A 144179-nucleotide genomic window follows, 5' to 3' on the forward strand; every position below is an offset into this window, starting at 1 on the left:
AGAACTCTCTACCTGGGTAAAACTGCTCTCAGATAAGTACTCGTGGAAAACCTTTTGAAACATTTAGCATTAAAAGTTCTTTCTAGAAGTACACACATGGGAAATGTTAAATGGAAATTTTAGTCTCAAAATGATTCATTGGAAGTGCAAAGTTATGCAGGTGAAACTTGGAGCACAAGCGAATGCCTGGGAACCATCCTCAGTACTGTTTCAGTCAGTAAAAGCGGTAAGTGTTCAAATACAAGTGTTATCTGTAATTGCTAACAACACGCCCGTTCACGATACTCTAAGGCACGGCGTCCCCCAGAATTCCACGAGGCGGAGAAGTCTTGATGAGCCTGTTGTCCTAACAGAACGCTTGCCAGTATCCTGACAGAATTAGGAAGTCCTCCTTGAGTTGCCCTCTAGACATGAGTACACACAAAGGAAGGCTTCATCTGAAATCCTAAGCAAATAAAAGTCAAGTGAGGAAAGTGGAACATTAAATTTTAGAGTTGGCAAGGAGCAACATTTTGCAACCTTGAGGATATTTAACTAAGAGTTGGAATTCCACAAAACTGCCAAGTTGACATCAAAATGCTCCCAAAAGGTGAAGGCTTCACCTGAAAACAGATATAAAATGTAGTTATTTAACCCAGGTTAATAGGTCCTAAAGACATATATGACAAAGTCCTGGGAAGAAAAGTAATCTGCAGAAAAGAGGGGAAAGAGAGAATATACCTTGCTGGGGGGACACTTTAAAACTCTTTAGGTACTTAGCGTTTCCATGGAGAGATCTTCCTTCCCTAAACAATTTCAGGCTTCTGTGAAGTTGTAAACATGATGCAGTGACATTTTACCGGCTCTCTTTATATTTCTCTTTTCTCAGATCTGGAATTTTCAGTTGTTTCTAAACCAAGAACTTCAGAAGGATTCCAAAGTCACTCATGCCTGGTCCATTCAATTCATCCAAGTTTATTCAACGGGAGACTGTAGGGTGTCTATCTCATATACATTATCACATTAGATGCTTTGGGGAAGAGAAAGATGAGTCTGACATGGATTTTGCCCCCCAAAAATGTCTTATATATGGTCTGGTTAAAGAAATAAGTTGCCCGCATTTATTATGATGGAATAGAGGTGATGGTTAATGATTGCCACAAGAGAGGCAAATATAAGGCACTATGAGAGTTGAGTGGTGAGGGTGGAGATCAGAAAAAGCTTTAAGGAAACTGAGCTATTTAAACTGAGCTTTGATAGATTGCAGAATTTGAACATGTAGACATAATGGAAGGCAGTTTTATTAAATTTGTCTATATGACAGTATGTATATGCAAAGCAAACACAGTTTAATACCCCAGAATCAATCCTTCTGTAAGTGTAATCACCTCATTCACATAGCAATCCTCCCAAATAAATGTCTTTTTGGAGTTCCAATAACATCCTTGTCTAGAAATATTTTTAGAGGACTTTTTTTTCTCTTCCCTGGATATTCAATTTCCTAGTGTGAAACCCAATGCTCCAGAGCACACACTCATGTTTGTGTCTTGTCTGGAGTAAATTCTTGAGAAGAGCCATGCTGAGATTTATATTATTTGTATGCAAATGATGTGCTTGAGATGGGAAAGACCTCACAAATCTGGCTGCATCTAGACTCTCTTTGGAGAATAACAGACAAATCATCTCAGAGTATATTTCATAACCTCAGGTCTGTCCCAGCAATGCATTTTCAGTTGAATGGTTTCAACTTCTCTGTCACAGAGAAAAAACACTTGAATTAAAAAGAAGACAGGGACAGATTTAAAGAAGAAGAAGGAGGAAAAGAAAAAGGAGGAGGAGAAGAGAGGGGAGGGGAAGAAAAGGAGGCGGAAGAACAAAGGGGAGAAAAAAAGCCCAAGTGCAACAAAATGAAGAAGGAGGAATTAATTTGGAATGAGGAAAGCATAAAAGGGGGCAAGGGGAGAGATGGAGAAGGGGAGACAGGGTTGGGTGACAAGAAGCCTTTTTAAAACAAAAGCAAACCCTTTGCCTGTCCCTACTGTGGAAAGTGCCATGGACTCTTCTGGGGAGGTTGCTTCCCATGGGCACACCCATTATCAGGATTCCAAACCATCTGTCTGGCCCAGCCTTTGACATTCCTCTCCTTGTGGGATAGAGGAAAGACAGACAGAATGCATGGGCTGGAGGAGGCGATGCATGCCAGAGAGGCCTGTGAGGATGGGAGGAAACAGACCACGCTGGCCCCAAGAGCCAGACACCTGTGTAAACTGCAGGAAGCTGAGAGGAGCCCAGCTGAGCTGATGGAGACACCACATGCATGCGGCTGTAGGAGGCAAAGTCATATGGAGACAAAGGCACACACACACACACACACACACACACACACACACACAGAGTCAGGGAAATGAACAGAGGCAGACTGATCCGGAAAGAGTCAGGGAAACATAGAGAGGGAAAAAGCAATATGAAGACATGGAAAATTACCCACCAAAAAAGGTGTCTAAAGGAATATGAGTATGTAAAGTGTCCTTGTATTGCATTTTCATGGAAATTTATTAGCTATTTACGTCAAAAAAAGTCTACACACCTTTCCTAAGGTTGAATACCCAATTAATTTAACTTAATAACTTGTCCAATATCTAGACAGAGGGGAGCTCATATAAAAAATTCCTATAGGTGTTTTGTAAAATACATATGTCCAGACCCCTCCCCAGACCTACTGAGTCAGAATTTTTAGGCATGGGGGCTAAATTACAGGGGCTACTGATGTCCCCTCCTGCTGGAGAGCTCCTGAGCAGTTGGGGGTGGCTTCATTCCATTCGGAGGAGAATAGAGCCTGTCTCTGGGATATGAAACTGTTTACCTGCTCAGTGTTTACCTGCTCATGCACACCTGAATACATAGAGGGAAACAGTGGTAAAGCTCATGCAATTTGAATGCTTAGAAAAAGAATATGCAATATAAAAAGTTAACACCAAGGATGTTCACAAACGCTCTAATATAATATCATTAAGTTGCAGTAATTCTCACTTACTTAAACATATTTAGTCTTATATTGTTGGTACCCAGGAGCACAGTGTAAGAGTGTTTTCCAAAGTATGTTCTGTTTTCCAAAGTATGTTCCAGAGCACGATAACGCCCAGAATTGGGAGAGAAAAGTTAACAGAGATTGAGAACTGCTACATACTTTCCCCAGCATCCCCACACATACACCAACAACTACAAGCCAAAGAATATTAGTATTTAAGACATTTTTAAATTTTATTTCATTGGGGAATATTGGGGAACAGTGTATTTCTCCAGGGTCCATCTCCAAGTCATTGTCCTTCAACCTAGTTGTGGAGGGCACAGCTCAGCTCCAAGTCCAGTCGCCGTTTTCAATCTTAGTTGCAGGGGGCACAGCCCACCATCCCATGCAGGAATTGAACCGGCAACCTTGTTGTTGAGAGCTTGCGCTCTAACCAACTGAGCCATCCGGCCGGTCCCTAGTATTTAAGACATTTTTAAAACCTACTTATTTTAAAACATGTTTTCCAAAGTTATATGACCACAGAACCAATTTTCAATATAATGCCTATGAGTATCATGAGTATTACAAGGAATTCACTTTTTAAAAGAATTAACATCCTGTATATATGTATATATATAAAAAAGGTAACTGGTTACCAATCACAGCTTAATTTTTTTTATAAAAGAGGCAAAGCCAGGGATTTGCAAAATTATAAAGCACAGCAACAATACAAACCTAAATTAAAAGCACATAAACTGGCATTCAGTATTTTCCATACTCTAAGTTCCCAAATTACCTTGGGTGAAAATCTAAATTATTTTAATAACGAAATTATTTTTCTGATACATTTAAAAAAAGGTTTTTAGAGGTGTTTGAAGTAAAAAGCTTCTGGGCATGGGCATATCGGACAGGAAACTACTTCTGGCTAACCTACAGAAGTAAATTTTAAGCTAAGGATACTCTGAAAAGAAAGCCGTTAGTAGGAGAACGTTAAGTTGGATGAGCCTCTTCTCAGGTGGTCAGGATGCCGTGGTCCATTTGGTTGCGGTATAGGTTGGGATCTGGTCCCGTATGTTCCTGGTCCCTTTTCTTTGTAGCTTGTCTTGGTCTTTTCTTGTCTCAGTCCCTTATACAGAGCCAGCACACACAGAGGATGACTGAAGGTAGATCAAATTAGCTATGGGTGAAAACACTGGGTTGATTCATAACTGCATAATTCACCATCTCACACACATCTGTTACATAAGCTAAGCTAGCTTGATAGAAAGGCCTTCTGAGAGCCCCTGAAGGAGGGGCAAATCTGGTCTAGAAAGGAATACAGGATGTGAGACAAAAGTCTCATGAGGGGAACTGGGAAGATGGAAAGTTAACCAGAAAGGTAAGAACATACAAACTTTTATTTCTAGACTTAAAGAGTCGGGAGAAAGAAAACGCCACAAGTCATTCCTGTGTGGCATACATAATTGGTACTGTAAAAATGAGCAAATAAAATAATTTTTTTAAAGTTGAGCTTTTTATCATGGAGGGTGGCTTTTACACATGGTTTTGGAGCAAATGGTTGCTAGGAAATATGACAGAATGAGGAAACAGACTGTAAGTGATATTTGGGGTGTGTGCAAGATAGGGTGGGGTGGGCAAGATGATCTAATGTAACTAAATGTAACTAAATACATTTCATGTCCATGGTTGATTTGGCATCACTTTTAAGCCTTTATTTTGAAGTTTCCAAAGCACACCTCTCTATCTTGGTTTTGGAGTATGAAACCTGATACTCATTCTTTTAAAAGCCAGTGTCCACACAGTAGATGATGGTGGTGAGAGAGAACAATTCAGAAAGAAACTAATACAAAATTCCATGGGGTGGTTTATCAGGTCAAGATTTTGTTCATTAAATCTCAGTTTTCTTCTTAATAGAAACAGGTGTGGTTTTTATTCTGAAGTGAAAATATCAAATAGTCTTCTAACAGTGACAAGGCTATGTGCTGCAGCTTGTCGATTCCCACTGCCCTCTTCCTTTCCCCAAACCTCTCCTTGTCCCAGCCCTGAATATTTCAGTGTAGTACTAAGCCAGCAGCTGGGGGAATCAGAGCAAAGCAGCTGGCTTCTCTGGGTGCTAAGAAAAATCAGCACCACCACCAGCACCCTTACCACGACCTAGTAAAGAAAATGAGATGCTGTCTTTCCAGGCATCTTCTGTGTGAAATGTGCCTCAGACACACACCTGCATTTACTTCTCCTGTGTGGTTTCATCAAGTGTCAGAAGAGTCCTTGCTAGAGAGAAAAAAAAGTTTTTATTACTTTTGAATTGATTTGGTTTCTCAAACTGATGTTTTAGAAGTGTGAGAGTATATATTGATCTGTGGAGGAAAGATGTATTGATTTGTATATTTGTTTGGGAAATATTATTGACTGTAAAAAGTAGATCATAAAGAGATATATATAAGATGATCCCATTTTGTTAAAATAAGTATTCTTTTTTCCATGAAAAATGTATTGTAAGCGACAGACTGCTAAAATGATAGTATGATGCATCTATTTTAATTGAGGTATCAATAGGATAGATTCAGAATGAGTATGAGACAGGCCTCCATAATTTCTGACTTTAGAAATGAAATGGTGAAGTACCAGTTTTACAATTCTAGGTCACTTGCCAAAGGATCCCTCACTCACATTGAGAATATGAAGTGGTCGAGACAGTGAGAAAGTGGGTCTCGCATACATTTCTGGTGGGAAACAGTTTGGAAGTTTCTTTAAAAACTAAACATTTACTTACCATATCAGCAGGAAATTGCACTCCTGAGCACTCATCCCAGAAAAATGCACATTTGTATCCCAGAAAAATGAAAACATTTATGTCTGCACAAAAATCTATATATGACTGTTCATAGTATATTTGTTTATAATAGTCAAAATATCCTTCAATAGATGGATGGTGAAACAAACCATGATACATCCATACTATGGAATACTATTCAGCAATAAAAAGGAACAAACCTGATATTTGGATGAATCTCAAGGTCATTACACTGAGTGAAAAAACAGACAGTTTCAAAAGATTACATATTGTATGATTCTATTTATATAGCACTCTCAAAATGATAGAATTATAGAGATGATAAAACAATTAGTGGTGGCCAGGGTTAGGGATGATGGAGGGAGAGGAGGAAAGTGGATGTGATGAGACATCTTCATTGCAGTGTAATAGTTCTGTATCTTGACTATGGTGATGGTTATACAAATCTACACATGTGTTAAAATGCCCAGAACTACACCCACATGTGTTAATACCAAATTCCTGGTTTTGATATTGTGCTATATTTAGGCACGGCCACTGGGGGAAATGTAAAAGGTTACACTGGACCTCTCTTGTGACTCTATAATTATTTCAAAATGAAAAGGTGTTTTTTTTTTAAAGTCATGAGGACAATAAACTCTAAAATAACAACCCTACAAACTATAAATCAACTTTAATCCCAGATCAAAGAAGAACACAGAAAATACGAAGTAAAGAAAGAAATGTTAGTGAAAAATAAGTTACCCAAATCATACATTTTTTCCCGCTGATAACATTTTAAAAAGAATGTTTTGAGAAGATGATTTCTTATTTTTTGACTTCATGGATGCAACGTTTTTAAGTAAAAGTATTTTTGAAATAATCTAACCATTTTCTTTCAGAATTTTTTTCAAGCCCTAACCAGTTTTATTGCAAGAGGACCCTATACATGCATATCAAGTCTAGTACCTTAATACCTACCCATCAAGTCATTAACATATAGAACTATGCATCATGAGAAGCAGAAATATCAGCCATCTCTTCTGCTTATTAGCAAGGTGTCACTCTTGAACAAGTGTTCATATCATTGAGGTCTGTGAACAGTCACTTTTCGCATTCATCCAGGGTGAATAAGTGAACAATAGAATGATTCAAACACAAATGTCACCATATTATAAACAAAATATTACAAAATAACTCACAAATTAAACCAAAGTACTTGGCAGAATTTACTACAAAACACCATAAAAACTCCCTTAACTTTCTCTATATATATATCTGGTGAGCCACCTGGGTTCTTTGGGCATCACGGTGAGTCTCTTAGCATGGATGGCACATAGATTAGTTAGTATCTTCAAATAAGCCTACCAGGTATGTTTCACTGGCCCCCTGAAGTACACCAATGGTGGCACTCTGGAGCCTCAAGCCAATTTTGAAATCCTGGGCGGTCTGCCTCCCCAACCTCTGGAAAGGCAGCATCTGAATCAGAAATTCCTCCAACAAAGACCGAACTCTGCACTCTGCACTCTATTCACCATTTTAAATAGTCGAATGTAACAGAATATTGAGATTTGCCCGAGTTATGTATCCTAAGACATGAAGTTATTTCTAGAAAACTAATTATTGGGGGGAGGAAAGGTTTGTATACTCTACTTCTACCATGCACAAAATGGTTGATAATATTATTGAATTTGACACATCTGTATATTTTTGTATATCAGCTTTAGGACATGCAGACAGTACCAGAAGTCTTTTTTAAGTCTGACAGACTCAGAGATTAATGATGAATTCAACTCTGCTTCTGCTTTACTTGGCTGCCAAGAGATTTCTGGTTGTCACACAGCAAACTTAATGAATCTGATTGAAGAAATATTTATAGGATGAAACAATCAGTTGAGAAAAAGCTCATGTAATTACCACTGACAATGAATCAAACATGGTGAAAGCTATGAATGATTTAGGAAGGGACCTAAGCATATGATGTTGTGTTCTCACACTTTGTGTCCATTTTTTGGTTGCTTCAGGGAGGACAGTAAATCTAGCCCCTGATATTCCATCTTGGCTGGAAGCAGATGCCCCCAGATAGTTGCTTTTAAACATACTAATTCATGTCATAGAAACTTTAGTAGAATTTCAGCAATTGTGATATGAAATTCAGAAATATGATAGGTCCTTAAGGTAGAAGAGCTTTTCTGTTAGTGCTTAAAAATCCTTCTTTATGAATAACTTTTATATCTTTGTTCTCCCCTTTTAAGCCTAAGAACATCCTAAACATTTGAAGTTTTTATTTATAATGAATTCCATGGGGCAGCATAGACAGAAGCGGTCCTTTGTGAGTGTGCAAACTCTAAATTAGTAACAGTCTTTAATCTATTACATAAAGTTCATGTTCTCTATGTCAGTGTGTTCAAGTGAGGCACATTTATTCAATCAGAATGGCCTAATTGACAGAAGATTGGCAAGAGATGTTCCTTGTCTAGAGCCCACTCCACGGTCTACATCCAGGCCAGCCATGTGACCGTGACAGTCATATACCTCCTTTAAACTTCAGGGTTTTTTTCACCTGTCAAATGATGTGGCTAGATAACATTAATGATTCTCACAAAATTGCCAAGGGTTATTTATTTAAAAAATGAAATTACCAAGGGTTATTTAGTCACGTGCCTGAAAGAGCAATGTGGCATTGGGGATGGGAATACAAATTTTGAAAAAAGTGATTAGCCCTTATAAAGAAAGGGAGAGTGAGCTGACAAAGGGTCCACAAAAGGATAGACCTGGGTTGCTTAGGGGCCAGCTGACAGTGGGATTCTTTGGTCTCCACCTTCACGAAGGTGTGGATTTTCTGCAGTAGCTCTCAGCAAATATTTTTCTTATATGTCATGTCTACTATGTTCTGGTGACTAGAGAGACAATATTAGATAAATGAATGAAGAAGACATTAAATGGGAGTTGAGAGCTTGGACCCATTACCGCTAAAGTAACTTTCAACCCAGAAATTCTATATTCCTATGAAGCACAAGAATGGACGTGGAAAAGGTTAAGGGAACAGAGATAGAGAAGAAATTAATTTTACATCAGAAGAATCAAGGCTTGATGAAGACAGGAGTTGAGTCCTGATGTGTGCATGCTATTTCATGGACTAGTCTGATTGTGTGTGTCACAATCAGCAAGAAAAATAACTTCAGTAGCATAATCACCAATTCTTGAACAATAGAATGTGTCTTTACTGTAGGTTTTCTTAGATGGAGATGCTGGAGGTTTCATTTCACATAGCTCTTCACAGGTAACTTTCTGAAACTCCTGCTTAGACATATAATTTTCTCTTCTAAATATTCCACTCACAACAGCTACACTTTTCTTCATATCTCATCAGCACAATACTCTCTCCATGCCATCATTCTCCAGCTTTGCCGTCCAGGCAGCAAGGACCAGCATGACTTCCACTCTTAGCCTGAAGCTGTGCAGGTCCCTCTAGGAGCATCTGAGGATCCAAACCCCCTGCCTAGTGCTTCCTTTCCCCCACAGGGGAAGGGCACAGAGCTCTTGTGACATGTGATTTGTTCTCACTGACCACTTTTCTCCTGGAATATTGAGAAGGATCCCTGGTGGAAAAAAAGAAACTTCACTGCAGTATAATTTTTGAAATCTTTAAATAGTCAAATAAATGCAGCTGCTTAAAATTAAAATTAAATATACATTGTATATAAAAAAAATACATAACCTATTGGTAATTTGGTAGAGGGGATGGTTATATAGAGACTCCTGTACTTTTTCCCTTCATCGCTGTTTCCACTAACTTAGTTTAGCATATGGATTGTCTTTCTGTTCTGACTATGTTATACATGTTCCTCCCCACAGATTCTAGACATGAAAATACTACCCTTTGTCTTTCTCCCTAAACGTTTATCTGTATAGCAGACTTCTCTGAACATTTAAGAATAACAAGAAAGCAGCTACATAACAGATAATTCAACATTGAATATTCAACTTCACTGTTCTCAAAAGTCCCCTGGCTACTTCCTACAACTCAATACAGATCCCCTTAGAAGGCAGAAGGAGTACTCCAAAGTGAAAAGAGACCAAAAGAAAAAAGACTTAAAAGGATCAAGAATATAGAGTCATTTACGGGGCGGCCGGATGACTCAGTTGGTTAGAGCGCAAGCTCTCAACAACAAGGTTGCCAGTTCAATTCCCGCATGGAATGGTGGGCCGTGCCCCCTGCAACTAAGGATTAAAAACAGTGACTGGACTTGGAGCTGAGCTGAGCCCTCCACAATTAGACTGAAGGACAACAACTTGACTTAGAGCTGATGGGCCCTGGAGAGACACACTATTCCCCAATAAAATTAAATAAATAAAAAAAGAAAGAAAGAAATATAGAGTCATTTACCATAAAAGACCCTAATAGCAAGAAGCAAGATGAGGAATACCATTTGTATTAAAGACCTCAACCAAGTCAACTGCTTCTCCATTCCTATCTTATATCATTCAAATTCATTCGAACTATTCAGAGAGAAATATAATGGGGACTTATATATACATTTCTTTGAACTATATCAGGTATATATGTTTTTGGTAGTAGTATTACAGTGTGAAACTTAAGGTCATTGGCTTTCACACTACTTTAGAAAATACGCGAAAAATAGAGAAATAGAAACTATCTCAAAAATGCATATAAAATCTAAAAGTACCTTTACTTTAGATTTTAATACATCTATCTACTTTTCGCTAGTTTTCTTTGACTCTTTCAATTTCTCATATATATATATATATATATATATATATATATATATATATATATATATATATATGGTATTGTTATGTTGTATAATAAATATGTTGTACACTGAGTTCTATTTCAAATGAGCCTCACTATACCCATGGAATTTAGGAAGAAATAAGAGTGGTGGTTCCTATTTTGAGATTAGGGAAACAAGCACAGAGGGGTTAAATGCCTTTCTTACCACAAGGTCACAGAGAGAATCTGTGCTGGGGAGAGAGAGAAGGGGTCTTTCCTTCATTGCATACAGTTTTATATGTTAACCATCATGCACATGCTAAGTCAATGGAGGCTGGCACTTTACATAAATATATGATGATGCAGTGCTATATGTAATAAAAATCTGAAGCATGAAATGTGGAAGCAATTCAAGAAAACAGATCTCACATTTTTGCCTTTGTCAGAGTCAGAATCTGACATGCTCTGATTAAAATTCAACATCTGCAGGCATTTAAAATTAAAATATACAGGTATTCGTGTTTTCCTCCTTCCACAATGTTTTATTGCTGCTTTTTTCATCTTAAATATTAAAAACATTACATTATTTTATTTCATATGTCGAACTTCATGTCTCAGTATATTACACATTGCCCTTTCACCCCGAGCTCTGGTTCAAATCCAGCTCTTAGCTGAGGAAATAAAAAACATCTGAAAATATTTAGTAGACTCATCTCAAGGCCTAATGGACTACAGTTTACATTAACTTGACAAACACAACAAACAAACATATTTGCCACAAATGAAAATGTTTACATGAAAACATTCAGGAATGAACAGTATAAAAAGGCCTCTCAGACAGACCTGAAAGCTACGCTTTGATTTCACAGAGAATTTGAAACAAAGATGGAGAAAAATCTGGGCTGCACCTGTCCCACCCAAAACAGGTGACTGAAGGATCCAGATTGTAGAAATCTGCCTCTGCCATTTTGTGGTGGGGAAAACTGCAGTTTGGAAAGACTCAGGGGATGGGAAAAATAAGAGAAAACAGCTCGAAAATAAATCGTCGGCTGTATCATATTACTCTTATGTTCATGCAAAAATTATTTATTGAGGCGTGTGCTGCACTTAAACACTTTGTTAAGCATTCTTTCATTGGTGCCTTCCAGCAAGTTGGAAAAATAAAGGTAACTTTGGCTTAGAGACAAATCAAGGGGAAAAGCCTGTTTATTGTCTTGAGGACCAACTTTTACGAACAAGTTTATAGTTCATGATTTAAAAACAAGGAGACAACAGGCATTTCACATGAAATCTGCCACCCTCCTCAGGAGTTGATGATCACGTACCTTCAGTGGCAGGGGATGAGCAGACAGTGATGGGCTGTGGGAGACTGAAGAGGACATGCCCTATATAAAGGCATTGGATTCTGTTAACTGTGAAATGTCATGTCGTCCAAATAAAATATACATGCAGGTCACCAATGTGTAATCTCTGCTCTACCGTTACTCTCTACGCGCCACACTTGATGACTACAGAATCACCACTCTGATGTGTCTAGTCTCTGTTCTTCCCTCCACCTGCTCCCCCTCCCATTGCCTCATCTTCAAGAAACACTGAACAATTGCACCTATAAGGGGAACAAGTAATTCAAGTCCCTAAATCAGAAGTTCAGAGTGTATAAAAATCCCTTGGGGGAACCTGTTAAACTGCATATTCCCAGGCCCACTCCCAGAGATTCTGATTCTGAAGTTTTGACATAGGGCCTGAGAATAAGTGGGGTTTTGTTTTTGGTTTTTCTAAAAAATTTTTAAGAAACAGTGTGTTTCTCCAGAGCCCATCAGCTCATTGTTGTTGTCCTTTAATCTAGTAGTGGAGGGCGCAGCTCAGCTCCAAGTCCAGTCACCCTTTTCAATCTTTAGTTGCAGGGGGCGCAGCCCACCATCCCATGCGGGAATTTAACCTGCAACCTTGTTGTTGAGAGCTCGCGTTCTAACCAACTGAGCCATCAGGCCACCCAGAAATAAGTGTTTTAAAAGGGTTGTCAGGTGATGCTAATGCATGTGGTTCAAGGGCCACACTTTGGGGAAAACTGTCAGTGCTATAGCATCGATTTGGCTGCTGTTATCAATGGATTGATCAAGGTGAAGGGAAAAACAAAACAAAACAAAACAATACATTGGCAACACCCAGGCTCATCACTGCTTTCTTTTCTCTGCCTTTAGAGCTGGCAGGCTAGGAAGGTTTCACCAAAGACCAGAATTATCTTTGACAGAGAATCTGATATGACTGAGAAGAAAATGGAGCATTTCAGATGATGGTGACGAAGTAACCAGGTATATTGTACCCTAAGTCTCCCTGACCTAGCAACTCATACCCTCTCCCAACTCCATTCTTAGCAGCACATCCCACAGTGTCATATACTTCACTGGCAGAAAGTCCTTCCTCCCAACTCACTTAAAAGTTGGAGCCACTTTTCCTTTTAATTCTTCACTCAACAGCAATAGGAAACATCAGGCCCTATCCTCAGATAGAAGAGAACCATTATATGGTGTGAAGTGACACTCCAACCATGGTAAGGGAAATGCTAAATTCAAGTGTGCTCTGAATCAAGCTTTTATATTAATTCTTCAATAGTCTGAATTCCAATTTATGATAACAGTTTGAAATGTCTTCCGTAGTTGCTTTCATCTTCTCAGTAGTGCAACCCAGAAAGAGTTTATCCCCTCCAACCTTGTGTATAAAGTTTCTGCCAAGCCTCAGATGGCCTTTTTCTTTCTTTTCCTGACAAATACTTAAAGACAGAGCCGCACTCATGCATTCAAATTTGGTAGCATTACCTCTAGTAACAGTACTGACATTCCACTTACAGAAGGGGGAAAAAATCATAAAAACCTTCTGTTTCACTTAATTTAATGTTTGACAAGTCCCTTAAAGAATAACTAGGATACTTTCACCACGTGTTTTCAGTCCTGTCTTTACCACATCTGTCCCTGGAGTTTGTTCGTGAACATCTCATGGCATAATAAATCCTTCTTCCCTGACACCTGGGTCCCAAACAAGGATTGTGTTGGACAGATGCTATTAATCATCGGTGCTGATCTGATTCGTAGGCAAATATCTCAATGATGGGAGAACAGTATGGTTCATTCCGCTTTGTCTTTTGCACTGTCTTTGCCAGGAGATGCCTTTTAGTCAAGGCTCGTCAGATGAGAAAAAAAAAATCTTCCCCTTCATTTAGGAATTTAATGAGATCAACCCAAATTCCATTCATGGACTCAACTCGGTCCCATGTGATTGTGACTGGACAATCAAGTGGCAGAGGACAGGTTTCCTTAGTAGAGACAGAAATGGGGAAATTGTGGTGTTTCCCCTGTTGTCTACTGTTTATTCTGGCAGGCACTCCAAAATCAGAAAATTGGTATTTTTCTTATGTGGGACATTGCTATTTGGGCTAGTCACAATATACAGACACACTTCGTGTGAAGGGTTTTGTTATTGGAAATACCCCAAAGTGGGTTCAAAGGTATGCTCTCTCCACAAGTAGTTTTCAAGGATAAGATAATAGGAATTTTCATTGGTAAAAGTTAGCTCACATTTACTTACTTAACTAACAAACCAACCAACCATTATTTATTGAGACTATTATTTCCACAGTGCTGTGATCTATATTAATAACAGTATAACACTATAGTAAGACCTGTCCTTACTTTTGAAAGTTTGAAACCTGGGCAAACAGGAAAGACTTATTACAAGGAAACAATTCTAATTCCAAGGCCCAACACTGTGTATGCTGGATCCACGATAGGTATTTAATCAGTTCTTACATACACAATAAATGAATGTTAAAATTTGAGAGACATTGTAAATTCTGTAGATCCAGTGAGAGCTAGAATGTGGCATTTCTCGAGCTCCTCTGAGCATGGAACCCAGCTTTCAAGAAGCTCCTCAGGGAATCATGTTCCACAGAACTCAGTTTGGGAACTCTAACTCAGACACACTTCATGGGAGGTGGAATTCCTAGTGGGTGTTGCAAGGAGCAAAGAATTAAATGGATGGTAATGAGGGGGAAATCCAGGCGGAGAGAATAACAGAAAATACGGTAGAGGTCAAAATTAACCTAGAGCATAGGAGGTCAAGGAAATTGACCCAAATAGTTATAACTTAAATCACTAGAGAGTTAACTGTTTTTTTACAATATTCTGTCTTGCCAAATAGCACCTGTTTTAGCTGAAATAGACAATGAAAGCCTAAGGTAAACTTGTGACAGTACAATAAGCACTTAGATTTATATTCTCTTAGAAAACTAGCAATCAGTTAAACCATATTTGGGGTCCAGAACACAGACCACCAAGCATAATAGTTTCACAGTTCTCTTATTAGAAGCATCTGGAGAAATTGTCGGGGGGGGGGGGCGGGCGGCGGGGGGCAAGAATAGGAGAGGAATATGGGGGAAAGGGGAGAAAATCTTATTTTGTTCGAAAGTCTTATTTTTATACTTTTTCTTTTTTTCAAAATAAGAGATGCCAGGACAACATTTGAGGTCTAGATGTTTTTTGTTTCTTCACTGATTTTTCTATATTTCTTAATGGTCTTTTAAGGGCATGACCATTTCTTACATCTCCTTTACTTTTTTTTTTTTCCTGGCTGACTTTTCTTCTAAGTGAATTTTCAGAAAAATTTAGGTTTGCAACAGGGTTTTGATAGTGAGCCTTTTTTGTCCTGTCTTGGATGGGCAAGAAATTAGTTATGTATGCTAAGTGAATCACCTGAGTTCTTTATTTCAGTTTCCTCCTGCAGTAAAGGGATTGAACTAGAAGATGGTCTTTAAAATTCTCCTTTTTCTTCCCACTAAGAGCTATTTTTGATATTGAGACAAGTCTTGTCAGGCGACGGAAACTCATATCCAGCCTAAGCTCTCTCCTGTGGAACCCTGTAACCTGGGGACAGCCCTTTTTCTGTGCTTGTGCCCTTTCTAGTAGCACCATCATCACACCAATCACTCTAGATGCTTATGACATTTTTACAGGTCTGTCTTTTGTACCAGAATGTGAGATGCTTGATTTAGGGGCCACATGTTTTTCATCTTTGCTTACCTAATCCTATTTCAAGATGTAGCACCCACAGGCAGTACTGCCTAGTGGTATAGGCTCTGGCCCTGAGTGGGTGAAATCTTGGCTCAGCCAACTTACAGGGTGTATGGCCTTTGGAAAATTGTTTGTGTTCTCTATGCCTGTTTCTTCACCAATGAAAAGAGGATAAAAGTAATAGGTATTACTTTGTGGTGGGCTTAAATAAGCATAGAGTACTTGGAACAAGGATAAAAAAATATTAGTATATTTTCAGGTACAGAAACATACTCAATGTTCAGCAAATGTTTGACTGAAAGACTAAGTCTACCAAAATAGAAGGGCACATGGGAATAGATTTATTATAAAAAAGTATACATATGAAATGTGTGTGTGAGTGGGGGGAGGGGAGTTGAATAAGACACTGTCCATGCCAGTATGAAAATTATAGTCTAGAAGGGAAATTAAGACACGCACATGAGTGGTTACAACACTACATAGAATCTGATAAATTCTCCGTAAGAAGAAACAAAGTCTAGCAGGAGTTTGGAGGAGAAGAGACATGATTTCCAACAGAGGGGATCACTACAGGCTGTGTGGCTGAATTTGATATATCTTTCAACAGAATACAACTGTGTTTACACAGCATCTGTTCCATCATCTCCCCCAGCCCTCTCCCCCCTAGAGATTAGTAGAGTTTTAAAAATTCCTTCCTTACAATACTTAGCAATTGAGATTTAGAAAGTCAAATTTGCATCTTGTTTTGGGCTAATAACTTAAAGCTATAATGTTTTCCAAGTTATGTTTTTGAACAACAAGGACAGGGAATGGGTATTCCCAAAGGGTTGTCTGCTGTTTTGTGCAACCAGAAAACGGTTGCTGCCAAGCACCAGAGGCATATGCATGAGCGTAACACCAGGAGAGCAGCCAAGGCCCCACTTGGGCTGCTTTTATTGTTTGTCTAAGTGGATGTTTTTCCAAGCAAACTGCATTGTGTTCCAAAAGGAGATCCATCATACTTGTCTTTGTGGTTACGGAGCAGGAATCAAAATGATGGGGTGATGGGTGCCTGGGCCAAAGGAAAAGATGCTCCAGATCAGAGGGTCCTCCTTTGCCAGGTCCTTTTCAAGAACAAGAAAATCTTTGGAATGAAAATGTAGTGACTGACCTTGAAGGAACTTATCCCCAGGTTTTGACTCTCAGGGAATTTTGGACACTTGGGAGACCCAACCCAGCCACTGGGAACTTTCACTCAGACTACACAGAGTGCAGAACCAGTTTACATTTGTTCATTAATGTAGAAACATCTCAAATTCTGGAGTGTTAACACACATTTTGGGAGTTTTGACTATTCTGGAATATATAGCCCAGATTTCCAACCCCAGCAAATAAATGCACTCCTAAGTACATCAAGGTTATTATTCAGTATTTTTTGAAAGTTAAAACTGTAAATTCCTTGAAATTTGAGCCAAAATACATACCTATCCTTAAAAGTCATTTTTGTGTGTGACTTTTCAAATAGCTCTATATTTGAAATCATGATCCTTGTTGTGCAATGTCTCAACACTTTTGACTGGTTTCAAATGAGCAAATCTGAGTCAAGTGCAGAATTTTAAGATACTAGCCTAGTACTGTTCCCAAAAGAACATATCCAGGGTCTTCAGACTGCACGAAAACCATTCCTTCTTCGCCGAATCCTCCTCCTATTTCACTCCAAGCTCCCTCAGAGAGATTAATCTCAGGCACCGTCTCCCCAAACTACTCCTACTAGCATTTCCACAGATTCCTTATCCCACCTCTCTTCTCTTTTTCTTTGTAGTTCTAGAAGAGAACGATACCTATATCTCCAGAAATACTGGCCTCCATTACTATTCTAGTTGTGAGTCTTTTCCCTTCCCTCTAAAGGGAGGCCTACCTCTTAGTCCTATATCCTCTCCCAGACAGCAACTTTTCCATGTCTTCCTCTTTGGACCTAGAACATATATACTTAGGTCTATTTTTTAAAAGGCTATAACTTTATCATCATTTTCAGCATCTATCATTTATTGATGACTATGTGCCAGGCACTATGCTAAAAACGTTGTGTTATTTTATTTAATTCTCACAATAATATTATAATTAAATATTTCTGACCTTGCAAACTAACCTTCAAAGCTCATCGGTTGGGATGGATTGTCTAAGTCTACCAATCTTTTTTGTTTACTGTGACCTGGTTTCTGTTTTCGTATCACTCTTCTAAAACCATTCCCACAAATGTCTCCAGATAAAGTAGATCCCCCTCCCCAAGTACGTGCCCTTGCAGATCCTTGGACGACTTCACATTCCAATAATCCATTTCTTGTTGATTATTGCCTTAGAAATCCATGCAGGATTTATAGACCCTTCCCTTATACACTGGCTCTGTTGGGGTGTTTATATGCTTCAATGGTTTGATTCTCATCAGAGATATTTGAACTGTCATTCAGGCCCAAAGCACTGTCTTAAATTCTTTTCTCCAACCTGATAAGACACTTTTCCAAAGGTTATACACAAATATCTTTAATATTCCTATGTTTATACACATGAATTTTAGAAAAACATGTAAATTGCCCATCAAATTCAAGATTCCATGGATATTGCTGCTTAGGAACTATTTAGGATTTAAAAAATGATTGATTAAAGAAATATGAAGTAAATAAAAGTACAGGTGATACACAGATATGGAACAAAAATTGTGACGTAATATTCAAATTATGAAAACTGTTGTAGAACATCTTGTTCTGTTGTCCAAAAGGAAATGGTCCCCCAACTTTCTAACTATCAGTCCTTCTTTCTTTGTTTCTAAACTCTTTTACCTTACCAATTACATTCAATGATCTCTAACTTCTCAGTCATCTCTTTCTTCTCCTTATTCTTTCTATCCAGTCTATCTCCAAGTTTTGCCAGACTTTCTGCAATCATATTTTTAACCTCATAGCCAAAACCCCAGTCAATAAGTTATTCAAACAACCTCCTAACCTGTCATCTAGCAAAAGTTCTTCAAGAATTTTTCAAGAGCCATTTAAAATCACATGTCCAGTAAAAGCAAAAATTTGTAGCTGCATGTGCAACTGTTGTTCCCTCCACTATATTCTATGCTGTGGAAATTGTGAAAAGGCCATTTACAGAAAGCCTTAATAGCTAAGGAGGTAAGTGCAGGACAAGGCAGTCTCAGACTTCTGACAGTAAAATCAGAACAAGTCATGCTGTTGCTCTTTCCCAAATGTGTGCCCTCAGCTATCTGCCCACGCCTGCCTCCATCCCACCTGTTATCTGTATCTATCTCCTGAGTGACCTTTCACTACCACGTCCTCCTTCACCATTGCCAGTTCCTCCATACCCAACCCTCTACAGACTTGGTCATCACATCCTATGGAGCTCCTACTCCATTGCTGTGCTCTTTTCTAAAGTTCTTTCCTCTACCTCATGGTGATTTCTGTAGCTGACATCATTTCTCCCACAGTTCTCAGAAGAGGCTGCTTCTACCTATAGTCTATTTCAACTCTCTCCACCTCCCTATTCAGATCTTCAGACCATGATTTCGTTCACAATCACTCAGCAAACCTTATTGAAGTATACTCTATCTACTTACACCATCCTCTTCACAAGTTTCAGATTTCTACCATTTTTTAAAAATAAGTACAGAAATTGTTTTCTTGTTTTCTTTTTTTCTTTTTTTGATTGGGGAATATTAGGAAACAGTATGTTTTTCCAGGATGTCAAGTCATTGTTTTTCAATCTATGTGGGACTTTAACCGGCGACCTTGGTGTTATGAGCACCTCACTCTAACCACTGAGCCAACTCGCTGCCCACCAGTGACCCAGCTCCAAGCTCAAGCTGTTGCTTCTCACTTTACCAGAAGCGCAAGCCCTTGTCTCTCAGTGGCCCATGTAGGAATCAAACCAGGGACCTTGGTGTTATAAGCACCACACTCTAACCCCTGAGCCAACTGGTCGCCCTCTACCAATTTCTTAATACCTTCTCATCCTTCTAAATGCTGCTAGCACCTGGCTAAGGTTTCCTCTTCATCTTATTTAAGGCTATTGCCCTCTATGACTTTAATATCAAGCACCCTGGATGTTTCTCATTCTTCTTAACTTTTCTGTCATATGACATAGGTGCTTCAAACCTTCTTAAACCCAGTCCTCCTTTGCTTTCATGGCACTCATTATTCTGATTCTTTCTTTTTTATTCCAACCACTGCTTCTCTGTCTCCTTCTCTAGCTCTTCATTTATCTTTGCTCCCTAAATAATGTGCCCTCCAAGATTCTGTTCTTGTTTCCGTTTTTATCTTCACATTCTAGAAATCTCATCTACTCCAATAAACCTATCCCATTAAAACTCTACCCTGATAAATCCGTACTTCTGACAACTTTCCAAGCTTAGTGGTCATTTTCATCTGCTTGATGAGCAGTTCCATCTATATGTATTTTTGGCATCTCAGTATATCATCAATTCCTCATTTCCCTCCTGATTTCTCTGTTTCTGTTGGTGGCATAAATGTTTTCAAAGTCATACAAGTTCAAAACTTGAGAAACATTACTGCTGCTCCTTTTTTCTTCTGTGGACAAATCTATCAATCCTGTCAATTTCTTGTTTTACCTTTCAACTGGTCTGTTTTATTGTAAGGTGAATATTGTTATTCCTATAAAGTTAATATCATTAACTCCATTTTACAAATACAAGTTTGGAGGTTACAAATTTTTTTCCCCCAGTGTTACAAATCTGGTAAATGATAGGAAGACAGTATTAAAATTCAGGTCATCAACCTGGGCTTTTCCCTCTCATCAAACTGCTTCTATAAAAATAGACAACACTGTTACACAAAATAAGAATAATATAAAATACATGCCGTTAGAAGTGTGTTTCTCATTTTTATAATTCTTTCATCTGTAAAAGCTCATATTAATTAATTAAGAGCTTATTTCACAAAGTCAACTCTATACATATATGTAAATTACAGAAGCAACTTAGAGTGAGGTTGGAGAATATCAACTTTGGAATGAACTGGTTTCCACATCGTAGTTCCACAGACCGGTGGTGTAAACTCTGGCAAGTTGCTCCACTTCTCTGTGCCTTGTTTTCCTCATCTTTGATAGCAGTGGTCACCTTCCGTAGTTGTTGTGAGGCATACACGAAATCTAATGTGGGCAAAGTGTTTGGCATATACCAAGTGCTCAAAATAGGTGATGTGACACAAATCATATATTTAACTAGCTTTGGGTGAGTGGGATAGGAAGGCAGGCTGCATCCCCCAGGACTTTCATAGGTGGAAGATACCTCCTGGGCAGAGAAAGTCCCTGGAAGATACACAGATAGGGAAAACTCAAGTGTAGGAAAAAAGAAGTCACCTAAATATATTAATTAGCAATACGAATATTAGACTCACGTATATGATATTAGGGTCCGTTTATTCACTGTATAAAGCCAAGCATACAAGTAGTGTTAACAAACATTTATTGAGTATAGCCTAAGTGCTTTATGACTAATAAAATGATTAACAGCCAATGTCTGACTATGTCCTATGACTTGAGCATCTAATCTCCAAGCTATTTACAAATAAATAGATCTAATTCAAATGAACCTAGGCACATGAGTATGTGAAAAGTATAATCTAATTTCATAATATAAATGCCACTCATATCCCCTGCCTTCTACTCTTTCTCCCAAGCCAAAATGTTGGGGGAAACCTCAGTCTGGATCCTGATGTCTTATCTCATCATCTCTATCCAAGTTGGATGACTGTGCTTTTCTCTCTAATGGCTTTCAAGTCTCCCTTGGCACTCAGCTTCAGTCACCATCACATTCTATTACAATAGCCATCCTTCTTACCTATCATTATAAATGCACTTTCCCTCCATTTCCCTCTCTTTTTAGATTCAAGTGCCTACCAACTACCATGTTTCCCGAAATAAGACCAGGTCTTATATTAATTTTTGCTCCAAAAGGCGCATTAGGACTTATGTTCACGGGAATGTCATCCTGAAAAATCATGTTGGGCTTATTTTCCGGTTAGGTCTTATTTTGGAGGAAACATGGTACCAACTCTGATTTATCAGCTCCCTTTTCTCTTATATCCACAGCCTCTGCTCGGTTTTAATCAATCTTTTAATTAGTGGAATTTTTATTCTTGAACTTTTCCTTAACCATTCACAAATACTGCCTCCTATGTGGCCCTTTCTACAACAGTTTACCCAATCTGACTTCTCAAGTCAAAGATCTAGAAATTCCTCTTCCTCCACAAAATCCTCCAGGGTTAAAGCAAAAATGAGGTAAAGCTTTTCCCTCACTACTACTCAGACATTTGTCCACCCAAAACCCGAAATACTTCACTCAGCAATCTACCTAAATATTGATGTTTAAAATTAATAAGCTTTCAACTTTATTGTTGCATCATTGCTTATTTGTTGCACTCTACATCTGTCCTGTTATGAAATTATCTGGACATATTATAATCTACCTTAGGCAGTGAGCATCTGTCTAAAGTATTGTTTCTTCACTAGTATGTCCTAGCTCTGTGAGGCATAAAGTCATCCTCAGAGGGTAATATTCCCATCTGTCAATTTCTGAGTGGGGACTTGAGCTGCAGACATAACAGACATGGTAGGAAGAACAGATGGCACATGTAAGGTAATATCTGAATATACTGAACATGCTTGATTATTAGGCAAACTTTCCCCTAAATACATTATCTCTGCAAAAAGAGGCACCTCAGATTGACTATTTGCCAAGTATCTTATATCATGGGGATGCTCTCTCAATGACTTTATTCTGAACAATAAACACCACGGGATGGAGATTCATTAGGCTGAAACAGCCTCAATCAGTGCTAGTTTTGGAAGCTTGTAGAAGTCATCTGATATGAGCAGCCTTTTAAAAAGGAAAAAACCACCACCGATTTAGTCATTATTCTTAGATAGTTGACAATTTCACATGTTCGATATCATGTTAATGAGACTCTCAAGGTTCATTTCAGTGGTTCTATTGTGGGGACCACAGGGTGATTTTTTTTAAATTCTAATACTGTGCAAATGGGTACATGTGGCTGGAATAAAATTTGCAGAATAAAATATTACACACACTCAGATCCAAAAAATGAACTAGAAAAGATGGCAATGAGCTCCAAAAACTTGTATTAGGTGATCTGAAAAACAGCTCCAGTGGTGATAAAGTTTCTGCTGCTTCTTGGCTGTCTCCAAGATGCATTCAAAGAGTTCAAACAAAAATTATGTCAATGTGAACTCAAAATATCGGTTCTAAAAAAAATATCATTACATGTAAGATGTGATAGCAGGTACATATGTGAGTTAAATTAATAAATTAAAGAGTCCTGGTAAACATTTAACTCATCAATATCCATTATGTCTACCATACTTAAGGTAGCCAAAAGGCTTCTTTGGGGATTATATAATGAGAGAAATGGTGTCTCACCATATGTTGAGGTTGGCTTTAATTCGGGCATTTGTAGGGTACATCAGTGCATGTAATGTGGGTGCAGTTATAAGGTTTGGATGGACAGACAACTGCTGAGAAACTGTCTCAGGAAAACAAGACTGGTAATATATTTTTTTATTGTATTACAGCAACATCACAAGCGTGTCCTGTACTAAGAAAGATTGGGACACTCTGGTCTGGAGGACAAGAATGAATTCACTTTAGTTCATTTTGTTCTATTCCCAAGTGCTAACTGAATATTATTCATTGATAGTTAGGATGTGCCATGAGGCTGTTTACTGCAGCATCTTTCTAATTTGTTACATAACACAAAAGAATGGAATCTGAAAAACACAAAAGGTGGAGAAATGTTCAGCACAGTAAAATTATGTGTGATACATAGTTAACCCAGTCTGCAGGTTCTTTTAGCATCTGTTGAAACCCACTATTGGGCTTTGTCCTAGTTAAAAGGCCTTCTTTTGCTGAACAATTTCAATGTATAGTCACATTTGGAACTGTTGCCAGCTAAAATTCTTGCATTAGGCTCCATGGCTGTCTGTTCCACCAAGACAAATAAGAACCGGCCCAACCCCTCATTTGAGTGCATTGTTCATGGTGCTGAGCAGTGATTTTCCATATCTGCCTGTCTTTGCGTTCACCCCAGGAGGAAGGGTGAGCCTGGTTTATTGAGTTCTCATTTCTCACAAAGCAGCAACATCTGGAGGGCTGAGCAGCTTGTTGGCAGGTCCAGCCCAAAGGAATTCGGCCATGGTTCCGATTGGCTCTTATCAGTAGGTGTCACTAAAGACAGCTTCAGAGACAGAAAAATAAATAGACCAATTAAGCAATGCCAAGAACAGACTATTTTACAGCCATCTCTGCTCTTTTTATTGTTATTCCAACTGCAGAAGTTTCAAGATTCAAATTATTCTCTGGCTTTTTTTTTTCCCTGCTGCAAATGAACTTTTTTTTTCCCAAGTGCCTTCCTTTAGAGTCAGAGAGTGGGATTTAATTAATAAATGTATTTTGTGGTGCCTGATATAGTGGGGGGGGGGGGGGTAACAAAATGAAAACAGATGAAAGAGATTAACTCTAACACTTCATTGCAATGAAGCTACAGCCGCCTCTTCCTATGTACACGGGCTAATGAAGCTTCAGCAGCTTCTTTCTCTCTGCAATACAAGACACTTGGCACATGATGTAGAAACTCATCTCACCCCAGCCATGCCTGTGTGTTCCCGGAGGATGCAAGTATGGGAACTCCAGTGTGAGGAGGTCAGCAGAAAAATTCCCAGACTTCTTCCTAAAGCGGGGCCGTACTTACTCACAATGGCCACGAGGCTCACAGGCATCATTTTTAGGTGACTGAGGCTTTCCCACCTGCAAAGATATAAGCCCACTGGGGAACTATAAATTTGATTTTTTAAATCCAAGCAACATCATAGATGATGATAGAGATAGAGATAGAGATAGAGATAGAGAGAGATATATGGAAACATATATATATATATATATATATAGAGAGAGAGAGAGAGAGAGAGAGAGAGAGAGAGAGAGAGAGCGAGAGCAGTTTACTGCTATTCCGAGAGAGAGAGAGAGAGAGAGAGAGAGAGCAGTTTACTGCTATTCCAAGTTAGCAGGTACCTCATATATATTCATCCATAGTTATCTGAAAAAAAAAAAAATTGGGAACCACTCAAATGGATACATTTTGTTTACAAAATGGACTGTGAACCAGGGCCTGGATCCTAATACCAGCATAACGTCTAGCACATCGTACGTACCCAGGCAATGTTGGTCACATGAATGAGGTATCTAACTCAGAATATTATTAATAGCAAAATGTTCTGTGAGGATCATATCATGGCTTCTATCACCTACTATGTATACTAAATTTGCATGCATTTTCGTGAGTGCTTTCATTCTTTCTGGTTTCAGTAATGTCCCAACTACATCAGGTCGGTAAATCTTTAGAGTTGAAGACCAAACGAATGACTTTTAATTCCAAGTTACTTACAATTGCAAATGTAAAGATAAGTAATAACTAATAATACTAATAATCACAGCTGTCATTTATTTAGTACTTATTCTGTGTCAGACTGAGTTCTGTACATTATTTCATGTAATCCCACTACAACCCTATGAGATAGATGTGATTATTATCTCCATTTACATATGAGAAAACTAGGACCTAACCTCATTAAATTATTTGTTTAAGGGGACACAGTTAGAAAACTGCAGAGCCAGGTTTCAAACAGGTCTGTCTGACTCTTAACTATTCTCTGAACTGAATACTTTATAATCTCTCTTCTAACATGGAACTATTACCAGTAAATCTTAATAAAGGGGATGGAGGGTTTATTTGGGAGATGAAAAAAATGAAAAGTAAAAGAAAATGATGAAGGTTAAATCTACACTGTGGAATTTATTACTGGGATTTGGATGTTTAATATATGCTGGGGTGGGGGGTGGGGGGAGTATTGCTTGTTTCCATGGCTGGGAATTATTTATATGCACAGCACTGTCAGCTAATCTCCAAGCTAAACAATGAATGACTAGTGGCCCTAATTTTCACCATGAACATTCTTCTCTGGCATCTTTCTGCAATTTTAGACTCTCAAGTCCAAGTTACATGATGTCATTTTCATTTATTGGGTATAATTACTAAATTCGACAGGCCATAAATCCATATTCTTGTATAGTCCCAAAAAATGGTTCTATGAATTGAAAATTTCACATCAGAACTCAGGACCCATGGGCCCAGGATGCCCCCACACCCGCAGTTCTTCCACACGGAACCTACATAGAGCTCTAGAATAACAATGTTAAAAGCCAACCGTGTACTCCTAATTCAAATTAAAAGTTTCCAAATCTAAAGGAACATATATCCAGCTTTAAAAAAACTGACAAAGCTATTAACTTACATATTTTAACAAATTTCATTATTCACAAATTACCAGAATACTAGTATTTTTAATGGGATTTTTTTTCCCCAAAAATACTTTATCATCTACCAAGGCCTAATATGTCCATAACAGACATACAGACTCCATCACATTTCAAAGAATGTCACTTATCTATTATACCAGCTGAAGAACATCCTTGTGGAATTTTATTTGTAACAGGCTTATGCTCAGAAAGCTATCTTTAGAAGTTAATCCTTCCCACATTTAAGAGTCATCCTGATGGCAAATGAGAGAAGAGCAAGTAGGTGGTTATCACCCTTTTGTCAAGATCAGTAATGTGTTTTATCCAGATGAGTCAAAATATAGGAAAAAATTCAGTGAGAGTATTCTTCTCAGTCATTACACAACAATTTACAATAAGCTTTGCCAGGACCCCTGATCCTTGAAGATTCATTCACAAAACCCAAGTCTAGAAAACTTGGAGACCTATTATGAATACAATACTATCTTGTACTGCAAAGAAATGAAAATAATAACATTGTTTTTGCTTCTATGATGTGTACACAATTAAAATAAAAGGCAAGATGAGTGACGTGAAAGATTTGACTTTGAAGGAATGAAAGATGACTTCTGTGAGGGGAATCAAGAAAGGATTTTTGAAAGAGGATGCATTTGAAATGGGCCTTAAAGGATACATAGAATTCATTGCTGAAAAATCAATAAAATGGAACAGCACTGAGGAGGGAGGGGTCAATCAGAAACTGCAGATCATATGGGGGAATGCAAAGAGTTTAGTAAGAATGTAGCTGGAGATTTGGCTAAAAAAATTAACCAGGCATCATTTATGGTAAGCCCTGAAGGCAGAGTGAGGACTTTGTACATAAGTCAACAAGCAGATGGGAGCTACTGAAGTCTGTAGGGGAGAAGTATAATAAGATCAATCCCAAACTTTAGGCTAAATCTGGCAGCGATGTCTAGGATGACATGCGTAGAAGAGAGAAGGGAGTGATGGCGGTGGACCGTGAGGATGCTCGAGCAACAATACAGATATTAAGGTTTGAAAACATAATAAACTTTAGTGAGTACTGAAAAAGGAAACACAACAGTAGGAAGGGAGGAAACAAAGGATTTTAGTTGAAAGAAAGGACAGTGATTCTGTTATTAGAAATAAAATCAGGAGGAGAAATTCCTTTTCTTAAGAGTGGAAGTCGCAGTTAGATTTGGGACATAGTGAGTTCCGTTGTCATTGGTAAATGCACAGGCATTTTGAATGGGCTTAGAATTGGGCCTTTGGGTTGTAAATTTGGGATCCCTCACTCTAGCAGTAGCAATAGTAGCCATGGAAGATAGTCAATCACCAGGAAACAGGGTATAGAGAAGATAAGCTTGTACAGGCCGGTGGACGAAATGCTGGAAGATGGTTACAGAGTATGCAAGAAAAACACGTATGTGCTTTTGGATCACATAGACCCACATTCAAACCCAGAGCCCATCTCTTAATAACTGTATGACTTTCAAAAGTCTTTTTTAAGAATTACGTGATATATGTTTGTAAAGCAACTAGCACAATGCCTGATACAAACTAAATATTATAAATGTGAATTAATTTTAAAAAGCATTTCTGGTACTACTACCTATTCTTTTTTATTATCTTTTATTATAATTAAAAGTTCATATTTCTAGAAATTCAATTTCCAAAATGATAGGTATATATACTTTAAAATCTATAGGAAAGAAGTACCTGGTGTTAAAAGAAACTGATAATGATTGTTCAGGAAGGTCTTTAATTAGCAATCAACTCTAATTATCTGAAAAGGCATAGCCTCAAATAATTCATGAGGAATGGTGGGGCTCACAGTTCCACTCTCCAGTAGATGACCTTCTGTCATAATTCTCAATATGTAGGAAGCAAAATAAAATGCATTCTTGAGCAGTCACGCATAAAGTATAAATCTACATGAAGCTGCAAAGTTGTACCAGTCTTCTGTCTCCCCAGTTATAAAACCTGAACAACACAGATTATTATTATTGCTCATGCACCACAAGTTTAACTGGTCCTAAGCAAGTAGGCAAGGAGATTCTTTAGTCACTGAAACTTGAAACTCACCTATAAGTTTTGTCCCCATTAATAAACCCTAGTGATTTGTAAGAGGAATCATGATTGTGCTAGAAATCAAGACATTCTCAGATGAAAGAAAACTAAGAGAATCTGCCACCAGCACAGCTAACCTAAGCCAATAACTAAAGAAAGTTTTCTAAACAGAAAGCAAATGATAAAAATAGGAACCTTGGAACATTAAGAAGAAAAAAGAACACAGGAAGCAAAAATATGGATAAATATAATAGACTTACCTTTTCCTTTTGAGTTTTCTAAATTATGTTTGATGATGAAAACAAAAATTTTCACACTGATTGATCTGTTTCTAAATTTATAAAGAGGAAATATTTAAGACAATTACATTATAAATGGGGTAGGGTAAAGGATGTAAAGAGAAGTGATATTTCTACACTTTATCTAAACTTGTAAAATGTCAACAGCCATAGACTGTGATGATAAATTATGTAAGATATACATATGATAAAATATACATATCAAGTTATGTGTATCACTTATAAACTATATAAACTATAACTTTATGGGCTTTAAAACTTTTAGAAAAAATCAGAAAAAAAATCTTCAGAACATAGAGTTAGGCAAAGAGTTCTTACACTTGACACTAAGCATAATCTGTAAATGGAAAAAATAAATTAGCCCTTATCAAAAATAAAAATCTTTTGCTCTGTTTGAGACCCTGTTAAGAGAATAGACAAGCTACAAACTGGGAGGAAATATTTGCAAATCACATATCCAACAACAGATTAGTAGCTAAAAAATGTAAAGAACTCTCAAAACTCAATAGTAAAAAAAAAAATCCAATTGTAGAATGGACAAAAGACATTAACAGACATTTCATCACAGAGAATACAGATGGCAAATAAGCCCAGGAAAAGATATTCAACTTCATTAGCCATTAGGGAAATGCAAATTAAACCACAATAAGATATCACTACACATCTATCAGAAAGGCTAAAACGAGAAATACTGACAACACCAAATGCGGACAAACTGTATAGCTTATATGTTATTGCAGACAGGAATGGGCAATGGCATAGCCACTCTGGAAAACAGCTAAACATGCAGCTATCACCTGACTTGGCAGTTGTACTCCTGGGCATTTATTGCAAAGAAATAAAAACTTATGTTCACACAGAAACCTATGCATGAATGTTCGTAGCAGCTTTAGTCATAATAACCAAAAACTGGAAACAGCCCAGATGCCCTTCACCAAGTGAAAGGTTAAACAGACTTCGGTACATCCATACCATGGAATATAACTCAGCAATAAAAAGGAACAGACTGCTAACACATGAAATAACTTGGATCAATGTTCAGAGAATTATGCTAAGTGAGAAAAAGCGAATCCTTCCCCCCCAAAATTACATATTGTATGATTTCATTTATAGAACATTCTCGAAAGGACAAAATTATAGAAATGAATTAGTTGTTGCCAATGGTTAAGGAGGGAATTGAAGTGGGAGGATGGTGGATTATAGCTATAAAAGGGCAAAATGAGGGATTCTTGTGGCGATGGAAATGTTCTGTATCTTGACTGAATTAACGCCAAAATCCTGGTTGTGATACTGTACTTTAGTTTTGCAAGATGTTTCCATTGGAGAAACCGGGTAAAGTGTACAGGGGATCTCTGTATTATTTCTTACAACTACAGGCTAATCTACAGTGATTTCAAGATAAAAAATTAAATTAAAAAATTTCTAGGCTTCAGTTATTCTCCCATATTTAGATGAGATTCAGTAGGGAATCACTACATATTACTATAGGCTATTTGGAAGAGGGAGGGAGAAAGGAAGAAAGGAATGAATGAAGGAAGGAAGGAGGGAAAGAAGGAAGGAACGGAGGGAGGGAGGGAGGGAGGGAGGGAGGGAGGGAGAAAGGGAAGAAGGGAAGGAGGGAGAGAGAAATGGAGGGAGAAAGGGAAGGAGGGAGGGAGGAAGGAAGGAAGGGAGAGAGGAAGGGAAGGTTGGGACAAGAGGGGTAGGAGGAAGAAGAGAGAAAAATTAGAAATAGACCTTGCAAAAGATAATCTGGCCATTCTTTGGAATAGTCTGGGAGAAATGGAGGCAGGAAGAACAGCTAAGAGGTTCCAATAGGGTTCCAGAAGGTGAAATATGATATCTTTGAAAACAAAGCAAACTGCTTGGTTCTCAATGAAGAGCATGAAATTAATGTAAGAATTCCTCTTGGCATGAAGTCTCTCAAGAATTTCTCTTGGCATGAAGTCCCTGGAGTGTCCAAGAAAAATTGATGGCCCACAGGGTACGATTTTGCAAATTTAAAAGTTAAAATGAAATCTCCTATCTGTTCCAGCATATGTGTGTTCTTGTAAAATGATATTTATGATGTGAATTGGGCTGATTAAATCCATTTTGGGGTTCAGGGATTTGCACAAACTAAATATCCTGGTTCTCAGGGAATGAAGAGCTTCATATTTCCTTTGCATATTTAGTCTCACTGACATCAATAGGAAGCTGTTAGTGATAAGGAGAACTTGGCACTGAGGGCGCGGGGAGTGGAGGATTTAGCTGTGCACAGTCGAGTGTCAACCTGAATACAGGGCTTCTCAGACATGAGTTCATGAAAACCTCTTTATGAGCCTCCACCTGGGACTTCCATACACAGATGGTATCTACGAGAAAGTTTGATATGAGAGGCTTCTCAAAGTTAGTAAACACAGAAATGATGGATGCTAGAGATAGGGTAAACCTCCTCGCAGAATCTGGAGGAAGGCAGCATTCCTGCTAGAGCCTAAAAAAGAAATGGTAAATGAAGCAGTGAATTAGACTTGATGCTGAAACCTAAGATCATTACATATGCCAAGCCTGAACTCATAGCCAAACCTTATAAAGTAAAGCACAATAGAAAAAAATACTATCCTCCTGCAAAATGGGCTGTGGTAGACCTTTTATACCTGATGGCAAGAACCTAGTACCTAAAAAACAAACAAATCCATTTTAAAAAGAGACAAGGAAAGGTCCGTGTAGTATATTATCTCCACTCTGGGCAACTCCCATTGAACTAGCTTTTGAATATTACACAGACCTAGCAAATCTTCGGGTGAGGACTCTCCAACGAAGCTGGACTTGTCAGACTGTTTACTCTTTATTAATATCACACTGGAATTACAGTATCAGGCCAAATAATGATGTAAAACCCCAAAGAAGGAATGCTGCTAATTGCCAAATTTGTTATGGAATTATCACATTTTCTGTTTCAGTGCTAAGCTCTGAGAGACTCAACGAAAGAAAGCTCCAAAGAAACAGTAGATCAATGTCAGACACAAAGGTTGAAGTAGAAAAATTTCAGAAAGCAAGCCTGTAAACTTGGGCACTAGAGCCTTCAAAATAGACTCCTTGAGGGGAACAATCAATACAAACATATTTGCTGTTGAGTATAATAAAAAACCAATTTCTGCATATAAAGTCAAAGGCATAATGGATGTAGAGACGGCAAAAATCTGGTTCTTCTCTAAAGATGTGGGCAAGTCTTTTATTAAGATTCATTTCCATCTTGACCTTCAACCTGTCACTGCTTCCTTTCTGCCTTTCATGTTCTCTCACCTTGATGCAAGTGAAAATACTGTCTTGCTATACTGCTGACATTTTATTTTAGGTAACTGTAGAGTTTCACTTTGCTCACCACCATTCTTAACATATGGAAACAATTAATTCATTTTCTTTGCCATCATTAGGATCGGAATCCTAGATATTCTAAATGTAACTTCATCATAGATTTCCCCTAACTAATGATATAATATCTACCCCATTTTCTTAAAAGTAAAACTTGCTAGTTAAGAAATAAAGAATGGCATTGCTTATAATAAACTCTGCATGCTACACTGTAATTTAAACTGTACTGTTATGTATGGTGAAGGACTGAAAGTTTAGAGTTACTCCCCTTGGCAAACATTTTTTTTAAGGATTGCTTAAATAAGCAGTACAGAAACCAGATGTCATTTGGTAAGAGTATCTGAATGACCAAAAATTTGCTGTCTGGGTATTTTTTTCCTTTATAAAAACAAGAAAAATTCTTTGGATTTATATCATATTTAGCAGCTGTGAAACAGTGCAAACATCTGTTTGTACCTATGGGGAGCTGACCCCGCGGGGTCCTCATCTCTTAATCACCGAGCATCAAGCCAGTCTCACACGCACAGTTTATTGTTTTCTTTGCCGTTGCCTCCCGCACTTCAAAGTTTTCATGTGCTCATGTTCTATTGGCAGAATAGAGGAACTAATCCATTCATTATAAGACCAGATGATTAGAATTTTTTGAGACATGATCACAGCATTCTCTCCACCCGGCCTGTGCCCAGAAACACATTCACATTTGCCTCTAAATTCATTTTGGAGTGTCTACGCTTACTCCAAATAATGCAAGATTTATGAGCTTCAGGCATGATCATAGTAGCACATATACTGGACTGCACAAGGCCTGCAGTCACCCTTTAGGGCCACAATCTTTAAAAAATCGTTTTAAAATAATTTATTCCTTCTTTATATGCATACAGACATTTCATGAGCTTTTATTTGGAGTTCCTCTATAAGAAATCTGCTACATTTTTTTAAAAGAGCAATAATAACAAAAACAACAACAACAAAAAAAAAACACCTTACCACACTTGCACACCCAGGGAATATCATTTTCTAAAAGCCAACATTTTGCTGCACTTTATAAATAGGGAAAGTACGCTGAATTGGAATCAAAGCTTGCCAGGTCAAATCAGCTGCTTTATTTATACATTCTTTTTTTATATATAAAGTCTGCCAAATAAAGCATTCCTATTGCAAAAAAGTAGGAATCAGCCTCATTTTTGTATATTAAAAAAATACTAATTAAAATAAAGTCTCATTACAATGATTTCCATTACAAAAAAGATACATTCTATATATCAATGTTATTTATGGGGATGACCCACCATAAAATGCTCTATTAATGGGATGCTAATAAATTTTCTGTAACAATTGACTCTTAATCAATGAATGCCTTTGGTGTCCCCTAGTCCTGTAACAGACATTCTCTACACTGTGTGCTATTTGCATCGCACTTTAGAAACAAAGAGGAGGCCGTGTTATAGCTGTATTCTCACCATGTGGAAATTCTACTTTATTGATTTCTCTATTTCAAACATTCCAACTGCCCCCACAGGGTGGAGTGGGAGGAGGATGTATCCAACAAATTAAAGCCACAGGAATATCCAGGGACTTGAAGAAAGACGCTAAGGTAAAAACCACATGCACAACACCTCCCTTTACATCCTGCTGGGTTCAAAGCACTTCTTGTAACTCGATGACACACTAAAGACTAGACCTTGGATTTGTCTCATCTTTATAAGCAGTATGGTCTAATGTACATATTCTGAATCTGGGATCCATAAAACAGACTAATTCCCAAGGTACCAATAGGTGTTCCTGGGAAAAGAAGGCTCCATGGTCAATTAAATTTGGGAAATATTTATAGAATGCCACCTTTTTTGGATGAAGACAAAGCCTATTAGCAAATTAAAGGTTCTGAATAAAGGCATCTTACTGTTATTGTAAAAACATTACGAAAAATGTAGACATAAAAAGGTGTAAAAACTAAAAAAATAAACACATGTACCCACCTAGCAGCTTAAAAATGAAATATTACAAACACAATGAAAACCTCTATGTATTTTTCCCTCATTACACCCCTTCCATCTATCATAAGTAACAAAATTCTGAATGTAGATTGTTTCTATGCATTAACTAATATATTTATTGTATTTCCATATATTTCTAAACAATGAGTAGTTTTGTTTTTATGTTTTTAGGTTTTCTAAAATGGTATAATATTCTAGGTATTATTGGGGTGGTGGGCTCAACATTATATTTATGAGAGTTTAACATATGTAGCTCAAGTTCATTTTTTTTCACTGTATGAATAGTCACCATTTATCCACCTAATCTCTTATTGAACATTTAGTCTGTTTTGTTTTGTTTTTTTTCCAACTACAAACAGTAGTGGTATTGGTATGTAAATAGACCGAGTAACAAAATAGGACAGAGTAGAGAGGTCAGAAACAGATTCACACACGTATGGAAATTTCACACATGATGGAGGTGACCCTTGAAGACTGGTTATCAAATGATGCAAGGATAACAAATTATCCATGTGAAAAAAATAGATCCTTACCTCACACCATATCCCCAAAATCAATTCCAGATATATTATTAGTTCTAGGTATAGACATAAATGTAAAAAACAAAACATTAAATTTTTAGTAGAAAATACATGAGAATATAAGAGAGTAAGGAGGAATCCTTAAATACAAACCTCAAAAGTTTAAATAATGAAAAAATTAACAAATTAGTCTACAGTTTATTTAAAACTTCTATTCGTCAAAAGGTGCTGTAAAGCATAGAGAATATAGTCAATAATAATGTAATAACTTTGTATGGTGTCAAATGGTTACTAGACTCATCATGTTGATCACTTTGTAAGGCATACAAATGTTGAATCACTATGTTGTATGCCTGAAATAATATAATATTGTATATCAACTATACTTTAATAAAAAACAAATTAAAAAAAACTAGATGCTGTAAAATAGTAAAAAGACAAGGCCCAGAATGAGGACAGAGATTTATAAATCATATAACTAATAAAGGATGAGGATCCAAAATATATTGTAAAATACTCTAAATTTTATTTAAACCAACATTGGGCACAATTTGGGAAATTTTCATACTATGTCAAAAGCATTAAACTTGGAAAAGATCTTAGCTTAGGTCTCTACCCAGCTCTTTATTCTTCAGCATTGTGACACTAAAACAAGTTACTGCTCTGGGCTTTGGTGTTTAACCTATAATGTGGAAATTAGCTCCAGCCTTATGTACAAAACCAAATAGCATGGAAATATGGAAACTGGACAAACAATTACAGTTTGAGTGGCCTATAAATCCTTTAATTTCACCAACATTGGCAAGAGATATCTTCAAGGGTTGGCTAAAGAAAATCAATTCTGCCAAATTCTGTCTGATTTTATATTCTTATACAAATGTCTTCTCATGGTACATATTCTATTTCTCACTACCAAATACTATCATTATAGATAGCAAAATATAAAGGACAAACTATGCCCAGGGCTGGAACTTAAAAAGACTATGCTTTAAAATTTGGCTGTTTAACTATTTCCTGAAATCTACATGTAGGCCAGATACACAATAGATACAACAAAAAGCTCATGGGAAATAAACTATATGAGAGTTTGAAACATACATAAAAGAAGTTAGAATAATTTTACCCATATTTGCAATGCCAAAGTACTCCCACTCAACTGAGAAAAACCATTTCAACTAAGAGACTAACTGAATACAGTTTTATTCCTGAAGATAAATTCCATCTTCTATGGAGATACCATTCTTAACTGGGATTTGCATAGAGTTTCTCTTCTGTTCTGTCTTAAAGAAAGAAATTATAAATGCTTATGTGGAAAACCATTTTTGTGTATAACACAAGAGCAAAATCTTCCTTTGCATGTTAAATTATTTTTTTTTAATGGAAAGCTATATCTTGTAATACCAAAGTAAAAAAAAAAAAAAAAAATCCCAAAACTTATATGGAACTATAAAAGACCCTGAATAGCCACAGCAATCTTGAGAAAGAAGAACAAATCTAGAGGTATCATGCTACCTGATATCAAACTATACTACAAGACCATAGTAATCAAAACAGTATGGTATTGGCATAAAAACAGGCACATCGATCAGTGGAACAGAATGTAGGCATGGTCATTTAATCTATGACAAGGGAAGCAAGAATTTACATTGGGGTAAAGACAAGTCTATTCAATAAATAAATGTTGCTGGGAAAACTGTACAGATACAAGCAAAAAGATGAAACTGGACCATTTTCTTACTCCACATGCAAGAATAAATTCAAAATGGATTAAAGACTTAAATGTACTTAAACCATAAAACTCTTAGAAGAAAACATAGGCAGTAATCTCTCAGACATTATTCTTAGTAATATATTTACTGATACATCTCCTCAGTCAAGGGAAACAAAAGAAAAAAATAAACAAATGGGACTACATTAAACTAACAAGTTGTTTCACAGCAAAGGAAAACATAAAACGGTAAGACATCTTACTGAATGGGAGAAGATATTCACCAATGATACATCTGATAAAAGGTTAATATTAAAAATCTATGTTTAAAAAAATCATACAACTCAACACCAAAAAAAATAAAATAAAATAAAATAAAATAAAAAATCCAATAACAAATGGGCAGAGGACCTGAATAGGCATTTCTCCAAAGAGTACAAACAGATGGCCAGTAAACATATGAAAAGATGCTCAACGTTACTAATCATCAGAGAAATGCAAATAAAAACCAGAATGAGATATCACGTAATACCTGTCAGAATGGCCATATCAATATATCAACAAACAAGTATGGGTGAGGATGTGGAGAAAAGGGAACACTTGTGTATTGTTGGTGGAATTGTAAATAGGTGCAGCCACTATGGAAAACAGTATTCAGATTCTTCAACAAATTAAAAATAGAACCCAGCAATTCCACTACTGGTTATTTATCCAAAGAAATCCAAAACAGTAATTCAAAAAGATTTATGCACCCATATGTTCATTGAAGCACTACCATAGCCAAGATATGGAAACAACCGAAACGCCCATCAAGATATGATTGAATAAAGAAATTGTTATATATATATATAACAAATATCTGAAAATATATATATATATACAATATGTATACAATATGTATATTTTGCCATAAGAAAGAATGAAATCTTACCAATTGATGGACCCAGAGGGTATTACGCTAAGTGAAATAAGTCAGACTGAGAAAAATACCATATGATCTCACTTATATGTGGAATCTAAAGAACAAAATAAATGAACAAACAAAACAGAAAGAGACTCATAGATGCAGACAACAAACTGATGGTTACTAGATGGGAGGAGTGTTGGGGTGCTGGGTGAGAAAGGTAAAGGGATTAAGAAATACAAATTGGTAGTTACAAAACAGTCATGTGGATGTAAACAGTATGGGGAATATAGTCAATAATATTATAAAAACTATGTATAGTGTTAGATGGGTACTAGAGTTATCAGGGGGATCACTTCGTAAATTATATAAATGTCTAAGCACTACACTGTACACCTGAAACTAATATAAAATAATATTAAATGTCAACTATAATTAAAAAATAGTCCTGGGAATATATAGTACAGCATCGGGAATACAGTCAATAATATTCTAATAACTATGTACAGTGTCAGATGGGTAATAAACTTATTGGGGTTATTACTTGTGAGGTATATAAATATCTAATCACTATGTTGTTTTGTACACCTGAAACTAATAAAAAGAAAAAAGAAAACAGAAATGAACTGCCTGTAGTTCAGATATTGGGGACCAATTAAAGAATTATAGTAAGAAACAAGTTAGGGTAAGTGATTGTCTTATTTTAAGTTCTATAAATTAATGTTGCAACTTCAATTTCCAGCAATATCAAGACTGGAAATCTGAAAAAATAATGCATTTTTATATTTAAAAATGCTGAATAAAATATACTAAGTATTTTATTAGAAAAATAAGCTACATAGGTAACAATGAAATAGGAATTCTCTAAAGTTAAGGAGCACTAATGACTTTTATTCTAAAGATATCTGCTGAAACTTGGCCTTCCATTTTGATGACTTTTAGAAGATAATTCTGCATAGGTTTGTCTTGTTTCTACATGTTTTGTGAGAAAGGAACTAGCTACCCTTTGTTCTAAACTATCTTTTCCAGAATCTTTGTTTACTGAGCTGCCTTGGAAGATAGAGGTAGTGTCTCACTCTGAAGCAAAGGCAGGCGTGCTTAAGTGCCCATTATAAAAGATTTGGGTTCCCTAAGCTCAGAGTTTCTGTCTAACAATACAATTCACTGCATGTATAGATGTCATCTGAAACACTTTCATGTCACCTGGTAGGGATTGAGGTTTGGGGAACCAGTGTAAAATGCTGACACTCTGGCTACTCCTATAGCTATAAAAATAAACTGTCCTTCATCCATGACTCAGGCGTCTCAAGTCTTATACCAGAATCCATGAAAATTGATTGCTTGGAAGGAGGGTAAAAGCAGGATAATAATCTCAGGTCCTTCACAGTTCTTGAAAATGGCTACATGGGAATGGAACACACAGAAAAAGCCCAGAGGGCATTTAAGATAAAAAGGCTGAGACTGCAAAGGACAATAGCCTTATAGAAGTAAACCCACTGTATGGAAAGCATAGCAAGGAAACTTGGTAGTGGCTGAAGGAGGCAAATCACCCCTAAGAATTATAGCAATAAGCTCTCCCTCACATGGGTGTTCAGACCAATTGTACCAACTTATGTGGTTCCATAAAAACCATAAATGGATAATTTAATTTGAATTTAATTCGAAGCAACAACCTCTATGTGGCTAGTGGATGTGTCAAAAATCAATATTAATCCAGGACTTTCAGAATTCCCAATGTTTCCAAAAAAAAAAAAAAAAAAAACACAAGCAAACAAAATACCATGCCAAAAAAAAAAAAAAAAATCAAGTAGATACAATAGACAGCAAAATCAGACCCACAAAGATACAGTAATCATCACAAAATAGTAAATAAGTTTGTTTAATATGTTTAAATAAATAAAACAGAGGCTTTAAAATGTAAATAGAATGAAGAAATAATTTAAACATTTTCAAGAGCATTTGTAAAAGAACCAATGGAACAAATAGAAACAAAAACTAGAAGTAAAAACTCAATTTAAAGGTGAAATGGTATATTAAACTACACTGGAGATAACTACTAGATTGAAAGATAAATATAATACAAGGAAATACAGAAATGAGAAGCCAAGGGAGGAAAATGTAAAAAAAAAAATTAAGGGAAAATGGAGAATAATATGAGAAAATATATATGTTTAATTTCCAGAAAGAGAAAGTATGGCGAATAAACAACTTTCAAAGAAATCATAGTTAATAATTTTCCAAAACTGTTGAAAGTTATCAGTTCTTGGATTCAGAAAGCCCAACAAATCATAAGTAAGAAAAATAAAAAGAAATAAATTCTTAGATACATGATAGTGATACTTAATACAAAAGACAAAAAATTTTCTTCAAATGAGCCAGAGAAAAAAAGACATATTATCTAAAAATGAATAATAATTAGTTTGATAGTTCTTTCTTCTGGATAGCCACAATGTCACTGAACAACAGAATGATTTATCCAATGTGCTAAAAGGACATAACCCTGAATCTAAAATTTTATACTCAACAAATTATCTTTTTAGAACAAAGAAAAAAATAGACTTTCCTCAGGTTTACCAAAAACAGATTTGTTACCTTGCATCCTACAGATTTCACTAAAGAAAATTCTACATTATTTGTTTTAGGCAGGAAGAAAAAGATGGAAGGTGCGAGATATGACAGAATGTTGAGGAAAGATACTGTTAAATAAGCAGTTAGATCTAAACCTGTGGTTCTTCACCTAGAGCAATTTTCTCCCTCAGGGGACATTTGAAAACATTTTTGTCTGTGACAACTTGGGGAGGGGTGATGCTATTCTCATCCAGTGTACAGAGACCATGCATGTTGCTAAACATCCTACAATATACAGAACAGCTTCTCGCAACAGATTTATCTAGCCCAAAACATCAATAGTGCTGTGGTGGAAAAATGCTGAGGAGAAATGTTCTAAATTGTCACTGTGTACAGCAGAAATAAAAATGTGTGTTGTGAGATTAGAACTAAAATATACTACAAAAATAGAGTAGAAGTAGGGAGGATGGTGATTAAAGTGTTCTAAGATCTTTGACTACTTTGGGAGAAGAAAAAAGACTGATTAACTAGCTGTAAGCTTTGATAAGTTAAGTGACCATATTAAAATATTAAAGGTGATTACTAAATATATGTACTTTAGAAGTTATGTTCTCTATCCTAGTAGAAGGAGGATATGAAATGAGAACAAAGATAAAAACAATAAAGAGGAAGCATGAAATGAGAAAAAAAAACCTAAAAATGTGGAAAAACAAGTAATATAGCAAAAATAAATGCAAATACATCAGTAATTAAAATAACTATAAATAGACTAAAACTCTTCAGTTCAAAGAAAAAGCTTGTCAGTCTAGATAAAATAAAAATTCCAGATAAATACTGTTTATCAGAGATACTTACAAACATTATGACACAGAACTGTTTAAAGGATGGAAAACATATACAAGGCAAACACTATCTTCACATAAAAGGTTTCTGTAGCTATATTGGTATTAGACGAAATAGACTTAAGAGAAAAAGCATTCCTGAAGATTAAAAGTAAAGTTCACTGCATAAAAATAAAAAGTTCAACATAATATGAAGTTAATTCCAAATGTGGTTGTACCTACTAAAACAAGTATAGTCTTAAAACGTATTTTTTAAAAATAAGCAAAACTACAAAACAATTTAACAAATCCATCATTATAGTAGACAACTGTTAATGTACCCTTCTTGGTAATTGATACAGAAAGCAGAAGTTAAATCAGTAAAGATTTGAAACAAGTTTTATAGAATTACTCACCCAAATTTTTGAGAATAAGTTTATTTTTATGCACATTTTTTTAATGACCATATGCTACTGCAACCATAACAGATTATTAAAGGATTGGCATCATGAGACTACTTACACTTCCCACAATAACAATAACATAAGGAACAATTACAAAAAGATAGCTAATAAAATCTGATACACTTGGAAATTATAAAACATTTCTAAATTCATTGATCAAAATACAAAACACAATGGGGATTAGAAAACAAAAAGCTAAAAATTATTGGACAAAGATAAAGTGGTACCTAGAGGAAAATTTAGTGCCTTAAATGATAAAGAGAGAGACTAAAAATTAAGTAAAAAAAAGGAAAATCAAAATGAATCCAAAGAAAGTAAAGTAGAATATAAAGGCAAGAAAAGAAATTAATGACATAGAAAACAAATACATAATGGAGAGAATTAATAAAGCTGAAAGTTGGTACTTAAAAAAAAATACTCATGAAACTGACAAAATTTTGACAAGATTGATCAAGAAAAAAGAAATAACATCTAAATGAACAATATTAGGAATGAAAATGGGGACATAATTGTAAATACTTCAGGACAATAATAGCAAAAGAAATGAACAAAGTTATGCCAAAAAAATTAAAACTTGGATAAAGTGGATAAGTTACTACAGAAATACAAACCACCATAGCCAACTCATGAGGAAATAGAAAAATGGATAATACCATAAAAATTGAAGAAATTGAATTAGTAGATAAATATCTTCCCAAAATGAAAGCATCAGGCTTAGGTAATTTCTCAGGAAAGCTTTTTCCAATATCCAAAGAACAGATCATTATACACATACACAAATTCTTTTAAGAATGGCAAAACAAGAAACTCCCCAACTCATTGTATGAGGCTAATATACCTATGACATCAAAACAGGTAAGGAAAGTATAAGGAAAGAATATCACAGGCTAATCTCAGCAATACACAAAAATATTAAAATTCTAAACAAAATATTACCATCCAAATGTGGCAATGTATAAAAAGTATATCTCATAACCAAGTAGGGTTTATTCCAGACATGAAAAGTTGGTTCAACATTAGAAAATTGATTAATATAATTTACCACATTAATAGCTTAGAAGAGGAAAAACATGATCAATTCAATAGATGCAAAAAAATTTATTTGATAACATTTAGACAGTTTGGGGAATATAATCAATAATGTTGTAAAAATTTTGTAGGGTGTCAGATGGGCAATTGTCTTGTTAGGGAGACCAGTTCATGGACTGTGTAGATGCCTGACCACTGCACTGTACACCTGAAGCTGAAACTGAATAACATTTAATGTCACTACTATAATTAAATATATATATATATATATATATATATATATATATATAAATATTGTCGTGCAGGAGACCCTGCTCGCTGCGCCATTTGTCATGCGGGAGACCCTGCTTGCTGCGTCATTTGTCATGCGGGGCGGCCTGCGGGGTCTCTGCTCCTGCTCCCCATACAAGAACACAGGATATGGTGAGGCCAAAAAGGAACACCCACGGAGCGAGAGGCAGGGGAGTCATACCACTACGGTCTCACTGGAGGCTGGGTTCACTGGACGTGCGACCTGCTGTCCGTTTTGTCTGCAACCCACCGACGACTCTCTTTCACTCTCCTCCACTCTCCTCCACTCTCCTTCGTAGCCGCAGCAGTTATATTAGCGGCTAATTGGCTAACTGGCTACAGCTGACGGCCAATCAGCCACAGCTGACGGCCATCTACTACCCGAGCCAGCACCCCTCCACGTGAGGCCGAGAGCCTGTAAACTACTTTCTGGGGCTCTGTCCCCACAAATATATAATATATATATATATATATATATATATATTAATGGGATGTGGAGTATAGCATAGGGAATAGAGTCAATGTAATTGTAGCAGCTATATGATGTCAGAGGGGTAGTAGATTGGAAGAGGGGGGTTATCACTTTGTGAGGGGTGTAAATGTCTAATTATTGCATTGTTTTGTACACCTGAAACTAATTTAAAAATTAGCGTGTATTTCTGTGATACAAAAAACAAAAATAGAATAAAATGCTTTAAGCTGATAGAGAACATCTACAAAAAATATATACAGCAAATGACATAATGGTGAATATTAAATCTTCAAAATCAATGCAAATATATCCACTCTTGCCTCATCAATTCAGCTATGCACTAAAAAACCTGAACAGTGCAATATAACAAGAAGAAAAAAAACATAAAGGAATAGGATTAGAAAGAATAAAAGACTGGTATTAATTATAGAGGACATGATTGTCTTCTTCGAAAAAGCAAAAATTTCCATAAAAATTATGAGAATCAATAATAAAGTTTAGTGGTTTTTCTAGATATGAAATCACAATCAATTGGATTTCTAGATATCAGTAACAAACTGAGGAAAAATATAATTTTTCTAGAACGTTGTTTATTACAGCAACAAAAATGATAAATTTTACATAGGAAAAAATGCCTAGGAATAAATCTATCAAAATACAGAGAGTGCCAAAAAAAAAATGTATACACATTTTAAGAAAGAAAAAAACTGTATTAAAATTGTAATCCTCAATATATACCGATAACAAAATATGAATAGTAGTCATGTGTATACATTTTTTGACACCCCCATACAAGACCTTTATGGAGCAAATAATAAAATGTTTTGCAATACATAAATGAGACCTATATAACTTTAAAAAGACATCACATTCATGACGTGAAATAGGAATTTTACCAACACTTCTGCTCTCTTCTTCCCCCATGGAAGCATGCCTCAGTGATAGTCTAGACTCTCTCTCTAGAGAGAAAGAAAGCCACAGACAGAATGGAAGAAGGAAGCATGCTCTACTTCTGTGAGAGAGCAGAAGTGTTGGTAGAATTTCCTGTTCCACGGGCCCAGGAACTCAGTGAAGAAAAACATTTCTGGTTGGCTCACTTAGAACTTCCTTATTTGTTTCTTTCTCCCCACCATGGTTGATCTCCCAAGTTTACCTGACTACTCAAAGTATGGGTCTCAAACCAGCAGCATCAGCATCACTTGAAAGCTTGTTAGAAATGCAGAATCCTAGACTTAAGTGAATCAGAATTAGCATTTTCATCAGATCTCCAGTGAGTTCTCTGCACAATCAAGTTTGAGAAGCATTCTCTAGGAGACTCACAAGACCTGGTCAATCTACTTACCTAGCATAATGCTACTCTCCCAATCCTTCTCATCAGTGAGACTCCTCTAGACCTGCACTGTCCAGTACAGAAGCCACTAGCCACTTGTGGCTATGAAACATTTGAAATGTGCTGTCAGCATAAAACACACAATGGATTTCAAAGGCTTAATACACAAAAGCAAATGTGAAGTACCTTATTTTTCATATAAATTACATGTTGAAATGATAATATTTTAGACATATTGGGTTAAATAAAATATATTATTAAAATTAATGTCACCTGTTTCTTCTTAATTTTTATTGTGGTTACCAGAAATTTTAAAATTATACATGTGTCTTGCATTTGTGGCTCGCATTATATTTTTACTGGCTAGTACCACTCTAGACCCTGTTCTCTGCCTCCAGGCTTGAAACTGGATGACTCACACACCTAGCCCCATGCTAATTAGCTTCCTGGCTGCAATCCCTTGATAGTCACCCTTTGATATAACTAATAACCCTTTAGTCAGACAGGCCTTTTGGTCCTGGCCATCTCCATCAGGTTTCTAGAGCTCTGGTGAAATGTAAACTTTTTTTTTTTTTTTTTTTTTAGAAGTTTAGGTTTTATTGTGATTTAGAAAGAGCCCATAAATAGGAAAAAAGGGATCAGGGTTCTGGTTCAGGCTATGCATTTAATGATCACTAGGGGCTTGCCACAATACTAGATCTCTTATTTTGCTCTTTTTATGTGAAAAATGAGATGTTTGAACTAGATAGTCTTTAAGGTTCTGGAAATCCCTAGCACAAATAATAATCTTTTACTCTCAATTATCTGGGATGCACATTAATTGTCACTCCAATTAGATTTTAGACTCTTTGAAGGCAGGCATTTCAACTTATTCTTTTTTTTTTTTTTTTCAGCTTTATTGAGGTACAGTTAACAAAATTGTAAGATATTTAAAGTGTACAACATGATAATTTGATATGTGTATACATTGTGAAAGGATCCCCCCCATGAAATTAATTAACATATCCATTACCTCACATATTTACCTTTCTTTGCTCTCTCTCTCTCTCTCTCTCTCTCTCTCTCTGAGAATATTTAAATTCCACTCTTTTAGCAAATTTCAATTATACAACACAGTGTTATCAACTATAGTCACCATGTTTCACAATAGGTATTTTATCATATAGTTCCATCTCTAACTCCTGGTGCTCTGACAGAACTTCAGGGATCTCAACAATTGTCCTTGATACGGACTTTGATGCCAAAAAACAAACCATTTATTTGGGCAGATCCAAGCTTTAGAAAAAACCTGAGATCCTATAAAAAAAAAAAAAAGAAGAAGTAAGGACATAAGCCACAAGCAGTTGCATTTTGAGGTAAATCCTACCTGTGTATTTGTGTATGCCCACGTGTTTTTAAAAGTTTGGCCATCTGACTCTAACCTGAGGAATTTTGGTTAAACATTTCTTTATGCAAAACAAAGAAGGTTGAGTAGGTAAATATTTTACCTCGAAGGCTAAAATTGGGTTATTTTTTCCTCCCCTTTGAATGTTTAAGGTGGAAAAACAAGTGTAAATGTTCAGAAGGTTTCCAGTCATGAAAAGCTCATCATCTATGAAAGAATAGTGGTAACCAACACATTTGAATGGTTAATCAACTCAACAAAGATGTATTATGCATCTTCTATTATAACTGAGTCAGCAGTCTTTGTGGAGAATCTACCCAATACGGAGAGATTTCAACTAATACAGAGACAATGGGAATACCAGTAGTCCCTTCTCTTAAGCATCTCACAACCTAGTTGAGGAAAACTGAACATACAAATTGAAGAGGACTAAACGAAAATTTACATAATACAAAAACAATCAATAAACATTTGTTGAGCTCCTCTTATATGCATAGCAACCAGCAGGTACTCATATAAACAAGGCCAGTACGTGCACTCTCAACATATGTTGAGATGCTAATGACTCAAAGGAGGATCTGATTTGCTTGGGTGCTCAAACGGTTCAGAAATTGTTTGAAAAAAACAGGAAGCCAGGAGAGGCAGGCAGCAGGGCGGATGCCAGAACCGCCAGGTAGCAGTGCAGTTCTCTCTTTCCACCAGAGACACTGGGAGAGGTGAGAAACCACAGGAAGGGAATCTGTCATCTGAACTCCCCCTGTAGACATGTGGTTTGTAGACTACCTGTGGGAGAATCACCTGGAGATCTTGTTGTAAATGCATATTTCTCTGACCTACTCCAGAGCCTTCACATCAGAACCTTTGAGGGATGAACTTCAGAAAGCTACACTTTATGTACACTGCGAGGTGATTCTTAAGTATACTGATATTTCTGAACCAGTTTTCTGACAAGTTGCCCCCTTCTGCACAACTTCTCCAAGCTTCAATTTCCCCATCTGTCAAATGAAAACAATAAATACTGTCTACCTATAGTCTAGTGTGGATCAAATGATTAATAATCTAGGAGTATTAGTATATAATATGCACTCATTAAATGCAGTAGAAATTATAATAAACTCATGAAGAATTCACCAACTATAGCCAACGATAGCTTACACTTTAAAATTTTGTTGAGGATAAATCTCATGGTAAGTGTTCTTTCCACAAGAAAAGAAAAAGCTTCACCAAATGTGAACAGGTGAAGGAGACACAATGAGGAAATGAGACAGAGGAAAATGCTAAAAGGGAGGAGAGAGAGGAGCAAGCAGAGAGCTGGTCCCCTGATGACATGTTTCTAGTGATAACCTCCACTTACTGACCACTGTCTATGTGCCAGGCCACTTTCACATTAACTCAAAAGAGCCTATGATCACTCTATGAAGTAGGAGTTGAGTAGGACTTTAGCTGAAGGTCAACGAGGTTAAGTGTCCTTGAGCCAAAGCTACACATCTAGGAAGTCACACAACACACATTAGGCAACAAATTGTGTTACAAATAGGCAGAATCCAACAGGTGAGGCATCCAGCATGCCTTCCATAGGACAAAGATGAGCCAGGACGGTATCAGGTGTGCCCTGGAGTGAAGCCAAGTTCTGAGACCAAAGGGTACACACAGACATCAGGGCTCAGGAATGTGGGGTCAGCAATGGAGTCATATCACCTATTCTCTCTAGGACCTTCCTTGTTGCCCCAAGCAATTATTAGTAACTGTGTTGACAGTGACATAGCAGATATTTATTTCTGCCACAGTTCTATAAGTGAAGAAATCGAAACCATTGTTCTGTTACTCTTCAGTCATGATATTCTGTTAGTATCAATATTCTACAGTATTTTTGATAGAGGTGTGTAGGGTTCAAAATCCAAATACAGAAACCAGAACTCTGAAAGTATCACAGTCTACCTAGGAATGAATCAAGATAGGTACTGTGTGATTCTGATAGGGTTCCCTGAATCCAAGAATGGACACAGGACCCTGGCTTACCCAGTTAGCATATTCCATGCCTTTAGTGACACTCATTGGCTCAAGGATGGCAAGTGATCTGAATTGGTCCAATCAAGAGCTGAGCTGAGAGTTTGCATCAGAATATCAGAAAAGAAAACGTCTCCTACTAGAATTGGATTTGCAAAGGATTAGCTAAATTTTCCACATCATACTTCATGGAGAAGGTTGACTGCATTATTTGCACCTCTGGATCCTGCCATGCAAAATTTCTACCCCTAGTCTTTTGTGGTATGTGAGCCAATTCTTCTTCTTCTTTCTTCTGCTCCTTCCCTTCCTCGTCCTTTTTCCCCTCCTCCTCCTTCTCCTCCTCTTTCTTTTGCCTAAGCCTGTTTAAATTAGTGCTTTTCTCACTTAGGGAAAAAGTTCTAACTAATTGAGAGTCACATGTAACTCAAAGGCCATCAATCTTATCACCAACTTACACTTAACATGTACTGATTTTATGAGCATAGTGCATGGATAGTAAGAGAATTGGGATGAAGGAAGGAAGATTGGTCTTTAATCCACGGACAGGGCTAATTGTATTAGGGAAAGAAAGAGTTAAAAAAAAAAAAAAAAAAAAAAACTAAATGAAGCTAGAAACAATACAGGTGAGATTAATTCATCAGGAGACTATCAAACTGAAACATGTACCCCTGCTCTCTGAAAAATAGAAAAAAAGTGAATATGGGAACAGGTTTAGCAAACAAATATGTACGTAATCTAAATTGAAGAGGAGAGAGAGGTAGAAGGGGTTACGTTTTTTTTTTTTTTTTAATTAAAGTTTATTAAGGTAACAATTGTTAGTAAAGTTAAATAGGTTTCAAGTGTACAATTCTATAATACGTCATCTCTATATTATGTTGTGTGTTTACCACCCAGAGTCAGTTCGCCTTCCATCACCATATATTTGATCCCTTTTACCCTCATCTACCACCCCCCTCCCCACTTACACTCTGGTAACCACTAAACTATAGTCTGTGTCTGAGTGTTTGTTTCTTCATTTATTTGTCTTGTTCCTTTGCTGTTTTCAGTTTTATATACCACATATCAGTGAAATCATATGGTTCTCGACATTTTTGTCTGACTTATTTCACTTAGCTTAATAATCTCAAGATCCATCCATGTTGTCACAAATGGCACTATTTCATCTTTTCTTATGGTAGAATAGTATTCCATTGTATATATACCACATTTTCTTTATCCAATCATCTATCGAAGGACACTTTGGTTGTTTCCATGTCTTGGCCACCATAAATAAAGCTGCAATGAATATTGGAGCACATATATCTTTAGGGATAAATGTTTTCAGATTTTTTGGGTAGATGCCCAGGAGAGGGATCGCTGAGTCATATGCTAATTCTGTTCTCAATTTTTTGAGGAACCTCCACACTGCCTTCCATAGCGACTGCTCCAATCTGCTTTCCTACCAACAGTGTATGAGGGTTCCTTTTTCTCCACAGTCTCTCCAAAACTTGTTATTATTTGTCTTATTGATGATAGCCATTCTACCTGGTGTGAGGTGATATCTCATTGTGGTTTTTATTTGCATTTATCTGATAAATGGGAGAAGATTTTGGAAACAACACCTCCGGTAGGGGCTAATATCCAAAATATATAAGGAACTCATACAACTAAACAACAAAAACCAAACAATCTAATTTAAAAATCGGCAGAGGACCTGAATAGGTATTTCTCCAAAAAGGAAATACAGATGGCCAATAGACATATGAAGAAATGCTCAACATCACTAATCATTGGGGCTACATTTTTAAAAGAGGCAAGGAGACTAGAATGGGAACAGAAAAGGACAAAGCATTTCAATGTAGGACATTTTGGGGACAATTTTCAGCAGGAAGAGGCATTAAAATCTAGGATTTTACCTCATAATTTAAATTAAGCATTTAATTCAGTCTGTTGTTTAGTAGGCAAACTTAGAAAACCTATCTGAAATTATCTTTACCAGCAAATATTCTATTTTCACATATATTATAGGAGAGTTGGGAAAATTGCCAGCACAAAATTCATAATGCTTAGATGCATTCATAATCAAGACTCCATGCTGACAGACAAAAATGAAAACAATTTAAGCATACAATTCCATTTTAATACTAAAAAAATTAACCCCTAAGTAATCTCAAAGAAATAGTCTTTGTTCCCATAAGTAGATTTTATAATTCCATCTGATTTAGTAATATCTGCTTTTAATGTTCTTCGTGAGCAACAATTAATAGATTATATAATTCTGTGCATCTCTCCAGGTGTCACATAATCAACTAAAAATAGATTAAATATGGGAAGAATGAGAGGAGAAAGCCACTAATTTGGTTAATCCTTTCCAACCAGGAGTCTGATTCAGGGCCTAACTAGAGCTGGATGACATGAAACACGTTCTTCAGACTTTCTAAAGGACAAGGACGTCACTACAACAGAAACTACAAAGGAAAAGATGTTGAAATTAAAGAGACAATATAAATAAAGAAGTCAGATAACCAGGATGAAAAATGGAAAAACATACTACCATGTGTTTCATTATACTGTATTTCATTCAAATCCTTAAACTCCAGGTATACTCCCTTTGTTAACAGGAGTGAGTCTGAGACGCAGCAGAAGTCAACGTGCAATCATTCTAAGTGACTATATTAGCTACTGCATTATTATTTTATGCAAATCAAGAACTGGGCATCAGTATGGGGTTTCCCAATGCCTAATAGAGGGATAGACTGCATGCATTTTCCTCTCTGGTCATTGATGCCAATGCATTTCATCAGTGCCTCTTAGAGCCCTGTACATATTATATTATGGTCGGTGGTTTACATTACATTATGGCCGGAGCTTCCCTGGGCGGTCAACCCTTCCAGAGCTAGAACCACCTGTTGCTCATTGCCATTCATGCTGCTCTGGTGCAATGTTAAACCAAAAGGAACCTTGGCAAAAGCACACTAATGTCTCCCTTTTGATTCATAATAAAGTTTGGTATTTTTGCCAATGAGTTAAAGCAGGAATTTTAAAGCCAAACTGCCATGATGTTTTTGGTACACTAACATCAGGAATATACCTGTGTACCATTTTTATATCCAATATTAAAAGTCAGGATGAGATGAGAGGAGGATTTTCTTCAAAATTGAAAAAAAACAGGGTTAGATAAATAAATTGTGATATTATATATGGATTTGTTAGGTAGTTACATTGTATCACTTTTTAAATAATATACATGCATTTTGTTTTATATATGCTTTTTAAAATGTGGTTAGGAATAGTAGTATTTTAATACCATTTTATGATTATGATAGCCTTTAGTACTGTTTAAATAGCAGTATTGTTTTAATTTTTAAAAACTTAATAGAACAAATGAATGAAATGCTGTTGTGATTTCAATACCTCTGGTCCCAAGGAAATCTGTGAAAGACTACGAGGCCTTAAAACCAAGTGCTCCAACACGTGCAGACGTTTATCTGAATTGAGCATAAACAGAAAGAATCATCATCCTTAAATCCGCTGGTGTGAAACAGACAAAGAAAGTGATGACACGGCATTAATTGCAGCCTACATGACTGATAAATCTATATCTTTAATCCCAAACCCACCCTTATGTTTCAGGCTTTATATCCGGCTGACCTGAGACATTTCATTTGGATGCACTAGAATAAACTGTTTCTATCCACCTTCCATAGGGTAACAGACTCAGGAACCAGACCTCCTGCGTTCCAGTCAGCAAGCTGCTTAACCTCCATATGCCTCAGCTTTACCACCTGAAAAAGGTGATTAATAAAAAGCTCCACCTCACAGAACTGACATGAGAATTAAAACAGTGTGTGGCACATATGAAATACTATGTCAGTGTTTAGTAAACAGATAAAATCTTTTGCAAGGCCATGGGTAACTCATTCCTACCTACCTCCCAGTGGCTCATACCCTCATGCTTTCTTTTATTTTCTTCCAAATGCCAAGTTCTTTCTTGCTTCGAAAACAATATCCAAATTTTTGGCACAATGGCTTCCATCTTAGCAGAGTTTAAGGGGAGAACGGGGGCAGTCAACAGGCAACAACTGTCCTTGAATATCATTAATATAAATGCCATAAATATTCAGGAGTCATAGAAGGCATACAGTCCTGGATCCAAGCTCTGGCTTCTCTACTCATTGGCCAGGATATTCTGGATCAGTCACTGAATCCCCCACACAGCATTGTTCTCACTAAAATTAGAATAAAGGTTATACCCACCCTCCAAAGTTGTTAAAAGGATTTCATGAGGCAATAAATGTGGAAGGGCTGAATACACAAAAAAAGGGTTTACAATTTGGTATCATAGTTATTTTTTATTATTATTAGTTGATATTACTATGTCCACAGAATAAGACCTAGAGTTCAAGTATGTAATCTCTCAGTTAGCATAAGTCTTCATCTTGATAAATATGTTTATTCTTGATAAATATGCCGTTGATTAGTTTAGTTGCAGCCCTGTGTGAAATGATGAAAAATTATGCCAGGTGTAAAGACAGTTCCTAGGTGCTATGTTGTCATAAGCCTGGACTCTGTCACACTAGACAGCTTAATAAAGGCAGTCCTTTGGTAATATGATTGGAATGTGTTAGGTATGTTTTCTTTTTGTAAGAATTTCCTCATACCTGACAGAAAAAAAAAAAAAAAGTACCCCAAGAAAAAGAATAAAGGAAGGAGGGAAGAGAAAAACTAATATTCAAGGGCCTACTATGTGCCAGACACTTAGGAAAAGAATCAAGTCCAGCACAGCTTTCACAGCCCACGGACCAGGGCCTAAAGTATAGTAGAATCCTCTCAAGGTCAAGACAAGGTTACAGAAACTGTGGCCTATTTAGTCTTTTACATTTAACAAATTAATGCCTTTAACAGGAAAAACAATCAACACACTATAACTGTACTAGGCATAAGATGATTTATTTTTTAAATATCAACTCAAAGTGCACCCCAAGGCATGTGGTCTGATAGTAGGTCACACATATAAAGGCGTGCAATGAATAACTTCTAGTTTCAGTTCTGCATGTCCCGGTAACTGTAGGTATAGCCTCACTTAGAGAGAATGTCAAAGGCCTCCTTTATGAATGTGAGGTTTGAGCCAGCAGTGCTGACTGGAGTAAGCCTGGGAGGAGCCTGGTCCAAATCAGGGTGTTTTGACCTAACACTTTGATGGAGCATTTGATGTCAAATCACCTTGTCAACATGTAAAATTACCATCTTTTCAAAAACATAAAAGAAATATTCCCTACCAGTGTTAGATTCAGGTCTTATGGGGCCTAAGTCTTATATTTGAAAAAATAAATAAATAAATTTGGTAGGAAAATAAGTATTTATTTAGAATGAGGAAAAAACACACAGCAAATTACAAATTTTAAAAAGCTGCAAAACACAAGCATCAAAAACCCAGAAAAATAACAATTTTTATTAACTGCCTAGCAGACCTCTATAGAACATTTTCCTCTAATGTTTGCCTATATACTCCTTGATCATCCCTTCACATGCCAATGATTTTGTAATATTGGTCCTTAGAATAGAAGGATAATTTTATCTTTCTTCCAGCATCATTGATCAAAATTTGTTTTTAATTATTGATAGTTTAGAATCAAGTTGCTGATAGTTCCTAATAGTTTAACATTACAATTTGTTTCGGGCAATTACATGTACATACTTAGGATTTACGTCAAATTTTGGAAAACTTCTACCAGGTTTCTTATGAGCTATGAGCTGTACAGTTTCAAGACATCTCAAGTTTTCCTGTGCAGTAATCAATCTTACTCTTTTGAAAGAGTAGAACTTAATACCTAGTCAATGAACTTGTTATAATGATACATTATATTTTGTTATCATTGTTGATGTCAGTATTTTATTTTAAATCAGTTAGAAATGTAAATATTTTTCCAATATACCTATCTAATTTAGTGATATGTTGGGATGCATAAAACATGTAACTTTACAAAGATATGCAATACTACAAGGTTTGTAGTACTGCATGTATGTGTCCTACAAATACAGTAATTCTGATAAATTCCATTTGGAAAGATTTACAAAATATTTCTAAATGTATCAAAGACATTATCAAGTATATTTCTGGCAGCAAAGAACTTCTCTTTTGATGAGAACTGAGTGATTCTCTTACAATTTTGTGTGCCTGATGATTGGAAGAATTTTCCACAGACTGGCTTCTGGCTCCGTATATTTCAAATCTGTTTCTCCTCCACCACGCACATACTTTCAGTGGTAAGAGCTATTGCTCACTCACATGTTACCATGCAAGCTCTGGTCTTACACTTTTGTGTCATGTGTGGGTGAGTCAAAGCAATGGGTGGTAGTAGTGTGCCTGGAAGTAATTTCTACACCAAAATAGCTAGCTAAATAGCTCCTCGTGGATATGACTGCAAACAATGTAAATATACCTCTCTGACCTAAATGTAAATGATCTCCAACTCTACATGTCTGTAGTCTGTTCTCCAAAAGGCCTGCGACAACCCCAGTGCCACTCTTCATGAGCGAAAATGTGACAAGAGAAAGTGAGAGTGGAAAGAGAAAGCAGCTTCCATTTACTGCACTTAAAATATTTTATTTTTATACATTTTATAATAGCAAATGACTACATATTACTAGAGCCCTCCCAAGGCTTTTCAAGAGGTCCGTGCAAGTGAGAGGCCTTGAAGTTTATACTTCAACATTTTGCAATGAGTCTGACTTCGTCTCTGATTTTTACTCCATCCCTAACCTTAAACTTGATCTTGGAGAATTGTCCTCTTTTAAAGTTTTATTTCTCTATTATTTGAATACAGAATATGCTATTCTACATGAACACACTTTAATTATAAAATCAGAAAAACAGCACAGATTTTCAAAGTCTATTGGAATTGATCAAGTTAGACTTTAAGGTTAATCACCTATTCCCCTAAGCCCCATTTTGAAGGAGCTTAATAATTAGTAAAATGCCTAATATATAATGGACTACTGAGAAAACTATTAGAAATCTAAGTGTTTTCTGTGAAATCTGGAGAATATGAGATCCTCTTGTGCCGAAGTTATCCTCTTTCTAATCCCTCCTCCACCTTGCCTAGTGGGTAATATATACCCACTCAGATAGGATTATAGAATCAAGAAGACAACTTAAAGCTGTTCGTCCTATAGCTTTTCAAATGAAATGACAGAATGGATATCTCAAGTAAATGAACGCATCTATTTATTGATTAAAAGTAATGATAATGACAATTGTCATTTGAGAGATAAATCCAAGATATTGAGATACAAATGATGCAAGTGAATTCTAAGAAAATGAGCAGCATCCCGATTTAGACCAATGGGTGGCCCTTTCTGAGATTGGCAAGTGTGGCAAGACTATGACTCCTTTTTCCATGTAGTTTGCCTGCCACTTGCGACCAAATTTCCATACCATCCCTCTCCCAAACTTGATTTCATCTAACCCATCCCTGATTTCATCTCATCCCTAATCCCTACCCAAGGGAGAATAGGTTACAGATGGGGTGAAGTTTAAAGATGGGGTAAATCTGATTCACGTATTATTTATAATTAAAATAGGTATGCTTTTAGGGTTTGCCTTTTAGATATTTCCACTTCAATATCAATGAATCAAATGGCTACATCCAAGAACCCTAGTGAATTAAATTATAAAGCAAAAATCATAGAGGATTATATATACTTTGGTTAAATTCTTAAGGAATAAATTTATATCTATATTGCACAATATTTCTGGGTAGAACACCAAAACACATATCTATAACTCTCCCTTATCATTCCTTAGAGCTTATTTTATGGATGTGTCTCAACAGCTATTTTTAATACAACTGCATTTTAAGGAGCTTAAAAAGCAGACTCTCTTCTTCCATTCCCATGTCATATTGTAAAATAAAGCAGTCCACAGTAAGTATCCCATTCTGGGGTGATTTGGGATAGAAATTTTATCTCACTAGGGAAGAGGAGCCTAAAAATACCAGGGAGCATCTCCTGGTGAGAGAAAGCTAAATCCCTGATGGTAGCAGTGGGTGGCTAGGCATTCACATGTCATACATACCTCCATTTCAGGGTCCCTTTGCTAAGTCAGCACAGTGAAATTTGTTAAAATGGGTTCACAAACCTTCCATTGACATCTGTTTCCTTAATATGGCCTTTATTTTGCTGTGGATGTCTCCAAGACTAGACATTCATTCATTCATTCATCCATCCATCCATCCATCAAAGAACGATGACTTTCTATGTACTAGGAAATAAAGATACTGCACTGAATGAAACAGGCATGGCTGTTGCCCTCATGGACTTAACAACTGAGCAGGAAAGGTAGACAGTAAACAAAATATTACTCAAAGAATTAATTAATCATAGAGAAGCTTTTCCCCTGTTGTCAGGAATACTGGATTTAACTCTGAGTTGGAGAGGAGAAAATATGTTTGCCAACATCTCCAAATCCATGCCCTTTCACCAGGACCCCAAAGTATGGCTGCTTCTACATTAGACCCAAAATTATAAGGAAGGAGGCCCCTGGTTAACCTGGTAGGCTTGGATCACTGAACCCACCCCAGGAATCATAAACCTACTTTGTGTGTTGGTGGTCAGGGAGACATGTTATCAGAAGAGTAGAGATGGGTAAGTTTGCTGATCAGACCAAAACAAAAACGTGATAGCCCTATGTCCACATCTTTATAGGTCATAATGACCTGAGGCTTATTCTAAGAGCAACTAGAAAGCCAGTGCAATATTGTAAATAAGAGAGCAATGTGATCAGATTTTTTTAAAAGTCACCCTGGCTGCATGTGAAAATGATGTGGATGGGAATAAAAATAGAGGCAAAGAGAACAAGTAGAGGTTATTTCAGGCAAGAGATGATGATGTCTTTTTTTAGGGTGATGGCTTTGATGATGGAAAACAGTAGATAAAGTCAAGAGCTATTTAGTAGGTAAAATATCAGCAGGTAAGTGGCTGGCTATGAAAAGATAATGAAAAGGGAGAAGTCAAGATAACTCACAGATTGCCAACTTGAGCAACTAGCTCAGCGATTCTTAACCTACCTGCTCATTAAACTCTCCTGAAGACCCTCATCTCCAAGATTTTGACTTAATTGATTAAGCAGGGGGCTCAGGCACGGATATGTTTTCAGTGCCTCTCAGATGTTTCACATGTGAAGCCAGGTTAGAGAATCTCTGAATTAGGTAGACAAGTGTCCCCAAGGGATAAAACACTTGCCAGGGAGAGTTTGAGGGGAAATTCAATGAGCTTCCATTCTATGCAAGTTTGGTCAGAGGAGCCCAAGTGCTACATGAAGTTTCAGTTGGACATACATGTCTGGATGATAGAGAAAGATCTAAATTGGAGACAGGTGAAAGTGACTGCCATTTACATTGTAATAGAAGTTATGGCAGAATGTGAAATTAGCGAGGGAGAGACTATAGCAAGAAAATAAGAGAGCCCTGAAAAACCCCTTCGTTAAAGATAGAGGATGATGAATCAGCAAATGAGACTATGAAGGAGTGCCGGTAAATTAGAAGGAAACCAGGAAAATGGGGCGTTGCCAAAGTCAACGCAAGGGAATGTTTCAAGAAGAGAGTGTGTAAGTGGGTTGAAAGCTGTGTTTAATTTTGTCAGGGCCTGGAACTTCACCCTCCTTCCAACAATCTAACCTCTGGGTTGATTTTGGGCTCTCCCCGGGGTAAGTCTCTACTATGACAAGATAGCTATTAGCAAGGAATTGTTTTTGAAGGTCAAATTGTAGGAGACTGAAAAGCCTAGTTTTTCAGAATTTAGAAAATAATGACAATCTCAATTCAGATGTTAAACATAAAAGATAGCATTCTCTGCGCACATGCATTCATGACTTCTAGCACTTAGACATACAAGTTTATTATGTTCTCCTCTTTGCGGGTTGAACTTGGCAAGTACGGCAACTCTTTTAGGGTTCAGTAGCATTCTTCCTGTTGCCAAGTCTACCCAGGGCAAAACAAACAGAATGATCTTTCAGAACTTGCCTCCTCTTTTGACCCCTACCGTAATGTGTACAAACTTTTGTCACTATCACAGTGTCTATACCACTTAATTTTATTTTTTTACATGTGTGTCTTCTGAGTTCCCTGAGGGCAGGTAATAAATCCCCAGCACCTATCACAGTACCTAGCACTTGGTATGCACTGAATAAGTTTGCTGAATGAATGGAAAGTTGCATGATTTTTCTGTGAGTTCATGAACAGCCAATCTGGAAATTCCATCTCTAAATATTCTTTCATCATAGACTGTAAAATACTGTTTAAATAAAGGATGTGGTTTATCTATGTTTAAATTTAGGTCAATTTTCTATGGAGTTAGTAAAATCTCATTCCAATACAAATTATTTAATCCCTTGATGCCTTGGGTTTTCTGCCTATAAAATAAAAATGAACGGCAATGCTGATTTCCCTTGGAGCTACAGGGAGGATTGTCAAACTCAGAACTCTATTTGCCTATAAGAGGCACTCCTTGAGTTTGAGGACAAATTGATAATGATTTCTGTCTTATTCTCTCTCTGAGTATATGTTGGTTCAGATACTACGAGGGGCAACAGGCAAGTTCTCCGCGTCTGTTTACAGCTGTTCCTGGAGCAGTTGCTAAAAAGCCAGTCTTGTAACCAGTGAAGGATTCCTCATGGTAGGATCTGGGTGAACCATATAATCCTTTGTCACAGGGGTGATTTTTCTAGTGGGCTCCAGCTCCTTCTGATCTGGACACTGAACAAATTGAAGTATTGGTCTCAGGGCAGACCCAGGCCAGCTGCAGCACAGGCAGTCACAACTGCCTTGAAGGTCATATCAGACTTGGATTCGTTTATTCAGAGCTAATCTCCCCCTCTAGTTCAAGTCTGCTATTCGGGTGATTTAAGGGTCTCTCGGTGAAAAATCTATCAGAAAAAAGATTACCTTAACCAAAGGCAATCTTTCTGACTGCAATTTAAATAGCACAATGCATTTTCATTTATTATCGGTCCACTTGCCACATAGTACCCCCATTGATTGAGTGCCGATTATATGCCAGGCTTTTGAAGTGTCTCTCGGCATTATACATTCACATGGGTATTGTAACTATCTCCATCTTACACACGCAGATAGTAAGGCTCAGAGACATTATACAGTCTGCCCAGTGTCACACAGTTCACAACAAGCAGAGAGACCAGACGAAACTCCAATCTCTCTGACACCCCGGCTCAGCCTCTTTCCTACTATTCAGTATTACCTCACAGACACTCATCTTCTTTCTGTAGGTCTCTAATATACTTTCATTTTAAAGCTAAATTTCATCCTCAATTGGCTGAATGTTTGCAAACGCACCTCACAGGACATACATATGGGTTTTCTTATTATTTAAGATTATTTTGAGGCAATAACAAAATGAAATGAAAGCAAGTATAATATCTAGCGATCTGATCTGTTGAATAATTTTGTTAGATTTTAATGGAAACCTAGACTTTCATTTTCCTTCAGTGCTTTTTATTATTGTGTTTGTTTTAATACACGAGTAACATTCACATCTGTAATCACCTTTCTTACTTTTCTTTTAAAAAAGTCTAATTATCTGGGGTAAAGACAGGCTATTCAATAAATAGTGTTGGGAAAACTGGACAGATACATGCAAAAAAATGAAACTAGACCACCTTCTTACACCGTATACAAAGATAAACTCAAAATGGATTACAGACTTAAGTGTAAGACCCAAAACCATAAAACTCCTAGAAGAAAACATAGGCAATAAATTCTCCAGCATTAGTTTTAGTAATATTTTTTTCTGATATGTGACCTCAGTCAAGAGAAACAAAAGAGAAAATAAACAAATGGGACTACATCAAACTAAAAAGATTTTGCCCAGCAAAGGAAACCACCAACAAAACTAAAAGACAACCTATAGAATGGGAGAAGCTATTAATCAATAATATATCCAATAAAGGGTTAATATCCAGAATTTATAAAGAACTCGTGCAAAAAAAAAAAAAAAAACAAACCTAACAATCCAATTAAAAAATGAGCAGAGGATCTGAATAGACATTTCTCCAACGAGGATATACAGATGGCCAATAGACATATAAAAAGATGCTCAACATCACTAATTATCAGAGAAATACAAATTAAAACCACAATGAGATATCACCTCCCACCTATCAGAAAGGCTATTATCAATAAATCAACAAACAACAAGTGTTGGTGAGAATGTGGAGAAAAGGGAACCCTGGTGCACAGTTGGTGGGATTGCAAATGGGTGGAGCCTCTATGAAAAACAGTATGGAGGTTCCTCAAAAATTTTAAAATAGATCTACCTTATGACCCAGCCAATTCTATTTCTAGATATTTATCCAAAGAAATCCAAGACAGTAATTTGAAAAAAATATATGCACCCCTGTGATGATTGCAGCATTATTTACAATAGCCAAGATATGGAAACGATGTAAGTGCCCATCAACAGATGACTGGATAAAGAAATTGTGGTATATTTATACAATGTAATATTACTCAGCCATAAAAAAGAAGGAAACCTTACCATTTGTGACATGGATGGACCTGGACGGTATTATGCTAAGTGAAATAAGTCAGACAGAGAAAGACAAATACCATATGATCTCACTTCTATATGGAATCTAAAGAACAAAATAAATGAACAAACAAACAAACAAAAAATCAAACGATCTTATTTTAATCACTTTTCTGTTTCTTTTTTCTATTTCTCACACCATATGCACATTATCTCCTAAGAATTACCAGTGGCTTAACCCTTTGAGTTTAAAGTGAATAGTTGGTGCATTGACTATTTCAGGAGGTACATTACTCACGATCAAATGACAGCAGACTCTGTTCCTGGTACCTGCAAACAAGTGTGGGTTTTGTGTGTGTTTAACATTATAGCTAGGAGGATTTTTGCAGATTTTTATATTTTCACCCACAAAGACCTAATAGCTTCACGGGAACAAGATAAAAATTAATAAAGGTCATGTTGTGGTCCCTGGGCAAAGATAGTTCCATTTTCTCCAAGAACTACTAGGCAGACTGTACAGCCAACATTAGAACACAGGTCAATTTGACTTTCCTCTCAGGTGTCAACTCCAAATGACTGGTAGTAGCTACCTGGAATGCTGAGTAAAGCAAGATTCTGTGGCTGTGCCCAGGCTTAGTGACAAGAACGCTGTAACCCATTTGCAATATTTTCCATGGACTGTGGGGAGTTGTGGCAAGGCTGCATACATGCCAGGATTTGTCACCCTCAGAGAGGACAATGGCCCAATAACAACTCAAAGAAATAAATGAGCTCCAAATGAGGGGTACATTACTTTTACAATGGCAAGAGCACCATTTCACAAAGTACCCCAAAGAAAACTTATGATTAACATTCAATTATTTAAAAACAGAAAAACTGAAGTGCAAAGAGAAGGAGAAAATGGCCTATTCAGGGAGGGGCAAACAGACCATGTTCCTGTGATATCTCTGCATGTATAGGGACAAAGGGACTATGCCCAGTGAGTAAGGAGAAACATGGGATCTGACAAAATGTCCCCTGCTGCAAACTTAGAGGGCAGCATAGTTGGTGCCTAAATTAGTACATTCCAGCAGAGAAATACAGAGGGACCATGCTGGCAGGGCTGACACTTGGCATATGAGCTGATCACAACAGCAAAATAGGTGTCCGAGTGTCACGGATACCTATATGGAAAGCTTCTCTTTTGAGGTCCCTGAGCAGTATTCCTGGTGGGACTAACGGTACCGTAAGATGCTTGTTCTTGGTGTTCCTTTTGGTGTAGACTGCTCCTTCTAATACACTGTGTCTACCTGATAGCCTACATTTATCTGCCTTAAAACATCCACTGTGCAGTGGGGGGAACCAGGCAAGTGTTAAATTGCAGCTCGAAGTGGTGATTGTTGTCACAGAGACACAAAAGAGGTACGATCAGAGGCAGGGAGGTCTGACAGCTTCTCAGAGGAGACATTAGAGCCAGTTTGCTGGCAGAAAACCATGAGGAGGTGATTCTGGTCATAGAGAACAGGATAAGCAGAGGCATGGGAGAAACAGCACAATCAGCCTTCTGCAACTAGTTCAACATCCCTAGAGCACCGAGTGAGAGAACGGAGTGGGTAAAGGGTCCAGATCATGATGGGCCTAAAAGTCACTGGAGGGTTTTAAGCAGAGATGTGGCATAAACATCTGTGTTGTTCGATGTTGTTGGCAGCATTGTGAAGACTGGAGAGGAATAGAGAGACAGAGAGAGGTGCTGGTTAGAAAATTACTGCAGTTGTTCAGGTAAAACATGATGAATACAGGCAGATTCAGGAAATTCTAGGAATTAAAATTATCAGGACTTATAGACTGATGGGTGAGGGGAAAGGTCAAGAGAGGAAGCAACAAGTTCCAGGTGACTCCAGTTTCTGACTTGGGGAGACAACAGGGCCATTAACAGGCTAAAGAAGACAGGACGATCAGTGGATTTGTTTCCCTGCGTGTCTCCTCCAACACGGGAGCTAAATCAATAGCGAGAGCATGAGCTTTGAAGTCAGAGATTAGGATTCAAGCCCACTGCTTTCCCTCCCATTCAAGAGCCACACAATGCTGACCAAGTGAGTCGGCCTCTCTGAGCCTTAATTCCCTAATGGCAAAATTGAGATAATACTGTGTTTCCCCAAAAATAAGACCTAGCCGGACAATCAGCTCTAATGCGTCTTTTGGAGCAAAAATAAATATCAGACCCAGTCTTATTTTACCATAATATAAGACTGGGTCTGATATTTATTTTTGCTCCAAAAGACGCATTAGAGCTGATTGTCCGGCTAGGTCTTATTTTCAGGGAAACACGGTAACAACATATAGTTCATAAGGCTGAGATGAAGATTAAATGAGAATATGTATATATGATACTTAGTATAGCTCCTGGTACACAGTAAGAACTCAATAATGCTAGCTATTCTTGAATCAGTAAATACATTGCTTTTTCCTTTTTACAAAGTAGGCAGTATGATAAAAACGCTTTTCATTCTTTTGGTCACATAAAATTCACTTGCTATTTTTATTTCACTAGCTTGAATCAAATTTCTGCTAGGGCATTTATCATATGACACATAAAAGCTGCTCTTGAATTGGCCACCAACCTGAGGACTTACCATTGGCTTCGTGGCCAGTAAGTCTATATAGCATCCTGGGAACATGACCCCTGAGAGCCCACACGTAAGAGAGGATTCAGCAGGACCCCTCTGATCGTGCTGGGAACAGTCCTAATCCAATCAGTACCATGACTTGTCTTCACGCTGCTCTCGTAAGTGATCCCTAACCATCACAAAAAACAGACAAAGCTGTTAAGCCCATGAGGCAGACGGTATCCAAACTGTCCCACACAGGACTTGGCACAAAGCAGGTAGGAAGTTTAGGTTGGATAATCACGTGCACTCCCTGTACCACCACTGCAAGACTTAGCCTCAGGAAGCAACCGTGCTGAACCCTCTACCCTTCCCTCTACCCAAGCATGTCCCATAAGCAGGAATATTTTTAGCATAAATTGTTCTTTATAGACCTTTCAAAGCATGTAAATGAAGTTTTTAACCTGCCACTCATAAAGGGAAGACTATAAAATAAATGTGGATTGACAGACCAATGTACATATGGGGAGATTCCTTCAAGTACACATTGATAAACTAAAATGTGTTTTTTTACCATGTAGTAGTAATTCAGTAGATTGACCAAGATTCTCTCTCTGAATGTGAATGTGTCCACCCAGACAACTCAAGACAGTATGAATTAGTAAAACTTAGGGGTGCTTGTGTTTTTCATACCCATTGAAAAGAACCTAATTTAAGGATCTGTGATTTAATGAGCCTTTCAAAGCTGAAAACATATCCCACTGAGATTTAAAACAGAAAATAGATTTAAAATAGAAAAAAATAAAACAAAGCTAGTTTTGTGTTTCGTGGACACAGAAAGGTGCTAGAATTATTTACTGCTTTCTGGACTTTGCATTATGACCAAATTGATATTTTCCAGGTTTTTCATTAACTTAAAATGTTCTGAAGTAAACACATCATTTGCCATGATTAAATCCAAGGTGTTTCCACAGCTTCATTCTGAGCAGCTAAAAATTATGCCAAGAGGTAAGAGTTCTGGTCGACCACTTTGTGAATGTAGCACTAGGGAAAATGTACAGATTTCACCCAGCAATGGGACTGAGATCCTAACGGTCACAGCAAGCAGAACCACATGGTAAAATCTAGTCCAGAACTTTCTTCTCACTTCCAAAACCAGAATTCATCCTGCTTTGTCTTAAAAATCCCCATAGATTCCCCAAATTGTAAAAGAACATAGAGTTGGCCTCCCATCGTCACGCCTACTGCATCAGCACTCCATAAAGGGCTCTGCAAGGGCGGAAGCTTCTACCACCTCTCTGGATGATTCTAGGCAGGTCCAAGTTAATAGATATACCACTCTCAGAATTCATTCGGATTTCAAATTTCCTTCTCAATGTGAATTAGCCTGATTAAACCAGTCTTATGTTAATAGCTAGTCTTTTAAAACAGATGGAAGATCAAGGATGAATTGAAAAGCCAATTCAGTATAACTGTCTCTTTTCCCTCCCTGCATCCTACCCTTCAGTCTTAGAGATAGGGACATCTCTAGGATGGCATTCCACTGGGCACATAAAGCGATCTGATGGACAAAGAATGTCATAACACCCACCCTCCCTTGCCACCAATGTTAGGGGCCCAGTTGGTCACCCAGCAGAGCTCTGACTAGATTGTCAGGGGACGGTAGTCAAGAATACTCAACAGGAGAACCCAGAACAATTTTTTTAAAAAAACTGAGTCACAAACAGAGGTACTCACTTATCTTATAACTTACCTTATAAGCATATCACCTATTCACTTATCTTATAACCACAACCCCACCCTTTGCATGCACCCAAGATGAGGCTAAACCTTCACTATGCTTGTCCAGAATGCGACATTGCTCTGACATTCTGAGACAGTGAGTGATTGGTTAAAGTTCACTAACATTACCTGGTTCATACATACATATAGATACAACCTCTTATAATTTTAATTAATAAAAAATAACATCAATACAGGATACAATAGAAATAGGGAGGCATTTCAGGGGAAACGAGTGTTTTTAAGATCATTTCATCTTCTAATGTACCTCACAGGAACATCCACTATACAAATGGACAGTTCTAATTGTTAAATAGTTCTTAAAATTGAGCTGAAATTACCTTCCTTAGGACTTTCAACTTCGGTTCCTAATTCTATACTCAGGAACAAATCATGATACCCTTCATATATGGAGATATTTTTCTAAGAAAGGTTTAATTCCATGCTCAGTAACTATAGCAGCTCTTTTAAAAGTAAAGCTTGAAATTTTAAATTAAAGCATTTGGCAGATCATCAATCAACTAATCAAAAATCTTGAGTATTTACCATATTCCAGGTACTGTACTCGACATTGAGAATAACCATCAGTAATTAATCAACTTATTCCTGAGGGATTGTTTTCCACTGGTTCTGTTGTTCTTGTTTTGTAATGCCTCCCCTGAAGAGAAAAATCAATTAAAAACTAAATAATTTGTGAGGAAACAAGAAAAAGCCATCAAAATAATGTAGTATGTGCTAGTTACAAATGTACCTGGAGGAAAAGTGGGGTTAGGTAGGAAGTAATAATCTTCTTTTGGCTAATTGCAGTTCCAGGTTCTTTATATTTATTATTTCATTTAATTCTCATCACAGCTCTGTAAGGTGGGTTTTACTCTCAATTTCCCAAAAAAGAAACTGAGGTTTTTAAGAGGTTATTTAAATTGCCTTAAATGACATACTCACTGTGGTAGAACCAGGATCCACACCCAAATCTCATTCCAAAGTATAAGTTCCTTGGACTGTGTGGTACTCATTACTTGCAAAGAAATCAGTACAAGAATATTAGCATTTATCTTGTATTTGATACCGTGTGTGGATGGCTAACACTCTGCCCCTTTCTGCCATTTGTTTTACATATAGACCAGCCAAATATAATTATTTTTTAGCTTTAGAACATTAAGTCATTGAGTTACAATATAATTGTGTATCATTTGCAATGCCATAAATCTTTTTATTGGGTGTTTCCAAATGGATAAGTTACCGAACTCTTATCGAATGATAATTACTAATCACAAATTTAAGAGACCATGCCATAGGAGGGAACTTTGGGGAGACAAATCATTTGGTCATCTGTTTTGCAGGCTATTTTAAAGTTATTAAGATCAATGAGTGTGGGGGGAGGGGTGAAAGTAAATTTGGGGGGAAGCAGGTTTCCTCTGCACACCCCATTATTGATGTCAGAACTCTCTCACAGTAAAATTGCAGCTCAGAGAATCCTGGTAGGTTTCATCTGGATCATTCCATTTAACTCTACCATGGATTCTGCTTGACCTTCCGGTTCCTTAACTAACTGGCCACCTCTCAGCAGGAGATGGCTTAAGTCATGTCACTCTGCCACCCATTTTTCCATCGTATCCATTTCCGCCACGGTCTAAAAACAACCACAGTGCTGGTGTTCAAGACCCTCCTCACATTTTGCAGTGATGGGAGACAGATCCAGTCAGCTTGTAGGCAAGGCACTTGAATTTTAACAAAAAAACAGAGTAGATGACAGAGAAATGTGGTTTTCCTCAGCCTGCCATGCCATCTGTGACATTTGCCATGCAGAATTGCACATTCCTCTTGGAGGACAAGTTTGCTCACCATTGTTCTGACTCCAAAATTATTTCCGATATGGGTGCCTGCAATTAACCTCATTTATTGACTTTACACTTGGAAGGTGTGGAGGAAAGCTCAATGGTGCTCTTAACTGCATCCTCTAAAGCTAACAAACAGCCAAGATGCTTTCATATGTGTGTTTTCAACTTCCCTACAACTGTAGGAAACATGAATGGGTCCTTTGTGTTAGAATCTCTTTTAAAGTCTTTAAAAGTTCAATGTGAAATTAAAGGAAAAGAATTCAACTTACAGTTCTTTGCATCTGACCAGGCAGCACATCTGTCTCATTTTATCTTGGCGCTTAGAGGTCATGTCATGAAATGGCGTGAGCAAAACCAAAACGGACCGTATATGAGTGTTAAATATGAGGCACAGCCCTGTCTCCCTGCAAGGTCTGTCCTGGAGTGATCCTGAAAGCATGCTATGAAACAGTATCACCCAGCTTCACTGGGTTCTAGCCCACCAGTGCCAGCACCCCCACCCACCCACACTCCCTACCAATAATTGTTGCTCTGTGAGCCTTTTTGTAGAAATAGTCATTCTCGGGGTCTGTGCATTCTTACCTTCTTAACTCAGTCTTAGCTTGCTGCTACCACAAAAGCCCCAATTCCTTTCTTGCCCACAAAACAGCTGTATCAGCTTGCCATAGTGCAAAGGAAATGATATTTGGTGACTGCTGGTGACAGAGAATGCCTCGGTGTGTGCTGTGGATGGAAGTAGAGGTTAAGGTATTGATTCACTTCAAAATCTTCACACATTTTTGCTGCTATCAGGTCTTAAGATAAAAAAGGAATGTGGAACACAGTGAAAAAGAATCTATTATATCTGACTTACAAATAATTTTCATATATATCAATCATCATGCTTTTGGTTATAACAGAAACCTACTCAAGCTAAATAAAGCTAATAATAATAATAGATTCTGTGGATTGTGGATACCGGGTTTCTCATTGCCTCAGGGCAGGAATGCAACTGGGCCTCAAGAATGAGGAAGTGGAATGCACTGGTCCAGGAAACCCCCAAAATCTTCTCTTTCTTTTTGTCTTTATTTTATTCTCTTTAGCTGCAGAGTTGCCTTCTCTCTGATTCAACTGTATGGTGGGAAAAAAAATGTCACCAACCAAACTTTTTGAGCTTGCCTCTTCTCTATTTAAAAGGCCAAATGAAACTGGAATTTTTCAGTATTACGTAATTTCAAGAGTTTAAAGAGCCTCCTTGGTCAGGTGCCCAGGCATCCTTTGTCAATCACCTGGGTAGGGAGGTTGGGTCATGGTGCTCAAATATGGCTGTAATCAGGCAGATGGGAGTGGTCTGGGCAGTGGGGAGGGGGGAAGTTACCCCAAAAGGGGGGTAACTGGGCAGTGGTCTGGGCAGTGGGGAGGGGGGAAATGGGAGAGGGAAGTTATCGCAAAAATGAAAGTCCAGGACCAATAACCTAATGGATACTAATATTTTATATTATTTATTTACGTGATGGTCTGCCTTACCCACTGAAGTTTTTGTTGTTATTATTATTTTTATTATTATTCTCATTTTACAGATGAGAAAAATGAATATCAGAGAGATTATATAGGTAGTAAACATAAAACTAAAAGTGGAATCGAGGTCTTTTCATTCCCTTCATTGACCCTTATGAGATGAATAGCCTTCATTTAAGAGAAACTTAAGAGGAAAAAAAAAGGTACATAGGTACCTCTACCATCAGAAGATTTTAAATTTAACTGGAGATACAAGAAAGACTCTCATGCAAATAATTTAATCGCATTTCAAAATCAGCATATAACATACAAAGCAACATGTAAATATTTCAAACTATTGAAAATAATTAAACTTTGGATTCATATTTGGAAGGAACCTGGGAAAGAGCGTGAGGAGGACACTTCAGACATAACAGATGGAAGGCGTCACACATTACCAGCAGCAATTCCCATATTAATACTGAAAATTTGACTCACTCATCACCCTACTATTTGCAGGAAGGCAAGATTTATATTTTCAAAGAAACAGAGGCAGATGAAAGTAGAACAACAGAGAGCCCTAGATTTCCATATTTCCAAGCATTCGCAGAGCGCAGCCTCCAGCCTACCATTCTTCTCCTCAGACATAGACAATTTCTTAGAATTATTCTGTTTTCTGAGGCAGTCACCACAAAAAAGTGTTATTTTAATCTCTAGTTCAATAGGATTGAAGCAGAAATCCTTCTCAGATCATCCTCTGAATGGGATTTAATTTGTTGTCACATCACTGCTCTTAAAACTAAGAATTATTTCTATTAAGAATTAGTTCCTCATGAATTTTTCTGATCCGTTTCCAATGTCAGTTTTCAGTACCCAGACTTCAGAAATGACATTCAGATCTGAACAAGATAAAGTGCCCAGTTATAACAGAGCCCAGCTGAACAATCAGCAGTTTGCTCTGCTGTCTCATCCCGCATTGTAGTCCTATAGTGCCAACCAAAGCCCTTGAGATGGGAAGTCATGGACTTCATCCGGCTCCAGACTCAGAGTTTCCACAAGCTCACCTTGTGACTGAAGGAATTCTTTAACCTTCTGAGGCTTTCAGCTTCTTCACTCAGTTATCAACAAATATCTTTTGAGTTCCAACTATGTGCCAGGCCCTGTTCTAGGCTCAGGAGGTACAGCAGAAACCAAGAAAAAAATTCCCCATTTACATGGAGCTTGCGGTCTATTGGCCGGAGAGAGAAAATAAATATAAGAAGTAAATTATATAAAATATTAGAGCAATACTATGACAAAATTAAAGGAAAGAAAGGGAACTAGGGAGTAGAAGAGGGTGGTTATCATTTAAAATAACATGGTAAGGATTGGCCTCAGTGACTAAGTGACAATTGAAGGAGGAAAGGGATGCAGCCATGCAAATGTCCTGGGGAAGGGCATTTCAGACAGAGAAATAATAACCAGCACAAAGGTCCTAAGATGGGAGCAGGCCTGGCATGATTGAAAAACAGCACAGAGGCTGCTGGAGAGAGAAGGGTAGAGGAAGAGAGTAACAGTAAATGTGGGCGGAGGACAACACCGGGAGAGATGGTCCAGAACCTTGCAAGGACTTTGGCTTTATTTTGAATAAAATGAGGTCTACTGAAGGGTTAGAACGGTGTGATATATGATCTAAGGCTAGAGTTGAACAGGCACACTCTGGCTGATATACCTGGATTAGACTTCAAGGTAGCAAGAGTAGAGACAGGAGGATGAGTTAAGAGTAAGTAGGGTGACCGGGAAGAACCCACAAGATGGCAGAAGCAGAGCAGAAGAAGAAGCGGACCTTTTGCAAGTTCACCTACCGTGGCATTGACCTCCGCCACCTGCTGGACTTGTCCTATGAGCAGCTGATGCAGCTGTACAGCGCCCCGCAGCAGCAGTGGTGAACAGGGGCCTGCGGAGGGAACAGCACTCGCGGCTGAAGCGCCTGTGCAAGGCCAAGAAGGAGGCCCCGCCCCTGGAGAAGCCCGAGGTGGTGAAGACGTACCTGCGGGACATGATCATCCTGCCCGAGATGGAGGGTGTCTACAACGACAAGACCTTCAAACAGGTGGAGATCAAGCCTGAGATAATAGGCCATTACCTAGGCGAGTTCTCCATAACCTACAAGCCTGTGAAGCACGGCCGGCCTGGTATCAGGGCCCACTCCTCCCGCTTCATTCCCTTCAAGTAGCCTGCCGGGCAATAAAGGCACAGACTTCTCTTAAAAAGAAAAGAAAAGAAAAGAAAAAGAAAAAGAAAAAGAAAAAGAGTGGGGTGACCCTACCTCCTGACTGCCTAGAGTAATCCTGGATAATGTGTCTCAATAGCATTATTAATGCCCCTCTCCTTGAAGTCTTCAAAGTGCCCCAGTTCAGATGATAAATCATGTTACCACCCTAATTAAGAGACCATACTATTGCAATCATACAGATGAGAGATGAAGGTGGTATGCAACAGGTTAATAGCAACCAAGAAGAAATGACCTTATTCAAAATACATATACATTTACATGTATTTCTTTTCTTTTCTTTTTTCTTTTTTGATTGGTTAACAGTGTGTTTTTTTCCAGGACCCATCAGCACCAAGTCAAGTCGTTGTCCTTCAATCTAGTTGTGGAGGGCGCAGCTCACTGGCCCATGTGGGAATCGAACCAGCAACCTTGTTAAGAACTCGCACTCTAACCAATTGAGCCATCCCGCCGCCCCCAAGACATATTTTAAAGGTGGAGTCCATGGGATTTCCTGATGGATTAGATGTAGACCATCAGAGAAAGAGTGGAGTCAAGGATTTTGAGGATCAAGCAACTGCAACAACAGAAAAGAAAGCCAAGCATCTTATTTGGGACATGTTCATTTTGAGCTATCGGTTAGACATCCAAGAAAAGTTTCAATTAAACAGTTGGAAATATGTCTGGAGTTCAGGAGTGACGTCTAGGCTGGAGATATACACCTGAGAATCAATAGCATGTAGATGGAATTGAAAACCGGAAGACTGAAAAGAAGCATCAAAGATGTGACTGTAGAAAAAGTCTAAGAACAGAGTCCCGAGGAGCTCCGGTGGTAGAAAAAGAGAAAAATCCAGTAAAAGAGATTGAGAAGAAGTGGCCAGGGAGGTAGGAGGAAAAGCAGGCATTTCTTCATCTTTACAATGGATTCGTTACACTACCCCAGTGATTTTTTTTTTTTTTTTTTTAACTATGACCAGGAAATACATCAGGGTCAGCTATGTTAAAAGTTAGACTGAAAGGAACAGACAGAGAGGGCAAATTTTAGTCTCCTCATCCCTACTTCAACCAGAGCTGGTCTGTGTTTTCTTGCTCCAAATAATAGGCTACTGCATGAGATTTCATTAATTTAAAAGGTGGCAGGGGGTGGGAGGAAGTAGATTCTCACTACTTAAAAAACTGAAAACCATTATCCTGGATAATCTTTAAGGTCTATGGGCCCTTCTGGCTCTAAAATGTATTTAATTCTACCCAATTCTAACAAAGAAAGAATTTTCTAGTGTCTAAAGCTAGGTACCACAGTCATCTCATAGAGACGAGATATTTGAATCATTTCTCTTGTCTGAGATTACCAGTTTGTTATAGAAATTAAGTCATTTGAAAATAGGAAGAGAAAAATAACAACTGGCCTTGAGGAGTGGGAAGTCAGTTGAGTCTCAAATATGAATCCAGGAAATGTTTTATTAAACAGCTGAGGCATTTACCGGCTTAGACAAGAGAATAAGCCTGCTCTAAATCCGACTAACCTCATGAGTATTCCATTTATCTAAGAAAGCCACAGAAGCACATTCCAAGAAAGTTTCTTGCTGTTCTACACTGAGAGCAAAAGCAGCACAGGCTTTTGCCCACAAGTATTATTAATCATGATAAATAATAGTCACTGTTTATCAAGCATTAAACATATGCCAGGAACTGGGTTAAGGTCTTTATGAGTATTCATTCACTTAACCTTCACAGCAGTCTCAAGGTAAGTACTCTCGGGTGCTCAATGCATATTTGTTGAAAGAACAGCTTCCGCCCAGCAAAAGAAACCATCGACAAAACAAAGCGGCAACCAACTGAATGGGAGATTTTTGCAAACAATGCCTCTGATAAAGGGCCAAGATCCAAAATGTATAAGGAACTCATACAACTCAACAACAAAAAGCAAACGATCCAATTAAAACATGGGCAGAGGACCTGAAGAGACATTTCTCCAAAGAGGACATACAAATGACAAATAGACATATGAAAAAATGCTCAACATCACTAATCATCAGAGAATTGCACATAAAAACCACAATGAGATATCCCCTCACACCAGTTAGAATGGCTATCATAAACAAGGCAAATAATAACAAGTATTGGAGAGGCTGTGGAGAAAAAGGAACCCTCATGCACTTTTGGTGGGAATGCGGATTGGTGCAACCACTATGGAAGGCAGTGTGGAGGTTCCTCAAAAAATTAAGAACAGAATTACCATATGATCCAGCAATCCCTCTCCTGGGTATCTACCCCCAAAAAATCTGAAAACATTTATCCATAAAGATATATGTGCTCCGACGTTCATTGCAGTTTTATTTATGGTGGCCAAGACATGGAAACAACCAAAGTGTCCTTCAATAAATGATTGGATTAAGAAGATGTGGTATATATACACAATGGAATGCTATTCTGCCATAAATAAAAGATAAAATAGGGCCATTTGCGGCAACATGGATGGATCTTGAGATTATTATGCTAAGCAAAATAAGTCAAAAAGAAAAAGTCAAGAACCATATGATTTCACTGATATGTGGTATATAAAACTTAAAACAACAAAAGAACAAGACAAACAAATGAAGAAACAAAAACTCATAGACACAGACAATAGTTTAGTGGTTACCAGAGGGTAAGTGGGGAGGAGGGTAGTAGATGAGGGTAAAAGGGATCAAATATATGGTGGTGGAAAGAGAACTGACTCTGGGTAGTGAACACAATGTGATATATATCACACAATGTGATATATAGATGATGCATTATAGAATTGTACACCTGAAACCTATGTAACTTTACTGACAATTGTCACCCCAATAAACTTTAATTAAAAAAGAAAAAGCATATCATGACTGAGACCAAACACAGTTAACTAGCCCAGGATTATCTAGCTGGATAAGTAGTCAATCTGGGATTAATTTCTGGAGCTCTCTGACTCCAATACCAGTATTCTATATATTGATTAATTCACTGGCTCTTATAATGGTTGGAGTAGAAACTGTGATATATATAACCCACCCAACTCCCGCTTTGTTTCTCTGGCTGCCAGGATCGTAGGCTACTGATGGCTCACAGCTGAGTGTCTCCTTGGACAGTTCCCGCTGCCAAAGGGATCTGCCAAAGGTTACTTTCCTCCTTGGGGAAGCCTGTAACCAGTAACTGATAGATGCAAGGACACAAAAGCCCAGCCCTTTTTGTCAGTTCAGTACTCCTTTGAAGGGCCATCCACTTCCAGAGTTCCCAAATCAACTTCTCACTCTGCCCAATCCTGTTTTCCTAATTCCCTCCTGAGACCACTCCCACTAAAGTTCCCACACACAAATCTCTGTCTCAGGGTCTGCATCCCAAGAACCCAGCGAAGACATTGACATCAGCAGAACTCTGTTTCGGCCACGTGTTCTATTCACTTAATAACCAGCAAATGTATACTGAGCTCCAGGAATGTATGGGATTTCTTCTTTTGAGTATTGCCTGTTCAAAACATTTGTGCATTTTCTATTGTGTTGTCTTGTTTTAAAATTTACAGGGGTTATTTTACGTATTCTGGATACTAATCTTGTCATCGGTTATCTATTCTTGTCTATTCTTCCTGTCTGTGTCTTTTAATTCCATGGTATCTTTTGTTTTGCAGAAGTCTTTATTTTTGGACAAATGTTCGATCTTTTATGGGTCTTTCATGCTTGTTCTTCATGTGACATGTGTTTTGTCCAGCAAAGCCTTCTCTATTGAAAATCACAGAAATGCAAATTAAAGCAACGAGATCTAATTTCACATTGCTCATATAGGCAAAATTTTAAGTTGATTATTGGGGGCTGCCAGATGGCTCAGTTGGTTAGAATGCAAGCTCTGAGCAACAGGGTTGCTGGTTAAATTCCCACATGGGCCAGTGAGCTGCGCCCTCCACAACTAGATTGAGGACAACGAGCTGCCGCTGAGCTGACGGCAGGCAGGGTGACAGGCTGGATCAGTTGGTTGGAGCGCGAGCTCTCAACAACAAGGTTGCCGGTTCAATTCCCGCATGGGATGATGGGCTGCGCCACCTGCAACTAGGTTTGAAAACAGCAACTGGACTTGGAGCGGGGCTGTGCCCTCAACTACTAGATTGAAGGATAATGACTTGGAGCTGATGGCCCCCTGGAAAAACACACTGTTCCCCAATATTCCCCAATAAAACTTTTTTTTTAAAGTTGATGATCACAAGGGCATGTGAGAGTGTGGAGAAGCAGGAACCCTCCTCCCCTGCCAATAGGACCACTGCCAATAGGAGTGTAAATAGGTACAATTCGCAGAGCAGTTTAGTAAAGTCTAATGAAGCTGAAAATGGTCACACCACCACTAACTATGAAATTCCACTTTTAGGTATAAACCCTAGGGGAACACTCACACTGAGCTGTAAGGTGGCACAGGAGTTTGGAAGAGCAAAGGATCTGAAGAGCGAAAGATTGGAAGCAACATGAATGTCCATTAATAGGAAACAGATAAACAAATTGTGGATATTTATACAGTGGAATAATTTATAGCCACTAAATAAAATAAACATGGATAAGGCTGAGAATGAATATGTATAGCAAAGCAATTGCTAAATTGTATTTTTTATATTGTTTATAAACCTGAAAAGTAATAAAGTATATTTTGGGGTGTATAAATAGGTAGTATAAACATATGTATGGTGATATAAACACTGAGTTCACAATAATGGTTTTCTCTGGGAGAAAAAGAGGTAAGGAGGAGAATGGAATTGGGTACCTGGGAACCCCTATTATATCAGTGAAGTTTTATGTCTTAAATTAAAAAAGAAAAATCTGAAACCAATTCAGCATAATGTCAGGATTCGATAAAGCGGAATGGTAGGTACATGCTGTTCATCATATTATTTCCAAATCTTGCCTGTCTGAAATACCACACAATAAAAAAGTCATTAAAAGAAGGAAAAGGAAAAAGATATTTACTATAGTTGAGAATTCAAGATAGACTTCTTGGTATTATTTCAGAGAGATTTTGAAGGATCACAATGGTCAGATGGGAGATACAGAATATATATATCAAGGAAACACAAAATGTTAAAAAGCTGGCTAAGGACCTTTTACTAAATTTGCTCAGCAAATGAGACTCCTTTAGGGCTCTTGAGCAGGGGAGTTGATAGGAATGCTTCCGTTGTTTTAGGAAGATGAGTCTGGCCAGTTGGTGTAGGGTGGTTGGAACAAGGAGCAAGAGGAGGTGAAGAGTTGCAAAGGTCCTTCTGGTGAGCAGCCATGAAACCTCCAGGAGGCAGCAAAAATGAGAAGGGAAGCACACAGAGGCCTTGCGCAGTGATATTCCACCTCACATTTAGAAATAATTAATTAATTTTAAATCAAGTAAATGAAGGCAGAAGAAGCGAGCAAAAAAGTCAAAACTGGTTCTGAATACAGCTGCCTAGATAATTATGGAAGCTGGTGTGATAGCCAAAGCTGAGATTTCAAAAGTAAGAGCTGGTTGTGGGAGATTATGATTTTCATTCTGGTTTTCAATGTGTTGCCTTCGAGGTGCTGACAGACCCTTCAGGGAGAGAAAACAAGATGGCAGTTGAAGGATGAAGTCTAGAGTTTGGTGAAGAGATGTCAGAAGGGTGGTTTGGGCAGCCAACTGCAGAGAGGTGAGAGGTGAAGGCATGAGAGTCTAAAAAGAAAGTGGGAGAGGAGAGGAGAGAAACTTAGGGACCACCATGTACACTTTTACGCTCCTCCTTCCCTTTGGCCCTGCACAGCAGGCCTATCTGTAACATCTCCTGGCCAGGGCAAGAAACTAAATGGAGGCCTCAGACATGGAAGGTATATGGAGGTCTGCTCTCTCTGTTCCCATCCCAGCTCCATCCTGCATCGTGAGGGCATGGGGTGCATGTTTGTAGACACCCCATCCCTCATGTTTAAACTCCATCCTCCCAAGACACACACACACACACACACACACACACACACACACACCAGCACACACCAGTCACCTCTCAGGAGGACAGACGAGGAATGAAGCCTTCACTGGCTCTGGACGAAGTATTAGGCTAATTTGGACAGGAAGTCTCTAGTTTTAGGTACCCAGCTTATGGCGGGGTTGGGCATGAGCTCTAGGTGGATACTCCTTAATCCCCAAAATATCTTCCCTCATTGGTTAGAGGCAAAGCCCAGAAGGGTCTGAGCAGCGTCCACTAAAGCAGGGGGTCTAGAACAGGTGTCCAGTTGCCCAAGTGTAATGGTGGTACTGCTCTACCACCAGTATAGTGCCAAATTCATAGACTGTTTCTGAGCAGCATCTCATAACATGGTCAACCTCTCCATGCCTGCTTGCGTCACAGGAACATGGAGGTGGGGGGAGCTCTGGTGGGAGAGTAGAAAAAGAGTAGAGATTCCAGGGCACCAGTAACTCATTAACTCTCTATACTTTTCTATCAGCAAAGGAGAATGAATATCTGTTGATCATTCACTCAGTAACTGTCTGGACTTTCAAGGCAGAGACTCAACTCATCTCAGAGCCAGTGCTAGACCCAGGCCAGTTCTCTCCAGGCGTCCATGGGAAACCCCAACCTGCCCTAAGTCAGTATGTTCCTGGATTTCAACGTGAGCCTGTAAACTACACAAGCTGGAAGTCTCAGTGCTAGCCAGGCTAATGTGAGCAACAAAAGCAACAAGAATATTTTGTAAATTAAAAACCTGAGATAAATAATAATAATAATTGTACTTATTATTAGTTGAATAAGCTGTTTAGACTTTAGCAAGAAAAATTGCACCTCAAAGGAAAACAGAAAAACATTTTCTATCCTGTCACATGACTTCCTAAAAGAATAAAACTACTGACCTCAAAAAATATGCAAAAAAATAAAAATAAATAAAAATACACTAAGCTTCTTTCCAAGAGTTATTTGGGGCCCAAGATACTAAAATTCTAATCTTTCTGTGCTGATGAAATGAAATACTTTCTCCTATCATCTTTCAAGTTTGTACTGCAATAGTAAGATACAGTATCTTACATTTTGAAGCTATGAGAAATGTGTTGGCAGAGACTCTTTAATTCAGATTAGACCACAACATAAATCAGGGCTGTTTAAGCACACAAGGAACAGAGATGGCAATACAAGTAATTTTACAATTTTGCTATACACAGTAGTAAGAAAAACAGGAAGTAGGTGTTTATTAGCAGTTCCAAATATACCAGCCAAAATACAACTCCCCATGGAGTCTGAGTTATTCAAAATATAGCAAAGAACAGAATTCCTAAGATTATAAAAGGGTAATTAATCACAAGCAGTGTTCACAGACCAGTGATTTGGAAACTATCTTCTTATTGAAGATCTGGATCAAGAGCAAACTTCAAAGCAAAATTAATTCATCTCAGATTCACTGCATCTGGTCAATAAACCCTCCCAAAAAAATGTCACTTTAAGCCCACTCAAAAATCTATCTTTTTATTTAACAATTCTATAGACAGTGTATTAAAGAGGCATTTTTCACCTACCTTGGTTAGAAGATCGTTCCCTCCCACATAAGCTGTTTGCACTAAGAATGCCACTTCTTATTGATACTCCGTAAATTGCATTCAAAGGTCAGGCATGTTGTTTGGGCTTGTTTAGCAGAAACACAAGCTCACCATGAAGCCAGATTCACAAACCAAGAGGACCCACTTGCTTGGACATCTAACATGACCTTGTGGCTTTCAAAATCTTGTCTTGATTGAGTGAACTCTTTAAATATATGTCCCAACCATTTCTGAAATAGGACAAAGGACAGTGATTAGGACAAAGTGGCAGTGATTCAAAAATGCATATTTAAAAATACATGAAACATAAATATACTTTAGTTTTTGCAAGAGTAACATACTGGGTTTAAATGCACATTCTGATCTGATTTGGGGAATTAGATAATTAAGAGTCATAGGAACTTCTGACAATAGTGGTTACTTGTGAGAGTGACCATGTTAATTCTGTGACTCAGTTTCTCCCCTATAAGCTAAGGAAGTTTGGTGTTTAGTTCAGCTACCTCAAAAACTCATTGGGATGAATGTCAATGACGTGATTATTTGTGAAGTACCATTAGGTCCTCTGATGAAAGCCACATTGAAAGTGCAAAGTATCAGTGAATTAAGTGGTTTGTCTTGGTCCTGGAAATGGAAGAGATTAAGTAAGGAAACCTATGTGCATGCTTAATTGGAATGGTCTACATACATCTTATATCAGTCTGTGTTCTTATGAGTTTAGATTTACTAAGAAGGAGAAGGAAGAAGAGCTCTTTGAAAAGAACTCTATCCAGTGAGAAATTAGTCATAGGCTAATTAGAGGCAAATTAGCTCTTGAGATCTGATCTAAATGAGACCATCACACTTCCCTGATTTTTAAAGTCCCACCTCATAGAAAGCCAGGCTACCAGCCTGTTATCAGTTGGGCTTCACTGCCCATGTGGTTGTCCAGTCATAATCAGCATGAGAGAGGAAAAAGATAAAAGGGAGGAGAGAAAAGGAGAGAGAGAGGGAAACGGAGGGAAAGAGAGAATGTGTTGGCATAATTCTCCCTCCCCCTCTGCCCAGATGGTCAACAGGCTGTGTGTCAGGATGTCTCTATGTTCACACAGATTGTTTCCTCCTTCAGGGTAAATAGGAAGGTAAGCAGCTTCCCAGGTGACTAAGTTCTGGGCAACGAAATGTGACAGAAGCAAAGATTGCCACTCCTAGGCCTGGCTCTAAGACAGGCCAATCAATTCTCTCTCTTTGCTTATCCCAGCAGAGAACCCCAAGGCAACTCTAGGGGACAATAGAATCTATGTTTGGAGGAGAGTCCACAAAGTCCAATGGATGCTCAGGCCATCCCTCTGAGCATCCAATGGACTTTGCTTATGCAAAAAAATAAACTTTTACTGTGTTAAACCACTGAGGTTTGGGGATGCTATTTGTTATAGCATCAGGTAGCCTACCATATCTAATACAGACTAGTAAAGACAAACTCCTTAAAATCAGTTCTCGTTGGCCAATAAGCTCTAGGCTCTGAGGCATCTGGATAAGTTAGAAAAGAAACCTTTCTTATTATTCCCTCCCTTGTTTTTCTGGCAGGCCAAGCTTCCTGCTGACCAGCTCAACTGGTGGTGGCAGCCAGGGCCAGAGCCTCCTCCTGGAACTTCTGAAATAAAGAAGGTCACAGATGTTCTCTGCAGGTCACACCCTAGAAATTCGCTTTGACTGGAGTAAAAAGTACATTTTCTCTTCTTCCCAGAGTGATATCAGGCCTCGTTTCTTCACCCCTCCCAACACCTTCTAATTAAATGTATTTCAGTCAGGTACTGTTGCTTGTTGCGATCATTCTCAGAGCATGGACTCATGGGTACCCCCCGTTAACCCCCAGGTAAGAAGCCCCACCACACAAAGTGCTTTAAAGTCATTCCATTAATTCAGATGAATTGAGCACAAGCAGTAACCCTGAGGAGACTTCTGGCATCCTGGAGTTCAAAAGGACTGCAGGTACCTGCTCTGAGAAGGCAGCAGAAGGCCAGAGAGAGTCCCCAACAATGAGAGAGTGAGAGAGCACCTACCGAGTGTGCCTAGACCCTCACAGTCTCTGCATATTCTTTCAGTGATATAAACCAAGAGTTAATAAATGTAGACCAAAAAGATCTTTTCCAAAGTTATTTTCTTCAAGTTGTTTTCCCCAATATGGTCTTTTTTTTTTTTTTTCATCTAAGCTAGAGCTGTAAACTAGCAGACTTGGGTTGCATCTGGCCCACAGATATGTTTGTTTGGTCCTCACAGTGTTTTAAAAATAGTGATAGCAACATTTTTAAAATGAGATTTTTTTAAATTTTTTTTTTAAATGAGATTTCACACGGATGTCTAGATTTCTGGCTCCTCTTGAAAAATCGGAAGATTGAGCAATAGTGGACCCATGTTCCCCCACGGCAATACTAAGCTGAGGCTTCCTGGGCAGTGGGGCCCATTCTGCCCGCTTGGCTGGGAGTGAGCACCACCCACCACACTGACCACTCCGCTCACTTTTTTCCTGCCTGCCCCGTACAGCATTTGGCTTACTCCTTGGATAATATTTTTATTAATTTATGCAACATACTTTTTTTTCATGGCTTGCTATGTCCTGAGCACTGTTTGTAGATGCATTTGGAAGACCAGGCCATGGGCAAAAAAGGATGTTCTTGTGTCACTTGTGGCCTCTCCTCTCCTTTCTGCCGGGCATAGAGCAGGGAAAGGAAGGAAAGCAGATGGTCCCCCACCTCTGGCACTGGGTGACTAAGGTAAATAGATTCAGTGTCACCAGTGAAGGATTCTTCTCAAGGGAAAGGTATTGAACTTGTGGCCTGAACTTACCCTTGCGAGATGAATAGGAGGCCCCTTCTGTGCTTTCTCTGTGGTGCAGCAATTCCTTGTTACCTCAGCAGGTGTTTGTGTGGGGAGGGAACTCCCAGAAGAATAGCAAACATCTGCAGACTGACCCAAGCCTTGGCTCTCCTGCTGTTTCCCACTCTATAGTGTCCATTAAACAAATAATATGTGATAAGGTGTCACAAGGTGGCATGGTGGATTCATGGATCTGGGTTGATCTTTTTGCTACTGATTAACACCGTCCCTGGATTTCCTTTTGGTTTGTTCTTGGTTAATACCTTATGTATTATTTTCTTTAATTTTCTTCTCTTTTATTTTTCCTTCTCTTCCTTTTTCTCCTCGGCTGCCTCCTCACTATTATTATTAAGCGGTCTTCTGCTTCTGGACATAGTATTTCAGAGTGTGATAGCTCTTATTTGGTTACTGGTATCTGTTTCAATGCTTAACATAGGAACTTCAGTGTCGTGCTGGGTGACCTGTGGGGTCTCTGCTCCCGCTCCCCACATAAGAACGCAGGACATGGTGAGGCCAAAAAGGAACACCCACGGAGCCATAGGTAGGGGAGTCATACCACTATATTCTCTCTGGCGGCACTATACTCTCACTGGAGGCTGGATCCACACTGTCCGCAAACCGCCATCCACGCTTGCCAGCCCAGCCGCCATCTTCTTGCTAGCCCCCATTCTTCTCTCTCTTCCTTCTCTCCTTCTCTCTCCTCGGCTCTCCTCCGTAGCCGCAGCAGTTATATTAGCGGCTAATTGGCTAACTGGCTACAGCTGACGGCCAATCAGCCACAGCTGACGGCCATCTACTACCCGAGCCAGCACTCCTCCACGTGAGGCCGAGAGCCTGTAAACTACTTTCTGGGGCTCTGTCCCCACATTCAGGAAGATAGGAATCGTGTCTGTCTGGGCCCAGCCTGACCGAAACAGATGCTAACTAAATATCTGCTGTATAGATAAATGAAAACCATGAAGACCTAGTGGCATATGATTGTGAGAAGGGTACACTTCTTGTCGATGTGGGGGGATGTGTGAGAGCATTTCCTTTTCTCACCGTAGAGTCACCAATCTTAGGATACTCCCACGAGGCTCAAAATTTATGGCCTCCTTTTGCCCCTACCATGACCAAAATGTCAGTATAAACTCACCCAAATTCTGGTGTTGTGTGTGAGCTTCAGCAGGTTCCGTAAGACAGATAGAAATCACCTGGTGCAAGTGAGGACAGGCCTTCTCTCCCCATAACAACCTGGAGTCCAAAATCCTTTTTCTGTTCTCTTCATCCAAGGGAATAAAAGGAATTCGCAGGAGACTAAATCTGTGTCTGAGCATAACTTACTCCTTTGAAGGAAATCAAACAATGTCCATTTTCTGCCCTCTCACCTCAAATTGTGTTTTTATTAAGTGTGTACCTCCAAAGAAATATTAGACTTCTTTGCCTTTATTTTAGTGGTTTATATAATGCCAGGCTAGAGGCAGGGAGGTGAACTAACTTGACCTCAGGCATCATGTGACTGATATTGCTTTGGTTCAATTGTTGTCTGGAAGGGATTGGGGGTTGGGTGTGACATAATAATATTAGGGAAAACAATGGCCATTTAGTTTATATAGAGGCTTTCTTCCTGTGATTTCAAAGCAAATTTCAGGCCTAATTCAAATGACATCAAAAAGAAGCCAAAAACTTGGCAGCGGCAGCTTGCAGGATAATTCATTCATCCATTGAACTAGCATTCACTAAGCACCCACCACCCCAGAGATGTGGGGGTGGGCAGGAGAGTCACAATCCAGCCTGTTCAGAGCTCACCAAGCTGCGTTCTTTCTGGTGATATTAACTTCCCCAGTAAAATAATATGAGTTGGGTACACATGAAAACAGCCATCTACATTCTTCAGTGGAGCATTTCCGGTTTCCTCTTCAACAGAGTTAGTCAGAGAGTCTGGATCTCAGCTAAATGAAGGCATGGTTTTTTGGTCTTTAAAAAAAAAAATAGTTTCTTAAAAAAAAAAATCTTCCAGGAACAAATAGAAAATTTGTCAATAACATTTATTTGGATTACAAGCACCTGCCGGGAGAGGGGTTACATATTTATGTCACCCGTTCTATCACAAGGCAATAAGCCAGGAACTGGAAGATCCAAACACCGGAGCCCACTCTGAGTAGAACCTTCTGGAACCTCCCGCTGCCCAAGGCAGTTACCTCACTTCCCTAGAATGTCTGCTCATTTTCTTTTCCCGGCATCCTTTTTATATGAGCACCTTCCAGCCAAGTCAATTAAAAAAAAAAAAAAAAAAAAACCCAGAAAAAAACTCATTTGCCATCTTTGAATGAATCCTGAGAACCATTCAATGCTAATGTTAAACACATTGGAGCAGCAAAAGTTTCAAGGGGGAAGATTGGGAAACAAGGAAGTAAGGGTTATCCATTAAGAGTGAATTCAGAAGTGGGACTGACACGGCTACTTTGAGATAAAACTCATTTACACAAACCAAAAAAAAAAAAAAAAGAGCTCTGCTATATACATCTGAGAAGAAAACAAGATGTGAAAGGCAGAAAAGGACACAGAGAACAATAAAAGAGATCTTTGTGGGTGTTTTGCTTTTTCTGTTAGTTACAAAGGGTGTAAGGATGTACAAATGTATAACTCAAAAACGCCTAGAATTTACCTTTAAGTTCAAATGATCCTTCAGCAAATTTTGCAGAGATTGTCTAAGGATTTATGCCTGTGTTCCACAGGGAACAAAAATCCTGCTATATGAACAAATGAAACATTTGCTCAGGATTTTCCTCCATACATGATGTGGTGGACACCTCTCTTACTCCCACTCCCTACCCCCACCCCCATCCTCCATGTTTCTGTTTCTTTGGAATTCAGCAGCCAAATATCAAGAATCTTTGGGAAGGGCTTCCCCTCTGGTCTATAAGTGGTCGGATAAAGAGATCAGTTGGAAGACATGAATCACTTTCCAGGGCTTCTCCAAGTTTTTAACCTACTGTAGTTGGAAAACAGGCAAAAAAAATTTTTTTCCAATAGCTCAGGAGATCCAAACATTTTGCCTTCTTCACTCCTAAAGATGTTTTTAACCTGTTTTACTCAAAGATGAGTACTAAGAATCACAAAAACCCACCTCTTCCTTAAATACCAAAAATTCGTTTTCAATCCCCAAACTTCATTATGACACAACCTATATAAAAGGCAGGCAAGTTAAAGACATTCCAGAGGAAAAGTTAGCCCTGCACTTTTAATTATCTTCCGGTATTTCCTCTTTTCCTTAAAAGGCTTAAATAAACTCACCCGTGTTTAATTTTTCTAGTCTTTTTCAAAATTATTGCTACAGCTTTTTTAAATTGGGTAACACAATTTCTGTTCCCAGTTAACTAATGTTCTCTGTGTCATCCAAATTCAACAAGGAATAAATAGTGTTGCTCTGAACAAAACCTTTTACAACGGATTAAATTTCATCTAAAAGCATGTAATTCTGCATAGCCAAAAGCAGTTTCTAATCTCTATCTATAGGAACTTACAAGGCAAGGAATTCAAAGCCATTGGATTAAGTGAAAAATGTGAATGAGGAGCTACAGCCCCTGCTCCGCTGACACAAGAAAAGCTCTGTAACGTTTTCTAAGTTAATCATTGCCGTGGGTGGGAAAATTTGTGGAATATGCCTCCTAAGTCTTGTAGGTCATTATTTACTGAAATGCTACACTGAATGATTATTTCTTTTTAAATACTAATAACCTAGAAAGCCTGGCCTCATTCAGCAAGAGGGTCAACACAGAGGCATCTGATTAGTGTCAAAAATGACTGCCTCTCTTTAGTAAAGGAATTTCCTAAAGGAAACATAATTCACAATGACAAATGTCGGCATTTTTAGAATTACAAACATTACCTACAACTTGAATTCAGGTTATGAACCCACTGGACAAAGTTCAGGGCTTGTTTAGGAGCTAACGGGTTTGAGTTCCAATTTTAAAAAATGTAAGTATGCATGTAAATATGTAAGAAAGAGCTACCCACCAAAAGTCTCTGCTACTCAGACTAAAAGACTGACATAATTGTCACGATAACAGGACTGCTTCCTTACCATAACCTGCAACTTGGAGTTGTTTACCGATATATTTCTGAACTGGCTCTTTCTTTCAGCTACAATTTCGTGAACGCTGTTGTTAGTAAAAACGTCTGTTAGAGAAATGTCTGATGTTGACAAATAAAATGTTTCCATCCTAATTACTCATTTGTTAAACACATAAAATCAATTTCTTAGCTGCTTTTATTTTGAGGGATATAAAAGTGTCAGTCTCCATCTCAAAATGATAAACTTGCCCTTAAAATAGTCATATGGCTGGATCTGGCTTGCTGCTTCACATTTTTTGCTTAAACAAAGACCAAAAATAAGAAAATTGCCTTACAGCTACTACTTATATGTTTATAATTAACTTATTAGTAGATCTTCTTGAGGGAGGAAACCCTTTGAAGCTCTCGTCAAGCACCTTTAGTGTTATCTGAGTGTCAAAGCATTCCTTTTATATACCCCTAATTTTAGAAGTGCATTGTACATACATATCTAACATGTATGGGGTGTCTTTTAGTCTAAATACATTCCTCTAACACAGGATTATTGAGTACATTCTCTGCAACTATGGATATAATGAACTATATGGTTCAGAAAATTTTATGCCTGTTTTTTCCTTAAAGTAAGAAGACTTTAAAATACTCAAGAAATATGAAATATTATTTGCAAACAAAATACTTACAACTTCTATTTTTATTATGTATCTGTCATTTCTAATTATTTCTTAGGCTAGAAATACCTATGAATCATAAATTTTGTGCTCGTATATTAATAATTTTTGTACTTATTGCACAGTTTTAAAACTATTTTAATGTAATTTTTTAACCAGAAAGGAATTTAAAATCTGAAAGATGGCTCGAAATATTTATGTGTGCAGCAATACAAAGGGGAAATTTTTAATTCTTAAAACTCAAGAAACTATTGTAAATGAAATGAGAAACAGACATATACTGTACATCAAACTTGTTCTCACAGGTGTGCTTTCTTAATGTTAAAATACCCGTGTGAATTTTTAGTTTCCCATAATGTAATGGGAGACAATAAATTCTGAAGTTACCCCATTTGCCTTCAGCCCTAACCACAGAAGAAGTAACCTCTTGTCTATTTAGATTTTCTGAGTATACCCATGTCCTTCTGTGTGTCATACCAAAGCAAAGGTTTGTGTTGCGAGCCAGAGCTTATTGCAAGATCAAAGCTCTGGGCCACTCACAATAAAATAAGAGGGTAAAGCCCAAAGAATCAAAGAAACAAAGGAAACGTTTAGGAGATAAGGATCAGTCTCAGATATGACATTTCATCCAGATCAGATCCTGTGCAGAAGTTCAATTCAAAGTTCATAAGACAAAAATACAAAGCAATACACTTTAAGAGTAGGTTGCTTCTCTTTATCTGCATGTCACTGATTTTCTTTCTGTTTTTAGAATCAGAGAATGTCCTTCACTGGATAATTGAGTTAATTTAACTTTTAAAAATCCTATGTGCATATTAGGTTGTGTGTGGATAGGCAAGATTATCTTTTCATTGAAATACCTCCAGCCTAAACCTTAAAAACAGGTATGATATAGCATTCCTATAAAAGGTAAAATAAAACAACAAAGTTTAATGAAAACACCATTGTCTGTAGTAAATCTTAGTCTTTGCAAACTGTTAAATAGAATTTTTCAAGATAAATATAAAAATGACATATAAGTAAATAAAGTAATTACATTTAAGTAAATGAAATTCAAATTTCCATGGGAAATAAAATACAGATAAATATGGTTTGGAAAGGCATTTCAAATGCTATATTATATAAATTGGTTAAAGAGCTTACTGAATGTGTTACTCAAACAGAATTTCAAAGCATATATCAATATTGTTATAGAAGCTAGATGTGTATTTAGAATATATAATTTTGATTATTTTAGTGTATAAACAAACATTAAAATATTCTAAGCTACATGTAAACAACAAAAATAAAGTCATTTCACAAAATTTGGAAAATTTTTCTATTTCATTTTTTTCAAGATTTAATATGAAATAAAACTAGCTCAGCTATCTGTCATCTTCTATAAGTAAATCAACTTGGAAAGTTCAAAATGCTTAGAAGATACATATAGATTATTTTAATGTATTTAAATAATGTTAAGTTTCATAACTAAATTTATTGTTTAAAACGTTGGGCTGGTAATAGAATCATTTATAATCATTCTAATACAATTTTCTAGTAGAATTTACATTGTCTCACAACTGCAATTAAATTATGTAAATTTAATTAAATTGACAGTTTGCATTGTTTCACAACTACAATTAAATTATTTAAATTTAGTTAAATTTATGCAACATATAATCAATTTATCACATACATTACACAAAAAAATTATGTAAATTGTTTAAATGTCCAGTATAAGTACAGGATTTCCATACCCAATGATGCTAAGAAATAATCAAATAATTCTCATATCTAAAATCAATATACTATATTGTTCCCCAAACCGTAGGCATAACGATACATTTCAGCTTAGAAGCTGTACATTTGTGGCCTTAGAAATTCTGATAAGCATTTCACAAATTCCTTTTTGGTAGCTCTAACATTTTATTAATTTCAAAGTAAAAACTTTTATGTAAAACCTGGTGTCCTCTGAAATGCAAATACCATCATGGTAATGATGATAGCTATTGTCTCCTGGGCATCTACTGTGATGTACTGTGTTGAGGGCTTTGCACTGGTAAATGTTAGTCTATTGCACAAACCTAAAGGATGGTAACATTGTGCCCGGTCTACACATGAGGTGAACTAAGCCCCAGAGAAGTCAGGTGATTTCTGAAAGTTACATGCTGGTCATTGGCAGAGCCCCAAGCTTTCTGATTCAAAAGTAAGTTCTCTTTCTCCATAACTTCACCACTCACAGGTAAAAGAGTCTATGTCACTCTATGAGCATAAAGAATACAGGAGTTTCTCTTCAAATATTCTTGCTTCCTCTTAGACTAATGATAATTTTAAAAACAAAATTAAAAGTTAAATAACAGAGCTATGGTGGAGACTGACAGTAAAGATAAGGACCTATGTCAAATTTATGTCCAAAACATTTAGTGTAACTATTCACAAGGCTACTTTATATGTAATTAGAAGGTTAACCAAACTCTCAGGAAGCCCCAAACTGTGTTAAGATAACCTCTTACAAAGTCTCACCAAGTAAAACATGCACATACAGAAAGGCGCCAAAAAAAAAAAAAAGAAAAAAAAGTACAAAAACCAAATAGAGTTCAAACGCTTCATTTGATTAAGAGTTTTCTTAACTAAATGGAATGTTTCCTTCGATTTTCTCTTTGGATTCTAAAGCTATATTATGAAATTGCTTTTCAATTCCCCGTACGGTGATTGTTTAATCATGCCTTTACCAGCTGTGAACATAGCTTCTCTCCTGATAACAGTTTATTTTTAAAGGAAATTGTCTTTGAAGAAAATATTTTGATATTATGCAGCAAAATAAGAGTTGAATGGAAGAAACCAAAAAAAAAAAAAAAGCCAAAACAAAGATCATGAAAAGAATGAGTTCTAGTTGGTCTGTGGGGAAAAAAGAGGATAGTGGCTACATAAAGATAAAACAAAACCAGCCACTCACGCAGGAGGAAACAATTGGCTTGTTCCACATAAACAAAACTGACTGGCAGCCCTTTTTCCTATGTTCCACCGGGTGTTTTGATATCCTTTAGACACAGTCAAATATCCAGACTCTCCGGTCCTCTCTGTCCTTCACCAGTTCTCTCTCGGACCCCAAACACTATCTTGAATATGTCAGGTTGTGCAAGTAAACTTCAGATCTTACACATTGTTCAAAAACCTTCACATTTGGGCATGTGAATAAGAGAAGGACCTCCATATTGGAGGGACACCAGCAGAGATAAGGTGGAGAGAGACATCCTCAGGCAGCAACGGGAAGGAACGGTAGAGAAAGACAAATACTCTTTTCTACTGTTCCTGAGTATAGACTCAGTAGAACCATGGAATAGGGAGATGGGGAGAGAAAAAGGCATTCATCAAGACGAGGATAAGACCCCAATGTCGGGGATTACGGAGGAAAGGAAATTGTTGCCAAGACTATAAGGCAGGGTCTCTAGCTCAGCACCATGGACATTTTGGACAAGACAATTCTTTGTTGTGGGCACTGCCCTGTGCGTTTGTAGGATGTTCAGCAGCATCCCTTTGCTCTACCCACTAGATGTCATTAGCGCCTGCACCCCCACCACCCACTCCATAGTCTTTAAAACTATCTCCAGATATTGTCAAATATCCCCTGAGAGGCCAAACTACCCCAGATATTAATGACTGCTATAAGAGGAACTCATGTGGGAAGATTCAGAGCCAACCAGGAATCAGTTAATATCATTTCTACAATACCCCTGACCCACACCAGGAGACAGTCTCATTCTCATTCAATATTTACCAAGCACCTACTTTGTTTCAGTTTCTTTGCTTGATGCTGGGGATTCTCAACTAGGAAAGACTATATCTTTCCCTCAAAGCTACCATTTAGAAAGACAGGCAGAAGAGGTAAATGCAATAGGCAATGCCATCAAGGGTGGGAAATAATGTAATCAATGGGAAAAATTGAAAATATTAACTGATGAACCCAAATGGTTAGTGCCAAAGTGTTGTAACTGGGTCCAGAAGGCCTCCTGCTAGTGCAGGCAGTAGCTTTTTACTTGCTGGATCACTAGGCTCCCCTGGGGCTCCCCAGGTCCTGTGGAAATTTTTAACTATTTAACAACCTGTCTGGTTGTATTAGGGCACACAGCCTAGAGACCCTGCCCTAGTAGAGGCAAAAAGAAGGGGAAAGGAGAAACAATGGCTTGGTGGCTAGAGATAATGCTTAGGCTGGATCTCAAAAGATAAGCATTTACCTGGTGGACCAAAAGATGGAGAGAAGGGAGACAGTACGTACAGAAACGCGGAGGTAAGAATCACCAGGGAATGCAGAGAGAACCATAAGAGATCTGAGGGAGCAGAGGCATCGATTGTATCGTATGAAGAGGGCAGAGATGGGGCTGGAGAGGTAGACAAAGTGTGAATGCCTTGAATGAGCTTTATCCTATAAGCGCTGGAAAACTGCTGAACAGTTTTAAGTAACAGAGTAACAAGATTATTATGGCAGGAGTTTGGCAAATAAATTAAAGAAGCAAGGATCGTTTGAATAAGAACAAAGGAGGGAGATCAATATGAAGCTCTGAACTAAGTACGGATATTAGAAAGTAAAATCAACAGGAGTGAGTGTTCAGTTTGATGCCGGAAGCAGGAGTTATTACAGAAAGAGCAAACCTTGTTAAAACATAATTCCTTACACATGTCCTCACTTCAGAAAGTTACAAATTTATAACTGCAAATTGTGACACTTAGAAAAAAATCATATCTACATCAAATGTGCTACGATTGCAAACCTAGCAGTTTGAAATAGCGACTATCATTTTATATATATATATACATATTTATATATATATATGAAATTGAAAACTTTTGGAACACATCTAATTTATACTAAGGAACCTAAGCTCCTAAAGACAGAAGGACAATTCCAATTTAAGTTTGTATTGAGCAGCCATGGCCAGATTTTGCTTCATTACTCGGATTTAAATGATCAACTCTAATAGTAACAATCTTTAATGTGAGAGAGAATTTTTAAAGTCTTTGTGATAATCAAATTTATCTAAAAGGCAGAACTTTTCATCTAAGGAATTGAAGACAAGCAAGGCTTCTTCCAAACTTGAATTAAACTTTTTTTCTTTTCCTTTGCAAATACCAATAGCTTAAGACAGAAACAGCATATGGGAAACCTAGAAAACCATTTACACTCAGCAGACATGTCCAGCTGAATTACTGGAGCCCACCTCAGCAAAGGTTAAACATTAGCAGGTGTACGGAGAGGCTTTTGTTAAAACACAGTTTCATATGACTTCATCTCACAAAGAGTTAAAGTTCATGAATCTTTTTTTCTTTTTTTTAAATTTTAACTTTATTTTTTCCAATTACAGTTGACATTTAATATTATATTAGTTTCAGGTGTACAGCATAGTGGTTAGACGTTTATATAACTTAAAAAGTGATCTCCCCAGTAAGTCTAGTACCCACCTGGCACCATACATACTTATTACAATATTATTGACTATATTCCCTGTGCTGTACTTTATATCCCTGTGACTATTTTGTATTCCCCTGTTATGGAACAATTTCTTTTTCCTCCGCTATTCATTTCAGCAGCCCTGTCTTCTCCACTCTCTATTTTATTCCCCACCCTCACCCCAAGAAAAGAATACCTATCTCTTTCTCTTTCAGCATGCCACACTAAACATTGGAGAAGTCTTAAGTTATTTTGCTTCCTGCTTGAGATGGTGATGTCATCATTGTATACCTTAATCTTGAAATGGCAAATACATGGTCCATATATACCCATCACTCTTGCCTTGCCCTTGGCAGTCATTGATAAAAAACTGTAGTACTGCCTTCAAATTTTCTCGTCAGCACTCTAGGCAACCACTCTACAAATCGGCTAGGGATAGGCACTTGAGATGTAAACTAATTGCCATCGCTGTATGTGGGATCCTGGTCACATGCTCCTCATCTTTTTGTTGTTGTTGTTATTGCTTTTTAAATTAGTTTTAGATGTACACAACAATGTAATAGTTAGACATTTATCATTTATATCCCTTACAAAGTGATAACCCCCCTACCCCAATCTACTACCCCTCTGACATCGCATACAGCTATTACATTTCCACTGTCTCTATTCCACATGCTGTACTCCGCTTCTTGTGTATATATATATATATATATATAATTGTAGTTGACATTCATTATTGTTCAGCTTCAGCTTCAGGTGTACAGTGCACTGATCAGGCATCTACATCATCCCTGGGGTGGTCTCCCTAATAAGACAAGTGTCCATCAGATACCCTACAAAATCTTTACAACATTATTGATTACATTCCCCAAATTGACTTTCATATCCCTGTGGCAATCTTGTGGTTACCGATTGTGCTTTCTACATGCTCCTCATCTTGCCTGTAGATGTAGTTCTACCTTCACAGCTTCTTAAGCAGTAGAGGTTCAGGATCTATTAGGCAGGCTTGAAAAATAATAATACCAAAAAAATTTTTTAACTTTCCTTAAACTCAACTGAAAACTCCTTACCCCCCAAATCCCAAATATGCCAGGCCCCTACCTATAGACTTTTATTGTGTTCCTTTCTTCTCTTCTATCCGCCCCCATCTCCCCCATCCCCATCCTTCCCTCAGTCACAGTGCTGGCCATTGTTTCAAAAGGAAGACAGCTCTAAGCATGAAATGAATCTATGAGACCGTAGCTATTTTAAGAAATTTCCTGAACTGAGGTGGTCATTGCTTCATCCCAGAATGACTTTTTAAGAGACTAAATGTGCCTGTAATCATTATAAAAGCAAATACAAGCAAAACATTTCTCATCTGTTGCAGGCGGCTCCGTGCCCTTGGAATCCTCTCTTGTCGCTTGCCAGTGCCATAGATACAGAGCCCCTGGGCTTGCCTCCTGGGTCAAGACAGGAGGTAGAAGAACTGACAGTGGGAGTAGGAACTCAAATATTCCTACGCAATACCAGGCTGCTGGGCCCCTTTAGATTCCGCTTTACCTAAGCTGTACAAGGGAGTATATAAGGAAGAGGAAGGAGTGAGGAAAGGTGGGGGGCCGGGGGTAGGGGGCTGGGCAGAGTAGGAGAGAAGACTAGGAAAGTAGAAGAGGAGAGAGAGGAGAGAAAAAGAGGTTGAGGGGAAGAGGAAGCAGACAAGGAAAAAACATGAGGTGCTATACATGGATTTTCTCATTTAATCCTCGCAGCAAACCTGCGAAACAGGCATGATAGTGATGATTGTCCCTTTTTTTCCTCCAATGAGGAACTGAGGCTTAGAAAGCCTAAGGGACGTGCTCAAGATCTCATAGCTAGCCAGTCACAAAGCAAGGATGTGAACCCAGGTAGTCTGAAACCAGAGCCTGCCATCAGTACAAGGAGTAAAAGAAGGAAAGCAGTGTGGAGAAGGTTAAATGAGCATTCTAGAGAAGTTTGAACATCTCTGTAAGTAGGGAAACAGAGTTAATGCGATCCAAAAAATAAGACATCAAAAGCACAGGACTTTGGATATCCTCTAGTGTAAATGGATTATTTTCAGAGGGTGAAAGAGGCTATTAGAGGCTAAGAGATTTCGCTTTAGTCAGAATAAGAGGGGAAGCTCTTTCCTCCCAACCCTAAAAACTGTCTTCATAAACAGACCTCTAAATAGTTGGGATGGGTTGGGGCAACGGAGACGGGTGGTATTGGGCAGAAAGGGAAAAGAGGGAAGGATTGGGTTTGGCTATAGTTGTCGTTGCCCTCATTGAGTGCATTTCAAGTGTAAGGGTGTCAGGAGCCGTCTCCTCCTTTGCCTCCTGGGGGAGGGTTATGGGAGGCCCTGGGGTGGACGCATGTGGGTTCATTCAGTGACCACGGATTAGACAATACTCCCGGTCTGGCCAGCTTGGATTGCCTGTGTTGGAACAAGCATTCCAGTGCAGACATTCCACACAAGCAGTCATAGCATTCTGCATTCTTGGAAGAGACCATCACTTAACAGGAACGTGGACGGCTTTGTTATGTCTTATCTCCTAATCTGCATTTGGAGGTTTTCCTTCCTTTTGCAGGTGCTCTCATTTCCTTCATTATTTGTTTATTAGAAAATCTTGTGGCCTTCCAAAGTCATTCTTATGCTAAGGAAGGTCGAATGTGATAACATATTTGTGTTGGCCACGAGTGAGGACATAACAAATACCGAAAGTCACATAATCATGAGTATAACTAAAAGTGGTGCTTCACGTATAAACAAAAGCTCCCTGCCCCCCACAGTGGAGGTCACCAAAGTGTCAAAAGCACAGAGAGAAGGCTGGTGCTACAAATCTGGTTTCTTGAGTGCTGTAGAAGTTATGGCTGGAACTATTTTTAAGGTTTAATTCAGGAACAGTATGGGTCAAACAGCACTTCTCAAGCCAAAAGAATGCCCGAGAAGCCTAGGCCAGACTAAGCTTTCTGCATGGGAAATAAGTTCTCCATTCATTGACATCCCTGAAGCCTAGGGGAGAAACCAAGCAAAACTGAGTGTGGTGGGCCTGAGGATAACTTTCCTTTGCCATGTGTCTCCAAAAACTAAGGCAGAACAAGAGCGAAACCAAGCAACCATTCTGGCCAAGCACTATTTAGATGACTTTCTTATTTCTCACGCACATTCTAAACATTAAGTAGATGGCATAAGTCCACATTTCTATACAGTCATAGGATCTTAACATTGCCAGAACCCAAGAATCTCAGTGTAACCATCAATTTTTATCATTGTTTCACCATGAAATAAAAAAAAAAGAAAGAAAAAATTGAAATAAATTACTGTCATATGAAAATGTCCCATTCTTGAAGTTCTAACGTTTCATCTATGGACTCCAGTATATTAAGGGCCATTCATATGAGTACTATGTTTTATAACCGGCTTGCTGCCAAATATACTTAAGATAATAGCAAAGGTCACAGAAAATACGCAATAAAATAAACAAAAGGATGGTAAAGGAAAATAAGAAGAAGGAAAACAAGGAATGGAGGCATCAGTTGTAAGCAGGAAGGAGGCCAGTGCACAAAGTATATACCGTGAAGTCCTACACAACTACTAAGGGCCAACCACAATTTATTTCAAAGCTTTCTAGCTGCGAACAAGAACAGGAGAATATGAACAGGTACACAGCTGAGAGTGTACATGAGCTAAGAACAAATCAACTGTTTTGGAGAAGCAATATTCTTGGCAATAATAAGACCACAAGGAAACCTCCTGGGAGCCTCAAAAAAGGAGACCTTATGTAGTGTAACAGGCGCTGTCCTGGACTCGTTCATTTAGTCATTCATCAACTCTGTACTGAGCCCGTACTAAGAGCCAGGCACTGTGTGAGGAGGTGAGGGACACAGAAGTGAGCAAACAGACTGGTCCTGCCTTCCAGGAACTTAATGTCTCCTGGGAGAGAAAGACACTTACCAAATCATCACAGAAATTGACATACAAATAAAATGGTAGCCAGGACCACTGCTTCCAGAGGCAATGCTAGGAAGAGAATCTGACTTCATAACAGCCTTAGGGCAAATTTTGCATTGGGTTTCCTGGGACTATTGGAGTCACCAATGTCTCACCTCCCATAATATTTTAAGAGAAAAACACATAGAGTTTATATTGGGCAAGGCTCAAATTAAGTAGTGTCTGTGAAAGGCTTTGAAAATTACAAAGCACTATATAAAATAAGGTGTTTGATTTAAAGAAATAAATAAAAAGCGGTTTTCTAAACCTAATGAAGAAATAATCTGAATAAGTAGAATAAGTTACATGTGTGATTAACTATAACTAATTCTAGTAATTTAATCATAATAATTTGGTGAGTCTAAATAAGTAGAATAATTATATAAATGTTACCTAAGCAGTACTAAACAACCACAATTCAGTTCTTTAATCACCTTGATCATGGATTAAAAAGTATGCCAATAGGATGAGCTACAATGTGGTTACAAAATAAATCAGTTTCTAATTTTTTTAAATACAAACTGATACATCAGTTCAATATATTTTGTCACACTAGTGCATCCTATATCACCAAACATGGTTCATACAACAGGAAAGAACTCCAATATATGTGGTTTTGCCATAAACTTTATTTCAACAAAATTAAAACTTTTTTCTTGGTTCCATCTTTCACTTACAATGACCTGCCTTTTCTAAAATTATAAGAAAAGTGTTAAAGTGCCTTAAATTTGAGTACTACTTTATAGTTTTCAGAGTCTTTTCACAGACACTACTGACTTTATGCCTATAGCCCTTCTGTGAAGCAGACAAAGCAGAAAACTGAGGCTCAGAAAATTCAAGTGGCAGTCATTAGCTAATAAGTGGGGAAGCAGAGAAGGATGCTGCAGCCGCTTGATCTTTCGGATGAGGGTCCTTCCATTGTACCCCTCTGTCAATTACCAACAGAAATACCTGGAAAGGACATGATACGCAAGAAAGTAGGTATAATACTCCTCACCAATGACAGGGCTTAAAGATGGAGGCTGGGTCTGTCTCCATCGGGCTACATTGAGGACCAGTATCAAGTACCTGAGCAAGAATCCTTCGACAAAGAAGCAAGACTGGTGATTTGGTTTTTGCAGGTTATGTGCCTTCTGAAGTACTTTGTGTAGCATCTCTTTGGCCCCAGGAGCTTCACCAGCATCTCACTCAGATCTTTCTCACACACTAGTGAGCATGCACCAGTCATACAATCCCAGGCTCATCTTCCCAGTGACAATGAAGGATTTTAACCTCCGCACCAGATGAAAGGGCCCCTTGCCTCCTGGCATCACTATGTCTTTTCTTTCCAGTAAAACTTCTTGGGGATACCTTCACAATGTTCCAAATGTATTTGGAGCTGATCAAAGAATGAAACAAAATGAAAAGAGAGAGAGTCTTAGCAAAATGAACCGATTCGGTGTATGCAAATCAGCACCACCCTGTTAGACAAGCGTTCTCTCTCCATTCTGTCAAGGCTTTCATGTTTGTGTATGTAAACATAACAAGGGAAGAACAAGACAAACTCATGGAAGACCAAAAGTCTTGAATGAAAAGCCAAATAGCTCCAGTTTCCTTCCAGTAACATCTGCCCCATCCTCCAGATATGCAGTGAACTCAATAGTCATTTCGAATCAGGAGGTAGATGAGAGTGAAACTTCTGCACTAACAGAGCCAGAGGCAGGTGGGGCCTCACCTCCCCAGTAGAACCAATGAAGAGTGCTGCTTTCAGAGCTCAGCTATAGAAATTGGCGGACCCACCAACTTCAGAGCTGGTTATTTTAGAAGTACTAAAAAGACAAGATCTAGAGGAAGAATTTTTGGTTTTGTTTTCATTTATATTGATTCTACTGGTCACCAAATATTTCCTTTTTAATGATGTCTGAAGCACTTAGCTAAATGTTAAAGGGAATTCTTAGAAACCAAAAACACAGTGTCTGTCCTCACACAGGGCAGAATCTTGAACTTTAACATCTGTCCTGAGATCTCAAAAGAGGAAGTCCCAAGGTCCTCTTGAGGACTAACCGGTGGTTCTCAGAGGTGCCCCTGCTTCTAGCTGACCACAAGCAACCATGATTGCAGCCACACGACATAATCTCCTCCCCCCTTCCTATTTTTTGTTTTTCTAGGTGATCCTAAGGAATTCTGGGGTTAATCCTGATAGAGTTTATAAAGAAAAAGGAAGTATCTATATTGGGACCTGCAGGGAGAAAAAGAAAACAAAAAACCTCGCTGTATTTCCTTTCCTTTAACAGTGGTTAAGGGTGTGTGTTCAAAAGTGGATCAGACCAGAGTTTGAATCCCTGTTCTGCTACTTTCTGTGTAAAATTGGGCAGGTTTCTTTCCCTCTCCATGAATTCTCCTCTGTAAAAATGCAGATAACAAGTGGCGTAGAGTCAATGGTTGTGGAGAAGAAATGAGATAATGCAAGTAAGCTCCTCGCAGGGTCTGAGCAGAGCTGGTGTTCGGCTGCCAGGGTCGTTAGCACTGCCATCCTCATCTGCCCAGTGGAGTCTCCACTCCCTCACCTTCTACGGCTAAGACACACTGAGTTGGCTTCTACCATGGTATAAACATAGCCTGTGGCCCCGACTAACTACTGCACTTTACTCCTTCCTATGAGGCCATCTTCTCTCAAGGCCCAATCATGCACTTTTGGAATCGGTCTGGGGAGTCAATATTTTCCTTCCAAGAATGCTGATACACTACATAACCTTTCCCCTCTCCTCGACCGTGTTCTAGCTGAAAACATGGGTTCTTACTGTCAGTGTTAAGAATGATTTTTTTAGAATGTTATGTTGGCTCACAGATTATAAGGCACTTTTGCATCTGCTGTGTCATGTGATTGTTACACAATCCTCTTAAGTAGGGAATTCTCCTTACGTTGTACAAAGAGATTTCATGATTTGCCCAACGTCACCTTACTGGCAAATAGTAGAATAGGAATTGATCCCAGGTGGCCACAAATAAAGCTTTTCTATAACGTCCTGAGGGGTCAGAGATGGGCTTCTCAGGTTCTTCATCTACAGGAGGGGTGGCTGCATACAAATAGTCAAGTAAACCCCTGGGTCCCTAGTGAACCCATTAGAATCCAGGTGCTGCCAGCTGTGCTTATAGAACAGGCCTACTTCTCTCCAAGGAGGCATCTCAGCAGAAGTCCATTGCACTGTCCCCTCCAACCCAGGCCCCATCCACATGGAATGCCTGCAAGAGCCAAATAAACAGATTTAACTGACTTACATGTTTTCCTTGCCAAACATTATAAAATGAAGTAATGGGTAACCTGCATTAATTCTGCTGAATTCTCAGACTTTCCTTTCTCCCCCTGAGGAATGGAAAATTATTTGAACGAGATGGGAAACCAGCTTTTCCTCTCTCTCTTTCAAAACTTCTCAAAACACATTACTATGCTACTGGAAGCCATTCAATTCAACTAAGTCATTAAGTTAAATCATCTGCACACATTTTCTCAGTAAGATGAGTTTGGATGGTGGACTGATTTCATAGAACAGTTGCATGTAAACATCTCCAGGGAAAACCAGATGTCGGTGACACATCAGTACCAAGTTAGTCCTACAAATAGCATGGCACTGGTTCTGGACATCATCTTTCCAGGAATCCTGCAACTGAGGATGGAACTTCACTCCGGAGCCCAGCTGGTGGGCAGCGTTTTCCCCTCCTCCAGAAATGCTCTTTGCTCATGGCTCTATCGCACTTAATGCAAAGAAGGCAGGCCAGGCCACCCAGTGTTCCCCAGCTGAGATCTCTAGAAATCCAAGGCCAGAAACTCAACAGAGACCACAAGGCCCCTAAGGGGGTGGAAGGATAAAACCCCTAGACCCACTGGTTGTTCCAATACATCACTCAGGGAGGTGGGCCAGGAGAACAGAGGTCTCACTGGGAACAAAGGCCTGTTAATCATGGATCCCCTGGAGGCACAGATCTTGGGGAGCCTTCACAACAAAAGGAAGAAGGGACTGGAGGAAGATGTGGCTAAAATGACCCTGGCCAAGAAGAACTCAATAATGAAGTTACTTAATTACAAAATTTTTTAAAAAATTATTACATTTTTTACTATAGTAAAGACTTTAGGTATTTTTGTGTATTATATGGATCACAATAAACATAAAACACAAAGGAGGGTCGAACTGTAAGGGATTAGCCTAATTAGTGAAAAAACATTAAACAGCTGACCCTGTAAATATTCGCTTTAAAACCTAAAACTTAAAAAACATGTTACAAATGTCTTCCAGGGTCTGCCAGGCTAGAACAATAGGCCACCAATATAGCATTCCCTTACCACTGTTTGCAATTGAGTGGGGTAGTACAGCATTTCCAATAAAGTCAGGATGAACTCAGTATCTGGAAGCAATAAGCAATGTGTTAAGGTTTAAAGGTACGTTAAGAACTCAGATGCCCTGGGAACCAAAACAGGGTCCCAGAAAATTTGAGTGATGTCAAGACTTTTTCAGTGGTGGCAATTTCCACCCTTCAATTAAAGGCATGGTAACACCGTGTTTTAAAGATTGAATATCCGTTATTAAGCATAAAAAACGATGCCAATAAAGTTAACAAATCTATAGGCCTAGTGCGGTGGGTGAAAAAACAGTAGAAGCCATCAGCTCTGCCCTGAAGGAGCTGCCAGTAATACTAAAGGCAACTTAGGAAAATCATTTACTTCCTCTAGTGACGTTGCCCCTCCACCAATTCTCAGTTACCAACTTTATAATATTAATATTAATAATAACTTCTACTTGGTGAGGAAATATGTATTCTCCCCATGCTTTTCACTCCTAGTAGAGATTCCAGTACATGGGAAAAGTCCACATATATCAGAATAAGTTGCAACACAGATAAACAAGACGCCCAAGAAATAAAATAAAACAAACAAATCCCAATTGGGTAGAGAAGCAAAGAGTATCCAAAGCAGTAAAGGAGACTTCCTGGTAAGAAACTTCAATTTACAGATATCTTTGAATAGAAGACTCGGCCCAGTACAGTGACTTTCCTTGGGCAGACACAGCGTGATTTCAGATCTTTGTAACTTGCCTAGATGCTGATATTCAAATGAATTAGGCTGCACAGAAAAAGAAGGCATCCCTATCTGCAAAATTTAAGGGGGACTTGTGTACCCAGAGAAAGTTATAATGTTAATTCAAGGTCAATGTCTCTGATAACTGAAATGATAATAATAGTAATAGTAATACCTTTATGTGCAAAGTACAGAGTCTATAACAAGATTTAAAAGACAAAAAGAGGAAGAAGAGGAGGAGAAGGAGGAAAAAGAAATACATTTTGAGCTGACTTTGTGCCAAGCCCTGTTTTACACATTTAGCTACTATGGAGGCAAATAATTAAACTTCATAACTATTCTTATCTTCATTTTACAGATGAGGACACTGAAACTTAGAAAATGGAGGTAACTTGCATATAGTGGCCACACTGAGAAGCAATTTCCTTTCCCTTTAAGTGGGGCTTTCTCACACTTTTGTTAAACCCTGTTATCTGGTTTCTTCCCTGTTTCCCCGAAAATAAGACCTAGCCGGACCATCAGCTCTAATGTGTCTTTTGGCACAAAAATTAATATAATACCCGGTATTATATATTATATTATATTATATTATATTATATTATATTATATTATATTATATTATATTACATTATATTATATTATATTATGTTATATTAAAGACCCGGGCTTATATTATAGTAAATTAAGACCGGGTCTTATATTAATTTTTGCTCCAAAAGACACATTAGAGCTGATGTTCCGGATAGATCTTATTTTCGGGGAAACACGGCTCTTCCACTACCCACTGGTACTGCAATCAATTGCCCTTCCTCATTCTTTCTGACATGTCTGCAGATAGCAGCATTGATGCTTACTTCCCTCCCTAAATTGCTCTCCTCTCTTGTAAAGCAAATCATTTGATTCTCCCCATGGCCACCCCTCTGGTGCAGCATGCGCCATGATCCCAATCTAGGCTTTCACCCAAGATCAGTCTTTAGCCCTCCTCTCTGTGTTTTGGTACTATTGCAAGGCCTTGACTGAGACAGATAAACAGTAGAAAAGACCAGGGGAAGGGGTAGCTGCTCGGAATGCCTGGACAAGTCATTGTCCAAGCAAAGCCTGGTCCATGAGGCCAAAGAGAAGTCAGGGCATGGTCAGAGGAGCACAGCAGAAACCTCAGAGGGTTCACGAACACCACTACTGCACACCTCTTCCTCAGTGGCCTGTGAAAACACCTGAGAAGCTTGTTTTTTGAAGAAAAGAAAATGGAGAAAGAGGGAAAACAGAGAAAAATAAGAAGAGAAGGAAGGAACGAGCTGGGGAGGGAAGGAAGGAAGAAGGAAAGGAAGAAGAGAAAGAAAAGTTTTCCAGGCCCCACTTCTGGACATTAACCACCAGGTCTGAGGTAAGGCCTGAGAATCTGAACTGTGACCAGCTGAGTTTGACACCCATTACCAAGTAGAAGCATGGGGTTCCAGAGTAATCAGACAAATCTGAGATCAAAACTTACAGAAATTAGGAGACAAAGTATTAGAACCATAATGGGCCTGTGAGCTTCCAGGACACTGATTTCTTATTCCACTACTTTTGCAGGCCTAGGGTCCTGGAATCCCTCCATTACTTGATTCATGATCCCACTCTTTTTCAGTTGTCAGCTTGGGTAGTGCAGGAGCACCAAGAGGAAGCTGTAATAGAAGGCTACCTCTCGTGAGGAAAGTGATCTCAAAACAGTTTTCCAAGCTCCAGGCCAACGCCTCTCCCAAGACACCACATGTTGCAACTGGACTCATGCCTGCAAGAGTCCAGCAGCTTCAACTGGGTTCTCAGACTCCCCATTCATCTCAGGGGTCAGAGGACGATGGAACATGGTATCCTGTTGGGGGTGGCGTGGGAGGGATTGCATAGCCGACAGATTCTAACCTTAGTATGTGGGTTTCAAGTGGTTCATAGTGAAAAGCAAGCCAACAAACAAAAGTGCTCTGTACTCTCCCTTCAACATGATTTCTTGAAGGTAGGTTTTCTGCGGTGTCTTCTGCTGGTTCTTTGCCTTAAATAGGATGTGTCTGAAGCCCATCTTTGAGGGTGACCTTGTGTCAGTTCTGGTCCTCACTGAGTGAGCAAAACCCTGCAACCTGTGTGGGGCACATAATTCTGCATTTGGATGTTTCTCCTTACCTGAGTCACCGAAGACCTATTGGAGTTCTTGGGAATGTTAGCTTCATGATATTAGGTTCAATATGAGGTTCATAATCAAATAAATCCAGTTCATTAGATCAGCCATGGATAAGACACCTGAGAAATTGCTCCTATCTACATGCAACAATTGTCTGGTATTTTCCATGATTCTTCTGTTTACTTCATCCTTCTGTTTGCCTCTCTACTTTTTTCCCACTTCAGGTAGAGCCTAATGTCAGATATCTGAAGCAACTTTAAAATTTACTGATTCTCCTCAGATATACAAAATAACTATATTTTGAGCATCTTTTAATCTGTCTGCTGGCCATCTGTATGTGCTCTTTGGAGAAATGTCTATTCCGGTCTTCTGCCCATTTTTTAATTGGATTGTTTGGGGGGTTTTTTCGTATTGAGTTGTATGAGTTTTTAATAAATTTTGGATTATTAACCCCTTATCAGATGTATCATTGGCAAATATCTTCTCCCATTCAGTAGGATGTCTTTTAGTTTTGTTGATGGTTTCCTTTGTCATGCAAAAGCTTTTTAGTTTGATGTACTCCCATTTGTTTATGTTTTATTTTGTTTCCCTTGCCCAAGGAGATATATCTGTAAAACTATTACTATGGATAATGTCTGAGTTTACATCATATGTTTTCTGCTAGGAATTTTATGGTTTTGGGTCTTACATTTAAGTCTTTAATCCATTTTAAGTTTACCCTTGTATATGGCACAAGATGATGGTCCAGTTTCTTTTTTATTTTTGCATGTATCTGTCCAGTATTTCCAGCACCATTTATTGAATAGACTGTCTTTACTCCAAAGTATATCCTTATTTCCTTTGTCATAGATTAAATAACTATATAGGCATGGATTTATTTCTGGGATCTCTATTCTGTTCCATTGATCTAGGTGTCTGTTTTTATGCCAATACCATGTTGTTTTGATTAGCATAACCTTGTAGTATAGTTTGATATCAGGTATCACGATACCTCCAGCTTTGTTCTTCTTCCTCAGGATTGCTATGGCTATTTGGGGTCCTTTATGGTTCCATATAAATTTTAGGATTATTTGTTCTAGTTCTGTGAAAAATGCCATTGGTATCTTGATAGGGATTGCATTGAATCCATATATTGCTTTGGGTAGTATGGACATTTTAACTATGAGCATGGTATATGTTTCCATTTATTTGTATCTTGTTCTGTCTCTCTCTTCAATGTCATAATTTTCTGAGTACGGGTCTTTTACTTCCTTGGTTAAGTTTATTCCTAGGTATTTTTAATGCAATTGTAAATGGAAATGCAAATAAAAACCACAGTGAGATATCACCTCACACCTGTGAAAATGGCCATCACCAATAAATCAACAAAGAATGAGGGTTGGCGAGGATGTGGAGAAAAGGGAACCTCTGTGCGCTATTGGTGGGATTGCAAATTGGTGTAGCCACTATGGGAAACAGTATGGAAGGTCCTCAAAAAATTGAAAATAGAACTACCTTATGACTCAGCAATTTCACTCCTGGGTATTTATCCAAAGAAAACCAAAATACTAAATAAAAAAGATATATGCACCACTATGTTCACTGCAGCACTATTCACAATAGCCAAGATATAGAAACAATAAAAATGACCATCAATGTATAATTGGATAAGGAAATTGTGGCACATATATACAATGGAGTATTACTCTGCCAGAAAAAAGAATGAAATCTTACCATTTGCTACAATATGGATGGACCTAGAGGGTATTATGCCAAGTGAAATAAGTCAGATTGAGAAGGACAAATACCATATGATCTCACTTATATATGGAATCTGAAGAATAGAATAAATGAACAAACAAAACAGAAGTAGACTCATAGATACAGAGAACAAACTGATGTTTGCTAGATTGGAGTGTTTGCGGGGGATGAATGAAACAGATGAAGGGATTAGGAAGTATAACTTGATAGTCACAAAAGAGTCATGGGGATGTAAAATACAATGTGGTGAATATAGTCAATAACATTGTAAAAACTATGCATAAGACCAGATGGGTATTAGACTTACCTGGGGCATTACTTCATAAATTATATCAATACCTAACTACTACACTGTACACCTGAAATACAAAAAATATTGAATCTCAACTATAATTTAAAAAATATATAGTCACATCATGTGAAGTACAGCGTAAGAAATATAGTCAATGGTATTGTAATAGCTATGTACGGTGTCAGATGGGCACTAGCCTTGTTGGGGTTATCACTTTGTGAGGGGTGTAAATGTCTAATCACTATGTTATTTTGTACACCTGAAACTAATAATTAAAAAAAAAAATAAAAGATAGTTTTTTAAAAAGGACATCCCCTCAAATAAATACATTAAAATATATCTTCAGTGAAAAAAGTTAAATAATGAAATGTACTTTATTTCTTGCTCACTTAGCAGCCCATGACTTAGATCACAAGCCCAACTTCTGGAACTCTTGAACTTGCCAATTCAAGTTCTCTTCTAGTCTCAGGGACTCTGTGTAAGACTGGCCTCCCCTGTACTGAGACACTCCTCAGGCACTGCTCTGACGTGAGTCTTCCACTCTCCCATACTAAACCCCAAGAGACAGAGCAATTGTCTTCTCTGCTCTGGGACTCCCTCCGGGGCCTGACCCCAGAAACCCCATCTTAGGCACTCACTACGAATTCACCTCTCGTTGTGTCTTCAATCCTGCTTTCCTTGCTGATAGATGAACCTGTATTTCCTTTCAAGCTGCAAACCAGCCATCCAACTCTGTGGGCCTCACGTCAAATGTTCTGTCATCTCAGTCCACCAGGATTTTGATATTAGAAGCAAAGTGTTGGAATTCAAAATTCTTCTTTTCTCTTCTAAGGGCCTAGTTCTGAGTTGAAAGCTGTACAGCTTGGTATGAAATGTAGAACTGTCAGTTTTGTTTTGTTTTTCAGCAGACAATTATTGAAGGGTCTATTCCGTTCACAGGACGAGACACACAGAGATGCTGGAAGCAGGTCCCCGCCTCTCTGCTCAGTGTGTGGTCCATGGATCAGCAGCATGGGCTTCATCTGGGAACCAGCCAGAGACAGAGCGACTCAGGCGCCACCTCAGACCTACTGAATTAGAATCTGCATTTTAGCAAGATGCCGAGCAGATTTATGTGCACATAGACATTGGAGGCAATGGCCTCTGAACCCAAGTCACTAGCCCACAGTGCATTCCCTTATTTGGCAGATGTGAAAAGGAAGCCCCACGTTAGGTGAGAACAGCACCTGGAAGCACCAGATCCTGACTAGAAAGCAAGCTTTCTCCACCACAACACCTCTCCCCGCCCCTACTCCCTGGTGCATTACTCTTTGGAGGGTCCATACATTTCAATCTCCAGCTCTAAGCAAACTCAGGACCCCCATTCTTGCTCCATTCCTCGCCAGGTTGGTTGAACACAGGGATATGTGCAGGACAGAAGGCTCTGGAATGTCTTGTTGGTGCCAAAGGAGACCGATGAAACATCTGTAAAGGAAGTGCTTTCCAAAGCCTATTTTAAATATGTTTATTTATTTCTAATCCATAAACATTGAATGCTCATCACATGCAAAGCCCTGGGCTAGATGAATCAGGGAAAACAAAGTGGAGTATAACAACCTTGGGACACACCCCAGGCTCCCAACCTGGTTGGCAAACAGACACTATCAATATATTAATATAATTCAGGGTGACTTTCACAGAGACTACCTTAGAGTTTGATTTACATTACAATGAAGTAGACACTTACAACATTTGTCCCTAAAGGTACCGTCATCAGATCAATCAGTCACATTGGACTGTTAATACAGATGTTGAGAACCAGTTGTGAGGTTAAATCAGGCAGAATATAAATCTTTGGTGGGAGTACAACTTTTAGAAAAAAATAAATAATTCAATTAAGTGATGAAACGTTATCAATATTTCATTACATTGGTGCATTCTGAATGGAAAGGAGAATATTTATTACTAAACCTGAGGGAATTTGTTGTTTCTGTTGTTCTTGGGGTTGGAAATGGGATATTCTGGCTCATCTAATATTCTGGCAAAATGAGTATTACTGTATAGGAAGTATGGAAACAGAGTCAATGAGATTGAGTCCACAAAAGACATAGGAAATCCAGGTTCAGAACATTTTATTCATAGTTTATGTACCATATGAGAAAATAACAACACATAATCCCGAACCGATCTTGAATAGCATTCTCTTGCAACACATTTCTCAAAGCATTTTGAAATACTGAATATTTTAGGATCATTTTTTTAAATATTAAATAAATATTAAATATCACTAAAACGATATTATTTTTTTAATGAATTAAGTTTCTAGTTTTTTAGAGTCTAGAAACTGAGAGTTTACTACTTTTAAATGCAACTTACCAATAAGAAACTAATATTTTGGTGACAAGAATAACCAGAAAACAAACTATATTTCAGTTGAAAAATTGTTCATCATCTTTAATTCACAAAGAATTAAGCTTTCCAAAAACAAACAGGAACAAAATCAGTGGACCAATGTTTGCAGCTAAATTGCATCAAGAAAATGGGAGAAATTATTTTCAAGAGTCATTATAGAAACAAACAGTAAGATCCAGAGTTAGAACTCTATATGCAGAGAAAAATCTTCAATCCCAAATTATTAACAAAAATTCAAAGGAAACAAAATAATTATCGAGAGATAATTGAATATAAATCATCAGTAATGTTACTACATATCTTCAAAGAGAGGGGTAGAAAAAAAGTGTTATTAACTATTAAGGGGAACTAATCTCAGAGAAGACCCATAAAAATAAAAATAAGTTTTCCATACATATATTTTCTATTTTCTTAAAGTTAAAAGAAAAAATAATGTTAAATTGGGGGCCGGGCGGAGCGAGAATCCCTAAGATCAAAATGAGAAACCTTAAGATTGAAATAAAGATCACAGACTTGAATGTTGCTAAGACAGTAGATTTTAATGTTCTCACCACAAAAAAGACACAGTAACTAGGTGATGGGATGGAGGTGGTTGCTGATACTATGGCGATGATCATTTTGCAATTTATTAATGTATCAAATCAACAAGTTGTACAACTTAAACGTATACAATGTTATGTGTCAGTTATATCTCAATAAAGCAGGGAGAAAAGTGAAAGCTTGTGGCACGCCTCCAAAATGCCAGCCCTCAAGAATATTGTATTTTTTAAAATTATTTTTAACAAATGAGTTTATCAGCTTATAACTTTTTAAAACTTTGATTATACTAAAAGAAACACTGGCCCCCACAAGTTAGTTCAACTTCCTAATGAAATTGCCTACAATCAAATATTTGATTTATAAATACAAAATGCAAAAGCACCCAAAATCCTTTTATATGATTTTTAAAGTTCCTTTTCATTTAACTTTTGAAAATACAACATTAACCTTCTGTTTTTAATGAAGAGCATGAGTTTACACTTAGGAAGGTTGAAGCATATGTTTGAAACTCCTGAGACAACACCAAATAATAAAGGAATTTCACTACAACCTGAAATCAGCAAGGACTGTGAAAGACATATTGCTTTCTTTCCCACAGTGAACCTCAGAGAATGGGGTAAAAGTGAAATTTTCAAAAGTTGGGACTATCCCAATACGATGAGAGGATCAGAGAAGATTGACCTTTCTCAGGGCTTACAGTTATACAGAGGGGCATAGACAAGGGGGTAAGTTGGGGGTGGGGTGAAACCAAGCCCCTACTGCTCCACCAAGCCCTCACCTGAGTATTCACCTGAGGAGGAGAGGCCTTATTCCCCTCCCCTCCCAGAGGGGTGCCTTTTTCTGATTGGTCTGTGCAGACCAATGATTCGGTATAACCTTGGGCAAGTCACTCTTCCTAGATATGGACATACGTTTGTTTTGCCTCCCTTCTACCTGCTTTGTAAAATGAAGGCTTTGGAATCTATGATCACCAAGATTTGTTCCTATTCCAAATTCTGTGACCCCATGGTCTTGTTGCTTTTTGTAACTTTTCCTTTGCTCACCTGATTCATCATGGACGGTCATTTATATGAAAATACTGTAGGTGTACTGCTGACCCTTCATTTCCAATCGCAGATTAAGAAATAACCAGATGCTAATGGGTCTTATTAGCATGTCTTTCTCACCACTGAAAATGTCAAGTTCCTTTGCTTTTAGCAGAGTGTTGGTCACATAGTTTAGGTGAGTAAAATATCTTGAATCAGTGAGTATCTTGCCTGTTAATCAGCTTTCTTTTTCCATGTTTCTTATATTAAAATCGAGAGCAGTGCTGGTCATAGGAATATAAAGTGAGCCACACAGGCAATTTGAAGATTCTAGTAGCTACATTTTAAAAAGTAAAAAGAAACAGTCATATTAATTTGAATGTGCTTTATTTAACCCAATGTATCCAAAATATTATTTCAACATGTAATCAATATAAAAATTATTTGAAAGATAGTTTACATTTTTATACACTAAATCTTTAAAGTTGAGTGTGCATTTTATAAGTACAACGCATTTCTGTTTCGACTAGCTATATTTTGGGTGCTCAATAGCCATAAGTAGCTAGTGGCTACTGAACTGGACAAAGCCTTCATTTTACAAAGCTAGTAGCACAGATCTAGACGGCATAAGATCAGTAAAATGCATAATGAAAGATGCATGTTATCTCTTACAATTTCACAAATCTTTTTGTTTGTTTGTTTTTGTTGTTTTTGTTTTTTTTTACAAAACAGACATTTTAAAAACCAAGTGTAGTGTTTAAAGAGAAAGGTTGAATACTTGAGGCTATGTAACTAGCTCTGACCTAAATAAAGAAGGCTGCAGAAGTTCTAATTCATGCCCTGATGTTGTTCAAGTGTATTAATGGTGAGGAGCTCAATAGTGCCATGGCTGTGTCCCAAGTGGGATAGATAACGTCTCAAGATCTCACCCCATAAGCCTAACAATCAATACGGGCTAGTATTTTTAAGATAAATACCCAAGGACCCACATAGTGGCGATGGCATTTACAGGTCCCTGCTGATTTTCTGAGAGAGAACTGTGACATCTGGTAACTGCAACGTTTTGAGGCTCATAATACACAATCAATTTTTAAACCTCCTCAACTGTTGTCAAACAAGACCTCCGTACACACCAAGTGGACCTTGTGTCTTGCTCTCATCACCCTCTTTTCCTTCAAACATGCCTTCACTGTTCTTTTTAACTTGACCGATAAAATAACCTGCCTTGGAGAGAGGCAGATGTGGTCTTCCCAGAACTACATACCTCCCAAGTGAGTGTTCTTCGTTTTCTGCCCCCAAAAGGCCTACGGGTCAGCTTCATAGTGACCTTTACAATGAATCTATCCTCCCTTCTCCTCTAGTCTCATTGCTTCTCCGTCATTTGTTCTGGAATTCAATCTCCTAAGGACTTTAGTAAAATATGGACGTAGTTCTGGAAATCGACAAGCAGTGGGAGTGGGGGACTGTGATGGAAACAATCTGAAAGAGAGGGGCAAAGTGGGAACAACTCTCAGCGCTTTGCACTATAGAGAGGTCAAAATATGGGCTACAAATCAAATTTGTCCTTGGCTGGATCCACAATTATAAGATACCTGAGCCCAAGGGCTTTAGAGCATATGTCTGCCATTTGAGCCCAGAACAAGCTGCCTGGATATTGAGACTGGTCCCCCAATTAGCAACAATTGAGCTCAGGATGAGAGCTGTGCTATCCTTTTTCCTCTGCTCAATTTTGTTATTCTAGCAGCTGTCATCACCATTCACATCCACTCACAGACTGTACATAGTAAAGGAGCTCCATTCAAGTTTTGTATCCAGATTAACTTTGCAGCCTGGCTAATGTGAATTTATGGAAACCAATGGTAAATATAAATGTTAGCTGCACTCCCACTCACCATGGGATGTTAGTAGATATTTACATTTAGAAGTTTAACACATCCTGGCCTTAATCCAATATTCTCTAACATTCTCTAAACAGCCCCAGTTTTTCTAAACCCTATGGTTAGCATGTCTAAAGAGAGGACCAAAGGGGGGAAGACATTAGGAAGCAGTTATAAATATAAACCACCTTTTAAGATTTACACAGGGATTTTGTTAGTAAATTTAGAGAGTTGTGTATGCTAGAGCTAAATTTTTGCCTATATGCTTAGAAACTAACGGAAGCATGCAGGGACATCATGCTGGCTTCCACCTCCACCCCCACCCTTTCTAACATTTGAATTAAGTAAAGAAGGCACCCAACCAAGAACCAAATGCAGTTATAACTGCATTACTTCTCAGTGTTAACCACCAGTAAAAGACCCACAGAAAGTGCAAACAAAAAACAAAACCTCTGAGCATATCAGTATTTTAAGTTTTTCCCCAAATGAGTTTAAATCATTAAATAATAGCACTTTAGTCATCAATATTTAAGGTATACAAAATACTTCCTCTTCTAGATTGTTTTTGGCTATTCAAGGACCTTTACTTTTCTATATAAATTTTAGAATCACCTTGTCAATTTTTACCAGAAAAAAAAAAATACAAGCAAAATTTTAATTTGTCTTACATTGACTGTGTAGATCTATTGGGGAAGAACTGACAACTAAACAATATTTGACTTCTGACCCATGAATGTGTGTGTGTTTGACTGTGTGTGTGTGTGTGTGTGTGTGTGTGTGTGCGTGTGTGTGTGTGTGTGTGTAGTCTCTATTTATTTAGGTCTTTGTTAATTTCTTTCAGCAGTGGTTTGTACTTTTCAGGATAGAGGTCTTCCATGACTTTTATGACATTTATTCCTTAATATTTTGTGTTTTTTGAGGTTATGGTAAATGGAATTTTATTTTATTTTCCACAGAAAAATAAATCAATACTTCGAACCCTCTTGCAATCACGAAACTAGGCACCTTTTCCATAATGACTTTCTTGCCCTACCATGTAGGTCCAGGTCCACTCTCTATCTAGCCCCTCTGGCCCTATTTCTCTACTTTATCTGTAGCTAAATCCCTCCTGGGCACAAAATTGTACTGATCTTATCTCCTTCCTTCAGTTTGCTGCCAGTTGCTAGAGTTATTGTTTTGCTTTGTTTTGTTTTGTTTTTGTTTGGTGGGAGGGCATGCACAGGAATCTTCAGGTCAGATGAAAAAGATTCAGAAAGCACTGCTGTAAGAAAACAGACAGAATGCTCATGTGAACATATTCCGCTGCCTTTCACAGATGCACGCTGGAAATGGATAATCAAATTAGAAAATGTCCTCTGCTCGTTGTTGTGCATTTTTCGGAAAGAGCCCGTTCCCCGTGGCACGTGTACACTTCAATAGTCCTTCACTGCCTCTGTTCTCAGCGGAACAAATGATGTGATTATGCATGTGTGTCTGAGTCTCTAGCCAGTAAAATGGAGCGAAGCCTGAAAGGTAAACAGGCTTGCTTATCAGGGTCTTGCGTTTACATTTCCAAAACCAAAATAAGGTTTGTGAACTGTTTCCTAGCAAGTCAGTCTCTCCCAGGTCTGAGTAAGAATCGACCAAGAACTAAGGCAGAGCTCCCTAGTTAGTAGTAGTAGTATTTTAAATGGTACTTATTGATATATAACTCTGCATAGCTCCCTGAGCACTGGTGAAAAAAGGACCCTCCTTCCCAAGTCCCATCCCCATCTACACACACACACACACACACACGAGACACTAGACAGGACAAGCAGCTTCCTGGGCCCCTGATCTTGTCCAGTCCTCACAAAGTAAGCTGTCCTAGAAAACTGCTGCCCTGGAGGCTGCTTAGTTTTTTCACTTGCATCCTTTGAGAACATCCCATGGCCTTCTCAGTACCCCAGACCCTCTGCCTTGACTTCTAGTTTTCATCCCTATCACAGAGAATCCTCTGCTGGAAACGGGTTAATTCCACCAACTTATATTCAGCATTTGTAGTTCATATAGGTTGGTGCAAAAACAATTGCGGTTTTTGCAATTATTTTTAACCTTTTAAACCGCAATTACTTTTGCACCAATCTAATACTCGTACTTGCAATCATCTTCGTGGCCCACAGAAATGAACTTATCCCACAACAAAAAGAGCTAGCATTTATGCAGCACTTACAGTGTGCCAAGCACTCTGCCAAATGATTCAAATAAAATCAATTTAATCCTCACAGCAACACCATGATATAGATAGCATTAAAATCCCTATTTTATAGGTATGAAAATCAAGGCACAGAGAAGTTCAGTAACTCACCCAACGTCCCACAGCTGGAAGGTGACACCACAAGAATTCAGATCCAAGTAACCTGACCCCAGACTGTTCACTCCCAACCATGACACTACAGTCTCTCCCTATATACGAGTATAAAAACGTTACTGCAAAGTTAATCCAAATAGTCTCTTTTATCATCTTCACACTTGACAATTTATATTCATGAGCAATATTTGCACAGAGATTTGGTGCCAGATGTAGAATTACAACAAATACTTTGGCCATGATGAGTTGGAGGAAGGATTGATCCCCCAGACCTCTCTGTACAACACGAGTCCAAATGGGTGAGAGAAAACAGGAGAGTGACAGAAGGAGGAGGGCAGAAAAAGAGAGAAAAAGAGAGACAGAGAGAGAGAGAGAGACTGAAAGACATGCAAAGAGAGAGGCAAGGACATAGAGTAATGATCCAGAGACATAGAGAGAGAATTGTGAGAAGAGCCTCAGCCAGAGGTCAGAGAGAACAGCAGCGAGATCAAGGAGATGCTCAGAAGAAGACGTGACACAAACCTGGGGAAAAGTCTAGTGCACACACAAGTGCAATCCTGCAGGGAGAACTGAAAGAATGTGCTACTTGGGCTCAAAGTAAAAGAAGGAACGATGAAGGAACTTTGAATATGAGAGGGAGCTAAGAAGGGAAGCAGACTTGATGACAAATATAAACACACTGGGCATTAGAGGGCTCTCCAATGTTGGAAATAAAGCTCCTGGAGATGTGCTATCTGCCTAAGTACGTCCTATGTACATCCATTCATGTGAATGCCTTGGCAGATGCCCACCCAGGTAACAGCCAGCTCTGCAGTGAAGGCATTGACCGAGTGGCAGCTCACATGCTTCCCACAGCGGAAAGGGATGCTTTGTTGGCTCTTGTCCCCAAGACCAGACAGAGGTCTCAAGGCCTCGGGTATGGCATCAAAAGTGGAACAAGTGTCCATTGTTTTTACTAACAACAGGAATACATTTCTTAGGGCAAGTATGTATGCTCTTGAAAGTGAAGATAATAGGTACAGGTTTAAAGAAAGACAAAAGCAAGTTTAAGAACCTAGATGCATAAAAACAGTGAACAGAGCTTGCTTAGGGCAAAGATAAATCTTTTATTAAAAAGTTATATGCCACGGGCGGCCAGTTGGTTCAGTGGTTAGAGCACAGTGCTTATAACACCAACATCACCGGTTTGATTCCCACATGGGCCAGGGACCTGTGCCCTCCACAACTAGATTGAAAACAATGACTTACTTGGAACTGAGCTGCACCCTCCACAACTAAATTGAAAACAATTACATGACTCGGAGCTGATAGGTCCTGGAAAAACACACTGTTCGCCAATATTCCCCAATAAAATAAATAAATAAATAAACTAATATATATATTTTTAAAAGTTATATGCCGGAGACAATCAAAATGGTGCAGTAGGTAAACACTGTGTTTACCTTCTCAGCCATTACAAGCTGAACTGAAACCTTTCAAGGATGTGCAGAAGAAGCCACCTCCAGACTGGTAGGTCAGGGACCCAGAATGGGCTCAGACCACAGCCATGTGTGACCATTAAAGATCGGGGGGGTATTTCAGCTGTGGGGATCCCACCATCCCCTAAAGGAGCAAGAGATACCAGCCCCACCCCAGTCCAGGGTTCCAGTGCTGGGCAGCAAAGTCCCCATAATTTTTGGTTGTGAAAAACACTGTGACTCAGTGAGACAGTGCGGCTGCACTCACAGGTGCTCCTCTTAAAGAAACTGCGCGGGGACTTACCCACCAATGGAATCACTCACTCTGAGTTCCAGCTCTGGGGCAGCAGCTGGAAAGGAGGCAGGTATAAATGGTGGAGAATTGAGTTGTCTGGCTTGGGACGGGAGCTGGAGAGGCAGCTTTCTCCTGGATGGGGAAGCTGGCAGAGGCCATTGTTCCTTTGTTGAGCCCTCCCCCTTCCCAGCACAGGAACACAGTTGGTGGCCATTAGTGTTTCCACTGCTCCTCCACCCGACCCTGGCGATTTGACACCTGGCCCTGCCCAACTTTTGGGCATACCCAGGCTGCTTTCAGTGTCTTTCTCATGCAGACCGCCTGCCTTGGTTCAAGCTGCACTTTCCTAGGGTCTCTCAAAGGTTGGCGGAATCCAGACAAGCAGTATCTGGCTTGAGCATGTCCTGTACCTCTGGCTGAGCAGCCTAAGCTGGCACTAGTGGCAGCCAGCCTTGGTTCGCGGCTTGGCCTCTCAAAGACACTTCTAAGCACAGCAAGGGTAGCACACTTCAAAATGAGCTGGAGCATCACCTAGCGATCTCCAAGTACGACACACCCAAGGGGCGGATGATGCAGGCACCAGAGTCCTGCTGAGGCAGATCCTGCTCTGTAGGATCAGCCCCTGCACAACAACCTTTCCACTGCAGTCAAGGCCAGTCCTCACAACCAGTGAGCCCAAGGGTCAGTCCCTCACATTGATGTGCGATTATCAACCAGGCTCAACTACAAGAGGAGGGCACACACAACCCACACAAGGGATGCACCTGGACTGCATGGTTCAGGTGACCAGAAAGATTGTGCCACTAAACCCCACAGCACACCTACTACATAAGACCACTCTACTAAGACATTATGTCTCTCTACTAAGACCAGAAGGCATAGCAGCCCTACCTAATACATAGGAACAAACATAGGGTGGCAGCCAAAATGGGGAGACAAAGAAACATGTCCCAAATGAAAGAACAGAACAAAGATCCAGAAAAAGAACTAAGCAAAACAGAGATAAGCAATCTATCAGATGCAGAGTTCCAAACACTGGTTATAAGAATGCTCAATGAGGGGCGGCCGCATGGCTCAGTTGGTTAGAGCACAAGCTCTTAACAACAGGGTTGCCAGTTTGATTCCCACATGGGCCAGTGAGCTGCACCCTCCACAACTAGATTGAAGACAACGAGCTGCTGCTGAGCTGCCAGGGCAGCGGCCAGATGGCTCAGTTGGTTAGAGCATGAGCTCTTAATAGCAAGGTTGCCGGTTCAATTCCTACATAGGATGGTGGGCTGCGCTCCCTAAAACTAAAGATTGAAAATAGCGACTGGACTTCGAGCTGAGCTGTGCCCTCCACAACTGGATTGAAGAACAACAACTTAACTTGGAGCTGACGGGTACTGGAAAAACATACTGTTCCTCAATATTCCCCAATAAAAATTGAAAAAAAAAAAAAGAATGCTCAATGACCTCATAAAAATGGAGATAGAAACCATGAAAAAGAACCAGTCAGAAATAAAGGATACAATAATGGAAATGAAGAATATATTCCAGGGAATCAACAGACAGGGAATCAACAAATTAGATGAAGCAGAGGACCCAACCAGCAATGTAGAAGATAAGGTGGAGAAAACACCCAACCAGAACAGCAAAAAAAAAAAAGAACACAAAAAATTGAGGAGAGTTTAAGAGGCCCCAGGACAATATCAAATGTACCAACATTCGCATTATAGGGGTACCAGAAGAAAAAGAGAGAGAACAAGGAATTGAAAAGTTATTTGAAGAAATAATGACAGAAAACTTCCCTAATCTGGTAAGGAAATGACATACAAGCCCAGGAAGCAGAGAGAGTCCCAAACAAAATAAACCCAAAGAGGTCCACATCAAGAGACATTATAATTAAAATGCCAAAGGTTAAATACAAAGAAAGAATCTTAAAAGCAGCAAGAGAAAAGCAGTTAGTTACCTACAAGGGAGCCCCCATAAGACTGTCAGCTGATTTATCAACAGAAACTTTGCAGGCAAGAAGGGAGTGGCAGGAAATATTCCAAGTGATGAAAAGCAATGACATACAACTAAGATTGCTCTACGCAGCAAGTCTGTCATTTAGAATTGAAGGACAGCTAAGGAGCTTCCCAGACAAGAACAAGCTGAAGTTCATCACCACCAAACCAGTATTACAAGGAATCTTAGAGGGTCTTCTTTAAGATGGGAGGGGGGTTAAGGTTGGATGAAAGGGGAAGGGATTAAAAAGAACAAATTGGGTGTCACACAGTAGCCATGGTGATGTAGGTTATAGCATAAGGAACATAGTCAACAATATTGTAATAACTAGGTATGTGCCAGGTAGGTACTAGATCTATCAGGGTGATAGATGGGAATGGGGTTGGGGGCAGGGTGAAAAAGGGGAAGGCGTTAAGAAATATAATTAAGAAATATTAATACAGTATGGGGAATAAAATCAACAATGTTGTAAGATCATGTAAGGTGCCAGATGGGCACTGGACTTAGGGGGATCATATCATAGACTGTGTAGATAGATGCCTGACCAATGCACTGTACACCTGAAGAGCTGAAGTAGAATACTATTGAATGTCAACAAAATATATAGGTATATGTAGTCATGGGACGTGGAGTATAACATAGGGAAGACAGTCAATTGTATTGTAACAGCTATAGAAGATGTCAGAGGGGTAGTAGCTTGGGGGGTGGGTTATCACTTTATGAGGGGTTTAAATGTCTAACTATTACATTGCTTTGTATGCCTGAAACTAATTTAAATGAAAAAAAGCAAGTTTAAGTTGTTTGGAAACATGTGTAGACATACAGAAAGAAAAGACTGGCATGAAATAGATTTAAATGTAATTGCCAAAAGGTGGTGGGGTTACAGTAATTTTTTCCCCTACATTCCACTTTTCTATCTTTTCCAAATATTCCACAATGAATGTATCAATGTTTTTCTGATTTTATTTTGAAAATTATTTTTTATTACAGAAACATTATAAGGTATATGAACAGAAAGAAAAATTGAAATTATGCAGTGTTCTGCCACTCAAGAGATAATTTTTAAGATTTTGGTGTGTATATTTCTATAGAAATATTCTCTGTCTCTTTTTTTTTTAATACATAGTTAAGTTCCCTCTCTGTTGATGTCAGTTCTATGAGTTTTAACAAACACAGTCATGTAACCACCACTACAATCAAGGTACAGAAAAGTTCCATTATCCAAACAAATTCCCTTTTGCAGCCCCTGTCAACTATTGGTCTGTCTTTTGTTCCTATGATTTTACCTTTTCCAGAATGTCATATAAATGAAATTACACAGTATGAAGCCTTTAAGTCTGCCTTCTTTCACTTAGCATAAGGTACTGCAGATTTATCCATTTTGGTGCATGTATCACTAGTTTGTTCTTTTTATTGCCAAGTAGTAGTCCATTGTATGGATGTACCTGAGGTTATCTATTCACCACTTTTCACCTCCAGGTTGAAATGTCATTAGGACATTTGGATTGTTTCCAGGTTTGGGAGATTATGAATAAAGTAGCTATGAACAGTCACATACAGTTTTCATTTTTCTTGGGTAAGTACCCAGTAGAACGATTGCTGGGTCACATGGTAAGTATACATTTAACTTTATAAGAAACTGACAAACATTTGCCAAAGGGGCTGTACCAATTTTTGCTTCCACCAGCAATGCAAAAGTTTCAGCTGCTCCACATTCTTGTCAGCATTTGGTATTACCAGTTGTTGTTGTTTTATTTTAGCCATTGTAATACATGTGAAGTGGTATCTCAATGTGTTCTAATTTACATTTAATTTTAATTTACAAAAGATGTTGACTACATTTTCATGTACTTATTTACCTACTGAATTTCTTCTTTAGTGAAGTGTCTGCTCAAATCTTTTGCCCTTTTTTGTTATTAATTAGATTGTATACTTACAATTGAGTTTTGGGAATTATTTACATCAGCTGGATACAAGTTTTTTTGTTTCCAGTTTTGTCTGTTACTGTTTCAATGAATTGAAACAAAAAATTGTTTCAATGAATATCTTTATGCATGCTCTTTTTTCTCACTTAAGTTATTATATCCTCAAGAGATACACACATCTTAAATCTTGACACAATATCTCCAATGCTAATGTATCCTCCAAAATTGTGTTTGCTCTCAGAACCAGAACCTGGGAAGGTAGCTTTTTCTATATGAGTGTCTCCCCTCAGCTGCAAGGTGGAATTTGGATATCTGCCAAAGTTATATCTTGTAGGTATAACTTTTAAAGTCTAGATAGGGTCAGTTTGAATATACCATCCCATTTTGTAGAAAATCCCTTGTTCCTCCTTCCACCCTCACTCCAAGATTTCTACAACTGTCAGATTCTTGCAGGAAGTAGAGTAATGAGGGAGAGGGATGGTCCAAAAGGTCCGAGGGTTACATTCTCAAGTAATCTCTGACTCCTAGCTCCTGCTTCCAATTATTAATTCAGACTTTGAATCGTTTAGATAGCATATGCATGGTGTCTCTCTTCTATAGACTTTGATCCAGTCAACTCAGACTCTTGCCTGCATTTCCAACAAAAGAACAATAACCTAAAACACACACTCACAACTTTGTGTGCGTAGGCAGATTTGACTGACGTTTTGATGAAAGAAAGAGGATTTAAGTTGCAGATTTGCAAATAACGTATAATTAAAAATTAGCCACCCTATTCCTAAAAGTCCTCTGGGCCTCAACCATTTTTCATGGTCAGGCCACCCCCACATAGCCCAGTAGGTTTTTCTCACCTGGCTGGTCCTTTGTCCTTTTCCATTGTCCCACATATGTTCTCCACCATCATCTCCTCCCCTCCAAGTGTCTCTAATCAAAATGACCTGCGTGATAGGATAGGGCTAGATTCATACTCTTCTCTTTAAGTACTAAATATTCTTTTTCATATTATTAAAGTGAGCTTTCACTAGACTCTTCTTCAAAACAAGATTTGAAATACTAACTAGAGTATTATAAACCCTTAGTTAAAAGAAAGACACTACCTGTGATTCCTTGGCAACAATGCTTTGGCTCTTCCAAGAGGCGTAAACTCTACCCCTATTTCTATTTTGGCTAGATCCACTTTCACAGAGTTTTCCAAATAGTGGTTCATGTTTGAAAAACTGCACTATAGTCATAAGTAGCTAACAGGAAAAACAAAACAAAAAAACCTTTACTTTTTTTTTTAATTGCAATCATTTTTGTGTATCCTCCTATGGGTTAAAAAGAGGTTGCTTTTATGTTCTGGTCTTTTTTCTCTCCTCCTTTTTGATTAATATGAGATAAGGTAAGGCCTAAAAAGTGCTTCTTAAAATGATAAAGAAGTAGAATTGATGATGGAGGGAGGCAGGGAGAGGAGGAGAGGGGGTGGGGAGAGGGAGAGTATATATATATATTATCAATTACAGGGAAATCCTTAAAGACATGCTGGTTATCAGACTTAATATTTGCACAGAGATGATTCTTTTTTCAACAGCAACATATTTAAAGGGTCATTTTCTTCAAAAGGCTGCAGGCCAAATATCTGTGGGCAGCTCAAACCATGAATTAGAGTGATTAAGCCTGTAACTACTACCAACTATAACAATCAAAATGTCATGGCAACGAATGATTCTCCAGCCGAAAGTCAGAGCTCAAGGGCATAAAATTATTTTCCATTAAATAAAAATCTTTCTTCCCCTAAAACCTTAGTCTCATATTCCTTGAAATTCAGTGCTCTCCTAAACTTTGTTTAAAAGCGTTTCCACCAATTCCAGTTCCCAGAACCAAAAATGCTTGTCTAACAATCAGGAGTCTTAATAAAGTTGGAGACAATACAGGAACTGCTTGCACTTGCTTTTGCTTTGTTTTCCCACTACATTGGGTATGGATAACTCAGGCTATCATCCTGCAAGTTACTGTAACCCTTATACAAAGGAGAATATCAAGGAAGTTCTCAGTCCCAGGCTTGGATTAAATTGCATGCCTGATTATTATTCCTTTCCAATCATCCAGAAATAAAATCACTGGCCTAACACACATGTAAAATTTGCTTATGAAGCTCACCCACAGTTAAGTGAATACATATAAAAACCACATCGAGACACTTTGTGTCATCCAACAGATTCCTTAAATGAGACCATTTGGCAATACTCAGTGTAAGTGATGGTGTCAGCATACCTAAGTGTCCATGGGAATACACAGTGCTATATAGCCTCTTGGAGCATAATTCCATGATCTGAAATAAATACACACACCTAGTCATCCCACTTTTAGAAATCTGACCAGCATATGTAATAGGAATATAAAAACACATATTATGAAGATATTCTTTGCAAGATCCTTTGTTTTAAGGAAAAAAAAAAATGGAAAAAAAGTAATGCACTCCCACCACTAGAAGAATGAAGAAATAACCTGTGGTAAATCTATGCAATAGAATATCATCCAAATATTAAAAGAAGAGAGAGATCTATACAAACTGCCTTGAAACCATCTTGAAGTTGTCCATGATACCTGGTCAAATGAAAATTCTCAGTATAAAATCACTCGATTCTTTGTAAAACTTACCAAAGAAGCCTTGCCCAAGGTCACCCAGTATTAACTGACAGAATATATATTGCAACCCAGAGACAACTGTCTCTGAATGTCATGATGTCATGTTCTCCCCGGGGCCGCTCCCTTCCCCTATGGATTAGTATTATTGCTGCATTTTGTGACACGTTCACAGAAAGGCTCTGCTTTTAAAAATTCACTTATTTGAAAAGTCAAATTTGCACAAAAGATTAAGTGAGAAGCAATTGTCATTATCACAATAGTTTATTTCACTTTCAAATAGATTCAAAATAAGGATCCTTTAAAAGGCAACATTTCCCAGTGCTTTAAAAATATGACTTCCTTTACACACACTTTTGGAGGAATAGATGTATTATGTAAATTGAGGAATGCAAGCAATCTAAGTCTCTGACAGTCCCTTTGCAAAGAGCCTTTGGAACAACCTGTCTAACCTGTCATCCTCAGTTTGCAGGTACAAAGGAATTATACCATCATCTGTCCTCTAGAAGTTTACAATTCATCACCTTGTACTAGGTAGGGGAATTGCACTCACAGTTAACATTTAACACTAAATGTTTAAATTCCCTCACTAGAAGCCACACAGGGCATCAGTTACAGCTCACCCACGTGTTGGAGCAGAAGCATTTCCTGGTATATCATGTTTTTACTTATTCCCTCGGGCCCCTTTCGTTCTCTCTAAAATTCATCCCAAAAAATAAGGTTCCATGAACTGAGATTTTCTGGAGACTCATGAAGTCTCCATGAATCACAAAACATATTAGCTTCAACTTTCTAGCCATTGAAGACTAAACGTCAAAGATCCATTAAATCAACAATGAAGGTCACTGCGGAGAGAAGCAGAAGCATTATTCAAAAAGCTCGTGAGGCAGCTGAATTTGACGTCAAGAGTGGTCAGGTTCTAGGCCTGGCACAAGACATCCCCCTCCTCTCCGGCCTCAGGCAAGGCTTTTAACAACTAACTTCAGCTTCTTCCCACCTGTAAAACAGATAATCATCACCTTCCTTTGAGATGTATATAAATTAATTAGTTGAGGTTTGGAAAGAGTTGTGAAAGCAAAATGATACTCATAAATGCTAAATATTAGCTGATTTTCTTTTCAATTTCATGGTTGTATTTTGGCATCATATATATATCACATTACATACACTGTGAAGCAGGAAATATCACCACTTTGTATCTGATTATTCTTCCTTAAGTTACATGAAGGTTAACCTCAGGGATTAAAACCAATTCCACAGGACTCATAAATCATCCTGCGTTATTAAGGGAAAAGATTATTACTTGCAAGACATCTTAATATCTTATAACATAGCTGGCTATTTTTATTAGTTGTGTTTTGCAAACACTTGTGGAGGTGGTATACTAGTTTTGTCACCGTCTTACAGCTTAGGAAATAGGCAAAGATTACACATATGCCTTGCACAGTCAACCTCCCATAATTAGAACTCACGGTTTCTAAATTACCAATCAATGTTTCCTATGAATCACATCTTCTCTACAAAAGAAATTGTCCAAACATGCATCATAGGTATCCAAAAGAAAAAGGTGTGTGGTTTATAGAGATTCTGTAAATGTCAGAAACAGTTCTATAAGCTCCAAGTTTCTTTCTCAAACCTTTAAAATTAGACTATGTACTGGAAATGGCCTCGTCAAAAACGTTTTTTTAATGTAGAAGACTTCATGAATCCATATCACTATTTAATTTGCTGAGAGGTGATTTGTCATCTCCTCCCAAAGCTAAACAAAAGCTAGCACCTTTGCTGGGGAGTCTGGATCTTATTCTAATAACCAAGGGGAACCCAGAGTGGCAGGGAAGGAAGGGGTATGTGAAATGCTCAGGTGTACATTTTGGAGAACTCACTTGGCTTCATGAAGAAAGATAGTCTGGAAAACACAATACTATGTGCAGAGAGATTATGAGGGAAGCTGAGAGACTGGGAAATTGTGGTGACCTATAGGAACACTGAGGCAATGCATCCGGAGATACGTAAAAAAAAATCCAAGAGCTGTTACACAGATAAAATCAGAGGACTGTAAGGATGCCAAAAGGGATGGGACCCAGAACTCACAAGTAGGGATTGACTTCAGGTAAAAGGAAGAATATCATTTTCATCATGAGAGAGGAAAAGAAGAAGAACAAACATGTTGAAACAATGAAGAAGGAACATGCCAAAGCCATCAGTGAATGGCAGTGGAAAGTGAGAGAAAAGTGGTCAGAAGATGGAGATCAGCAGAAAACAGAAGCGGATGCAGGAATAGAGGAACAGTCTTTCAGGAAGTGCATGAGGAGATGTGAGGAGTGAGCAGGGACCTGGGCAAGCAGCCGGTGCTGGGGACACCCCAGAGAAAGAGTCTTGGGGGGCAATCAGGTTTGAGAAAAGCAGGAGACGGGAAATGCTCTGTAAACCAGAGAATGCATTTGCCATAGAACAAAGATTTGCTCAACTAATTCCTCAGTTTCTATCAAAGTTATTCTGAAGTCCAGTACTGATCACAGGTGTGCAGTTTTAGTTTTCCCTTCCAAGAAAGTGTCATCTATAAATTAAAAGAGCAATGTTTTCTAGTCCTGCTCACCAAGGAAATACAAAAATACCCGGCCCCGAGGAGCGATCAGGCTGCTATTATACCAAGGATGGAAACCTCCGTTCCAACACCTGTGTACTCGGGGACATGCGGACTGTGCACTGATCACTAGGCATGACAAATAGCCACAAAGTCTTCTCAAGTCAAACAAAAGAAGATAAATTTCAGAAATTAGAGCATGTGAGCATGCGTGCACACACACACACACACACACACACACACACACACACACAAAACGAATGGTGTTATTTAGGGCAGAAATGAAGCAAACACATGTTTTAAAAGACTAATACTAAGTAAATGTCCCTGTGACAGCATGAGACGCTTTGCATTTCAAGTATAAATTTAGATAAATAATACATCAATTCCTAGGGAAATTTTATAAAGAGGCATACAGAAAATGAAAATTAAAGTCTTAAATTTGTTTCTAACATCATGCATGTCCAAGAATCTCCACAAGTTCATTAACAAAGGCCGTGAGACAACAGAATGCCAAGGACTCTTTAGAGGAACATACAGCACTCCATTCAGAAAAAATAAATTATATGTTTTTTTCCATTCCACAAAAGCCGCAAAAGGTCATCAAATCCAACCAAAGTATTCAAATAGAGGTTCTGCCAGGCCGCTGAGATCATTATGCCAAGCCGGGCAGGTGTCTCCTGCAGAAACCCTCCCATCTAGGGACTCTTCTTAATATTTATCTCCTTTCACTCAATCTTGTTAGTCCCGATTTCTTTGAGCCAAAACCTGCATAGCTGGAAAATCCCATTTGTGGAAATTTTTTGAAAGCTTAAAATTTTAAATCTTAATATTCAAGCTGAAATAGCAATGGTATAAATGTTCTTTTACATCTAAAAAAAATACGTATGTCTCCTCCCTACATTTTGTGTCGTGTTTTTGTGCTTCTGGAAGACTTTCTATCCCAGGAAACATAGTTTATATACATAGGGCCAGATACAGAAGCTCGGCCATTGTACAGGAGAAGCTGTGTAGGGCCATGCCGCCTTGTTTGTTTTTTCTGGCAAGCTTCCCCTGGAGCACAGGGCTGAAGGGAAAATGCATACCTCTCACATACAAATCAAAATAACAATCCCTAGAATTTCACTTTCTCCTTCAATTATTTTTTAATACTGAAGCATGAACGCAAGAAAAAAGATGACAGTGGTGTTTCTTCTCACAATCAGCTCATAGGCACAAATCGGGTTTTTTCTGAGGTATGAGAGAAAAATCTAGAGCTTCTCCATAAAGAAAAGGAAACAAATTCCATGTAGCCATGTGATTGTAAAAGGAGGTTTTACTCATGTCCTTCTCTATACAGATTTACGAGGGCTTCTGCTGACATGAAGTATGTTCTTTACTGAATTCCTCAAGTGAAGCAAAACCACACATATCTGGTTCTAAAGCAACATACTGAGTCACTAGTTTACACAGTAAATGTGAAATAGTCATTTGCAAGCCTCCCCCATACCTGTGAAGCGGACTGAACCATAACAACTGCCTGGGAAAAGAAAAGAAATTTTTTTAATGCAAAAAAGTTTTTTTTTTTTAAATCACCAGTCTAAAAATCAGCTTACAAACCACCTCAACAACTACTCACGAGTAGGAATGTTTCAACAGAGTGGACACTGGATAGAAAGCAGGAAATCTTGGTAAATATATTTGTCTAATGAATGAACTCTTGCCACTTTTGTGGAATGGACACTTGATGCAATCATCAGTTCTCCCTTAAATTACAACTAGTAGGTACTCTAAAATTCTTGGCCAACATCTAGTGTTTGGACCTAACGTCATCTTGGCCTGTCTCTTTCTGCTGCCATTGTGTGGAACCCGTCATCAAACCCTTGGCAAATCTACTTCCATAATCTTAGCCTCAAGTCCATCGTTTCTTCCATTCCCACTGCGACAACCTGAGTTCTGGCACTCATTATCTCTCGTAAAGTTTATTGCAATCTTCCTAAATGGTTTTGGGTGCTCAAAGCGCCCCCTGAACACAAAGGCCAGATCAGTTCTCTCAGAACACTGTTCTGAACACGGCCAAACATTAAAAGTTTAAACCCCTTAGCTCTCCATCATTTAACCCCCTCTCCTATTTCTCAGCCTTCTCACCCTCTATCTCCCCAGCACATACGTTATCTTCAGGTCAATTGGATCATTTGGTACTCCTCGAGCTTACTCTGTCTTGTTCTACTTTTATGCCTTCACTCCTGTGTTCCCCCTCTGCCTACAATGCCATTCTTTATCCCTGGAAAACCTCGCCATCTGCAAAGGGCCAAGACCAATATTACTTTCTGGGTGAAATTTCCCACGAAAAACCCAGGATAATCTCTCTTTCTCTTCCAACACTCACAGTGCTTTATGTACGCCTCTACTGTGACACGTCTAAAAAGAGTTTCTGGTATTGGTTTTTAACATTTGTGTCAACTCCCATCTTATGTATGCATTCAATACATATTACATTGAGATTCAGGCAAATTTATGGCACCATGTTAAAAGTTGAGAGTACTGCAGAAAATCAGATACACATAGACCCTGCTTTCATGGAGCTTTAGCCTAGCAGAGAGAGACAGTTATTAGGTGAATAATTACGCAATTTACAGAATGAATAACAATAGTGATTAGCACTATAATGAGAGTTTCTGGCTACATAATAGGGGCCCTTAACCTGGCGAGGAACAGCTTTAAGTAGAAATGATGTTTAGGCTAATATATGAAGAATTTGCAGGAACAAACCAAACCAAAAAAAAAAAAAAAAAATGGTAAAGAACATAACAGGCCAAGGAAAGTACATGTGCAAAGTCCCTAAACCAGAAGGTACCTGAAGAAGTGCAATAAGATTTGACCATAGAAGGAAGTGGAAAGAAAAAAGTTACTTAGAAAGGTGCAGAGGAAAAAGGGAGGACCACATGGTATCAGGTCATCCAAGCCATTTAGAATTTTAGACCTATTCAAAGTGCACTGAAAGCTAATTGAGGGTTACAAGTGAAGGGATGATGGGATTACATCTGCATCCAAAAACATCACTTTGGAGACAGTGTAAATACCAGAAAGAAGGCATAAGAGCAGATGCAGAGAGGCCAGCAAGAAAGAGATTTCAGTCATCTGAAGAGGCAGCACTTGGACCAAGATGTTGTCGCTGAAATAAAGAAAAGTGAACATAGTCGATAAATATTGGGTTAAATCTTTTTTTTTTTTTTTTTTTGTAGAAACAAATGGTTGCTTATCAACAATTGCCTATTTAGGGGTCAGGCTTGGCAAGACTTGGTGCTTCACTGGGTATGGAGGATAGAGGAAAAGTGGTCAAAGAGAATGTCTAGTTGTCTGGGTTGTACAAATGACAGTGTCACTTACTGAAATAGAAAAGATAGGAGGAGCAAATTTAGAGAAATAAATCATGATTTCCGTTCAGGACAAGTTTTATGAGAAGTCTCTGAACCACCCAAGGATGCATTTGTATACAGTAATCTGGATTCAAAGGCAAGCTTGGAGATGGAGATTTAGATTTAAAAGTCATCAGCATATGGAAGCCATAGGAGAGAATGAGATCATCTAGAGAGAGGGAGAAAGAGAGACACAGGGGAGGGGGGGAGAGAGAGAGAAAGAGAGATCTATGATTCTTAACAAGGGGTATTATTAAGAATCACCTGTGGAATTTTCTTTTCTCAAAATACACACACCAGAGACCCAGTAAATCAGAATTTTGGGGGTCTGAATATGTGTAGCTTAAAAAAAACAACTCCCCAAGTGTTTCTGATTACTTCCATGAATAAAATAACCAGAAAAGTGATACAAGAAGAGACTCCAAGATAGAGGTCTAAGAAAAGCCAACATTTAGATTTGAGAAGAGACAGGAGAACTGGCAAAGGAGTCTGAAAAGGAACAGCCAAAAAGTAGAAAAGACAATCAGAGCAGAGAGTGGAAAGGAGGAAGTGGTCTCAAGTGGAAATGCTCCTAGAGGTGAAAGGAAGGTTGAGAGGACTAAAAAGTGACTACTGACTTCATGACTTGGTGACCTATGCAGGAGCAGAGTCCTTGGAGTGGTGGGTACAGATGCAGAGAGGAGGGGGCTGAAGGGGGAGTGTGAGGTGGGGAAAGAGTACTAAGAACATTGACAGGGAGTGGGAAACTAGGGCAGGGGTTGGAGGGGGACATGGGGTCAAGGGGAGCCTGTGGTTTCCACTTGACTACTGGTGCTTCTTGGGGAATCAATTCAATCTAAGACTTCTGTGCCTCCCCATACTACTGGGCACACTGCTCACATACAACAAAAAGCATCTGAATTTAAAAGCTTAGTCAAGTGCGTCTTTTGCAACTTAGAGGGTTTCATCAGGAACACATATACTTGAAATTGTCTTGATTCAATTATTTTCATTTATTCCAAAGACTAAGCAAGCCCCTATTTAGGTGCCAAACATCCTGCTCATCACTGAGGACCCAGAGAAGGCATGGTCCCTTATCACATGTTTATAAATGGCCTTGTGCCCACAGGGGGCCATATGGTCATAAAGGAATGGATTCCTAGGGGACACAGGGGATTCCACAAGGGTCTACACTGTGGGGCCTAAGTTTGATTTTACTTGGGCAAGTACCCAATTCATGTGATTGGAATTGTTTAGGGCTATATTTTTGTGCTACCTAAATTTTCCTCTGAGAAAATCAAGGGGAAATATGGACCCTACCTTCTGAAGTAGTGCAGTCAGAGTAAGACATCTGAAGCTAGGAAGCTACTTCGGGGAACCCCAGCTCACAACCCTCAGAGCCTTAATGAATTTTTCAGCCTTCACTGACAGTAGGACTATCCCTTACCACTTTAAAGAGCCAGTTAAAGGCCTTCTCACCTGGAGAATTTGCTGGCCTCTCCTTTCCTTGAGAAGCCTGCAGGAATCAAGGCCAGGACTCCCTGAGAAGTTTTGAAACCAGAGGATTGGGCTATACTGGGGATCCAATAGTCTTCTCCCATAGTTCAGAGAGTTCTGGAGAGAGGAAGAGCTAAGCTCTCAAAATCCTCTCCCCAAAGAGGGGGCACACAGCACCTGATTGGGGTCACCTGGCCACTAGGGGGCTTTAGTTACACACTGGAAGACAAAGGATTCAGGTCAATTACACTTTACCTGTTCCTGAGAATACATTTTCTCCACCTAACCAGGTGCCCCCAATTCTGAGAGGTCTCATAATGCCACTAAAAGATCCCAGTCAAACTCTAAGGTCAAGATGAGCAGAACTTTAAAACTATATTGTAATGAATGATGAACGACTAACAACTTTTCAAAGGAATTATGAAAGTAAAACCGCAGATTTTCCATGAATAAAATTAGAAGATGTGGAGGAACAACCAGGAGCTGCATCCATTCACTCTTTTTCAAGAAAGAAAACACAGGGGTATGGGAGGCTTAGGAAGTCTGAATGAGGGTAAAGAGAAGTTGAATGGAAGGAAGATGCTTCGGTCATCTCTGGGGAATTCACTACTCCAGGGCATAGTTTGATTTCAGAGACATTTAGAGTTAAGACCCTTGCTTTATAAATGAGATCCAGGCAAATCTAAGTGCTTACTTTAAAAAACATCCTTTCCTAGTTGTTCAAAAGAGAACAAACTTAGGCCCTGTCATAAAATGTGTCTGGAAACTATTAATGTATCAATGGTCTTAAATGGAAACATTTCCTGTAAATACACAAGATCCAACACATGTTAACTAAAAGTAACTTTCTTTTACAGAGGATTTCATACTTTGTAACCATCGAGTAGCTACCATACCTTTAGTAAAATTAAATGTTTCGTATACAAATACACCTTTATATTCCAAAACTTTTAAAGCTTTATCTGAAATCTTTAGATATTGCTAAATAGAAATTGCTATATGGACTTCATTTGTCACTACACATTTCTAAAGACCCACCAACTTAAAAATATTTTAAGTGAATAGTTTACCTTCTTCCCTTTTTTCTAAATTCTCTGGATTGTGGTTTTCCTCCCTCTATGAAAAGTCTGTGAAAAGCCATATACACAAAAAAATAAATGGAACAAAACAGTAGGTTCTTCCATTTTACAAGATATACTCATAGCTCTGATTAAAATCATATTTCTATTCCAAATACTTTTATCTAATTGAAATTGCAGAACAGCTCTACACCTGTGTATATAAAATTCTTTGCCAAGTCCAGTCCAATTTAGGGCTGGTATAATTTTATTTCTTTGTGTTATATTTAGGTTTCTACCTTAGATGATTTTTTTTCAGGTGTATGATTTTGAAGTTGGTGCTCACTGTATATATATTTTTAACTAATTTGGACAGCTTAATAAAATATTTTAGGACTATTCACATAAAATATGTTTAAAGGACTTCAAAATAATAGTACAGAACAAAAACAAGACTTTGTATAGGGATTACAGATGAGGTGGGTTTACTTGTTGCATTAGTTTCCTAGAGCTGCCATAAAAAAAGTACCACAGACTGGGTGGCTTAAACACAGAAATTTATTTTCTCATGAATCTGGAGGCTAAAAATAAGAAATCAAGGCATTGGCAAGGTCCATTACTTCTGAGGTCTTTCTCCTTGGCTTGTAGGTGGCTGTCTTCTCCCTGAGTTTTCATATGGCCTTTCTTCTGTACATATCTTCGTCCAAATTTCCTGTTCTTATAAGGACATCAGTCATATTGGATCAGTCTATCCTAATCACCTTATTTTAATTTAATTATCTCTTTAAAGACTTTATTTCCAAATATACTCATAACTTGAGCTACTTGGAGTTAGGCCTTAAACATGTCGATTTGGGGGGACACAATTCAGTCCATAACATTTGTCTTCAATGAATATGTGCATATTCCTAATTTAATTGGCTGCTATTGGAATACTTCATATTTATTAAAAGGGAAGTTCAAGAAACACTGCAAACCTTTTTACTAATATTCTGCTTAACAAGAATTATGTTTATAAATAAAACTAAGCTAGTTGAGCAAGTTAGCATAGAATCAAGTATTACAATAAAACTTGTGCTAAATATCTTCACCCTGGGAAAGCATATTTTCGTCCAAAATTTTTAATTTCCTTTTCCTTAATTATAAAAATAACACAAAAAAAGTTTCATCTTTATAAAAGACTAAAGAAAGTAAACCTCCCGTAAATCAATAAAAATGCCCCCACCATTCATCTATTGAAGCCTTTATCCCCAATGCTTCCATAGGTCTGTATTTGGAGATAGAGCCTTTAAAGAGGTGATTGAGTTAAAATGGGGCCATTAGGGTGGGCCCTAATCCAACCTGACTGGTGTCCTTATAAGAAAAGGAAATTTAGACACACAGAGACACCACGGATGCATGCGCACACAGGAGAAAACCACACGTAAACACAGGGAGAAGAAGGTGGCCAGTACGTATCAAGAAGAAGGGCCTCAGAAGAAGCCAAACCTACTGATACCTTGATCTTGGATTTCTGGCCTAGAGCTATAAGAAAATAAATTTCTGTTATTTAAGCTAGTCAGTCTGTGGTATTTTGTTACGGGAGCCCTTGCAGACTCATGCAGCCATTGTGTATATACGTGTCAGTGTCTACACATAGACTTGGAAGTTCCTCCAGGGAAAAGGCTGAATCTTATTCAGATGCCAACTGTGGTGACACATGGTAGCAGTTACTGAAAAATTATGTATTGAGCGAATGAGGAAATAAATTTTCTACAAATTATATAGATTTTTCAACTTGGAAGCCATTTAAGTTTTTAGTGTATTTCCCCTTTGTAACTAAGAGGAGACAGGGAAGCAACTTACCAGTGAAGAGACAGAGGCAAAAGGCCCAGGGCACTTGAGGAAGATTTCCACTCAAGTCGACTGCAACCAGCAGTCAAACAAATGGTACAAAGGGGCAATTTGGATCTTTCCTTCTGTCCTGAGAGACCAGCTGCTAGAAGACATGCAACAATAACCTTCATGCCTCCTCATGTCAGCCCTGACCCCTACCACACCTGGAGCAGTGCTTCCTCCCTAATGGGGCAGGAGGCCACTTCCCCTCCCTCCCACCATTGTAAGCAACACAAGGTCAGCATCCTCTCTGGGCCCATGGGAGGGAATGGCCTGGAGTTTAAGTGCCCCGCCATTTCCTAAGGATGATGAAATTGTGTGAGTACACCAAGGCATACAATTGATGCTGCAGGCTTTGGCCATTGATTTGCAGTTGTGCAATTACCTAGACTCTAGGCCATATTTTCCCAATTTGTTGAGAACTATATCATGTGGGAAAGAATTAAAAGGTTTACTAAGGTCAATACAAACATAATTTATTGCTTCCCCTCAGTCAACCAAGCTCATCTACTTAGGTCTGTGACTAGTTAGCTAAGTTGGTTATGTCATTGTCCACTCAGGGGCAAGGTCAAGGTATCAATTTACAAAATCGGTAACTTTCCCTCTGTGGCACAGTCTCAGATGACTGCCCTAATAATTCAGTATTATTTTGGTCCCATGAGGAACCTGGAGACAAAAATCTGTATGGAAAAGCAATATAAGTCAAGGGCACTGATGGAAAACCACCTCAAAGTCCATGAGGAGTATGGCAGTTCAGGAACTTTTGAAAGGCCCCAATTCTCAACCTTTAAGGACTAGTTTCAAATTTCACTTGCACTATGAAAACTTATATTAAGCCTATGTGATAAACTTGAGTATTTCCATATATTAAAGTTAAATTGGCAGGCTGATTATTTCTCTTTTTAAAATGCATTTAGATGCCTATTATTTTATTTAGGCATCTTTTCAGTCAACTCTGAATTCTTCAGAATGTTTGTTTCACACTCTGGTGACTTCACCCAATTCTTCGCTGACCATAGGGTGTTAATTGTCAGGACCTGTAGATTTGAATACCACCAGATCGTTTATATAAGCCTTTGAAAGTTCTTCATGCCAGTTTGGTTTTCTGCCCTCCCATCATTTATATGATCTATTCTGGTGTCCAACTCACAGTTGACCAAAAATAAAATCTAAGGTTAAAAACAAATAGCTTTGTTTTCACCTACAAGTTCTCTTTCCTCATAAAATCAAATCCCATTTCAGTTTTTCTTCTTGGTTTGATCTTGTCCTTCCTGAGGCTGTTCTGATTTCACCCCTAACACACCCACACTGTCTTCAAAGGCCTCTGTGGTAACCTGACCTAATTCTCCATTTGGAGGCAGTCCAGCGATAGTGCTCAAAAGCATCATTTCATTTTGAAAATTATAAATATGGTAGATTAATGTTCTATTCAATATGAAATCAGGAAAGCAAAGGAGTTTCTAAATAAAGTATCCCAGATCAATCGCTTTATACATGAATGACACAAGATTCTTTACAGCATCTTTCATATTTCCCTAGGTGAACAGACAAGGTAAAGTTTTTGTTGAAAATGCAACCTAGAGAAGAGAATTAATTTGTACACCTGAGGAAAAAAGGGTAAAAAGCTGTCAAACCAAATGTAAACAGAATTAAAGTCAACACGAAAACATTTGATATCGGTGGGCTTTTAGTCGCTAGGCTTTATTTTGCAGGTCTGCTACTAAATGTGTTTAGCTTAATAAAACACTATGAATGAATGAACTGCTGAGTTAAGCATCTGTTACAAGAAAATTACAGTATAACATTAAGGGTATTCTCAGCATCTCCTTTAATTACAAAGAAGGATCATTCTCAAATATTAAAAAAAAATAATTATTCTAAATTAAATATCATGATGCCATTTTGTCTGCCTAATAATGTTCATTTGAACGCTAGAAATGCTGCTCAATAGCTAACAATTGTGTTAAACGTGTGTTCCATACAGTACCTAGAACACAGGTGGATAAGCTATAAAAGTACGTATTGGTTAGTAATTTATTTCTCATGTTATATTTAAAATTACAGGTAATCTACTAGATGAGAAATGTTTCTATCCCCTATGCCATGTAGTTGTGTGCAATTTATTTTAACTTTGGACTTTAGAGTAACCATGTTTATTTTCTGCCTTCAGTGTTCAAATAATCTTTTTTTTAAAAAAGAAATCACACAAATAATTAGGTAGCTAGCTAGCTGCATTACTTTGATGAATTACAACTGACAGCACGTAAAACTTTTTTTTATATCTTGCTTTAATTTTTTAAGCCAAAATGAAAATTACATGTGAATAATTCAAATATACATTTCTAGCCACTACGTTTCTTTACATTTTAGTAAAGAATGTTCCTGGATTTTAAACTACTTGTATTTTACAGAGACTAAATTGTCTTACTCTGCACACATAAAGAAGTGGCATAATGACATATATGAAGTGGACAATTGAGTCTTATTTATTCATTGATGAGAATGATGGTGCTATTTTATGTACATTAAGCCCAACCGAATCCCAATTCTTCACGTTTGTATGCTGGCAAAATATTCACCATACACCAAATTAGACCCGATTTATAAGCTGATAAAAGACTTTGCTCAAAACTTTCCAAAGAAGTAAAATGAGTTTTACTCTGAAATGACTTTTCTGCCCAAACAGCTAAACTTTCAGTTGAAAGGCGGTTGAGGGGGCGAGGAGAGCATCATTTTCCCGAGCGCATTAACACACGGCTTTTTACACAGGGCTTTTCTCCCATGAACTGGACAGGTCTTCATAAACATTAATTAATTCTCACTATCCTTATGACGCCCACTTCCCAGTACAAACTATTAGGCTAGGCTGGGTAGCGCGTCCGACGCTCTGGATGCTATAATTACATAACAGTTCTCCGACCTGCGCTCATCCACGGAGCTCACGTACCACACCAGCGGACCTTCGCACTGCAGATCAAACAGTGTAGTCTGCGAAACACTCAGAGGGACACTTTGGCATTCTCTGCTTACTGGACTGGGACCACAGGACACCCTCTAAATACTGGGCCAGGCTCTTGCCCCTTAGCTAATCTCAGCATCACCAGGCATGGAAAAGTGTTTGCTTTTGAAAGTTTTCGACAACAGGTGTTGTTTGTTAACCATTTAAATGAACAGAACAAAGCTAATAAATAAGAATTAGCTTCTTCCACGTAATTTATGCAAAAACACCTTATGTAAAGGAAATTCATAGTAAATAATAGTACACAGTAACCTGCTCCTCAAAGGACTCTGAGAATAGCCCAGTGAGTTAACTGAGAAATGTCTTTGGGACCACACGCTCAGACTTACCTTGAAAGTCTGAACGGGACTAGTTTTGCCACCTTTAATTCAGGATATTTAAGTCTTCTCTCCGACCTGAAATTAAAGCATGTAGAGAACCGGTTTTCTCTCCTCAGTACAGACAAGCTCCAGTTTTTCCTTTTGTCAACTTTTAACTGTACAGAGCAGAGACTACAACAAACATAACATTTAATTTGCCTTATTGCAATTTCTTGTCTAGCTATGTTTAGTGGGTGTGTGCACAGTTTACATCAGTGTAATAGGAGGGCATATATTTTGTGTTCTGCTCTTTTCATTTGGTATTGCTCAATAAACACAAGCCCAGGTGTTGACGTAATGTTCACTATTGTCATTTTTAACAACCATAGAAAGATCGTTTCCAATCTTTTGCTATTATAACCAGTGTTAATATCAATTTATCGGGAAAAAGTTACTGTTTTCCTCAGATTATTTCTATGGGGTGTGTTCCCCAAAGTGTCAAAGAGTATAAACAATTTTATAGTTTTTATTGCAGGTTACCTGTATGCCCCAGAAAAAAAAATTAATGGCTTCATTTAGAGAAACATCAGCAATTGATGGGTATAATTACATGAGCTGTTTAGATTAACCTTTGAGCTGCAATGTAAACTCTAAGTTGTATTAATTTGCATTGTAACTGCTAGTGACATTGTGCAATTTTTGTGTGATTATTTAGCATTTGCATTTTCTTTTGCACAAAAACATATTTCCAAAAACGTGAAATGTGAAATACTTCCTTTCCCTCTCCCTCTCCCTCTCCCTCTCCTTCATCTCTCTCTCTCTCTCTCTCTCTCTCTCTCTCTCTCTCTCGCACTCTGAATAAAATTATATTGCATATATTTATGTGGCAGACACTTCTAGAGACAAGATTATCTAAGGAAGACAAGTGGGCCAAGGTTTCCACTCTCATGGAGCTTTCGTTGCAGTAAAGTAATGATACACGTATATACACAGAGACAGAAAATTTCATATAACAGTCAGTGAAGAACACAGACTGAATCCCATGGCTGACATGCTGGAAGGAAGGAGCTGTTTTAGAGCAGCTCATCAGAAAAGGCCTCACTGAGAAGGACACATTTGAGTTGGGAACTGAATAACAACAAGGGCAACCTTGTGGAGACTGGGCAGCAGAACCTTTTAGGCAGAAGGGACAGCAGACTGAAGAACATCCAAGGCAGGAATGAACATATGTGGTGGTTAAACAACACAAAGAAGGCTTGTGTGGCTGGAAGCTAAAGAACAAGGGAAAAGGAGGCCTGAAGTGCCCTCAGAGAGATAGGCAAGGGCCAAATCATGCAAAAGGCGATGTAAGGTTGAAGACCTGTGGGAGAAAAGGGGGTACTATGGTCACATAAATTGAGGTATCACTGGGTTGACTGAAGGTAAGCAGGTTTCTCCCTGTGTGACTTCTCAAAGCCTTTAAAATGTGAATGTTCGTTGTAAATTTCTAAGAGGGTGATACAGTACTCAGGGTTTCCCAAGTATATTTGGTCACATCACAGCATTCTTTTTTCATGAAGGAGCTCTTGAGACTACTGCTTCAAGAAAAATGCTTTAGGAAACACTGGCCAAAAGAAGGGGTTGACAGTCTACCACTTTCAGGCCTAATCCAATCTGCCACCAGTTTTTTACAGCGTGAACTAAGAATAGTTTTTACATTTGTAAATAGTCCTTTAAAAATCTAAAGATTTCATAACATAGGAAAATTATATGAAATTCAAAATTTTATGCCCCTATCAATAAAGTTTTATTGAGACACAGTCATGTGGATTTATTATTCTCTATGGCTGTGTTTGTGTAACAGTGACAAAGTTGAGTAGTTGGGACAGAGACCTAGGGTCCACAAAGCCTACAGTACTTACTATCTGGCCCTTTATGGAAAAAGTTTGTCAACCTCTGGTCTCAATCATCTGTCTAGTTACTTCGATTATAAATCTTCACATGGACCTTGGATTATAGCCATAACTTATATACTTTATAGTAAATATTTATCAAGTACTTGTCCTTTCATACTCCATTGCTTTGCCTTATATATTTACTTGTATTACATTTTGTTATAAACTTTTAAAAACGTCTACTTATCAAACCCAGTTTCTTTACCTTTAAGAATACCCTCAATTTCTTAAGCAGTCAATGTGTATTTCTTTGATAGGCTAGATAATAGGCAAGTCTGTTTTATCACACTTAAAAATAAGTTATGGTTAACTTTTTAATATGTTTAGACATTTTTGAAGTTTGGTGTAATGTACACATCTATAACTTTCGCAGGTCACTCATTTAACCCAGTATTTCTTAGTAACTCCTATTCCTATTCCTATATTACTTCTAGTTTGTCAAATGTTAAGCTCTAACAATATTTTAAATCTGTTTCTGAGCTATCTGCTTATTCTACTGATATTGTTTTTCTTTCTGTTGATAACCTAATAACAAAGGCTTCTTCTAATTGTAATTTTATAACATATTTTTATATCTGCTAAGGCCAGTCTACTATTATTACCTTAAAATTTGAGGGTGTCTCTTTCCCCATTCATTGACCTACCTGAATAGCTTAAATTCCATAAAATATGTTCAAAGAGATTTTAGTTAGTGTTGCATTAAATTAACCTAAGGAACATTTTCATTTTCATCAGAACACAATTTTCCCACCAATAGCCAGGCTTCTATCTAAAAGATATCTATATGTTTTTTAAAAAGAGTGCCCCAGCATTACAACACAGGGATGCAATCCATTCCTTATAAATTCACGTTTATCTTAGTAGGCACTTACTTTTATGTTTAAAATTCTGGATATTTATATTTAGTTATGAATGTTCAATCTAAATACACTTTCATAGTGAATTATTCTAGGAAAATAGAAGCCCCTTCCTGACTCTCCCTTACCCTGTCACACTCCCCTCCTCAGGGGCACGCTTCTCTTAGAGAAGCCAATAAACTTTGTCAATGGGTAAAACACTGCAGAAAAGACCAAAGATCATTTTGTCTTGCTTGTCATTTGTCTTGTCGTTCTCGTCTTCCAATATGTCCCTAAATTTACTGTTGTTAAAGTCACCATGACTTGTCATACAATACTATTGTATGACAATGGGTAGAAATAGATTCTCCCACCAATGCTCGAAATGTAACAGTTTTCAACTCAAAATCACAGTTTGACTTCTAGCAGCAAATCTTTTCTGTTTTTGTAATTGCCCCCTCTTATTGACAGAGCTTATTAAAGGCCTGGTTTCTTCCCTCAGATCCCTGTGACTAATCTCCCAATTTGGAAATAATAGACACGTTAAAAGGAGTACCAATAGATCCCATGCTAATTAGAGCTTGGGAGTGTTCAATCTTCTAGAATGCTCAACAGTCCCTTTTATTTATGGTGGTGGGTCTCTAAGGTGGCACATATTTGGTTAAAATTATGTGCTAATTCTAGAGAGTTGCTAAGTGATAGTAAAATAAACAACAAGCTACACACAGTGTAGGCCCTCAGACACCCCTGATTTAAATGCATAGATGAGTTTAAGTAGAACAAGTAGGATAGCCAAGTGACAAACAGAATATCAAGATAAATTTGTATTATTCCCATGCAAAGCATCATCAACATATTAAAAATCTCTTCCCTGATTTATTTGGTTTTTTTTTTAATTAAAAATAAAATGCAATGTCTGCAAAGAAGAGGAGGGGGGATTTTAGTGAAGTTTGTTTGTTTCCCTGGAGTTTCACCTGCAAGTCTATACTAACTAGCCAAAACAAACAATGCTAGCAGAACTGCCCTCTCAGCAGCTATATGCTAAATCCTATAACTCTTCATCCGGAAAAGCCGGTCAATCTCCAGCTAGACAGTGAGCAAAACAGTCTGAAGTTTTGGAGTTTAGGGGAGGGAAAAGGTTGATCAAACCCACTTATCACACTCCTGAGTTTTGAAAGACTGTGGGAAAAGTGACTCTCCTTGTTCACGGTGCCCACCCCCTCCTTTCCAGCTAAATGGAATGCTTTGCTATGCAAATAACAAGTCTGATCTCAGAGGAAGTGAAGGACTCAGGATAGTAAAGGAACTCACCTTTTGGAAGTAAATTAACTCTTTTAAGGTACCATTGAACAAATTACTTCTCCATGCTCTAAAGTTCTTAGTGCCCTAAAACCTCAAACTCGCCTGAGATTAGTTTGTTCCTTCGAGGGTCAGGCCTCATAAAGAGTGAGTCCCTTTGGAAAAACATCTTTTGTCTGCCCTAGTTAAAGTACACAAGAGAAGCATGTGGAAATCACTCAGCAAGTCGACATTTGTGTTTGACCCCAACCTACTGGAATCTGAAGGTTGAAAGTGTCAAGGTCAGTTCGGAGCCTGGTAACCTAACTGTTTGAATAGGTTTCAATTTGGTAATTACTGTATGGAGATAATTCTGCCTCCCTTTCCCATCACCATCAGTTCCCAAGAAAACCGGTGCAAGTAGTCAGGGCAAGAAAATGAGAGAAACATGTTAAATCCAGTAGGAAAATGCTCTGCTCAACCAATGGCTTCCAAGAGTCTGAGACAAAGATCTTTTAGCGTGCCTCTCTTTCTCTGAGTCACAGCTGATTTTCTCCAGAGAAGGAACGTATTCCCAAGATAACTAAATCAGGCAGGCACAAGTCCTCCAATATAAAATTGTCTGAGCCCTGGATGTCAAGTAACCCACTTTTTAGGATACTTAAAGCATACAAAAGAGCATTTTGTTTAGTACTGAACCACAACATTTAAGCTGAGTCTTAAGAAATCAGTAAGAATCTTAACGAAATTTGGTAGCGATTCCCACAGCCCACAGCTAGGCTGCTTTATATCACCTATTACCTGAGGATAACTAAGTTTTATATCCTGCCTACTTCCACAAAAGAGGGAAGGTGATCCACATTAACATATGTATAACCCATACATTTTAGATTTAAAATATGTTAATGTTATATTTATCTGAAAATAAAAATAACAGCTATATGAAAATATGTAAATATGTGGGCAAATACTAAAAAAGAACATAGAAAAACATAAATAGTTGTTTTAGGATGATGTAACAGTAAGCCAATTTGCTTTCTTATAAAAAAATATTAATATTTTAATAAAACCTAGAAACAACAGGAAGAAAGATATAGTTGCATCTAAGCAACTGGAAGGAGGTATTACAATTGCACATTAAATATCCGTGTCTGAACTTTCTGGAAGTGAGATTAACGCTTTGGTTATAATAGCTCAAACTGACCAGTTAAAGATGTATCAGTCAGTACTCCAAAGATACACTACCTTTGGACTCTTTCCCTGGTTCCTAACCTCAATAACAAATTTCTTCCAAAGCCAAATGACAAGGATTTAAAAAATTCAATCGGCATGCAAGTTGAGGTGAACACAGTTGTACCTTTTCACAACTGAATTATGTAGGGACAACTATGTGCAGGATGGAGTCAGTTCCTGGGACAAGAGGGACAGAGAAACAACTTCAGGAGTAAACAATAGAATCCAATGTTTTAAACTCTCAATCAATGTGCTTTGGACCCTTTAGGAAATTATCTGCTGGCCAGGCTCCAATTAATAAAACTGAAAAAAAAATTTGCTAAAGTAATGACAATGAAACTATGCAAACCTAGAATCTACTTGCACCTTGGCTGGGAGTTCAAAGATTTGGGGGAGGGGGGCTTGTTGTTTTTAAATACTTTTGTTAGAAAGAAAGTTGTAAAAAGTTAAGAGAGATCAATGAGATATTTTCTTCAGAAAATATGGCAAAACTGAAAGCTGAACTTAAGAAATTCTCATTAGTAACATAATTCAGCAAATTATTGTTCCATCTTGTCTTCTTTTCCTCAAATTTCACATTTTCGAAGTAAACATTTCTGAATCCTATAGTATTATATTTTCTGAATAATTTGTTCTGAATAACATAACAGCATTTATATTTTCATTCAGAGTTTTTAAAGAATATCTTTGAAGAGAGAAAAAACAGACACAATTGGAATTTGCTTCAGTTAATACCTTAAGTAAAGTGATTTAGGAATAGTAATTTCAAATAGCTTCTTCAGTGAGAGAATATTCTAATTTACTTTTCTAGGATTGACTAAATGTTGCACATCTTGAATTTTTTGTTTATTTTTCAAATTTTCTTTCTTTTTCTTTTTTTTTTAAATATTAGAACAATCCAAATTTTTTCCTAAAACCAACCACTTTTCTTCATTGGTAACCACTGAAGTTTCGAACCTTTGTTTATTCTGCCACTAAGTGTTGAAAGCATAGAGAAATGGGACCCTTGCAATTCTTCCAGGGCCACATTTCTAACTACTCTTAATTTATTTCCAGGTAAGTTTTCAGAATTGTGCTAGTCTATCTCAAATGGCACGCCTGAATAATCCTGCATCAATTCTAATCTGGCAGTCCACCAATTATCCTAAATTGCTCCAGGGAATAGTAATAACCTTCTGATTCTCGGGTAATGTAAGGTCATCGACGTTGCTTTTGCATTGTTCTTTTCATTTTGAAAAGAAATGGGTGCATATTTTATACAATTTGCTCTGTGTTGAAGCAAAAGTATCATTGAGGACAGTTTGGAGACTTGGGCCTCAGGCTTTATTCTCTGATTCACCTTAGGGATCAGGTGGCTGGTGGAGGGTGTGCACTGAATCCTTGGGCCACAGGCCCAGAAGAGGTCAGCTGAGGCGCTGTCAAGTATTATGGGCTTGGCATCTCACTTGTGAAACAAATCAGCCAACTCCACTCAAGCACACCTTTCTATTCCCTTCCCTCCCCCAAAGGTTGGAGAGGGAGAGTATGCTCGCAGTTTGGCCTGAGCCCGGGGCCCTGACTTCCGACCTTCCGCGAGTGGGTCTGCTCCCCACTCGCCATGCCCCCATTCAGTCACTCCAAGATGCGGGCCCATTGTGAGCTCCCCTCGATACCTAATTCCTGCTTTCGCCCCCCAACAGAAAACGCCTAAAGATCTCGACGTCTCTAACCACCCCTCCACCTGGGTGAGCTTGCTCCCAAGACTCCACGGCTCTGCGCGGCCACCTGACCCCATTTCACGTTAAATGTGCCCACCGCCCGTCCTCAGGACCCGCGTGCGCTAATCAGATCCATCTGTCTTTGCAGAGCTTCACCTGATCTGGGGTCCCGGAGGGCGGAGGAGCTGGACGGGGCGTTCAGCTCAGGCGGGGGGCACCTGAAATCTGCAATCTGGCTGGAGAGGGGACCGAGCCGAGGCTGCCTGCGGTGCCGCCCCGGCGCTGACGCCAGGTGCACGATCTAATCCTCCGCGAGGAAGACGCCCCCTGGCGCCCCCGCGGCCGCTGGGCCGGGGAGAAATGGGAACAGGAGGGGGCGGAGCCTGTCGGCGGGATCTTGACGTCCATCCAAGGCCAGGTGATTATTGGGGTCTGCCAGCGCCGCTGCTGTCCTGAGCCCTCTCAGTGTGGCGTTGCCCGGCGGCAAGGGGGTGGTGGAATGAAGCACGGTCAAGAGAGAAAACAAAGTCAGCAGGTCACCTGGCAGGTTCTGAGCGAATTATGCAACGAAAGCTGGGGCATGTGTGATGCGTTCCACCACCACCGCCGCCCGCCCCCCGCCCCTTTCTTTTTCTTAAGCTCCCAGGAAGCCGGTTCCAGTTTAAGGGTTGGGCAGGGATCAACCAAGCAGCTCCTCTGATGTGGTTATGACTTTGCTGAACTCCTCAAGAGCGATTCTCCCTCCCCATCTTTTTTAAGTAATGGAAACATTACTACTCTGGGGGGGGGGGGGGGAAGATATGAAAAGGGAAAATGACGGGCTCGATCCAAAAGCAACGCCGAGAATCACCCTACAACTTCCGTAAGGTACTGGGTCGAGCACTGGTGCAAAACATAAAAGACTGAAACCTAAAGTAAATCATCTTCACACACATTCAATTCCTTATCCCCAGGGTCCTCAGGACTATGCCCTCAAACAGAATTTAAAGAGTTAAAGCTGGCCATAGCTCGTTGTTTTTCATGCTAACATTGTGGCATTAGGACTATTTTGTTAACTAGGTATATGCAATTCACAGAATTTCACGGTAAATTCCCCAGACCAAATATTTGGCTGAACAAATAAACAACATTATCCATTCCTGAAAATAAGCCAGTAGCAGGAGGCGGAGGTTGGGGGGAGGGTGGTTGCTAGAAAGTGACCTGAGCCGGGCAGCCACTGGGCTCAGGACTCACCCTCCCTCGGATAATTTGTCCAAGTGCTAGAGATCAGTGGGTTCCCTTTCAATGACACGGACATTTCAGAAAGTTGCTGGAAATCGGGCAAAACAAAACGAGGCCGCCTGAGGGAAACCCATAATGGGCTTCCCCTAAATGATTTATTCGACCTCCATACCATTAATCAAAGGGGCAGCGACCTGGGGGGCTAAAGAAGGGGGGGAGGAACCCTCTTTGCAGGGAGTTTTGGAGGAACTGTGGAGTCTTGCTGCCTTTGCCTGGGGCTCTGGTCTCCTCTCTCCACCTGTGCTCTCCGGGGAGCTGGGGCTTTGGCAACCGCTCCACTTCTGTTTTTATTGGTTTCCACTAAGCTGCTCCTTTTGGAGGATTGTAGGATTTCAGTAATTAAAAACAAAAATGAATCCTGCTTCACCCACCCCACCCCCAAGGGCACATGGAAGAGTGTGTGTACGTGAATGCAGGGAGTGCACACACACCACCAACACTCATGTCTACATCTTCACAATGAAGAAATGCACTTCTATCAGACCACCCTACACAACTATTCAAAGACACTGCTTTCCCCCAATCACATCCAAACCTATGCAGGAAAAACTGCACATAAGAAATGAGCCTACTAAGCAGGCTACAATTCCAGGCTTAATGTAGTTGCTGGTGGCAAGTAAGAAAAAGCAAAGTTCTGTCCTCTGGTCCTCTTAGCCACTATATCCATGTCATTCTACCTTGCTCACAGCCCTTGAGAGAAACTGTCAAACACATAGGAATTTTCCTTTTTAATTGTGGCCCAACTTTAAGCTTTCTCCTCAGAAGACCACATCCACCAAGTAAGTCACTTTCTGACAAGCTCCAGGGAAGCAGGTGGGCAGCACAGAGAAGCATGGAGAGTTGACTTGACTCAAGAGATGCTATATGGTGGAACATTTTCACAGGGCCTACTTAGAAATTCTGACCCTTCAATATCTGACCCCATTGCCACCCCCCACCCAGTCTAATCGGTTGGAATTTTGAACTCAATAAAGACCATGTGGGGAATAGGACACAAGAAAAAGAAGTCAAGAAACGCTGGAGAATTCCACCATGTGGTATATTAAAATAGTGGTCACCAAATTTTTTGAAGGTAAGGAAAATTACTTACTGGCTAAAACCCACTTCTCAAAAAACAAAACAAACAAAAAACCTGTTAACACACACACACATATGTTAATATAAGTGTGCAAATTAGTTTTGGATTGAAATTATAACACTGGTGTTTGTAATTACTGGAGACACCCTGGGGTATCATAAAAGTAGAGGTGGGAATCATTTCCCAAGTTTTGAGACTCTTATCCATCACATTTGGTTAGGATGTACCTCTAACAGGTGAGCAAAAACAGAAGATGTACAAGGAGCCCAAAATTGAACCTTTAATCTGGCCTCCTCCTTTCATCCCACTGTTTCTCTATGGCATGTGTCATCCAGATGGGAGAGGATGCTGCGTCCTTGTTAACATTAAATAGAAATGCAAAACAATTCATCTTGGTAATTACCATCTCTCTACCATCAGTTTACTTCCTGTCTCTCGAACTTAACCACCTCCAGTTACCACCCTGACTTCCATTCTGCCCGCAGCCCCACCTCAACAGGAAAAAAATATTCACTGAAAAGAGATGGGGCAGAAGGAAAAGAGAAAGGATTAAAGAGAAAAAGAACATAGTTTACCTTTAAAATAATGACTCATTTTATTTTTTCTTTTAATACGTAGTTATAAATATATTTTGTCAAAATATATGATCAATATGGTCAAAACATTTGCACGTAAAGTCATAAATAAGGTCAAGGTGAATGTTTAGGTTTTTTTTTTTCCTTTTTTTTTTTAAAGATAAAAGTCCAGCTATAAGGAAGCAGTCTGTGTAATGTGTGGGTCAGTGGATGGGAATGTATGTGTGTGTGTGTGTGTGTGTGTGTGTGTGTGTGTGTGTGTCCAAGGACTACTGATCTCAGCGGCACCCACATCCCTCTACTACCATCTCCTGATAATTTTTCAGTACCACCTTGTCATACTCATCCAGGTACAGCATGGAGATGGCGCTCAGTTCAGTGGGAACACAACAGGCTTTGGGGATACTGGAATTGACAGAGTTGACCAGGGTCTGCACAATGGCGTGGTTGGTTGAGTTGAGGTGGTCAGCCAGTGGAAAGGGGCAGTCCCCATGGCAGTAGAAGGCCTGGTAGCCTGGTGGGGCCACAATCCAGTCATTCCAACCCACATCGCTGAAGTCCACATAGAGCGAGTGGCGCCGGCAGTTCTTATTCTTCTTCCGGGCCCTCTGTGGGTGATGCTTAGGACTACGCTTGGCCCTCCGCCTTCGGGTCAAGGCATGTCCTCGGCCATCATGGCCAAAGGTGACCAGGAGGGGCCGGAGCTGGGCCCAATCCCCACTTCCTTGAGGTAACGATCGGCTAATCCTGACATGCTGGCCCTGGTG

General features: G+C 38.5%; 1 protein-coding gene, 2 long non-coding RNA genes and 1 pseudogene across 5 annotated transcripts in view; 1 reads left to right on the forward strand and 3 right to left on the reverse strand.

Moving 5' to 3' along the window:
- Window positions 1-23134: 23134 nt before the first annotated feature.
- LOC148758688 (uncharacterized) lies at window positions 23135-66338 on the reverse strand. The gene is made up of 3 exons (XR_016020572.1): window positions 64578-66338; window positions 24216-24378; window positions 23135-23809 (listed from the first exon to the last, which is right to left on the reverse strand). It is a non-coding gene; the product is annotated as an uncharacterized LOC148758688 (long non-coding RNA).
- Window positions 66339-68600: 2262 nt separating this feature from the next.
- On the forward strand, window positions 68601-73260 carry LOC109444442 (small ribosomal subunit protein uS19 pseudogene; annotated as a pseudogene).
- Window positions 73261-129819: 56559 nt separating this feature from the next.
- On the reverse strand, window positions 129820-141083 carry LOC109444443 (uncharacterized). Of its 2 annotated transcripts, none has more exons than XR_016020885.1 (3): window positions 140635-141083; window positions 133531-133596; window positions 129820-130282 (listed from the first exon to the last, which is right to left on the reverse strand). It is a non-coding gene; the product is annotated as an uncharacterized LOC109444443 (long non-coding RNA). The 2 variants fall into 2 exon arrangements; XR_012494677.2 differs by having other exon boundaries at window positions 129820-130285.
- A 2324-nt stretch (window positions 141084-143407) lies between these two features.
- Window positions 143408-144179, reverse strand: part of BMP4 (bone morphogenetic protein 4) — a 7105-nt gene continuing 6333 nt past the window's right edge. For both annotated transcript variants that reach the window (XM_019725723.3, XM_088797340.1), the window contains one exon: window positions 143408-144179. This exon is cut by the window's right edge and continues 368 nt beyond it. In XM_019725723.3, the coding sequence (XP_019581282.1) occupies window positions 143691-144179 (489 nt within the window). In that variant the 3' untranslated portion in view covers window positions 143408-143690.

The sequence above is a fragment of the Rhinolophus sinicus genome, chromosome 3, assembly GCF_057876585.1.
Source record: "Rhinolophus sinicus isolate RSI-liver-muscle chromosome 3, RSI-T2T, whole genome shotgun sequence".
Taxonomy (NCBI): domain Eukaryota; kingdom Metazoa; phylum Chordata; class Mammalia; order Chiroptera; family Rhinolophidae; genus Rhinolophus; species Rhinolophus sinicus.